Source organism: Monodelphis domestica, chromosome 4 (genome assembly GCF_027887165.1).
Source record: "Monodelphis domestica isolate mMonDom1 chromosome 4, mMonDom1.pri, whole genome shotgun sequence".
Taxonomy (NCBI): domain Eukaryota; kingdom Metazoa; phylum Chordata; class Mammalia; order Didelphimorphia; family Didelphidae; genus Monodelphis; species Monodelphis domestica.
Window position 1 is genome coordinate 162,707,230 of NC_077230.1, and position 144,179 is coordinate 162,851,408.

At 35.8% G+C, this 144,179-nt stretch overlaps 1 protein-coding gene and 1 pseudogene across 1 annotated transcript; one reads left to right on the top strand and one right to left on the bottom strand.

The window, feature by feature from the left end:
- Nucleotides 1–5,650: 5,650 nt before the first annotated feature.
- ACVR1C (activin A receptor type 1C) lies at nt 5,651–117,640 on the bottom strand. Its single transcript, XM_007494193.3, has 9 exons — nt 117,317–117,640; nt 72,173–72,403; nt 35,864–36,109; nt 31,293–31,523; nt 23,613–23,780; nt 22,752–22,908; nt 19,812–19,936; nt 13,987–14,117; nt 5,651–12,961 (listed from the first exon to the last, which is right to left on the bottom strand). The coding sequence occupies exons 1-9, from the start codon at nt 117,387–117,389 to the stop codon at nt 12,836–12,838; spliced, it is 1,488 nt and encodes a 495-aa protein (XP_007494255.1). The 5' UTR covers nt 117,390–117,640; the 3' UTR covers nt 5,651–12,835.
- Nucleotides 117,641–143,387: 25,747 nt separating this feature from the next.
- On the top strand, nt 143,388–143,487 carry LOC130454166 (U6 spliceosomal RNA; annotated as a pseudogene).
- The last annotated feature ends 692 nt before the right edge of the window (nt 143,488–144,179 follow it).

Here is a 144,179-nt window from a genome sequence, read left to right on the forward strand (position 1 = left end):
TCAATCTTAAGATCCATTGAGATACACAGTAACCAGAAGCAGGAAGGCGATAGCTATGTTTACTGTACTCTACCTTCATAAGAGCACTTCTGGAATTTTGTGTGTAGTTCTTATTAGCATAGTTTTAAAAGGAACTTGACAATCTGGCTAGAATGCCAAAGAGGTTGGCCAGGATGGAGATGACTGAGATCAGGCAGTAAGAGAGTTGCTTGAAGGAACTTGGTATCTTTACCTGGGGAACAAAGGTTTTCAGGGTGATGATAGCTATCATTAAGGATTTGATGGGCTGTCAGATGGAAGAAAGTTACAAAGAGGAAAATATAAACTGGACAGTTAAAAAAACTTCTTAATAATTTGAGATATCAAAAAATAGAATGAGTTGTCTTGAAAGAAAATGTGCTTCCCCTTTGTAGAGGTTTTGGAGTGAATACTAGAAATGTTATAGACAATTTTCCTGTAAAGGTCTGGGTTGGGATAGATTTTATAGCCTCGATTTCTTCATCTGTAAAATATGGAGGCTGGATTAGATGGCCTCTGAAATCTGCGATGCTCTAGGATGGTGTCTATGGTCTCATTTAATTTTTTTTAAATCCTTACCTTTCCTTTTACAATCGATATTAAGTGTCAGTTCCAAGACAAAAGGGTGGCAAGGGCTAGGCAATCGGGGTTAAGTGATTTGCCCAGAGTCATACAACTAGGAAGTTATGAGACCATATTTGATCCCAGAACCTCCCATTTCCAGGGCTGGTTCTCTATCTACTGAGCCACCCATTGCCTGTACCATCTAATTCTAAAATCTGTGATTCTCTAATTTCACAAATAACATGATAAAAAAATTAATCTTTTGAATGAGTTTCTTTTTTCCTTCATGTGATCCTATAGCACCAATGCCATAATTGACTTGTTTAGAGTCCAGGATTCTTTAATCATTGTTGCATTCTACCCCCAAGGTGTTGCTTCCACCACAAGCCACTAAAGCCAAAATCAATTCATGGTTGTTCAACATTCCTACTCCATTAAATGACTCAAGAGGGAATACTGATGATTGTAATTAATTGGAACATTTAAAACCAGTCTTTCACCTAATTACTTAACAAACTTAAATCAGAAGACTTCAGTTTTATGAGTAGCTAAATGAACAATCTAGTCTATGTCTACCTGAGGGCACCAAGATTTCACCAGAATTGTTACCTTCCCGTCCCTACTGCTCTGGACTCTTTACTGTAATTCTTATCATGCATTTAAAAGGGAAGGGGGGGGGGGGACAAAGGAAAGTAAGGAAGAGGAAAAGATGAGAACAGAAAATATGAGAAGGGAAAGTCTGTGTGAGGCAGTGAATGGATAGCAAACCTTAGGGTCAGGAAAACCTTGATTCAAGTCTTGCCTCTGACACAAACAAGTTGTCTATAATCACTAATTGTGATGAGGAAAGAAAGAAAAAAGTAAGAGAGTGAAAGAAGGTGAAAAGTGCACTTTGGAGAGGTTTATATCTTCTCAGAATTAGCAGATAAGGATTAAAGCCATTACACAAAAACTTGCCACTTTCTGCCTATGTTAAACATTGTGTAAGATCAAAATATTGAGACATTCAACTTGCCATTATTTGTGACAATCCTGTACTGCGGGGTCAGAGGATCTATGTTTGAATTGAATCCCACCCCTGACTCTTGCTTTCTGTGTGCCCTTACTCAAGTCACTTATCTTTCCCAGTCTCAGTTTCTTCATCTGTAAAATGAAAGGGAGGGATTCAAGGGCCTCTACGTTTCTGTCCAGCTGCGGATCTAAGATTCCCTTGAGCAGAAGGGTTCAAACAGATAGAATCTTGGGTTATAGACCACTCTTCTATAATTATTCATCTATAACTTCTAAAATCAAGGCAGTGTGGAATGGAATAGTATATAGAGAATTGGACTTGGAATCAGGAAGAACTTGGCTTAAGTGTTTCCTCAGATATTCATTAGTTGTGCAATCCTAGGCTTACTGACTCTCAGCGTCCACATATGTAAAATGCAAGGTTTGGACCAAATCTTGACTTCTAACTCTAAACAGATAACCCTTTTTGGGGAAATAACACTTAGCAATGAACAAAAACAGTACTAAAATAATTTGTAGAGCATCATAAATTGACATGTGAACACTAATTGCACAAAATCTCTTCCTAATATAAAATACTTTCTATTTTGAATCTCAGATAGATAATAAATAAAGCATTTGTTTAGTGCTTATAACAATGCACCAGGAAAAATGCTAGATACAAAACAAGCAAGCAAGATAGTCAAATCATCAAAAAGGAAAGAAGAATTAACATACTGAAGTCATCATTTCTCAGTGTTATAGACAGAGTATATGGGGTGTATGGGATATACAGGGGAGGAATCGTACCTCTAGTGTGAGGGCTTGACTTTTCAGGGTCCTCATCCGCCTGTCACCCGATGCTCACCTGTGCTCCAAGAAGCCATAGCATTGGGCAACAGCCTCAACCTAGTAAACCATCTTGGCAGGTGGACTAAACCAGGTTGAGTGTAACTGACAGGTCTCAAACCCATCAGTGAGTTTAAGGATGTCTATTTCCAAGCACATGAAGACTTCCCCTACAGAATGAGTGGATGAGAACAATTTGTTCCAAAGGCCATAAAAGGCAGCTGAAGCAGGGGCTATGAGGGGTTTAGAGCTTAGGCGGGCAGGGAAGATTCCAAGGTCATCACTGCATCCTAAACCATTGCAACAGGCCTGACCATTGTCTTGCCTCTGAACTTTGATAGCTGTGGAAGAGAGAGTGAAGCTGAGGACTTTGTATAACTCTGCTTCACTTAAAATCGAATTCATAAGCAAATCAAGACATCATTCTCACGATGTCATTGTTTTTTTAAAAAAACAAAGAACAAACAACAGGAGTTTAGGTTGAAAAGTCACCTCTGATTCCTTCCTTCTGCTATCAATTTAGAGTCCTTTGTCTGGATGCTGAATGATTACAGATCTCAAGGAAATGATAAAAGATGTTTTTCATTCTTTGCTGAAGTGAAAAATTTTAACTTCAATACATTTCATCTGCCCAGTGGGGATGTTTATATGAAAACAATACTACCTTCTACTGAGGTTGTACTTTATATGTCTGTGAAAATGTACATAGATAGGTCCTAGAAAAGTGGGGCTGGCTCAGCCCTGCTGATTAAATGCAGGAGAGATGCTAGAATTTGACTGTCTCAAACAGGAATTTTTAACTCAGTGTACAACTTTTAGAGGGGGTGTAATCTGATTTTTTAAACATTTAGTAGCTATGTTTCAAAGTAATTGGTTTCCTTTGTGATCCTGTGTATTGTATTATATGCATTTCAAATCATTAATCTGAGAAGGGTTTCATCAGACTGCCAAAGGGATCCATGACATGCAAAAACATTAAGTGTCCCTGGATAATATTTTATCCTATGAAATTCATAGGCTAAGTAGACATCTAGATTGAAATCCTTTTCATATTAGCAAAGTTGTCCCAGGTCCCCAATAGATCAAATACAAGGTTCCTACCTGAGAACTTTAATGCATATTCACTACTTCACTTTATCCTACCTAACTCTATTTTTCTCTCGCTACATCCCAATTTACACCCTCATAATATTACCAAAAATGGAAAACATCAGGTAATTTTCTGGAAACAATGCTTCCATCAGATTGTTCAACTAAAAAACCTTCCTTTTACTTCTATTTTGAATTTCAAACTCATTACTCTAACCTTTACAAATTTGCATGTGTGTATTTCAATAAGTTAAAATGTTTTTAAAAAGAAGTTGAAAAGGGACAGTCAAGGCAAAGGTATGGAAACAAAAGATGGAGCTTTGTGTATGAAGAATAGAACATAGATTAGTATGGTTGGATAACAGAGCATGTGGAAGGTAGTAATATGTAAAAATATATATGTACATACACAGACACACACACACACAGTCTGCTCTTGCCAAACTGATCACCATTATCCTGTGCATACTCTGCCTCTGCCTTTGCTCTCATCATTCCCTTTAGCAAGCACATCCTTCTTCCTCCCCTTCACTTATTCAAATGCCATCCATGCTCGAAATTCAAGTTCAAATTCCACTTCCACAGTAACATTTTTTTTAATTATTCTAGCCCACACTGATCTCTCTTTTCTCTGAATTCCTATGTCTATAGCACTCATTTGGCACTAACTAGTTAATTCCTGAATGTATCTTGCATAGTCTTATCATTTCGCTTTTTAGAGCTGTCATCTCTCTAACTAGAATCTAACTTATTGAAGGGAAGAGATTATGTATATCTATATATCCCCATTACCGTAGATATCATGGTTGAAAATATAATACTTTATTTTAAATTTCATTCTAAGTTTATTATGGAAATGGTGACATTTGGAACTTCAGTAATTATATAGATGACCTATCTAATCTCAAAAGCAAATGACTTCTAATTAAATGGAATTTGTTAAAAAAAAAGAAAAAAGAAAAATAAAAAACCTTCCTGATATCCAAAAGGAAGGCAAGACTTTTGAACACTACCCTAAAATTAAAGTTCCATTAGAGATGTTGTTTTAAACAAACAAGAATAGAGGCAAATTCAAGTTGTAATCACAGTTATAGTTCACAGATTTAATGAGAATTCCACATGTGCTGTACATTATATGGATACTTTTAAGATTCTATCAGAATGTATGGTTGTCTTCATTTTTCCAGAGTTTGACTTGTTGAACTTATCCTTTGCTTCTATGCTGGAGAATTAACAAAGGATCTGGTAACACTATGCAAGCATAATACTGAAGCTCTTCCCTAAAATTCTCAGTTGTGGAACACCTGTTTAAAAATCATTTGTTTTCCAGAAATTTTACGCAATTTCTTTCTGTGGCTTTAAGACTTTAAAGGCTGATGATGCAATTGACACCTAGTGATTTTCTGAGCTCCAAAAATTTGTTCTGATAAGAACTAATTAAAAGTTGGAAGGAAATATCTCCTACCATTTGGTTTAATTTGAGTGTGATACATCATTTAATGTATTGACATCATTTTTAAAAAAAAACCCGAGCACAAATTATTTTTAACAGCTTTTTCCCCCATACTTCTTTTATAGCAATGAGGATTCTGATGCTAAAGCATAATTTTTTTTCCTGAAATAAACAAACAATAATGTTTGGGAAAATGATGAAAACTTTAGATTGCATTTAGTAAACATTTATAAAGTGACTTCTATTTGCAAAGGCACTGTGCTAGGAGTTAGAAGAAAAAAATAAACTCCCCATGCCCTCAAGAAGTTCATAATCAAATTATTAAATTAAGTTTGAAGACAGAGAAGACTACTCTTGGCTTTCTCCAACTGAAGAAACTAAAGTGAACTTTTCATTTTTTCCAAATCATTTAGTTGAATTTTGTCTTTCTCCTGTGTCTGAGAAAAAGGCACTTAAGATAAAGAATCTCGCTTTTAAATGGCAGTCAAGCAAAAAGCTTTGGTCTAGGAAGTGAGACTTGGAAAGGCAATGAAAAGACTGGTTAAGAATGGTATTCTAAAGTGGGGGAAAGTGCCTAAGTGTTTGTGTCAAATATCAGCTGTGGGATTTTTTTTATTTTCCCCATAATAACGAATCAATATGTATGATTTCAAAAAGTCATGAGATAAAAAAAATGATGGGACACAAAAATTTTTATTTTTTTATTTAAAATAGAGCTTTATGCTTCACAGAAACAAGTGCAAGGAGTACTTAATTTATGATCTTTGCCACTTTACAAAACAATACATTTTCAAAAATGTATACATATAAAATATAACATTTAGGCAGATAATTATTTACATCTAGAGGCAGTTCAAATGTTACACGATAAAATTAAATGGTCTAAAATAAATATTTTTATGACTTGTATGTTTAAACATTTTAAGTGTTTCACTGAGCTGTTACTGAGTTCTAAAATACTGTTATTTCTAAGTAAAAAGATTAGCATTATATAACCATATAAAACTACAAAGCTTTTACACAAACTCATAAATCAATGAAACATTTAAACATCATTCACTTATCTTTGAAATTTGTGTAGCTTTTCAAATTAAACAATTGAAAAGTTAGCAACTACTAAAAGTTCCATCTGTGCAGAAAATATATACAGATCTCTTGGATGTAATTTATTACACATTTATCATTTTAAAACATATTGTACATTTTTTAATTCCTCTTCTGCATTTGCCATGGCTTATCTGTTAAATGTAATCTCTCTTCTGTGTTACTAAGAATTTTAACTGGATAATTTTCTTTAAATTGTCAAAAGCAATGATCCTTATCATAGTAGGTCAAGACATCTTTTACAAAATCAAAATACATGGTTTTCAGATATTAACAGTATGACTGTTATGGTACAGCTGCATAATAAATTGGCCTAGGAAAAGAAAAATGTCATTTATATGAGGGTCTTAGAATCTCTTCCGAAACTTTTCATGGGAATCTAAAATTAATTTTTATCATTGTTTTTAGGACACTTTAAAAACTTGAAATACAATTGAAGAAAACTCATCTGGACCATCTTCTCCAGTACAGGATAAGAATAGTGCAATAATGGATTGATGATCGGTCTGGCAATTGGCCTGGAATCTATAATTAAGGCTCATTGATGATAATTACATGAAAAAATACACTTTAAAATGTATCATAATTACACATAGGATAATTTACCTGGGCGCTGTTTTTAGCTATGTCTGCACTAATCATATAAACTTTGTCATAAATATTATACCATTTCCAGCTATCACAAATAGCCACATCTACATAATAAATGAGACCACTATCAACATTACAAAATGTAGATTCACCTAGTTTTCTGCAATGTCTTTTATGTTAATAAAGGTGACAGAAAAAGAAGGAGTGCATATTTTATCATATTCATTCAGTTTGATATAGGACCAATTTCCAAATATCTTTTTACTCTTTAAATTTGTTTTTCAGTTTCTAAATACATAGCACTAATTTTTAATACAGTTGTGTTCTTCGGAGTTGTTTGTTTGGTACATATATTTCAAGTAGTATCTGGCACTAACATTGTTAGAGTTGTAAAGAGATATTTTATGGAAAATAGCACATCCTACTGGTAAGATTAGGTAAATTATTCCTCAATATAAATAAGTGTAGAGTGGAAGAGGTTTAGTTTTTCCCCAAACTTTTTGTTATATATATTGTCTACCTGAAATTTTTTTCTAAAAAATGAAATTCAAATATTAGAGATCAGCAAATTTTTTGTATGGTTTGAACAGTGAGGTAAAATGGCTGAATGAGAGATCATGGCTGAAGTTTAAAAAAAGTAAGTACAGAAAGAGAGAGAGAAGAGAGAGAGAGAGAGAGAGAGAGAGAGAGAGAGAGAGAGAGAGAGAGAGAGAGAGAGAGAGAGAGAGAGAGAACATCTCACAATTCAGTTAATTTCCATTTTCATATATTAAAGGTTGACCTGAAATGGGAACAAATCAAGGTAGGCTTTTCTTAGACAAAAAAAAAATTAAATTACTTCAAACATACTTTAATATTAAAATAAAATTACCATCAAATGTCCCCTTTTTCATGTCAAATGAAATGGCTAATTTTACCATTCATGGGGAGTTGAAAACATTTAGAGGAAAAATATTGACAAGGGTAGAGTTATATTCAATGGGCAGAAACAAAAAGAAGGAAGAAGAGACGGGAATAAAGGAATGAGATAGGTTAGTTTGAAAATTAGAAATAGAGAATTTCTTTAGTGAAAAAAAATTTAAGTGGCTTGTGATCACAAGCTAAGGTGGTGGGAGATTGGAGGAATAAAGGAACTAAGGCTTATGCTTATACTTAAAATGAAGAAGCATGGTTTCCCAAATTTAGTAACTAAAATAATTTTAAATTCCAATCCAGTAAAGGAGGAAGGATAGTTAGCTTTTCTCCTTTCTTCCAAATATAAAGTTCAAATCAGTATTAAAAAAGGATTCATTTTGGAAACAAGATAACATGGTTGACAGAGTACTAGCTCTAGAATGAGGAAGAATTGAACTCAAATCCCACTTCTTTCACCCATTGTGTGACCACAAGCCAGTCACTTAACATCTCTGAGATTTAGTTTGTTAACCTCCATATATGGAACAATAACACCTGTAGAATCTATCTTACCATATTGTTGAGTGATTAAATGAGATAATAGATGTAAAATGTTTTGCAGATCATAAGTACTACTGTAGTAAAGGAATAGAAAGAGAAAGAGAAATGATTTAGGTGGAAAGAAAAGCAAAAGAAGAAAACTGTATCAGGGAAAGGAAAAAGATAAGAAAAAAGTTGAAAGGGACAGAGTTAATTTTTCTACTTTAAAAAAAGTTGCTTCTCTTATTAGCATCCTATCTAATCCTCAGAATTAAGGATTGATGTCATCTGTAATTTTACCCTATTTATATTCTGAAGATCTAAATCTCAGTACTAACACTGAAAGATAAATACACAATTGAGCTGTTTTGTAAAGCATACTGGACTGTACTCTCTTTTTCTAGAATGCTAACAATGATCAAAACATTGAAGTAGTCATCTCAAAATAGGACAGGGTATATAGGACATATCTTAAGAAAAATAACATTTTAGACTTTAGACACTTTAGACACCTGACACGTGGATGTTGGTTAATATAATAATAATGGTTTTCTGTATTTATATAATTCAATGCCAACTGTCAATTTTAAGTTATTTCTTGTTCTTATTTCCCTGCCAGTGCCAGAGATGCCATATTTTCTTCTGAACAGAACTTAATTTTTAGAAACTTAGTTGATAATTTCAGTTGTGTACACTGAAATCTTGATCTTTAGAGCCAAGTTTAGAGGTTTATGCTTTAATCAATTAATAAATCAGCAAACATTCAAACATGTATTAAGTACTTACTATGTATCAAGCTCTGTAGCCAAGAACTGGAAATATAAATAAAAAACAAAAATAATCCTGACCCTCAAGAAGCTTACTTTCTAATAGAAGAGACAAAATATATATGATACATAGGGAGTAGATGAAAGAAAGCTTGAAGAAATGGCACTAAATTGTGGAGAACTAAAAAAAACTAAAAAAACTAAAAGCCTCCTAAAAAATGTAGCACTTGAGCACTGTAAGGAAAATGGGTATTATAAGAACTGAAGTTGAGAAGGGCAAACAGTCCAGATACAAAAGATGGCCAAGGCATAGGCATAGAAACAGACAATGGAGCCTCATGTACAAAGACCAGCAAGTAGATGAGTATGGTTATCCCACAGAGCATGTGGAGTGTAGTAATATTTAAGAAGACTGGAAGGGAAGTTAGGGACATGGCTGAGAAGAATTGCAAGGCCTTATAAAGAAGTATATATTTGATATTAGAGGTAAGATGCGGCCATCAGAGTTTACATAAAAAACAATGACATGACATGGACACCTTACACTTTAGAAAAGTAGCTCAGGCTGCAGTGTGCAAGAAGAAGGGGTTAAGAAGAGAGAAACTGGAGAAAGAGGCTCCAATTAGCATATAGAATTGGAAGATGATTGGAAATCCAGGTGAAAGGTGATGGGGAAATGAATTAGGGAGATGACTGACTATGAGAAGAGAGAAGGAGAGATGTTACTGGGGTGGAAATGACAATATTTGTCAACTAATTGCATATGCGTGGTGAGAGTGAAAGAGAAGTTATGCGTGATGACACTGAGGTTGCTTCAGGACTATGTTGTAGATGAATCCATAATAGAGAATATGATTCCCATGTTCCCAAGGATTGGATTATAATTTTAGATACAGAAGAGACTGAGTCTATGTAGTCTGACCTTCTCATTTTACAGTTGAATTTAAGAGAATTTAAGTGACTCCCCCAAATCAGGAACTATATCAATTGCTCAGGTATTTAAGATAAATTTTCTTAGAAAGAGCTTAGGCTAGATCTGAACCAAAGAGCTTTCTGGTCAAACTATACTATAGTGTTAATCATTATTGTTGCTGTTCAATCATTTCAGTCATGTCCAACTCTTCTCAACCTTATTTGGGATTTTCTAGTAAAGATAAGTGGTTTGCTATTTCCTTCTCCAATTCATTTTAAAGATAAGGAAATGAAGGCAAACAGGCTTGAGTGACTTGCCCAGGGTCACATAGCCAGCAAGTATGTGAGGCCAGATCTGAACTCAGGAAGGTGAGTCTTCCTGACTCCAAGTCCCCTATTCTATCTGCTGTGTCACCTAACTGCCCTATTAATCAAAAGGATAGTAAAAGTAGTGAAAAGAAACAGAGTTTTTATAGACCTTCTAACCTCACAAATCCATTGATAACTGCAAGTAAATCTTGGTTCTAAATTCTGCTTTGGAGACAAAAAATAAAATTAAACATGTATTTTCACACAATCATTCAATTTTTAAATATAAGTTGATTTTAAAGTATTATACAGAAAAATATCAAAGCAAATGCTATCACCAAAATAGCAATGAAGCACTATGCTCCAATTTACTTTCAAGTCAGGGTATAAATGACAAATTCTAACTATGCCATGCCAAGTAGAATATTTTGAACACAGAAAAATGGGGATAAAATAGACTATGAACTAACTACAAACCAATTACAATTCATAAGTAAAAAGAAGTTGCTGCCGAAATATTGACAAGAAATCATGTTTTTCAGCAATGTTCTAGCATAAATGCCATAAACATTTACACTGTGCTTCACTCAGTAGCATTTTCCTTCAGTTTTTCATTGTACTGAAGAGAAAAAAATTAGAAATAAGTAAGATACCCTGATGCTCAAAATTTGCAAAGGAATCGAACAAGGCACAAATCTCTCTCGTATACAGGAGCTCTATTAAAAGAAAGTTAGAGGTGGATGTAGCATCAAAGGGATGCCTAGTGAAGATGACAAATGCTCTCAGTGTTATCCTATTCCCTTCAGAGAATGCTTGTCATGCATAAGTACATCATGAGGTACAAAGAACTTTATAACCTTTAACTCTGCCTTTCACCACCATTTTCCTATTAAATGACTCCCTTCTTATTTCTGTTATGAATTTTTTCAGTAAAATTTGAGGCTATTTGATAGGTGAGGATAATATACCAAAACAGGCATCTACCAAAACGGAAACACTTGTACAGAAAACACGGATGTACTACACTTGAAGGCATCTACAGGTAAAACATTAAACATATTAATGTATAATATCTACGTGTGACAGAAATACTAGAATGGCTTACCATTTTCTTTTCCAGTTAATTTTACAGATGAGGAAACTGAGGCAAGCATGGTTAAGTGACTTCCCCAAAATCACACAACTGGTGTCTGATACCAGTTCTAAATTCAGACCTTGCTGATTCCAGACCCAGGGCTCTATCCATCAAGCAACCTAGCTGCTTATATAGCCAGTGTAACATATTTCCATTTGGAATCCAAGGGCAATCAATCGCTAACCAGTGTTTCAATAGTAAATTAGATGGAGGTTTTTTAAAAGATCATTCAGGAGTAATACTAAAATAGTCCTAAATCTATACCAAGTAGAGCCCAAGAAATTGTTTTTTACTAGCCTTTTGTACTAAAAAAGATGTGTAATCACTTGAAAGAGTTTGGCCTATCTATCCACACAAGAAAGACCAAATGTATAAAGAATGTCTACTAAGTGGAGATAGTATTCATTCTGCATGTTTGGAGGGAACAACAAATAGAACAGATCATAGAACCATTTGAGTATTTGACTTCCCCAAGGGCAGTGGACAAAAAGCAAAAAGCAGTAAAATCAGAATTTCTTCCTACTCACAAAAGACTGATATTTATTCTGGACTAGAGGGTGAGTATGCATTTACAGCAGCTATCAAACAAGGATATTTCTTATGTTACTCTGTAGAATCATAAGATTAGCTTCCATATTTAAGAGATTTTTTTGTTTGTCACCAATCATCATTTTCCCTTTCCCTCCTTCCACAAATTCTTTCTTCTTCTCATTTGGAGCTGAACAAAAAAGATAAAGGAGTCTGGTTTATCTATCCACCCAAGAAAGAGCAAATGTGTAAAGAATGTCTATTTCAATATGCTTTCAATATGCCTTTGGACGGACACTCTATAAGCCTGTCCAACAGAATGTGTAGCTAAGACAGACAGTATGAACAGTCGCCAGTCCTTCACTTTCATTTTAGAAATTCCTATTGAAGGCAAATTTAAACCTGACTAAACTCTGAGAAACAGAAAGCAAAAGACAGATGAGAGAGTGAGGAAGAGAGAGAGATATCAAGAGAGATGTAAATAATTGAAAAATAAGAGAGTAATACTGCTTGATAGGGCAATAAATGAAGTGACTGATGTTTTATGAAGAGAATATCAAATGGATAGATCTGGAAGTTCACTTAAGTCTCTTACCACTTTTTGTGAAAGATCTCATTCTTCATTGTTTTGTAACTAAATTGTGAATACAGTAACTAAACAAGTTCATTCTGCTTGTGGGGAAAATATGAAAAACTGAAGGAAAACTACTAAGCATTCTCAATTAATTTGGTCCATCACATATTTTACCTTAGAATAAAACAATTCATCTGAATTTGTTTCAAGTAGGAAAAAAAAAAAATATATATATATATATATATATATAGTTACACATTTCTTCTCTGCTTTTTTTTTGGTATTCTTTTCTTAACTTTATGGAAAAAAATTAGTGAGTTACAATTTAAAATAAAAGACAATACAAAACAAGATCAGCCAAAAGTTGCCCAGTCAGCACTCAACTTTAAAGCAGGGTGTTAGGGCTTGCTTTGGGCATTTAAATACTGTATATCTCTGAGGTAGAGCAAAGGCAAAACAATAAAGCAAAAAAATATTTACAATTTTAAAAAAGATTCCTTTTGAACGCCAAATATCACTTATACTTTGGAGTCTTCTTTTACACAGAGTTGAGAAATGGTCTTCTTAATACGCAGAGCTGTCAGGCGAGCTGCCCCATTTGCATACCAACACTCCCTCATTATTCTACCCATTACCCGGAGTGCCTTGAAAAGAGGAAGAATAATTTTATATTGTTATTATTTCGGCTAGCAGCAGAAAATTAAAAAGCTGAGCAGCAAAACTAATGAACTGAAATCAAGCTGTGGTGAACAAACAGTAAACATGAGACTATAATTATAGTTAAATTAAAGTTAAATCATGCACCCAAATGCAAAAAATAATTCCACCTACACACATAACTTTTATCCACAGAAAAATGAATTCTTCATTTAAAATTCAAACTACTGGACTGGAAATTCATGGAGTATCATTTTTCAACTATTTGATAAGCAAATCAGGTTGAGGTTCACATATAGCAGTTCAAGTAAAAATCTTTAAGAGCAAGAGATAAGAGAAATATTCAGCCACACAAAATAATTGCTGTTAAATAAGCCATTGTGGAAATGTATTGCAGCCATAGTAGCAGATGTAATAAGCAAGTAAATGATAAAGTGGGCATAGTGCTTGCCAAAAGCAGGAACACCAGAGTTCAAATTCTCCCTCCAGCACTTAAAAGCTATGAGACCCTGGAAAAAGTTGCAAAACATCTCTGAGCTTTATTTTTCTCATCTGTTCAATAAGAATATTGAACTCAATAACCTCAAGTTCCCTTTCCATTCAAAATCTATTACTCCTAAGTGGGATAGTTCCAAATCCAGAAAGAAATAATAAAGCTCTGAATTATTGATGGACTCGTTAGCAGTTTGTGGATTATCCTTTTCAACCATATACTAGTTACTAAGAATATCTGCCATCTACATCAGAGATAGAACCAGAGAAAATAAGTTGCAACAAGAGGGGTTCAGGTTAGGCACACAGAGAAGAAACAGATCAAACATGAGAAGTCAAAAAAAAAAAAAACCCTGCAACAAAATAGACACCAATGAGTCTGCGTGGTGATGCCTGCCCTGAGTCAAAGGTATATTATAGATGACATCTGAAAATCTCTCTTACAATGGTGACTGTGATCCAAGTACTTGCAAAGCAGAGTAATGACAGCTAATAATACTTAATAGTAATAATGACTTACCTCACAGCTTTGCCACTGGTTTGGAATATTTGGTCTATATTTCTGGTCACAAACAACTTTCCGCATGTCTTCTATTGAGGGATCTGAAGGCACCATGTCATAGAAAGGCAATTGGTACTCCTCAGTGATTCCTATAAGGAATTTTCATAATAGTGAATCCCATAAGAATGACATATAAAGGTACACTCTTTTAGTTTATCTATCTTCTTAGCCTTTATACCATCATTAAAAACTAGGGAAGGCTTAATAAGCCATGAATCACAACAGAAACAAAGATAACTGTTTTTGACATAAGTGAAAAATAGAAACTCATTACTTCATTATAATGTATTTCAGAGAAGATGAATAATCTCTCATAATTACATAATTTGTTTTAATTACATTAATCCTTCAGTAAATGATGCTCATTTCACAATGAAATAACCTTTTTGCCTAAAGAAATTTTGGACAATCTGAAAAAAAAAACTTCTTGTGTTCAGTTTATAGAACACAACTACACCATCTCATCAAACTAAATATACTCATTTAATTATTCCATTAAAATTAATTTTACTTTTAAAATTCTGAACTTAAACAACAGAAAAGAGAATTTCCAGATACATAGTAGAACACTGGAAATAAATTGTATATTAAACCATAAGCCTTTATACTTTTTCCATACTTAATAAGTATATAATAAATTCAACGTATTGCTCATAAAATTAGATTTGCAACTAATCCCGTTTGGAATAACAGATACTGAATGGAAAGAGACCTTAGAACTCATCAGATCAAATACCTTTATTTTTCAGAAAAGGAAACTGAAGCCCAGAGATATTTAGCAACATTTTCCAGTGTTACATAAAATTTGTCTCATGCTTCTTTATGTTTCCTCTTATACATTAAAAATGCTTTCTTGGTCCTCTCTTTTTCACATCACTATTACTAACCTAACTCCATCCCTCTCCCTCAATTAAAAAAGGAAAAGAATAAGAAAAAGTATAACAAATAAACATAGTCCAACAAAAATAATTCAGCTACTAAGCACATCCAAAAATACCTCTCTTTCTGCACTATCACCTCTCTTTTGGGAATGGGTAATCTGCTTCATCAGACTGGTTGGTCATTACAATGATCAGAGTTTTAAGTCTTTCGAAGGTGGCATTATATAAATCTTCTCCTGGTTCTGCTCACTTTACTGTTCACATAGTCTTGGATTCTCTGGAATTTTCTCCTTCATAATTTTTACTGAATAATAACATTCTACTACATCCATAAACCAAGATTTATTAAGCAATTTATCAAATGATGGCAACCTCTTTTAACTTTTTTACTTTATTTTCTTTTTTTCTCCTATCTCCACTTGTTTCCCTATTGAATTTCATGTATTTCTTCACATATTTCAAGCTTTTAAGTGTAGATGTTTAATCTTCTTTTGCCTGGTTCTTTAAGAGTAAAAATCATTGAATGATCACTCTTCCCTACTTCTTCCTTCACATTTGTATACTCTTCTTCTTATGAACTCGAGTTATGGAATGGTAAATTCTACCTATCCTCTGTGCACATACCTTATTGTTCCCTTCTATGCTACTATGTTAATTTTACCATCACTTCTCTTTGTCTTCCAAAAATCCTCTCAGTTCCCTCAAACAGCCTTCAAAGACAATAAGACTCTAAGTCTAAAAGGACATTTGTTTCTTCCTTCCTTATTATAAATACTGCATCACCAAAAAAAAAAAAAGGTTTCTCTTGATTCTTGTGTTTGCATTTGAAATTTATTACACTATTTTCTTCTATCAAGTTTCTAGCCCCCTTGTAATTTCACCAATTGTTCCCAGCCAAGCTTCATCTTTGGATCACTCCCACTTTCCATTGAACTTGTTCCTAGACACATGCTGCTGAACATAAGTGGAGAACTATTCTTTCTGGGGACACTATAAATTGATGTTATACTATACAGCCTTAACTGGGTCTCATTGCTGCTAAGCAATCCTACTACTCCCTATCAACTCACTATCTGACTCTTCACAGTAGCTCTTCTAAACATTTTCATCCTTCTAGAAACCATTCATGACTCTCTTTCTTCCCACTTACTCAGCTGAGAAGGTTGCATATTTTATAGGAAAAAAGAGATTATTTGCCAAGGCTCTCCTCCTCATCTCATGATACTCACATGATGGCCTTACTCCTTACCAAATTAAACTCCTCTATCTCCTCAAATATCCCACTGCATTCCATCTCCAAATGATTTCCCCCTCTGTCATCCTTCTAACACTTATTTTCAATCTCTCTCTGTCTCTTGGTTGCTTTCCTATAAATGATGAATATCTCTAGGTCTTCCCTCATCCTCAAAAAATCACTTGTTCCTTCTTTTATCTTCACCATCATCTTAAATCTCTTTTGCCCATTGCAGCTAACATCCTCAGAAAGGCCATTGACAGTAGATGCTTCTACTTTCTCTCCCCTCACTGCTAACAGTCGGGTTTTTGACTTCATCATTCCACTTGAAATTGTCCTCTCCAAAGTTATCAATGACATCTTAATTAGCAAATCCAACCAAATTAATCCTTATTTTCCTCAACCTTTCTGCACCCTTTGACACTGTTGATCATTCCCTTCTTGATACTCTCTTCTTTCTATGTTTTGGGAGCAGTTCTTTCTCCTGGGTCTCCTTCCTGCCTGATTGCTTCTTTTCAGTCTCCTTTGCTGCACCTTCCTCTAGATCATGTTTCTAATCATAGGCATCCCACCTGCCTGTCTCTTCTCTTCTTCCTCTATACAACTTCACTAGGTGATCACATCAGTTGCCATGGATTTAATCACCATTTCAATGGGGCTGATTCTCAAATCTAGCTTTTCTGCCCTAACCTCTCTGCTGTGCTCTAATTTCAAATCTCCAAGTACCTCTCAACATCTTTAACTGGCTATCCAGGAGACATCTTGAACTCCCAAATTGGCTCTGTCTCCTCTCTTCCCTTATTACTATAGAGGACAGAATCTTCCTCCTAGGGGTCATCCTCACTCACCCCCCATATCCATTCTATTGCCAAGACCTGCTAATTTCACCTCTGTGGCTCCCAAATTCTTTCCCTTCTCTCCTCTGCCACTTCTGCCACTCGGGAGATCCCCAAATACTTCATGTCTGAATTATCACAAAAACCTGAGGGTGGGTATGTCTGCCTCAAAACTCTCCCCACTCCAGTCCATTCTCCATTTGGCCACCAAAGTGATTTTACTAAAGCACAGGTCTGATCTCCTATTCAATAAACTTCAGTGACTCCCTATCACTTCCAGGATCAAATATGAAATACTGTTTAGCATTCAAAGTCCTTTATAACCAAGTCTTTAATACTTTTCAATCTTCTTACACCTTACCTTCCAACTCATACTTCTTTCCCCTGGCCTCCTTGCTGTTCCATAAACAACACACTTCATTTTGTGGTTCCAAATATTTTCTCTGGATGTCCACCATGCCTGAGATTCTCCTTCTATATCTCTGCCTACTGGCTTCCCTAGCTTCCTTGAAATCTCAAGTAAAATCCTATTTTCTCAAAATCTGTATTCTACAGAAAGTCTTTCCTAACTCCTCAATTCTAGTGCTTTCCCCCTCTTATTTATTTCCTCTATATACTATATATAGCTAGTCTGTACATATTTGTTGCTTTTTACTCCCCACCCCCCATTAGATTGTAAGCTCCTTAAAGGTAGGGTCTGGTTTTGGTCTTTTTTTTTTTGGTATCCCAACACTTAGCACTGTGCTTGACATAGTAGGTGCTTTATAAATATTACTGAATGAATGAAAGTTCCTGTTCCATTTTAGTCTTTTCATCAGAAATGCTTGAAAGTTATCCAGTCCATTAAAGATCTATTTTCCCCTTGCAGTAGTATATCCAACTTTGCATGGTCAGTAATATTTATTGGTTCTGAGTATATGTCTTTTTTGCCTTTGGGAATATTATGAATACGATACCTTCTCATTTATGGTAGAAATTTCCAGGTCTCATGTAATCCTAACTTGGTACCTGAAGTCCTTTCAGAGTGGTTGTAGTTTTTTCCCCCTTGGACAAAGAAACTGGATTTTGGCTATAATATTGCTGGGACTATTGTTTGTGGGGTCTCTTTCAAGAGGGGCTCAGGGGATTTTTTTCCTACCTTTACTTTGTCTTTTGATTCTAACAGACCTAGGCAGTTTTTGTTTATAATTTCCAGAAACATATTATCTGGTATTTTTTCTGTTAATCATAGTTTCCATGGTGTTTAATGATCCTTAAATTATATCTGCTTGACTGTATATATTGTTTTTCTTATATTAGATTATATTTTTTATTCTTTAGATATACTAATAGTTTGATGTCTCATAGAGTCATTATTTCTATTTTTAGATTTCATTACTTGGGTAAAGTTTACCATCTTCTGATATAAGTTTTTTGCTCTCCTTCCAATTCTTTTCTCCAAGAGTTTTATTTAATTTTTAAAACTCTTTTTTCTTCATTTCTTTTGGGTATTCATGAGATTTAGTTTTTCCTTTGAGTGCAGTAATTAGGGTGTTTCAATCATTCTAGAATGGATCTTTTTGAAATCCCTGAATCCATAATGATTTTTTATTAGTAGTTTTAGCAGTTTGCTAATTTTTATAGCTTTGGTTCATGAATTAAAGTTTGCATCCAGAGCCAATGTCTGAACCTTAATGCATTTACTGCAGGGATGGTTGTTCTTAGTTGGTCTTGCACCATGTCACTTTGATTCTTATGCTGATTCCAACCCTTTGAAGTAAACACCCCCTTTAATCTTTGAAGTTCAGAGAACAGGTTCAGGGCCCTCTTTAGTATCCCAGGACAGAGTGGTAGGAAAAATGGAGCCCCCTGTTTCCTGTGCTGTGTACTACCAAGCAGCATTAGTCACTGCTAGTCCCTAGTACTTCCAAGATCCTTATCCTGGGCCTTTCTGACTCCCCTGGATCTTTCTCAGAGTGGCCATCAATTTTCCTGCCTCTTGACACAAATTCTTGAATGCTTCTCATATCTCTGGTCTGTTTCTGCTCATTCTGGGAGATTACTGTCCTGTTTGCCTTTTTTGGTGCTGGTTTTTCTGATGGCATCTTTTCCTGTTGCTGGTGAATTTCTAGCTGACTTTTAATTAGACCAGAAGTCATTTACTTATTAGATTTATTGATCATCATTCAATCTGGCATAAATTTTATTTTTTTTCTGCAGATGTATAGGAGCTAAGTATTCTGACTCCAGGTAAGCCATCTTAGCCAAGAGTTCAAATTCTAATTTATAAAATTGTAAATATCATAGAATTTATGACTTTAATGATAGTTTTTATTTTATTTACATTCACAATTTTTAAATGACAATTTTTTTCTTTTTTTACTAAATGTGTTTCATTATCATATTTACTTTTATATGAATGAGCAAAGAGGACAGGTAGAGGACAACTCACCAGTGCCCAGGAAGGTGTTATCAAACTGATGTTTTCTTTATATATCAAAATAAACAAATATCTTGAAGATATATTTATTTTTATTTTGTACTATGTTTATTTGTACATACATTATATTCCCTTACCTGTAATCTCTCTAATGGAAGGACCCATATCTTATGTAAATATTTCATCTCATTAAATACATAGTACAGCATTCTGCAAAAACTATGTGCTAAATGTTTCTCATTTTGTACTGAATTAACAATATGTTATCAAAGGATATTCTGCTGAATAGATATCATTTATTCAATGTGCTAGGGGAAAATTTTGTTAATTTCTAGACATTCTTAACTTGCATATACTTTAAAAGCTGTTAGAAAATAGTATTTCATCATGCCAAAGAAATAAAACATAATTACCTCCAACTGAACATCTCCGTGCTATCTCCCAATACACAAGACCAAGAGAATATATATCAGAACGTTTAAAGGACTCAAAGATATTCATATTCATTGTGTCATCAAGTACTTCAGGAGCCATATACCTTTAAAAAGTATGTATTGTAAGATTAAAAATTAATATCCAAATACTCCAAGTATTATTTCAAAAGATTTAATAATAATAATAATGAAGCAAAGGAAAGAATAGCTTCAGTAAAGAGAAAGCTTCTCAGATTGTACACCCAAGAGAGCGCAGAGCTATCAGAGAATCCTTAAGGGTGGCATTTCCAGCAAACTTATTTTCCAAACATAAGGATGCAAAGTCAGGACGTAAAGGAAAGGGATGTTGGGTAATGTAGCTCAGGGCTATAAAACTTCTATTTACACAGTACACATATATATGTATTAGATATTACATATGGCTATTCAGGAAAATGCTAGTTTGTGATAATCTCTTCATAAAACAGAATGGTAACATTGTAATAAATGAGAATGAATCTATAAGAGGTAAGGGAAAGGGCTGTTAATTAAAACTAACATTTGCTAGTTAAATCCCATGATTCAAGTCTCAGAATCTCCCAATCAAGTAGCTAGGCAGAAGGCACCAGAAAAAGTAATTATGATCAGTAGATCAAAATATCTTTGGCATTATAGACCCATTCTACAAATTCACTTAATTCAGGAGATTAGGAGTTTGAGATTCAAAGGAAGGGGAACATCCTCAAGGTTTTGATCAAAGTATCCAGAAGGCAATACTGAAGTTGGCATTAAGGGCTAGAGGACTTCTTGGCTTCCATGTCTTTATAAATATCTTTAAGCTTTTAGGCCAGGTTCCAAGTTAGATAAATTATAATTACATTGCCAAATTTAATTCCAGAAAATAAACAGCCTAGATCATGGTGACAGTAGCAGCAGAGACTAGACATCTAAACCAGATATCTCACTATAAGGACTATATCCTCAGTGAATTATTAAAAGAGAATTTTTTAGATTCTTTAGAATAAAGTACTAACAAATACTTTATTTAAAATAATAATAAATTATAAGTGATCCACATAACCAATAACTGGGGAATAGTTTAATAAATAATGGCATATGTATCTACTAGAACATTATTATACCATAAAAAAATTAAGGATTTGAGAATATATGGGGGGAAAGAGATACAAAGTGATGCAGAGTGAAGAGAGACTAGAATCAGTATAGAATGTAATGACTTCACAAAAATTATAACAGTATCAGCAACAAAATAAAAATCAGGGGAAAAGACATCAAAAGGGGTCATAGAAACAACATTATTATTTGTTAAAGTTACCTTATTTGTTTTTATTAAACTTTTACTATTTTAGAGAGGATGATTAAGGTAGTGAATAGTTTTACTTCTGCTTGGTTTTTCTGATGGCTATTAAGTCTGAGAATGTTTTAAAATTAGCATTCTTTTATCCTTTTTCTTTGACTGAAGGTTTCTTACTGATCCTGTTTGTATTTGAGTGCCAGTGTTGGGGAGAAAGTAGAGGCCACAAGGAATCCTTGCCACAATATTCCATTTACATAAAGAACTAGACAAACAAGCACAAAACCACTCCTGTATTTAAAGGTTGGTAGCACGAGATGGAGTTAAGTGGAGACAGATAAGAATAGGGAGTTTGAGTAAGGGGAAACATCAGTATACACATAAGTTGAATCTAAGAAGTTGTGTAAAAAAAAAGACAAAAAAACAATGTGTTACTGACCGGACATGACTGAACTGCCTGTACAAGTTACAGCTAGGCAACCCAGGGTATACTCAATGTTTCATTCTATAAACCAATGATATAATAAATACATGAAAGAAAAAAATTCTGCAGACATAACATCCCCATCCACAAACACAAACTCATTACTAACTCTACTATATCACAAACTTCCAGAAGCTCCAAGAAGATGACAGCCTTGGCAGTCAAGAAAACTTGCAATAGCACCTTGCAGGGACTGTGAACTTCTAGCCCAGTGGAGTTCACCTGGTGAGGTTGCTTGGTTTTGAAGACATCCCAGAGGGTTCAATCAAAAGTTAAGCTATTGAATTTAATTTCAAGGGCTTTAAACAACTCATAAGAATGTTTTATTACTTTTAATTTAAAAAAGAAATGGGAGATCTTGAGTTATGGTTGAGCCAATGGTTGGAAGAAGGAAGGAGGGGGGAAAGGATCTAACTATTAATCTAGGATGACTGTACCTGTCAGGGATTGTCATGAAAGATGGCCCAGCATACTAAGAATATCTTCAGTAAGAAGGCCAGGCAGATAAGTGTTCATAGGTGACTTGTTTGTATTTCCCTCTTTTACCTTTACTGTCAATGAGATTATGTACTTCTTGAAAGCAATGATAATGGCCAAATGTATATTCTGTTACAAAAATATACAATTTATAGTGCTTACATATACAAATGGACTATTATATAGTGGACAGGCATTGTGACATATAGATTAGAAAATTGGCCTTAAAGTCAGGAAGACCTGGATTTAATTCCCACCTCTGAAACACAGGAGTTTGTAAATGCCTTAGCTAAGGTAAAAAATTGCAGAGAAGATGCTGTCCTAGGTCATTAGGAGAAATTTCTTCCCTCAGGAGTTCCCTATACCAACAAAGTCATAGACCTAGTCTTTCTACCCTACTATCCCTAAGAATAAATGCATGTTTTGGATTCATGGTAAGAATATCTAGTCAGAAGGAAATATAGTGATTTAGAGTAAATTTCTTTCCCTCCCAGGCTTGGAGTAATCCCTGTCCTATCTCTCACTCACAAGGCACTGTAGTGGCTTGCTCTTCATATGTATGTGATCTTCATATCTTTGATGTTCAATAGTCAAACTAGAACTAGTAGCCTTCCAACTTCCAGCCTTCCAAAAACTTCCAATCCTCCTACAGGATCTGTCCTACCTCTTTGTTCCAACTCTGGGATTTTGAGGGATGTCAATTGTGTTCAGGGCTGAATCATGCTTCACAGCTAGTCCTAAGTCTGCAATGGCACAGGCTTCACATTTTTTCACTAAAATATTCTTTGATTTTAGATCTCGATGAGCAATTGCAGGTTTGCCTATGAAGCACAAGGGAAAAAATGATATTTCCACATGGAAAAGGATAATCAATTCATAATTATTTACAGAATTTCCTCTTAACAAAATACTCAACATCATTATTTCCACATGAGAAAATAGCAAATATTTTAATACAAAAGAAAGTCATAAATTCTATCAAGTCCTCAGCAGACACTAAACAAAAGACCAATAGTAAAGGATAAATGAAGACTTTTCAACTCATACCAATTCTTTCCCTCAGAATCTAGCCTTTCTTTTAACTTTCATTTATCTGTGTCAGGAGTTGGAAAAATGGTGAGAATTACTTAGCTTTGCAATACACTATTTTTTCAGCATTTTAAATTACATTATCCTTCAGTTAATATTAAATTATTATTTGTTAAATATTATTAAATATTAATTATGTAATTGTTATTATAAATATTAATGCTATTTATACAATTTAATAGAACAATTGACAATAAGAGAAAAAGTATACTAAAAGGATGATTGGGAATTAATAATTTACTATGGACAGTATAAAGTATAAAAGTCAATAAGAATTGACTTTGTAATGAAAATAAATAAATCTTTAGGTTAATTTCTTAGCCTTTAAGAATGTTTAATTAAGTGTTGTATAAGTTAAGACAGTTCTGTAAAGTGCCACAACTGTTTATTCATGTTTTTCAATAAGAAAAGAAAACATGCAAAGAACAATAAATACCTTGGGTACCAACTATCTCCATATGTAGATGGGCCAGACCACTGGCTACTGACAGTGCCAAACGGACCATACCATCCACTGTAACTGTGTTTCTATTTAAATAGTCATATAAAGAGCCCTGCTCATGGTATTCAGATACAAGCCACAACTGAGTCCAAGTTCCATTATCTAAAAAGACAAAAAGATTCTTATTGGAGTAAAAAGATAACTGGAAATACCCAAAGCATAATAAACCTAAACCAAGAGTAGATAAGGAGCACAGTGGATAGAGTACCAGACCTGAAGGAAGGAAGACTAGGGTTCAAATCTGGACTTGGACACTTCCTAGCTATGTGACCCTGGACAAGTTACTTAACCCTGACTGCCTAGCCCTTGCTGCTCTTCTGTCTTAGAACTGATACTAAAGCAGAATGTGAAGATTTAAATAATAATTAAACTAAACTGAATTATTAGCAAAGCCAGTGTAATTCTTTCTTTAAAAGGAGCCTGAAAAGCTGTTCGAGCACATTATGCTTTAGTGATCTGGTATAAATCCAAGCCATAGAACATTCCCTTCTATCTTCACTCTGTATCATTTGTCTACTAATGACTTCTAGTAGTAATAATCAAGTTGTAGGGGGAAATGCTGGCTCAGCTTATTAATAGAAGTTTATTCTGCTACCTCAGTTTTATAAATTTTGCTTTAAAGTACTTTCAGCTTAAGAACTAAGGCAGTACCAATAAATATAGAAATATACAATATATGCTTATATAAAATATTACTGGAGCCAAAATGTGTGCCATTTTTAGTTTCACAATGTTCTTTCACTACATGGTTACCAACTGAACTGGTTATTTTTTATGATCTTGATCTCAGAGTCCTGGAACCAGTTTAAGCTGTGAATGCATTGACTATAATAGGAATCTTTTTTTCTTTCTTGAAAGATAAATGCCTAATGCTGTGTGGCTTTTATATATTGTTTTTAGGGGAGCTATTTCATCCATAAGATCCAACTAAACCTTAGGTCATTGTGGACTGCTCCATTCTGGCAAACAGTCAGCTAAGGGAAAAGTATTCATGATGTCAGCGAAGCTAATTAGCCTCTGACTAACCTCAGAGGCTAGAGAGCTCTTCCTAAGCTCTTCCTTCCAATAGGCTACGCTGCCGTTAACCATACGATAGATAAATATGGTCTGCCTCCCCCATCTCCTTGCCATCTACATTGACTACCGGACCAGTAAATATGATAAATGACATTAGTATGCCTAAGATTATCCATGCAATTGTCTTATTGCTACACTGATAGATTTACTTAATTAATTTAATCAATGATGCACATAAGCTGCTTTGGTAATCTTAGCACTCTATTTAAGTGAGTGCTAACATTATCATTATTACTACTCAGAATCAAACATGTGGACATCAATGCTTCAGTCTAAGTTGGGAGATGAAGGAGGTAACAAAGTAAAAATAATTTAGTGAAAGGTCATTTGTTGTACAAAAACACCCAACTCTGAAGAGTTCGGATATATATATTTCAAATTTGGGTACATGAGGGTTTCTTCAAAAAAGACTTGTTTTTAGCACAATCTAAATTGCCAAATTAGTTCTGAAACTAAATCATTCTCAGTTTTTCCTTGACTCCTACTCATCCAAAATCAAAATTTAGGAGGCACAGAAGGCGGAAACACATAGAAATCATAATGAAATAAACACAAAATGTAGCCATCTCTTAAAACAAGGCTACAATGCTAATGTCCTTTTGAAAATCTAGCTTTCAGTCATTTTTTCACAATGAAGTTAATGTCAGGGAGAAAAGAAACCTGTCAATTATCAAAGATAATGGGGGACAGGGAAAGAATAGATGATTAATGGTCCTGATAATTTTTAAAGGTCTTATTACTTAAAAACAGTGACAAGCTCTACTCTTCCAAAGCTTTTCAAAAATACTTTTTTCCTTTTTTTTTTATTTTTTGTTAGGAGCAGGGAAAAAAGAGGAAGTATAGAATATAATTTCATCAGTGTGAGAAACTCTTTTCCAAGGCAGTTTAGGTACTCAAGATTGTCCTGGAGAGATGCCTAATTTGTTTCATGGGAGAAGGTCAACTCAGATTTAACTGACTCCAAATTCAATTCTCCATACACTATATAACTTGGCCTCTTTAAACACTAATTATATGGTTATAATAAATTATATGCTTAAAATAAATTCATTGTGTTATAAGAAATAATGAGGGGACAGCTAGGTGACTCAGTAGATAGAGAATGAAGCCTGGAGATGGGAGGTCTTGGGTTGAAATTTGGCCTCAGATGCTTCCTAGCTGTGTGATCCTGGGCAAGCCACTTAAATCTCACTGCCTACCTCATAAAGCTCTTCTGCCTTGGAACCAATACTTGTATCAATTCTAAGGCAGAAGGTAAAGGTTTACAAAAAAGAAAGAAAACAAATGATGAGCATGATGGTTTCAAAAAAACCTAGGAAGACTTATATGACCTGATAAAAGCAATGTGAGCAGAGCCAGGAGACCACAATATACAAAACATGAATATTACTCAATGATCAACTGTGAATGACAGCTATTTTCAGCAAAAAATAATAATAATAATACAAAACAATTCCAAAGCACACATGATGAAAAATACAATCCATTTCTACAGGAAAAAGTGAGTCTTAATGCAAGATCAAAGCATCCTCTATTTTTCTTAGATTTTTTATTTTCTCTTTTGTAAAGCAGCTAATATGGAAATGTTTTAAATGACTTCATATGTATAATCTGTATCAAAGTTCTTGCCTTTTCAAGGAGGGGAAAAGAGAGAGAGGGAAGGAGTGAACTTAACTTAAACATGGTGGCCAACCTGTCATGATGGGTTGAGCAGAATAATATGTGACAGATTTTTGCACTGGACCAAAAAACTGGGTCAACACACCAGATGCAACACCTTTTCTCTCATGGACAAACAGGACAAAAGGTTTTTTTTGTAGTCCAGATTGCCCAGAGCTAGTGCAGATAAAATGGCACACTTCAACTGTGCTTTGGCATCCAGGTGTTCCTTTGTTAATTTAAGTGGCTCTGTTACACAATCTCTTGTAACCCCTCTTAATGGCTTCACCAGCTCCCCAAAACCACTGTCTGCAAAATCTCGTTGCTCCCAAAATAGCCCTTAACTTCTTTTTTGGTGTTTGGTGCTGTTAAGTTTTGTATGATTTAAGTTTTGTTATGTATTGTATGTACAATAGTTTTTGTACTATTCTCTTCTCTTAGATATGCGTGGCCCCTTCTGTTAGAATAAATCCCAGAAATCCCACTCTTGGCAAATACCTTTGGACTCTATCTTATGTCCCCTTTTAAACAATTCAATTACGAGGTGCTTGTTGTCTCTCTGGCACACCTTGGCTAATGGTCAAGCTAGCAGGAGATTGTCAGCAAAGTAAATTAGTCTGATTTCTTTAAAATGGATGCTAGCCAGGTCCTCAGTTAAAATTTGGGAGAACAACAAAAAACTTTCACAGAATCCCTGGGGTAATCACCACCAGGAGAACTTAATACCTTTCCAAGTGAAGGCAAATATTTTTTGGGAGGTCTACCACCATGAAAAACTTTGCATCACTGGGAATCAATGATATTATGATGGTGGCTGGACTCGGTACCACTTCATATCTCCTAATCACATGATTATTTATGGCCCTCCAATCTTGTACAAATCTTTAGACCAGCATGCAGTTCTCATCCTGTTTTGGCTGGATTGGCAAGATTGGGGTGTTATATTCAGACATGCAGAGCACTATTATCTTTTGCTTAATTAGGGATTTGGTGACAGGCATAATTCCCTCTATAGCTTCTTTTGACAGTGGGTACTGTGGGATGCATGGAGTTGGACCTTCCTTAGTTGTAATATGCACTGGCACTGCTGATTTCAATAGGCCCATGTCTCTGGAAGACATGGACCAGAGCCATTCAGAAATATCTTTGGGAATCTCATAAACCTATGGCTTCTCTATCTCAGGATCTTGACTTTCCAAAAACAATATATGAAAAAGATCTAAGGATTTCTCTGGCATTTCTAGCAAAATGTCCCCTTCTGGTGTCCATATGATTGTAGTTCTTCACTTGCATAATAAATCTCTGCTCACAATATTTGCTGGTGAATTTGGCGTGAGCATGAAGGAATGCTCCATACTCAGTGGCCCCAAGGAAACTCTGCATGTCTTTAGCTTGAGCATACCCTTGGTAATATCTTCCTTCATAATCATGTGGATAGCCTTGTCTCCTATCCTGAAATCCAAACTGAAATCTGTCAGGGAACCCAATGCCTCTAAATCCTTGATAACAATTGTTGTGCCCTCTATCATAAAACCTTGCCATGATAGAAAGTTCCATTGCCCCTATAAAAACTTCCATTTTGCCTTCCCCTGGATCATCACTGCCTCATGAAATGACCAAAACTGACACAAAAGTAGAAACATGGACCTTGGATGCTATAATGTTTGTGCTCATTAAAAAACTGTCTTGGCTGCTTGTATTCTTTCGTTGGTATTATTATATGTTGTCCTGTTTTTCATTCTTGTTAATTTTCATCTTTAGGTATCTAATTTCTTTTTTCAAGTCCTCCACTAAATCAAATGTATCATTTTCTTGTTTCTCATGGTTCTCTTGAAAAATACATGTATCAACTCTCTAGATATGGTCTAAGGTCATTTCCACACAGTCAAGACAATTTTGTAATATTGCTGGACCACCTTGCACGAATTTTTCATAATTGCCTTCTCAATTGTTTAATGTCTTTACCCTTCATGATGTCTAGGGGTAAGTAATGTTCACCCATGTCAATCAACTTATCCATAAATTTGGATGGTGTTTATCCTACTTCCTGTCTTATTCTTTCAAATTTTGTCCAAGCCCCAGGTCTATTTGAATGCTGTCTCATTGTATTTATAGGTGCCTCTTTTGCTGTAACCAATTCCTCGAAATCTCCAGGAATATTCACATCCCAACGTGGGCTAAATTCTGGCCACTCCTCTATTTCTGAGACTATCTTTCCTTTTCCTGTTTGGTCAATAATTTATCCATTAAGATGTCTATGTCAGTATAAGTGGGATCATATTGCTTTATAATCTTCTTTAATTTTCTAATTACAATGATGGGATCTTCCTCAAAGGAGGGAGTGTTTTTCTTGAAACTGTCTAAATCTGTTTGTGTAAAGCACTTCCTTTGTTTTAGAGTGACCATGTGTTTGTCAGTTGTAATCATGGATACCTCACGCAGTGCAAAAAAACTCCCCACAGCATATTCCAGCTCTGCTATTTCTTGCTCAAGTTGTGTGCCTACTGCTATTGCCTGTTCTATCTTGGTGGTCATATTTAACTTCTTTCTCATGTCTTCAATCAATTGGCCTTGTCCGTATATGACTCACTCCAAATATTGCACCTTTAGATCTCTCTCATAGTCCCTTATCGGTTTTAATTTTATAGAGGTAAATATATTTAGGATTCAATAAATAAACATCCTAAATAAGATCAGTGCCAAAAGGCCAAAACTCCCTAATGAAAGGGAGTTTTAACATTATAACACATCCAAAAGCGTCAAACATAGAGTTTGGCATATTGGGTCAGGGTAACATTGCACATGTTGAAATATTCCAATCCAAACCACATCTTTCAATTTTTTGTAGTCACTGCAGACCCTGCTTCTGTGACAATTAGTGCTTACAGTGGGAGAAACCCTTTGGAACTCTCTCTGGTGCTGAAAGGGTGTGTCACTTGAAAATTCCAACAGCTGAGAACCTTGTCAGTATCTTGACTTAATATATATATATATATATATATATATGTGTGTGTGTGTGTGTGTGTGTGTGTAATTTTCTTTGTTTTCAGGTCTTTTCTTCCCAAAATTGGCTTGCCAAATGTTGTAAGGGTATTTGACCCTTACTGATTATTGATATTGGTATGAGTATTACCAATACCTGTGTCTTGAGTGAACAGGCTGTTGTTTTTAACCGTTGAGAAAGATGGCTTCTCAAAGCAGTCTAAAAGAATTCTGGCTTAGGCCAGTTACATAAAACTCTCTTTATTGCAGGAATAAAATTAAGGAAGGGAAAGTAAAAAGGAGACAGGAAGAAATGTATTTCTTATGTTTATGTAAGGTCCCTATTCTAAAAATTTCTATCTATAATTTCTATCCACCCAACCATTCTGGCCTGCTAGGGTCTGCTTCTCCCTCGAAGAAAATCAAAGCTAACCTCTCTTCCTATTTATCTAAAACCCAAAATCCTTATCTATCTATCCTAATCTAAAATATAAACTTATAATATAGAGGAATAAGTCAGAGTTATCTTTCCTGCTGCTCAGATTTGATTTCCAGCTGTCAAAAATTCCACTGCCTTGTCCACTCAAACAGGTCAGACTTTACTGCTACCTAACTGAGGCAAGCACAGGTACTGCACCCAAGAATCTCCTTCTCTGGCCTGATAAGATGGTTTTTTCAGGAAATGAATTCACCATGATTTTCAAAACTTGCAGAACCACTCTTTGGACAGCCTTTCTTAAACCAGATCAGTCCAAAAGAGACTCACTGGTCCAACTGCCTTTCCCAAAGCTCCTTGGGAAAATTCTCTTTCATCAATCATCTCTGAGATTCCATTCAAATTTAAATAAACCCCCAACTCACTCATCTCTCTAATGTATCTATCAATAAATTTTGCTAATTATCCCTATTTCCTAATGAGCTCTTAATTAATTAACAAATATTTTTCTACACAGTGCTTATCTTTTCAAGGATAATAAAAATGAGAGGGAAGGAGTGAACTTGTAACTGAAAAGTTAATTTAAACATGTTAAAAATATTTTACATGTGATAAAGAAAAAAAATAAAATAAAAACATTCTTTTAAAAACTTAATTTCATTTTTTTCTTCTTTTTCTTTCCTGGCTCCTGGTGATATTAAGGAACTATGAAATAAGATAAAAATGGAATGAATGTTGAATTTGGATCAGAGGATCTGGTTTCAAAACCCACTTCAGATACTTACTACCTATGTTCCCTTGGGGAAGTCTCAATTTCTCTGGGCCCTAATTTATTACTCTATAAAATGAAACAGTTGGAGGAAATAAGACTCTGAAGTCTCTTCCATCTCTACCTCTAAATCCTATGTAATAAAGAGCATAAAATACAAATTAATAAGACATGGAAAATCTGTCACTTTTGAATAATCAGGATTAGGCCAATATTTTATGAACAAAGTAACTTAAAAAATCCATTAGAATTTTTCTTTTTTCTTGAAACTTAAAAGAAAGTTTCAAGAAATAGAAATAGACATTAGCTGCAACCTGAAAAAAAAACAAGACAATACTAATTTGAAATTTCACTATTTTTAATTTTCTTAAAGCCTTTCTAACAATGGTTTTGGATATTAAGGAGTTAATTTTCATTAAAGTTTCCAGGCTCACTAGATGAAAGCTATTCAACATATACAAAGTACAATGCTTTTACTGTCAAAGTAAATTCACTCTACCACTTTTGATTTAATTTTATTATATTGCAAACAAGTATTGCTTTTTTTCTATAGGAAATAAATGTGATTTTTCTTTCATCACAAATATATTTTTAAAATTCACACTTTTCTATTGCATTAAAAATGTGCTTACTTTCACCTGAAAATATTTTGAATAGGTTTACTCAAAGTACTAAAATTGGCTGGAAATACCTTTATTATCAGCAGCAATGAAACCAAGGATGTTTTCATGTCTCAGCATAACTGTTTGGTAGATTTCTGCTTCCCGAAACCAAGACCTTTCATCTCTTGATGAGAATATTTTCACAGCCACATCTTCCCCACACCACCTGCCATGCCAGACTTCACCAAATCTACCTTTTCCTACTATTTCCTGAAGTACGATCGTCCTTGCAATTGTCCTCTGGACCAATAAAGGTAAACCTAAAAAAGGAAAGAGTTGGACTTTTTGTTGAAATGAATTATATATAATTACAAAATGTGAAACAAATATAATAATTACCATCATTTTAGTATTAAAAAATAAAATCATATTTATAATCTTTGATAACAAAATAATTATAATTGCTATACCCAATGCTAAATATATTATTTTAGTGAGATGTCAAGGCATACTTGAAAATAATCTCAAAGCATCCAAAACAAATTGTTTTCTATATACTCAGAACTGAATGTTTGTCTTACATAGAACTTAGCTTCAAATGTTCTTTTTCCATCTTTTAAATCAAAAAGGGTTTGTTTTGTTTTGTTTTGTTTGCTGGACTACTTAAAATGATATATACCTCTCCTCTTTTGCCTATCTTTCCTAGTCAGGAGAAACAACCAAATAAGAGAAAATAAGTTTTGTTTAATCACAAATGTTTAGAGTTGGAAGGAATGTCAGAAGCCATGTTGGGGTCTAACTCATACAAAAAGAGAAATGTCCACTACAACATACCCAATAAGTTCATCTGGTCTCTACCTGAAGGTGTCTAGGGGAAACCTTCCAAGGAAGCCATTCACCTTTTAGGAAAGGTCTAATTGTCTAGAAGATTTTCCTGACACCAGGCCTAAATCTGCCTTTGTGCAATGTCTATCTTAGTTCTGTCAACTGGAACAAGCCTAATCCTTTTTATGTGACAATCCTTCAAATATCTGAGAACAGGTATAGTGTCCTCTGAGTCTTGTTTCCAAGCTAACCAGGCCTAATTTTGTTAACCTATATTCACTTAACATGGACTAAAGGCGGATCACCATCCTATTAAATATCCTCTTTGGAAAAAAACATACTTGAATCAAAAAGTAAATTAAGAATGGATGAAAAAATATATTATGAGTCACTTAAAAGACCAAATAATATTATTAAAATTCTTAGAAGATGAAGGGGGAAAATGTTATGTGTAGTTCAGGTTGCTACTTCAAACTAAAAGTAGAGTATAAACATGGAAAGAAGCAAAGAAAATGTATTCCATAATGATGGCAGAGAGAATCCATTTATTTATTCCTAGAAATTTTATATATTGAATTGATGTCAATTTTGATGATAGGATGGGGTACATACTTGCCAATAACAGTTTCACTTCCCCATTCAGTATAAAAGAACTCAGACCCTTTCTACACTGACTCAAATGCTCCTCTCTTTTTGGTTTCTGTATTACAGATCTCACACCAATGTTTGCATCTATCCAAGGCAAACACAGTCTTTAAGGTCTGCCATTGTGGTTCTAAATGATAAACATAGCTCATATGATTACTAATAATTACTAAATCAACAAAAATGATATCAAGTAGTGGAATCATAAGATTTTTTAAAAACCACATCATAATCCCCTTTACAAATCCTCTCACATTCTTACTCTTGTATACCCAGCCAAATATATAAATAAGTTAATAATAATAATATTCATATAGTGATTTAAGTATAAAATACATGTTATGTCACTTGCCCAAGTCACACTGTAAGTATGGATTTGTTCTATTGTCTCCTCTTATAGGAAGCCTTTCCTGATACCCTTACTTGTTAGCACTCTGTCTTCCTCAAATTATCATGTACATATCTCTGCACATACTTTATCTTCCTAATAAGATCTGGAAAGGCATCATTTCATTTTTGTCATTGCACTGAGCACCATGACTGCACATAGTAGGCACTTAATAAATTCATGTTAGAACAGATCATATTAACAAAAATATAATATTTCCAATGTAGACCACTGGGGGGAAATCAATTTTGAAATAAACAATTTAATTTTGGGTCACTAAAAAATATAAGACATAAGATATAGCCTTAAAAATGAGTCACAAATTGTAGGTGCAATGCCCTAATTTATTAAGAGGGCCAGCTTCCTGTCCTTCTCTCCACCCCATTAGTTTAGGAAATTTCAAGAAATTTTAAGGCAGTGTTAGCCAATTTGATCAACTCAACAAGTAAGTATAGAGATACTAAAGCTCAGTAGAAGAGGTCAGATTTTTTTTGAGTGACAACAAATATAAACTGAAAAAACAGTCCTTGAGTGAAAAACTTAGGAAATTGTGTTTCTAACAATAAATGGACTGGCATCTAGGTGGCTCAGCAGATAGAGTGCCAGATCTGGAGATGGGAAGTCTTGGGTTCAAATTTGGCCTCAGACATGTCCTCACTGTGTGACCTGGGGTAAGTCACTTAACCCCTGTTTTCTAGTCCTCACTGTTCTTCAGTCTTAGAACTAATATTTGTAATGATTCTAGGATAGAAGGAAAGAGTTTTTTTAAAGGGGACTTTCAGTCTACTTTTTGGTCCATAAGATTTTTACAAAAGAACGTTTTATGATAGTTGTAGAAGCTTTCTGTTTGATAATAAAAAAAAATGTTACATCTTAAACTCCTGATATCATTAGCTAGAAGAGCTGCCACACTGCTAAATCACTTAGAAGCCTTTTCAAAGACAAGCCAACTCTTAAAGAAAAAAAAAACCTTATCTTCCATCTTGTGATTGATACTGTATATTGGATCCAAGGCAGAAGAGTGGTAAGGGGCAGGCAGTGGGAGTTAAATGACTTGCCCAGGTTCACATAGATAAGAAGCTTGCTTTGAATCCAGGACCTCCTATGTCTAGGTCTCACTCAGGCCCCTGAGTCACCTAGCTGTCCCCTAAAGCAACTGCTTAAAAAAAAAAAAAGCAGAAAACTCTTAGAAAACAGTTGCCTGTAGGTCTCTTAGAAGCATCAAGGGTTCTTAAATGAAGATTTGGGACCCTGTTCAAATAATATTTTATAACTAATTTCAATATAAGTTTTATCCTTTTCTATTACTATATGTTTTATGTCCTTAAAGACATTAATCTGAGGTGAGGTCCAAAGGACTCCAAAGGAGTCCAGGACATTAAAAAAAGAATAAGAAATCCCACTCTGGAAAGGCAAACCAATTCCCACATTAGCAGGTAAGAATTCCCTTCCCTTCTCTTGGTATAGCTAATTTCTCTGAAGTCTCTTCCCAACACATGATGGAACGAAAGGGTTAGGATAAGTCAAGGAATATTGTGCAACAATAGCATAAAGAAACAAGTTGTCTAAGGTTACAATTATAAAGGAGAGGAGCAAGGGCAAGGTTACTCACTTTCACTCTCTGCTCCTATATGTTTTCTTTTTTTAATATGTTTTCATAATGATGACTTGATATACACTAACTTATTCCCTCTCATCTTTCACAGGCAATATTAGTCAATTTGTTGAGGCCATAACCACTAACTCCCATACTTACCATATTGTGAAAATTTTTTTGAAATAATACCATAGACTTTAAAGTCCTATTATAATTGCTCAATTCTTTTCAAGAAAATATCCTACAATAATCAAAAGGCACAAGACTATACCAGTATAAAGGATTCTAAGGGAGGAGGGACGCCGGGAGCCATCAAAGACCACGCTGTTTGACACAGTCACATGTGGAAACCAGGGACTGCAAAGCAGCCCCTAGGAAGGATGGAAACACCCACTGAAACCCCCCTAAGTGACTTTCCTTATTAACATCCCCTTATTATTGGAATTACTATGATTATTATTCTTACTTAGTCCCTGGAAAAATGTATGATAGCAACATGCTTGCATGGTTAATACAGATGTCCCACTCCATCCCCTGAGGTTTCTACCAGGAGATCCCACTTACAAAATTAAACCTAAGGATTCATATATACCCACTTAGATAGGATCCTCTTTTCTAGGTATAAAAACTTCTGGCAAATCTGTGCTCTGAATTCCACAACTTATATCTGGGTCATGTTGATTCTACCCTCTGACCCTGCACTTAGCAACAACGTTTCATTGACTATCTTCCTAGGTTTCCCGTCTGTTGTTAGGTTCTATGGAAACCTGTGTATTGAGAATGAAACTGTGTGCCAAGTAGATGTGTGATCATGAGGGTATAAAATAAAGCAATGTCTCAGCCAAGGAGGAACAGTTTATCCTGTGAAACCTGTGCTGCAGGTTGAATGTGAAAGCTGTTTCCCATCCATCATTCCATGGACACCATCCCACCTCCAAGACCCCATCCCCTGTGGGTGGCTGGCCCACCCCACAGCTGAGAGAGATTATTGATGTCTTCAACTATTTGAAAGCTATTGTGAGGGAAAGAGATTAAATATTCAGCATAGCAGTAAAGAGATCATAATTTGGTTTCTAACCCTACTGTCAATGCTATCGCAGGGATTGTAGGAACAAAGGAGAAAAATAGATAACTCTTGGTATTTGGGGAAAGTTTTTTGCTTTTAATTTTCGATTTTTACTTTGAAATGAGTAATCAGTACATACCAGATCCAGACCCAGATGTAGTCATATCACAAATAAGATCTTTAAGAGTTTTGCCAGCATTTACTAAGTTGCATTCATTTAATGGTTCTTCCACATTTTGCCTCTTTTTCTTTTTATAAGTACATTGACGTCCTTGACAGGTACATATAGTCAACATTGCAGCAATGGACAAAAGGCATACTGGCACGGTAATAATTATGGTCAGCTCCACTGGTCCTAGTTTTTGCAGTTTGGGAGATGCTGCAGCTTTAAAAGAAAACAATAATGAATCAATCTATTTTAAATATTCTAGAAATATCAATTTAGCCAAAATATTTTCATGTATATTCCTTGTAAACTAGTAATTCTCAAGCTGCAGGTCATGAATTTCTATGGGATACAGAGTTATAACAAGAAGTCCAGCACATTAAATGACTCAGTAATGACTCATTAAATGACTCACTGGATGTTTCTAGATGACATTTACTACAATCATATTATAAAAAGAGAAAAAAACAAGAAAGAAAACTTTAGGCAAACCTTGAAAGAAATACAGAAAAAGAATATTTTTGGCTTGTTTGTTTATTAATTTAGTTGGTTCCACATTAAATACTAAGGATTTGTTTAAATGTTTAATTCTCCATTTTGTATGTTTACTTGATTATTTGTCTGGGTTAAAGATTATTTTTATTTTCTTATATTTGCTAATTTTTTACAAATAATCACATTATAATTAAGTATCTACTCTCTTAAAACAGGAGAGCAATTATTATTTTTCAACTGATGTTATGAATAACAAATTATTAAAGTATTACTGAATTTATTTTAGTGTTTGTCATTATATACTCCCTTAAACATACATTTAGAGCAGGAGAAGATATGAGAAATCATCTAGTCCAACACCCTTATTTTACTTATAAAGAAATGGAGGCCCAAAGGACTTATGTTCTTTTATTACCTATGTGCCCAAGGTCAAGCAAGCAATAAATATTAGAAGTAGAATCTAAACCTAAATCCATTAACTCCAAGTCTAGTACTCTATCCTCTATACCAAGCTGGATGATAATAGTGAAAATACCCTCATATGAGAGTCTATTATAGTTAAAATGAGGACTTCATATCAGAGAAGGATAAGCTCTGCTATACACTATTCACCTTTAAAATTATCTTTACCAAACATTACTGGTTTTCTGTAACTGCATAATTTGCATGGCAACTAAAAAATTGAATGCTGGGAGAAACAAAGTGTAGAAATAATTATGCAAGTCAGATTAAGGGAGGTGGTGAACAGAAGGAACAAAGTATTTGCTAACCTCATAAAAGCATCAGGTACTAGAAACTGAAAAGAGCACATTTTCCACTTATTAAGAAGTGCTAATTCCCTTCTTTCATCATTCCTATTTCTAGCAGGTTATATCCATGACATTTTGTCCATAAAATAAAGGCAATTGGTTTGTGTCTCAGGTCCCCAGTCTTCTTTCAAGGCCCAATTCACATATAAAGTTGCTCTTTGACGTTTCTCTACCCACCCACCCCCAAAACACACACACACACACACACACACACACACACACACACACACACACTGTTCCAGCTAAATGTTTTCTCCTCAGCTCCCCATATTATCATAGCTTTTTGACTGGTTCTCTTCCTTAGCACTTACCACACTCCCTTTATAGTAGTTTTTTTTTTAAGTTTCCCTTCCTCCCCATCCCCTCCTCCTCATATAATGGCAGAAAGAGAATTGGTTTTAGTCTGAAGAAATGGGTTTGATTCAAAGGACTACCTGTTTGAACTGGAAAAGTCATCTCACCTCAGAGAGTCTTAGCTTTCTAGTGTACAAAATGCAGTAACTGGACATAATAACCTCATACAGGTCTAAGAAAAGAGACCAATCACATGATTCTTTGCAAATCTAGTGCCTTGCACATTGTAAGTGTTTAATTAAATTTTATTTTATTTAGTTATTAGTTGGGAAGCTTGGTAGTCTTACCTTCTTTTCTCACAAAACATAGGATTGTTCAGAAAGTAAGCTTAGTTCATAATTCTCTTCTGGTTGAACCAAGTATTTTTTAAAATGTAAAACAACATTCTCACCTTTTTTCTCCAGGTTTTTGAATTCTCAATGCTATGGGAAAGGGAGAAAGGCTGTGGATGGATACATACTATAATTTAATTTTAAAAAAATCTACTCTTAAAAATATCCATTTAGTCCTTTGAAGAAAAAAACAAAGGACAAAATAATCCATTGTCATTAGTTCATTCCTTTGGAGTCTGTATGTAGTTTGTTTTTTTTTTTTTAACTTGGGGGTAGGAATAAAGGAAGACTTAACCATCATTTTAATGTTTCTCCTGAATTTTAGATAATGCAAAACAGCAAAATGGCAGTTTAAAGAATCCCTGGAGAGCTGCAAAAGAATGCAAGCCATTCTAAACCCTGAGGACTCTTCTACTGTATATTCTTCAAGGCTGAGCTGACTTTAAACAGAAACAGTATAATAAGCCTTGACAAAGGCCTCCCCAGGAGGGTTACCTAGCTAAAATTACTGTGATGAGAAGTCTTGATGCACTGCGAAAAAAGCATTGAATATGGAATTAGAGGATTTGGGTTCAAATCTCTTCTGACAGCATTTATGGAATTCTGGAAAAGTCTCCACTTTGGAGAACTCTCTGGGTCTCAGTTTCCTTAAAGTGCAAAAGAAAGGGGCTGAACTCATTGGCTCCACAATCCCTTCCAGCTCTAAATCTGTGATCCTGAATAAGAGAATTCACACTGACAACACACTTTTCTACTGAAACCCATCCTGATATCTATGTAGCTTTTTTTTTTCAGGGTTGGTATTATTACCACCCATTTGCTAAGTTTCAGATAGACTTATTTAAGAATTTAAAATGTTCATTCCTAAGTAAAGGATAGAAACTGACAAAATAAATGTCAAGCAACAGAGTATTTTATTAAAGGACTCTTTAATTAGGAAGTATAAACTCTCCACTCCACCTGTTTCACAATAGCCAATCTAATGCCAAGAAAGCTTTGTCTGAAGGTCATAGAATGATACCTCAAAGTGGGGGAAATACTTATCATCTTTTATGACTAGTCCCTGAAAAGCTGTTATTCACTTTTTGTCATCCAAATATATCACCAAGAATCTTAGCTGTTGCCTTGTTTAGTATATAAAAATGTAAGAATTAAAGTGTCAGCTATTTTGCTTTTTAAAACAGGCATCACCGAGCCAGACACTCTTACAGCGACAGAGTAATAAATCTGATGAAGAGATTTTTTTTTAAATTTAACACTTTTGGTGTTTGCTGAATGTGAAGATAACCATAGCTTATTCGCAGAGGATCAAAGGGACAATTTTTGCAAAGATGTATTTTGCCCTCTCTTTGCAGCCATTTCTTCTCTTCTTGCTGTCACTGCAACTTTGGGCTTTGCCTCAAGATCTCCTGGGCCATGTACAAGCTTTTTCTTTACCTCATGAGGTCCCAGAACTTTGGTCCACTTCCCTTCCAATTCCTGGTGCTACCTATTTTATTTCGACATCATATAAATAAAGTTATGATAGATGTAACTATAAAGATAAGCACTGTTCAAAAACATAAGTACTGACATTAAACAAAAAATTATTAAAGGAAGACAAGTTCAACTAAGGTATATACTGGTGTTATAGAGGGCATCCTAAGCAGAGTCCATACAGATGGAGGATTCCCTTTGGATCAATACATGATTCTACAGATGACATTAACTAATTATACTATGAAACTCAGGATATTGCCAAATCGCTTCAGTGAAAACCATCACTTTTAAAAAGTCAACTTAATCAGCTACATTGGAAAAATAAAGTAGATATAAAATTAATCCTGCTCAGGTAATGGCATGCAGTTGGATGATTAGAGTCAGCTGCATCAGTATGAGAGTCAGATTGGATAGAGATAGTCACACTGATAGAGAAAGAGGAGGGAGGAGGAAAGGGGAAAGGTGAAAGGAAAGGAAGAGAATGTTAGGAAAGGGAAGGGAAAGGGAGGAGAAGAGGGAGATGCTTAGTGGATTTCCTTTTGGGGGAACATGGACAAGAGTTACACAGGAAGATCAGGCATTGCTGGGTTTTAGGCTCCATCTTTGGAGGGAAAATTTATCTTGAAAAGATGGACAACAAATTGAGTATTTGAAAATATAAATAAGAATCACATCGAATTAAAAAGGTTGCAAAGGCTGGGATTTGTTCTGGGAAAAGAGTAGTCACACTGATAAGATTATAGTGTAATGATTAAAATTAAATAATATTTCTGCTACCCAGAGGTATATATTTTATAAAGTTTATTAGGATGGGTAGACAATCATTCCTAAGTAACCTGACTGCATGGAGCCTCACCTGCCAGTTCCTTTCTCATTTCCCCCTCACCTCCTGCACTGTCCTTTCTCCTCAGGCTTCCCTCATGGTCTTCTCGTCTATCTCTCCCTTTCTCTCTTTGGTCTCCCCTGTCCCGCCCCAAACCTTAACTTTTATTGACATACAGAACGTATGATGCAAGCCCCCATGCAAACCTGGTGCAACTGTGGTATGTCAGGAATGTTTGATGGACATGTAAAGTTACTCAGGAAGGGGGAAGGGATGAGCTTCCTTGACACAATAGATAGCAATTAAATATCTAATTAATGTAATCAAATTGGCTCTTCTAGTTTGGGAAAATATTTAACTATATATTAATTTGACTGATGCCAATTTACATTTACTATGTCTTTTTAATAATTCTGATGAAATTTAGAATGAGAAGTTAGAGGTAAAAATCCACTATAATAAATTTGTTTTATTCAGTTATTGCATCCTGATTCTTTGTGACCTCATTGACCAGGCCCTTCTGGTCTCCACTACCTCTCCTGGAGAAGAAAATGGTAAACCACACCTCTATCTTTTCCCAGAAAATCTCATGGACTGTACAAACACCTTTAGAAAAAAGCCTTTTATGTTTCTGTTAAAGTATGTCTTCATCAAGGGAAGAGTGTTTATCTGATCATTACAAATTCTCTAAATCATTTAGTCTGGAATAAGAAATTATTTCTCTGACACACCTGCTGCATTTATTAGAGGGTTGAGGGAGGGTAGAGATAGGAAGTTACAGCTCTGTTGAGTTGTAGCTATGTTATTTATAATGGCTTTGTCCTTCTACTAAGTACCAATTACCTCTTGACATCTTTCTAACATGAAACCAATGACCTCATATCCCAGAACACCTAATCAGCAAAATAACCACACAAAGAAAATATAGAAATTGGGAAAGGTTGTTTTGGTGTGTATTCAATTGATACCTTTCCCTAAGATCAAAGCATTACTTTTTTATTATTAAAGATCTACAAGGAGGTTTTGAATCAATTCCATTTTATCTGCCACCTGAAAAATATAATTTACTGTTATATTAATTATAGCATATTGGAATGAACATATGATTGGGATAAATAAAAACATTTTAATCACTTCCACAATTTAATCTGTCTCAATTAAAAAATAAAATGGGGAAAATAAAACATTTAAGATTAAATGAGAAATAGGTATGAAAGTGATCTGAAAAGTATAAAGCTTCATATTATCATAATAAAGTAATGATATATAACAAAACAATTTGGCAATCTTCTAGGGTTCATTATCATGAATTTTATCTGTAGATTCTTAAAAATATAAATATACAGTTTGTTAATGTTATAAGGAAAAGGCCTCTCTCTTCTGCAAAACTTACCAAAATTATTTCTTCCTTGTAAAATATCATTTAATTCTAATGTGTGAAAGGAAGCATCCACCTCAAAAAAATTCTATTCAAGAAATTCATAAATTATAGGAATAATAGTCTCAAAATTGAAAAATATGAAAAAAAAACTGTGACGGCTATCCTTGCTTTTGAGGATGATTCAAGGAAAAAGGGAATGGGGATAACAGGGGATGAGATGGATAGTGTTATGGAATCAATGAACACAAGCTTAGACAGTCTTCAGGAGATAATGGAGGATGAAAGCACTTGGCATGCTCTGGTACATGGAGTCATGAAGAGTGAGACGTGACTGAGCAACAACAAAAATCTTTTGCGGTAGCAATGAATTGGAAATTAAAGGAATTCCCATGAACTGGGGAATGGATGAACAAATTGTGGTAAATGCTTGCGATGGATTTTGGTATAAGAGATGATGAAAGGGATGGTTTCAGAAAAACCTGGGGAGATTTATGTGAGCTGATGCAAATTGAAGTACACAAAATTAGAAGACTGTCCACTATAGCAGTAACATCATAGCAATAATCAACTGTGAAAGACTTAGCTACCCCAATCAATACAGTGATCCTCAACCATTACAAATTACTCATAATGAAAGTTACATCCATATTTAGAAAAAAAAATGATGAACTCTGTGAAAAGAAGGATATTTTTTCACTTTCTCTAATTTTTTTATTTTTTATTTCTTTTCCACAAAATGTCTAATATGGAAATGTTTTGCATGACTTCATATATATATATATATATATATGCATATATATGCATATATATATATATATATATAAAGCATTGTATTTCTTGCTTTCTCATTGGATGGGGAAGAGGAAGGAGGGAGAGAGATTTGGGAACTAAAAATATTTTTTACAAAAGAGCTAAAAAATACATTTTAACCCTCCGTAACCCAGCCCCAAATTGTTGCTTTTCTATTTCTGTCAGTTATTTTTTTGGCACAGGACCAACTGTTTCCTCTGAATATTTAAGGATTCTTTTCAAATGAATAGGAATGGGGCTGATTCTAAACGTCTATGTTCCTTAAGAAATGTCAAGATCTCTCTAATCTTACCTTGCTCTAGCAATCATTAACCTTGGGCCTTTGTACTTCTGAGAGAGGGGAGCTATAACAGTGTTCTATTATCCATTTCACAACAGACTTTTCCACTTGCTTTTGAAAGTTTCCAGTAATTTAAACTCCTGTTCTCACATAAACCCAATTCTACTTTTTTTGATAAATAGGATAATGAGTCTTGAGAAATATCTGACATGAATCTATAAAAAAATTCAAGTCCAGTATATATAACCACTATTCTCTGAACAGTGTTAAGTTTATTAAAAAGCCTGCCTGTATGTAGTTTTCTTTCTTAGATGGTGGTGGTAGTGTTAAGTATGGATTGAGATAATCATACCTGGCCTCTGTTTCTAGAACAGAGTTAAAGTGGCTTGAAATTTTTAATTCTAAATTGTATGAAGCTAATTATCTTAATAAGAGTCTTTTAACTTGGACATATCATAATTCCTTATATTTTAATTTACTTGCTGAATAGGAATGGGGAAACAAAAGATGAACTTTTAATTGCTGGTGGTCATGAACTTGTTTTACAATTCCTTACCTCCTGAATAAATGAATTTCAAAATAAAAATGTAAAATAGCTATATATATAAATGTAATATGTAAAATATAATATATAAAAATGTAATAAACTATGTTTTATTTTCTCTTAAAATATCCCTTTTAAAGGATACTTTTTAAATTTTCAAGAACAATTCTAAGAAAATTCTTTTAGCTCATTGAGGTCACTTATTTTTGTTTGAGTGGTCCACTGATCTAGGGAATTCTAAGACTGAATCTTGCTGAGAAGATGCTGATCTGCACTGGGTGGCAGAGTTTCCTCATCTGGGAATTCATTCTACTAATGAAATCATAGGTACAGCCATAATTCTTATCCCTTCCTTTCCTAATTACAGGACGGCCTCTTCTTTACTGAATTTACCATTTAGGGCTTAGACAGCAAGAGCCATAGACTGAGTTCAAATCTAGCTTTAGATACTTCCTAGCTGGGTGACCCTGGGCAAGTCACTTAACCTCTGATTGCCTGACAAAAAGGATCCTATAGAGAAGGAAATGGAAAGCCACTTCAGTATCCTTGCCAATAAAACCCCATGGGCAGCTATGGCTCATGGAGTCAAGAAAAGTCAGACAGGACCGAACAACAAAAATTATACATATGATGAGACTGAGGTTAGGTGATTTACCCATAATCACATAGCTATGAAGTATCTGATGTTAGATTTAAACTTATTCTTCCTAATTCCAGATCCCAACACTCACTGTCCATAGAATAATTTAGTTACCGACTGTGAGTTTGGTATAGAAAAATATATTAAAGTTAGGAAGAGGGAAAGATTTGAGGGAAAACATAAAAATTTGAACTTTAGACATCTTGGGTTCAATCATGGAATGAATCACAAACAACCAATTATCTATTCAATACACATTTACTCTGTGCTTACTATGTGACAGACACTGTGCTAAGTTAAGCACTAACCAATCTGACTTAATTGAGATGTCTGAAATAATTAGACTGTTAGTATAATAACCAGAAAAAGATAAAAAGTATTAACAAGAAAGGGTCTGCCCTCAAATCGATATCCTTCTGGTATCCTGCTCACATAATGTCTAGGAACCTGGGATATTCATGATCCATGTGTCTGAACCTGGACATGCACTTGAATTTTATTCAAGGATTACTTTAAGTAAAATATGTAACCAACTCTCTCTCTCTCTCTCTCTCTCTCTCTCTCTCTCTCTCTCTCTCTCTCTCTCTCTCTCTCTCTCTCTCTGAGTAACTACATCAGGAAGCAGTACTTTTATTTCTACCTTTTATTACATCCTTAACAAAGAGTTTAATAAGTGTTTGTTGAGTGAGGGCATTTACTTTACCTAACCTAATCTTATATATCCACTAACACCTAGACTATTATGCACAAAGTAGGCTCTTAATAAATGTCTGTCTGCCTATTGGAATTGAATCATTGTGTGCCCAATATCTAGTGGCTTGAATGTAACAAGTTGCATTCAAAAAATGTGTTATTTATTATGAAAAACACTGATAACACCAGTCCTCTGAATGATATTTTTGGAGGTCTAAAAATTGTAATGCAGCTTCAAAATATGTCTAATTTATTCCCAGATACTCAATGAGACAAATTTGAATTTAACAAATATTACTTGACCTAGTGCAGTGCCTTGCACATAACAGATGTTCAATAAATATTTGCTGAATGAATATTCATGAATGAATGAATGGCAATGGTAGCACAGAGCTAAGAGACTTTGGGATTTAAGTTTAATAAAAATTATTCACCTTGAGTTAGTTCTAAATTTTGCTTTAAATTTTCCAGAAGATCTTTAGTAGAATTTCTTGCCTCTAGAGAATTAAAAAAAAAAAAAAACTGGATCCTATATTAAGCTTAAATCTTAAAAGCTTGACTGTTCTATGTATTTATACTTAATAGTCACTTTCTAAAATATAAAAAGCATACCATCTTTCTCTCATTCCATAACAATAGCTATCTGGTCTACCTGTCAGGTGTATATTAAGTTCTCTCAGAGAGAACTCTAAATGGATTCTGTTCTCAGGATGGCATTGCAGTGCCACAAGCTGTCCCTTCCATCAGTATTACCCCCCAGCACGTGTCTGCTGCCTGCAGTGACTATCGTTCCCAGCTGGTGTTTCAAATCAGAGCTTGAAGGCAACAATAACAATATACAAAAGCTATGGAAGGAAACAAGATACCAATGTGGCTGCTTTTAACAGAAATTCTGAAAAGAACCATCACCGTCTAATTTTTCCTCACCTGAATTTATAATTATATTCTTTGTCATTTCTCCCCATGGAAAAGTCTGACTCTAATGGCCAAACAAATTTGTGTTTATTCAGGTTCTGATACTGTTTGTTTGAAAGAACACTTAGTTTAAATGTGTACTATCATTAGATATGATCTACCTATAAGACATGACTTCTTCCTAAGCAGCTACATAATGCAATGTATATAGAATGCTGGGCTTGGAGTCAAAGTTGGCCTCAAGACACTCACTGTATGATTCTGGGCAACTTGCTTAAATTCTAAGTTTCCTCATCTGTAAAATGGGGATAATAACATATTTTAATCCACAGGGCTGATGTGAGGATCAAATATGATTGCCACCTTCAACAAGAGAAGTGTGACCTTAAAAACTTGCATTTAAAGAAAAAGTTTAAAGTCTCAGAGTAATTAGACATTTGTTTCAACAAGGATTATGACCCTGGAGGGCTTTTTTAAAATTATTATTGAGTGTATCTAAATCACACATTTATTGTGAATAGAAATATAGTCAGAAAAGTTACATTACTATTTACCAATAATTACTCTAAAATTCACTTCTACATTATCCAAGCTAGGTAGTATTCAGAAATGATCTGAAGGGTTTTTATGCATAATTAGCCAGAAAATGAAAGAACAAACCTTTATTAAGCACTCACTATGTGCCAGGCCCTGTGCTAAGTAGTTTACAAGTATCATCATCTCATTTGATACTCACAAGGACCCTGAGAAGAGGAGGCTATTATTATCTCCATTTTACTATTGAAAAAACTGAGGCAAACAGAGATTAAGTGACTTAGCCACAGTCACAGTGCTAGTGAATATCTTCAGATTTTCCCTAGTATCAGCCTAACACCCTGTGCCAAGATGCTTTACTATCATTGCCTTGGTTTTTACAGCAATTACAAATCAATGGTTCCAAAGCTTCAGCTTCAGCTACTAGAAGGCTTCAATTCTGTTTGAAAGCCCAGAGCAGTATGAATATATTTCTAGTTGTAAAATCAAGAAAACCTGGGTTCAACTTGAAGCTAGGTTAAGAAATTTTCTCAAGGTCTCCAAGCTAGTAAGTGTCCTAGCTAGAAATCAAAGTCAGGAACAGGACTTCTGAGGTCATCTGGTCCAACCCACTCATTTTAGATGAGGAAACTCAGGCTTAGGGAAAATAAGTTCTGTTCAAAGTCACAGTAGTACTAGGGGCAACTAGGTGGAGCAGAGGATAGAGCCTTTGGCCTGGAGTCAGGACTACCTGAATTCAAATCCAGACCTCAAACTTTTACTAGCTGTCTGACCCTGGAAAAGTCACTTACCCCTATTTGCCTCAGTTTCTTCATCTGTAAAATAAGGTGGAGAATGAAATAGCAAACCACTCCAGAATCTTAGCCAAGAAAACTCCAAAATGGTGTCACAAAGAATTGGGCATGACTAAAAAATCTCAACACCGACAGCACACACAGATCCTAAGATCAGAGCTGATATTTGAACTCAGGTTCTTTGAAGAATCAGTGCTCCTGATTTAGCACAACCCTCAGAATCCAAACCTAGGTCTTCTGTTTCCAGGACCAATCCTTGTCCTGTTGTGCCTTATTATTACAGAATAAGAAAAAGCTATGAAAAGTAGGAACAGCTTAGAGGAACTGACCTAGTTTATTCCGTGGCTGATCCTCTTTTCTAAATATAGCTTGCCTCACAATGTTTGCATTTTTTCCACCACATTGACTGAAATTCTACTATTTAGAGATTCACTTGGGTAAATAATCATCCTCTTTTAAGAAATATAAATATTTAGAGGAGAGTTCCAGAGTTATCAGACATTCACATTTTAATGGGAAATCTTTTTGGCTTGCTTTCCTCCTAAGATACAGGCAATATCAGTTGCGTTGAGAAAATGGGGATTGTGATTAGGGCTTGTGGACAGGTGTGTAAGTTTGTAATATAGAGTCCCTTCTTCCTCCTGTTATAAGACCCCAGCCCACTCTTCTAAGATACCAGATTCAAGTTATTCTTCATTCTATTTGCATTAGATTAACTTGGGCTTTGTAGGTTCATTTAGGAACCTAACCACCATGGACAACATTGTTACTAGAGAAGGAATACATTCCAAGTGCTAAATAAATACACAACAGTCTATATCCAACTTCTATGCTTTTGCAGAATTTCTCCCTCATTCTTAAAACACTTTGTCCCTCCCCATCAGTGCTTCTTGGAACCCCCTAACTCAAATGCTACTTCATACAATGCCCTTTCCTGACTCCTCTCATCATTAGTGTCTACCACCCACGTTAATTAATGTTTATTTGCCCCAAAGACTATATTTTCTCATGTATAAGCATGATATACCAACCCAATAGAATGTAAGCTCATTAAGAGTAGGTGATTCAGTCTTTTCCAGTCTTTGTGACCCCATTTGGGATTTTCTGGGCAAAGATTTTAGGTTGGTTTGAGATTTCTTTCTCCATCTCATTTTATAGATGAGGGAACTGAGGCAAACAAGGTTAAGTGACTGACTTACAGACAAACACACAAACACACACACAAATATCTACAGCTAGATTTGAACTCAGGAAAATGAATGCTCCTGACTCTAGGTCCAGCTTTCTATCCACTGCTTCCCAACATCATTAAAAGAAAGAAATATTTTATTCTTTGTACTTGGGACATCTCCAGAGTCCAACACAATGCCTGGCACATAGTATGCATTTAATCAATGCTTGCCTATTCATTGAAATTAGTGACACAAAAAGTCAGTGAAGACACATCCTGTTCATAATTGTGAGCTGCCTGTATAATAAATTTCAGGAAATCAATGATAATTTTAAAGATCTCACACTACTGAATTGCCTAAAGTCATTTTAGTACTCAGGATCATCAGAAATTAATCAAGTAATCTAATTTGGAGAAACTTCTAAATCATTTTGGACTTCTGGAAAACTAGATCATGTGTCACTAATTATCTTATCACCTGGGATGACAGATGGAGAATATTTTTCTTCCTTTGGGTTAATTTGTTTTAAATTGGAAAATTGAAAGGAAAGCGATCTTTGTTCGCCAAGCTACAAATAAATAAGAGAAGAAAAGAATTCAATTAATCAACAAGTATTGATTTAAGTGTCTACTATGTGCCAGGTGTCCAGGATATAAATACAAAGAATGAAACAATCCCTACTTTTCAAGGTGCTTATAGTTGAAGGAGGGAAACAAATTGATATAAAAGTATATACAGAATAAAGATAAAAGGAACAAAGACAATGTTGTTGGAAGCAAGGTAGTGAGGAAAGTACAGAACTATAGTTGTAGGGATTAAGAAAGGCTTCCTGTAGAAGGTGGTGCTTGAACTGTAACTTAAAGAAAAGAGAGGAACTCTCTCAGAAAGAGCTGAAGACAGAATACATTTGAGTCATGGGGGACAAAAGATACAAATGTATGGATGGACACAGCAGATAGAGGGTAATGGGTAATGTGTATAAAAAATAGATATAGCCTGTTAGTCTGTAGCAGAGAATACAAGAAAAAAAAATCTAGTGTAGCTGGAAACAAGTTGTAAAGAACCTTCAAAGCTAAAGAAAGAATTTTTTAATCCTGGAAGGATAAAAAAGGAAGCCACTGAAGATTATTGATTGGGGGAATGGGGCAGGTAGGGGGAACATCAGGCCCTCTTTTGGGTTCAAATCCTGTGTCTGACATTTACTAGCTGTATGACCTTGAATAAGCCACTTAATCCTATTTTTCTCAGTTTTCTCATCTGTAAAATGACCTGGAGAAGGAAATGGCAAACTACTTCAGCATCTTTTCCAAGAAAAACACTAAATGGGATCGTGAAGTGTCAGATATGACAAAAATGACTGACAAGAACAATATGATTCAGAAAGCTCTTGAACCAAACTGTCACATCAGGAAACTTTGTGTGCTTCTGACACATATAAGGGAGGAAAATTGTTGGAAGAGAACCTTCATGGCAATATTTAACCTTGCCTTACCAAATCAAACAATTTTTTAAAAATACACACAGCTTACTCTTGTAATTCCCTCAACCATGAACTATAAAGATACTATCTGCTGCTGATTTTTCAAAACTTGTCTTGTCAAAACTTGCCTGTTCCCTTCTCATTCCTTCATAAAGGATATATTCAAAGTCTGTGTGGGTAATTGTTAGGAAAAATGTGTAGGGCTAGGAAACTAGGTATGAGTCCATACTTACAAATATTCTTTCAATCACTTTTTTTGGTAACAATAAATTCCAAGGATTTACCAAGGCTTGGGTATCCTCCTGACTTGCAGATATCTTGAAAATAAATCCTTCACTATCTTCAAAAATGTGTTGCCTCCAATAGAGACCTCCTTTGAATAACTGTTCTAGTCTAACTGTCCTTGCCATCTTTGCTTTCCTTCCCAAAATTTCTACTTCCTCTTTGCATACAATAGGAACTATTCTTTTGAAGTCCAAAGTTTGTGATTCCATTGTATTTGGTGGGGAAAATTTTGTTATTAAAAAAATCTTTACTGCCCTCTGCTTTTTTGAGTCTACTATCCTTCTAGATTATTTCTTAAGCAAGCTTGACAACCAGTGACACTGGAATCCTTGCTTTTCTTCACAGAAGACACCCTACCTTCTGACTCCAAACACTTTCATTAATTGTCCTCTTTGCCTGAAATGTTCTCCCTTCTCATTCCCACCTCTAGGCTTTCCTATCTTCCTTCAAGAGTCAGATAAAAGTTTCTACATAAAACTTTTTCTTTCCTACCTCTCCTTAATGTTAGTACTTTCCCTCTGTGATTAGCCCCAATTTATCAAATTTGTACATAGTTATTTATATGTTGTCTTCCCAATTAAATTGTAAGCTCCTAGGTGTCATGGATTGTGTGCTTTTACTTACACTGCTAGTATTTAACACAGTTCCTGGCATATAAAACATACTTAACACATGCTTGGTTTACCCAACAAAGCCAGAAATCCCAGTCTGGGCTTGAGATGAGGACATAGTTCACATTTTGGAGTTAGAACACGGTTCATAGAGGTAGGGCTCCTCCAGATCTTTTTGCCCAAAACTAAGGATGTGCCTGATTGAATCAAGTACGCAGTGAGACCAAAGAATTGAGCATAAGGCTTGGGATTGTGAATCTTAAAACTTCTCAGACTCTACCTTGGAACATTTGGTTAAAGCTATTCCCATTTAAACAATGGAGGTACTTGATCAGGAATGTATTGGGAACTTTAAAATTACTCCACCCATAGTTAGGCATCCTTTAGGGGAAGATAAAGTTGTAAAACTCCTTAGTGAACAATGAAGGTACTTAACTCATACTTATAGTGAGGCCAAAACCTTGAGCTAGGTCTATTTTTAGATCTAATACAAAAGGGTGCTAAGTACCTATGAAGGTCAAATTAATCACTAAAAGGTCAATCAACTTACAAAAGGCAAGCTTAACAAAAGAGGTGAGAAGTACTCAGAAGATATAATCTACCCAGAGAAGGTAAGAACTAAGAATTAAGAATGGTCAGTCTTGTGAAAAACATCTACTGTGATTGATAGATGTGAAAATTTAGGGGAGGTGACATAAGAGAAAATTCTCTTTAAAAGGAGGTCAGGAACTGAGAGCTGGGCTCTCTCAGTGAGGTCTCTAGGTGGCTGAACTTAGTTGAGCTGAGGAGCTGAACTGGAGGGTCTCTCTGAACACTAGAGTTTTGCTTGGAAAGATCTTGTGGTGAGTGATTAAAAGACTGACTTAGTTTCTCTCTTAAAGAAAAAGGCCTAGGCCATTGGCCTAGACCCTAGCCTTTTCCTATTATTTCTTCTTACTTTGTCTCTCTCCCTTTCCTTAATTCTTTCATTTGTATTAATTAAAATCTCCACAAACCCAGACGACTTGGGTATTTCATATTTTGGGAATTTTTCCCATGGTGACCACTTATTTTTGATATAAAATCAAGACACTAAAAATTATCTTTACAGTTTGGGCAATTCACAGTCTTGAAACCCACATTTTCGCAGTCACAGTTTATGGCAACCACTTTTTTTGTCTGTAACAGGATAGAATTTGATCAGCCCCTAACCTGATCAAGACCAGAGTGAGATCAAAAGCTTACACCCAAGTCTAAGGAAAATCTGTAAGCCATTAGCATCTCAAGGGTCAATTGAATCAGCAGGGAGAAGGGACTCTCAGATCTCTCAGCTCTGAGATCATCAATCATATCATCCTCTAAGAGCTGAAACTGGAAAAACCCAGAAAATGAGCTGAGAATAACATCAAGGAAGGTCTGAAATTTAAGATGGCACCCTAACTTCCCAGAAAACAGAGCCCACCTTTAATTAGACTGGGAAAATGAGCAAATGACAAAAAAGCACCTAACTCTAAAGAATTTTTATGGAGACAAAGAGCAAGTTACAGGTCAGTGGAAACAAAGGAAACACATGCAAAGTCCAAAAGAAAAGTATGGATTGGGCACATATTCTGGAAGAGCTCAAAAAAGACTTCAAAAAACTACTAAGAGAGGTAGAGGAAAAGTGGGGAAGAGAAATGTAAGTAATGCAAAAAGAAATTAGTCAGTTGAAAAAGGAGAACCAAAAACTGACAGAGGAAAATGAGGTCTTAAAAATCTGAATTGACTGTCTAGAAACTAATGATTTCATGAGAAATCAAGAAACAATAAAGCAGAATCAAAGGAATGAAAAAAACAGAGGAAAACATGAAATATCTTACTGAAAAAAACAACTGACCTAGAAAATAGATCTAGGAGAGACAATGTGAGAATTATTGAACTATCTGAAAGCCATAATCAAGAAAAATCCTTGGGCAGTATATTACAAGAAATTATCAAAGATAACTACCCAGAGATCTTCAAATAAGAAAATAAAATGGAAATTGAAAGAATTTGCAGATAACCTCCAGAAAGAAATCCTCAAATGACAAATTCCAGGAATGTAATAGCTAAATTCAAGAGTCACATAGCTAAGGAGAAAACACATCAAGAAGCCAGAAAGAAACCATACAAAAACCATGGATCTATATTCAAGATCACACAGGACCTAAAGGCTTCTACAATAAAGCATCAAAAGAAACAGAATATGATATTTGAGAAGGCAAAAGATTTGTGTTTACAACCCAGAGTCATCTATCCAGTAATACTATGTATATTCTTTCAGGGGGGAAATGAACATTTAATAAGATATAAGATTTTCAAGAATTCCTGAGAAATAAGCCAGAACTAAACAAAAAATGTGAAGTCCAAACTTCATGATATGAGAATACCATGAGATATAAGAAGCCCTAAAAGTTAAATAAGAAAGAGAAATTTTAAGGGACTCATTATGGTCAAAATGTTTATATGTCTACATGGAAAGAGGATTTCTATAATTCTCAAATATTACTGTTAGTATTAGAAAAAATAAAAGGAATTTACTCAGAAAGAAGGTAGTAAGCTGATTATGATATATATGATACTACATGTATATCAATGTCATGATATGGAACAATATGTATGTATAATATGAATGTATATGAATTATATATTAAAAAATCAATCAAGGGCTGAAAGAGGGTTGCACTGAGAGAAAAAGGAAAGAGGAGAGAGAATGGGGTAAATTATATAACATAAAGAGGCATGAAAAATCATTATACAGAGAGGAAGATAAGGGTGGTGATGGGCAATGCTTAAACTTTACTCTCATCATAATTGGCTCAGAGAGGGGAAAAAAGTATACTCAGTGGGGCATAGAATTCTATCTTACCCTATAGAGAAATAGAAGGGGAATAAGACAAGAGAAGAGGGAAGTAATTGAAGGGAAGGGGAAGAGGGGTGGTGATGACAAAAAGCAAAATACTGGTGAGGAGGAACATAGAGAAAGGGAATAGAACAGGATTTAAAGGGGATAATATGATGGAGGGCAATACACAGTAATCATAACACTGAACATGAATGAGATGAACTCGCACATAAAACAGAAGTGGATAGCAAAACAGAATCCTACTATATTTTGTTTAAAAGAAACACATTTGAGGCAGGGTGACATACACAGATTAAAGGTAAAAGGCTGGAGCAGAATTTATTATCTATCATCTAAAGTAACAAAAGAAGGAATAGCAATCATGACACCAGACAAAGTTAAAGTAGAAATTGATCTGATTAAAAGAGAGAAGGAAGGAAATTACATTTTGCTATAAGGTACCATAAACAATGAAATAATAGCTTTACTAAATACTTATGCACCAAATGGCATAGCATCTACATTTCTAAAGGAGAAATTAAAGGATTTTAAGGAAGAAATGGATAGCAAGACCATACTAGTGGGAAATCTCAACCTTCCCCTTTCAGAATTAGATAAAATGAACCATAAAGCAAATAAGAAAAAAGAGAAGTGAATGAAATGTTAGGAAAATTAGAGTTAATTGATATCTGGAGAAAATTGAAAAGGGATAAAAAGTAATATACATTCTTCTCAGCAATACATGGTACATACACAAAGATTGATCAAGTGCTAGCACATAGAAATATGGCAAACAAATGCAGAAAAGCAGAAATAATAAATGCATTCTTTCAGATCTTAATGCATTAAAATTATAATTAACAAGGCTCTATGTAAAGGCATATTTAAAATTAATTGAAAATGAAATAATCTAATTCTTCAAAACTCGTGGGTCAAAAAAGAAATCATAGAAATAATTATGGACTTCATTAAAGAGAATTACAAACATATCAAAATCAATAGGATATAGCCAAAGTAGTACTCATGGGAAGATGTATATCTCTGAGTGCCTATTGCAACAAAATCAAGAGGGAGATCAATGAACTGAACTTACAACTTAAAAAATTAGAAAAAGAACAAATTAAAAATCCCCAGATAAATACTAAATTGTAAATCCTAAAAATTAAAGGAGAAATTAATAAAATTGAAAGTAAAAACTATTCAACTAATAAATAAGACAAGGAGCTGGTATTTTAAAAACAAATAAAATAGGTAAAGTACTGGTTAATCTAATAAAAAAGAAAGAAGAGAGGCAAATTAACAGTATCAAAGATGACAAAAGTCATCTTACCTCTAATGGAGAGGAAATAAGGTAATTATTAAGAACTATTTTGCCCAATTGTATGGCAATAAATATAACAGTATAGGTGAAATTGATTAATATTTACAAAAATATAAATTGAGTAAATGAAATACTTAAATAATCCCATCTCAAAAAAAAAAATTGAACAAACCATCCAGGAATTTCCTAAGAAAAAATCCCCAGGGCCAGATGGATTCACAAGTGGATTCTATCAAACATTTAAAGAAAAACTAATCCCAATATTATAGAAACTATTTGACAAAATAAGCAAAGAAGAAGTCTTGCCAAATTATTTTTATGACACAAATATGGTACTGATACCCAAGTCAGGAAGACTAAAAAACAGAGAATCAAAACTATAGATCAATCTCCTTAATAAACATAGATGCAAAAGTCTTAAATAAAATAGTAGCAAAAAGACTACAGCAAGTTATCACAAGGATTATTCACTATGACTAGGTAGATTTATACCACGAATTCCAGGTTAGTTCAATAGTAGGAAAACCAACCATATAATTGACCATATCAATAACCAAACTAATAGAAATCACATGATTATCTTAATTGATGTAGAAAAAGCCTTTGACAAAATAAAACACCTATTCCTATTGAAAACACTAGAAAGTATAGGAATAAAACGGCCCTTCCTCAAAATAATAACCAGTATATATGTAAAATCATCAGCAAGTATCATCTACAAAGGGGATAACTTAGAAGCCTTCTCAATAACATCATAAATGAAGCAAGGATGCCCATTATCACCTCTATTATCTAGTATTGTACTAGAAACTCTAGCAGTAGCAATTAGAAAAAAAATTTTTTTGTGAAATTAAAATTAACTCTCCCCTGATTGTGAAGATTAAAAATCGTAACCCCTGCCTATTTTTTAGATTTAATGACCAAAAGTGTAATTACCCTACTTAAAAGTTGAGTATGGAGATCTGCCCATTTTTAGATCTAATCACCAAAAGTGTAAACATACCATTTAATCATTAAGTGGGAGGTCTGTGACCCACATGTGCAATAGTAGGGGACAAATCAGAATTAAACTAACTGCCCCAGGCAGTTTTAAAACAAAGTTTCAACTGTGATTGGTAGATGTAAAATTAGGGGAAGACACAGGAAGTGATGCAAAAGAAGTGTCTTTAAAAGGAGCTGTCCCTTCCTGTGAAAGGGATTTCTTCATTCTTTGGAGTGGAGGTTTAGGGGAGAAAATCTGCTGACTAGACCTGAGATCCTGTTCCTGTTGAGACTGTTGGACTGACACGTGGTGAGTGAAAGACCTGATTCCTTTCCTGGATATTTCCTGAAGAAACTAGCCTCAGGAGAGACTAGCCCCTTGAGAGAGTTTTTCTCCAGATCCTCAGCTTTGCTGAGGCCAACTAAAAACCAACTCTCCTTTCCTTGGTTGGGCTAGGGGTCAGAAGTAAATTACTTAGTACTTAGGCTAGATATCTTACCCTATCCTCTCTCTGATTTTCTTTACTCTTTCTAAATTTTGTAAATAAATTAAAAATAAATATCTTTGGAATTAATATAAATTCCTGGTTACCACACTCTTAAATAATCCAGGTCAATCCTTTTAAAATTAACCTCTTTTCCCCCTTACAAATTTAAAGGATCAAAGTAGACAATGAAGAAATTAAACTCTCACTCTTTGCAAATGATATGATGGTGTATTTAAAGAATCCTAGAAAATCAACTATAATGCCAGTAGAAATAATTAACAACTTTTACAAAATTGCAGACTACAAAAAAATGCACATAAACCATCAGCATTTCTAAATATTTTCAATACAACTCAGCAGCAAGAGTTAGAAAGAGAAACTCCATTGAAAATCACTCTATATAATATAAAATATTTAGGAATCTATCTGCCAAGACAAACACAGTAACTATATGAACACAACTAACAAACACTTTTCACACAATTAAAACTGGATTGAAATCATTGGAAAAATATTATAATATATATTAATATTAATTATTAATTAGTTAGTTAATAATTAATATTAATATATATTATAAATAAAATATAATAAAAATGACAATCTTATTCAAATCAATTTACTTATTCAATGCCAAAAATATTAAACTACTGAAAAACTTTTCATAGAAAAAATTACAAGGTTCATCTAGAAGAACAAAAAAATCCAGAATATCAAGGGAACTAATGATAAAAATGTGAAGGATGGAGTCCTAGTATCACCAGATCTTAAGCTGTACCATAAAGCAGTGGTAATCAATACAATATGGTACTGATTAAGATACAGATGGGTGGATAAATGAAATCAACTAGGGGTAAATGAACTCAGAACACTAATGTTTGATAAACCCAGCTTTTGAGACAAAAATTCACTTCTTGACAAAACTGTTGGGAAAACTGGAAAACTGTATGGAAAAAAATCAGGTCTAGTTCAACATCTCATACTCTATACCAAGATAAATTCAAAATTAGTAAGTGATTTAAATAAAAAGAATGAAATCATAAATAAATTAGGTGAACATAGAATAGTATACTTATCAGATCTGTGGGAAAGGAAGATATTTAAGACCAAGCAAGAGATATAAAACATTACAAAATATAAAATGAATGATTTTGATTACAATGTTTTGATCATAATTTCTTAAAAGTCAAAGGCTTTTTCTCAGTTCATATTTTTCTTGACTTTTGTAGTCTTTCAAACTATTGACTATTCTTTCCTCTGATTAATTCTTCTAGAGCTTTAATGACATTGCTATTTGCTGGTTCTCCTCTTACCTGCCTGACTATTCTTCCTCAATTTTCTTTACTGAATTATCATGCATATCCCACCTAACATCTCTCCTGATGACTGAATCAGTTCCCATAGATTCAACTGCCATCCTGATGTAGAATACTCCCAAATCTACTATCCCTGTACAGGGGATTACAATTCCATTTCCTTCTAGTTTCCCTTAGGAATTTGCAGCTCAAAATGTTCAAAACAGAATTCATTACCTTTTTCCTAAATCCCAATCCATTTTCTTCTAGTAACTCAGGTGCACAGCATCAGCCATCCTTGATTCTCTTTGATTCCTTGATTCCTCCTCCCCTTATCAAATCAGTTGCTTAGTTTTAGTGTTTCTAACTACAAAATCATTCATATCCATTCTGTTTTCTCCACTCAAAGAATCAATGCCCTACTTCAGACCTTCAACTCCTTTCACTTAGACTATAATAGTTCCTAATTATATTCCCTTCACCTCTACCATTGCTAATCTCTCCTCTCAATCCCTCCTTTCTAGCAGTGCCATGTTGCTATTACCAATGCATAACTCTAACCATTTAACATTCTAGTTCAATAAGCTTCAAAACTCCTTATTGCCTCAAAGATAAAAATTTAATTCCTCCTTTGAGATTTAAAGTCTTTTACAATTTGACTCCAACCTATATTGCCAGTCTAGTTAGCTATGTGCCCTTATGATACACTCAAATCAAACAACCTACTTGATATCCCCAACTCCCCTTCTTCAAAAAGACCATTCCCCTCTACCTGGAGTGTTCTCCTCCCTCTCCAACTGTTATAATCCTTGCCACTAATTCAAGACTCAACTCAAGTGTAATCTCATATTTAAGATACTTTCTGCTTTTCCCAATCATTTCCTCCTTAACTAACCATAATTCTTTATTTGTTTTGTATATAGCTTGTGTTTACTTCTGTGAAGATTGGATTTGGCTCTCCCCTGATTGTAACAATGAAGGTATTTAGCTCTTCCTTTATTGTGAAGACTAAATTGTAATCCCCTGTCTATTTTTAGATCTTAATCTCCAAAGTGTTAATTCAATATTTAAAGTAGATCTACCCATTTTAACTACAAAAAGGTGTTAACTAACCACAAAAAGGTGTTAACTAACTACAAAAGGTGTGACACCAATTTCAGTTGGGCAGTCCTGGAGAAGAGTGTCTGCTGTGATTGGTAGATGTAAAAATTTAGGGGAGGTGACACAAGAGAAAAAGGTCTTTAAAAAGAGGAAACAGAGGCATACAAGAATCAATAGATGGATTCAGACACCTGGAGTTGGAATGGATAGAAGAGTCACTCAGGCTTGGAGTGAAGATCATCAGTCACTCGGAGTTGGATGGAGGGAAGAGAGACCCAGGAATTGGAGTGAAGAGAGTCACTTGAGAAGAGACTGGAAGACAGACACTCAGACTTGTACTGAAGACTTGGCTGTGGAACTGGACCCCTGGAGGCGCTATTACAGGAGACCTCAGAGTGCTTTCCTTTTAGATGGTCACCATGGTGAGTGAAAAGCTGACTTAGTTTCCTTGTCTTTCTGGAGGTGTGAACCTCTGAGAAAGGCCCATTGTCTTGAGACTCCTTTCCACTGGCTGGGGCTTAGAATTTCTACCTGGCTAAGCCAGAGCTTACTCTCTCTCCCCCTTTTATCTCTTCCTTAATATCTTCCCTTTATTATAAATAAACTATCATAAATTCCATTCTATTTTAGTAATTCATTTTGGGATTTAGAAATTAAATTCCTGGTGACCACCAATTAAATATTCACTCAAACAATAATAATTTAACACTTCTCAGTCCACTTTCTCCAAAGAATAAGGAAACAGGTATCCCCTCCACATTGTGACTTTCCATTTTGAAGTTTTAATATATCATGGGTCATCATAAGAAATTAAATGGGAATTTAGTTAGTTTTGTTTTTTAGATAGTTTTGTGAAAGCCACAGATGATACACAAATGCCAGAAGATAAAAGAGAAAAAGTTTAGAAGCTATATAGCCTATGACCAAATACTAAACCCCAAATTTACAGCAAAGTATTGTAAATATCTCATAAAAGAAAAAGTCAGACTTTTTTCCTTTGATACAAATAGAGTGCAAAAAATTTTATGTGGATTTTCCAGATGACAGTGGGGGGCAGCAGGCAGGGAACTGTGTCCCTAAACCCTCTATGTGGGATACTTATATTTTGTTTTGTTGGCCTCACTCTGAATGACCAATGAATGATGATAATAATAGTATTTATAGAGTGCTTTAAGATTTGAACATTGCTTTCCAAATATATTATTATATCCTCAGTATTGTAAAAAATAGACTCGAATACAGGACTACAATCCCCATGAGCCTTTGCTCCACTTCCCCAGAATGCCTTGTAATCTCACCTGGGCCGAGATCGAGAAGATATTTAAGCAAAGGCTTTTGAAGGGCTCGGCCTTTTTTGGACTTCCGCGTTTGGAGCAGAGGCGTCTCTTCCATGATGTGAGATTATTTTGTCTCGGCCTCTGGCCTAGGCACATGTTTCATACTTGTATATTCTTAATCTTTAACCTTTAATAAACCTCTAAAAAATATATATTCCTTGCAGAGAGAAACTAATTTCTACCTGCCTCAGTCTCCCCTTCTCCCCTAAATTTTAATTGTTACAGTTGGCGAGCCACTACGGGAAAAAAAGAACTTTCAATCTTCTGATTTCTTTTCTGATCTTAAATTCAGTTTTAATATCTAGTACCTAGAAATTTTTTTGAGCCATAACTCTCTGGCCAAGGTTTTCTTCCCTCACAAAGCTGCTACGGGCTCCGGACCTGCTGCCCACCCCACCTGGCTCGGCCCCGCCGCTTCCTGCCTGCAGCCTGCAGCCCTGATCATCCTCACCTGGTACCTGGTCCCGGCCTTGCCCACCCCCGCAGCCGCTCCTGCTCCTGGCCTCTCACCAGCCGCTGCCTGCCTATTTCTGTGCCCCAGACCCAGGAGCCCGACCCAGCCGGCTCATCACCCAGATCCTTGGAGCAGATCGCTCAGGACTCATTGCGACCAGCTGGTAACAGTATTGGCCACATGGGCGGAGGGGAGAGACCAGAGGGAAAGGAGATTTTCCCTTAGGCTAAGCCTCCACGTGGCTGGGGGTATTGGCTGCAGGGGTATCAGAGAGGGGAAAGACAGAAAAGACTAAAGAGAAGAAACAGATCTTTTCAAACAGAAACTTAATAGCAATGGGCTGTTTAAAAGGATTTTTGACTCTTCTGGCAGTTTCATTGATTTTACCTGCCTGTCTGGGAGCAGACTCAGCCCAAAGATTCAACTTTAACTTTGGGGAGGAAAATGGGTGGCCCAGCGAACTGGAAGCCAGGCCCAGAGACGGGAGGTCTCTAGTTAAAATCTGGCCTCAGATACTCCCCAGCTATGGGGCCCTGGACGGATCCCTTGAACCCCGTAGCCTAGCCTTTACTACTCTACCTTTGGACAATAGACATTTAAATGGATAAATAAAAACAAACAAACAAAAAAAAAACCCCAAGGAACTTTGAAGAGGCTAAAGGCTATATTCTAAGGCATTTCAGACTCTAATGGTTTAAAAAATTATCTGTATTCTATTGCATTGTTTTGTTTAAGGTTTAACTTTGTGATTTTAAGTTCATATATTACTGGATTCAATATTATTCTGCTTGAACTGAAGGTTGATTGAATTTATTTTGAATGTACTGAGTTTTAAAATTCTGTTGTTTTTCCCCTATAACTGTGTTGAACAAATATTATTGTGAATAAGCCCATATATGAAGAAACAGCTTTTTTCTATTTTGCTGAGGATAGATGGACTTCAGAACTGGTTATAATTGTATTAACAACCTTTGGAAATTTAATGTGCTAAATACCTCAAATGATTTGATTTTAAGGGTTTTTTAAATATGATTTTTGGAATTTTTTTTAACAGTCTGGTTATTTTTGCCTGCCCCTACCACGAGGTAAGGCCCATTCTAGTAGCTGAAGTGAAATGTATTTTATAACCCCCAACCTTCCCACATGCGAATGGAAGTTGGGCAGTTAATTTCAGGGCATTTGTACCCTTGGGAAAAGCCTCCAAGAACAAGGAGCACCCCTTTATTTATGCTCTTCAGCTCACTATTTTACTTCTACCAGGATGATATATAGATTTCTTGATTATGTTCTAAACCCAAGATGAGTTTTACTTTGTTTTAAAATATGTTTAAATACCAAGGTTGAAGGATTGCTCTGTTTGTAAAAATTGTGACAAATGTCCATCAATTCATAGGTTTTAAAAATGTCATACAGCAACTTATGTGAAATATGAAAGTGTGTTTGTTTGCTATTGTAATTAATTGGGCTATTGAGAATTTTGGGGATTTTGGTAACTACATAGTTGTACTACTGTATTTTTAAAGATGAAAAAATTGTTAACCTTGTTCAATTCATTTGCCTTCTACTCACAGTGATCATGGCCAGATACAAAGAGGAAATGGATCTCATTTTTTGGTGAGAAAGCCTGGCATATCTCTTGCCAATTGATTCATATACCTCATACCTCAGCCATGCATCCCTAACTGATTCTGAATCTTTCAATCACCCACAACACGGGGGAATGTAAAAAATATCATTATTTAAATTGCAAGTTTAAATTCCTTTTGAGAAGAATTTTAGGTAAAGAAGATGCTACTTCCCTGAATTCAGAAACTGAACTGTTGGAGAAGCCACCATGAAGAAGCCTCCAGACCACAAGTTGCACAAAATTGAACTTTGGGTGTGGTTGATTGAACATTTATTTGTATGTATACTTTTATGCCAAAGGGGACTGCCCCCTAACGGCTTTTTGTCAATGTGTTCAGAAATTATTGGTTTTATTCTTTTTTCTCTTATCCTCACACTATTGTAATCTTTTAAGTTTATTATGTTTTTATGATCCTTTTGGGGAAAAATTAATTTTTCCACAAATGATCACACGGGGGGATGTAAAAAATAGACTCGAATACAGGACTACAATCCCCATGAGCCTTTGCTCCACTTCCCCAGAATGCCTTGTAATCTCACCTGGACCGAGATCGAGAAGATATTTAAGCAAAGGCTTTTGAAGGGCTCGGCCTTTTTTGGACTTCCGCGTTTGGAGCAGAGGCGTCTCTTCCATGATGTGAGATTATTTTGTCTCGGCCTCTGGCCTAGGCACATGTTTCATACTTGTATATTCTTAATCTTTAACCTTTAATAAACCTCTAAAAAATATATATTCCTTGCAGAGAGAAACTAATTTCTACCTGCCTCAGTCTCCCCTTCTCCCCTAAATTTTAATTGTTACAGTATAACCCTGGAAAGTGGGTATTATTACTATTATCTCCATTTTATAGATAAAGAAACTGAGGCACATGAAGTTAAGTGGCTTACCTAGGGTGCCCATATATACTTGAAAGAGAATCTGAACTCGGTTCTTCCCAACTCCAGGTCTAACACTATCCAATACACCATCAAATTGCCTTTTGTTTAGGGTCTAGCATATAGAAAGCAATTGATAAATGCTCACTGAATTAAATTTCTAACAATGATTTCCTTCTTTTGACCTTTTCTTCCATTGTATTATATAAGAATAATCAACAGTGCCAAATGCTTCAGATAGGTCAAGATGGATGAAAGGATGCAATTAGTAATCCTAAAGAGAGTAGTTTCATTTGAGTCATGATTTAAGAAACCAAAATATAATGGTTCAAATAATGAACAAAAACAAAGAAAGATGGAACCATTGACCACAAACAGCTTTTTTCAAAGAATTTGGATATAAAAGAGAGAAGAGATAAAAGATGATATCTTGAAATGATGAAGGTCTTAAGAGGACTGGGACATATTGTAGTCAGTAGGGAAGGAAATTGCAGGAAACAATTGTCTGTACAAATCTACCCATTAATGAGGGTACATGTGGTGAGAAAATAGATTCTGAATGTGGTTTATCGCATTCAGTTAATGGTCCTTATTCTGATGGCCAGAACAGTGAGTCAGTTTACATATTGGTTTAGAACAATAGTCCTTTTTCTTTTTGTGTGTGTCAGCCTGGAACTCTGTGGAAGTCTTGGGAAGCCTATGGATCCCTCTTCAGGGTAATGTTTTTTGTATAAAATAAAATGGGTAGGATTGCAAAAGAAATAAATTATATTGAAATATAGGCTAGGGGTGATGGTACGTGACCCTATGACTAAGGAGGCCTTCTCTACTCACTGGTAATTTCCATGCTTTCCCTCTTTTAGTTATTTCCTATTTGTCATCTACATAGCTTGCTTTGTATTTATTTTCTTGCATGTTGTCTCTGTCATTACATTGTATGCTCCTTGAAGGTAAAATTGCCTCTTTTTTCTCTAAGTGATTAGCACAGTACCTAACACATCATTGGCATTCATGAATATTTATTTATTGAATTTAATTGAGGCTTAGGCTGATAGATTCCTTGGGTTTGCAAGTTCTGAGACAAAGTTGGGCCATAGCTGATGTCCACACTAAGTCTGGCACCATATGGAAAACCCTGGAAGTAGAGGCTAACCAGGCTATCTACAGAGAACTGTACTGGACAAATAGCAAGATAAAGCTTCCATGTTGATCATTACTGGGAGCAAGCTTGTAAGTGGTCTCTGTACTTGCAGCTTAGTCAAGACAGAGAAAAGAGAAGGGGAAGAGAACAAGGGGCAAAGGTGGGCAAAGGAGGACAAAGGAAGGGAATGCAAGAGAAGGGAAGGGGAAAGAGTATAAGGGGGAAAATAACAAGGGAAAGAGAAAGAGGAATAGTCCCAGCATTTAGCACAGTACCTGGAACATTTTAAACTCTAAAAAAATTTGTTTTGATTGATTTGTCAAAATATTTAAAAATTTCATAGACCCCAAGCTAAGAACCTTTGAGAAGGAGAAGGAAAGCAGCAAAAAAAGATTTTTGTTCCTTCTGGAAAAAAAAGCAACATAATATAGTGTACAGAAAGCTGGTCTAGAAGTCAGAAAGACCTAAGTTCAAATCCTACTTTTGGACACATAACTTTGTGGCACTGGGCAAGTCACTTATCTCCTCAATATTCTAGTCATCTCTTTAATACTATAAATTCCAGAGAAGATAACCACCTACATTAGCAGAGGTCAGAGTTCCTTATACCAGTGAAATTATGGATCCAGTCTCTACCCCTATTCTACTATGAAATAACTATTTCATTAATATGTGAGTCATTGGCACTATCAAGTGTAAATTAAATGTTCTCACGTTAATTGGAAAGATGTTCAATTATATAACAACTATAAGAAAAGCAGTAATTCCTCTCAAGCAACAAAATAAGCCTCTGGCAATCTACTTCTTCATAGGAAGTAGAAAACATGAGAGAGGAGGAAGTATAATCGAAAAGGCAAAGTATTTCTCTAAAAATCAGGATATGTGCCCAGCAACTGAGGTATTGTTGCTAGAATTGCATCATGATTGGCCATAGCATGGGGCACATAGAAGGGTCCAAGACCAGAACTTGGAGCAAGACAATTACTATGCATCTTCCAGATTCTGAGACTGAAATATGAGTCTAAAACTAGAGGACAGAAACAAGGTTCAGTAATCTTAACAGGCAAGCCAGGATAAGTAGACAGGTACTGACTGTGACTCTAAACTGGTAGCAAAGCTAAATTATCCATCTAAACCAGGAGTTCTTAAGCTGGGTTCTGAGTACTTGTTTGTTTTGCTTATATTCAAATAACTACTTTCAATTTAATTGGTTTCTCCTTGGTATTTCATTTGAGGCATATTTGCAAGCATCTATCTCTGAAGGGATTGATATGCTTTGCCAGATAGCTAAAAGCGTCCAGGGCACAGAAAGGGTTAAGGATATTCTATCTAAACTATTTACAAAGTAAAAATGTTCCATCAGCCAGCTGCCTGTATTGTACAATCAGTGCCCAATGACTAATCTTTGTTTTTTGTCCCCATTTAGTTGACTAAGCTGACTAAAAGTGTTTCAGTATCTTGAGCATATATCCTTAGGAGAAGAGGAAGGGAGATTCGACGGCATACATTATCATAGGCTCTTAAATTTAGAAGTGGAAGTGACCTTAGTAGCCATCTAATCCATCCCCTTCATTTTACAGTTGTAGAAACCGCAGCTTAGGTTATGTGACTTGCCCCTTAGCACGTAGTCAGAGGAAAGATTTGAACCCAGATCTTCCAGGTTCCAAGTCCAACATTCTATACATGTATCATGCTGCATGGTCTTGCATAGGAATTTTCTAGCCTACTCTGTGAACATCTTTATCCCCAAGGTCTGGTAACAAATAAATATGTATGCACTCTTCATCCCATAAAAAGAAATTATCTACACAGTTGCTATTTATCCACGTAATTGGTACTCAAAGGGGTACTGTTATAGCCTGTCAATACTCTGGTAATTCCTCTGATTCATAAAGGAATCTAAAGGAAATTTCTGTAATTCAGATAGCTAACTCAGAAAGTCGCAGGCATTGCAGTCAAAAAGAAAGAAAATAGGGGCTACAACCAGACTCAGAAGCACTCATTCTTTGCATCCCAGACCCAATCACTGCCATGCCTTTCTTCTATAATTGAATGAGTATGAGCTTTTTAAACTGTCATATACCTTTTTCCTCTACAAAGAAGCTGAATTGTCATGAAGAATCTAGATTCTTAAATTCTATATTCTATCAGTTGCTGGAATGACCCAGCAATAGACTGAGTCTGCCTTTTTTGAGGGGCAGCCTCATGAAGTTCAGAGAGATGTATTAATCCAGGTCCTTCCATCAGCACACCATAAGGAGTCCACCCAAACTATTAGAAACTTTTGGGGTTTTTTCCTACAATCACAAGAATAACAGTAGAACATTTTGTCTAGTCTAAGTGTCAACCCTTGCCTCACCACCCCAGGACCAACCTATCTTCTCTTCAGATCATACTTTCATTGATGACAGCTTTTACTTCTGTTCTTGAAAGTCCCTTATTGATTATATGTTGTAGCCAGCTCACCCTACTCCATTGCTCCCAAACATCTCTCCACTGCCTTCTATGCTATATTCATTTCCAGTTCTTGGAGACATATTCCATGTTTCCTTGATCATCAACAACACCAAGCAAAGGTTATTATTAGAAAGATGTATATAGGAGAGACTTGGGGTCAATTACTCCTTTATTGCATCTTGGCCGGACATAAGGATGGTCATACACTGGACCTCACTAAGAACCACAAGTGTTCTTATTCTCTAGTCAGGAATTCTGACCTTCCCCTAACCATACCTTCCCTTCATTCCACATCTCCCTATGTCTCACCCTTCCTAAAGCTATTCCTCAACCTCATGGAGACAGTCAATCTCTCCACCCCTCCGTACCCTCTTGGGCCATAGTTGTTGTTGAGTCATTTTTAGTCATAATACTTGTGACCCCACTTGGGGTTTTCTTGGTCAATAAACTGGAGTAATTTGCCATTTCCTTCTCCAGCTCATTTTACAAATGAAGAGACTGAGGTAAACTTGCCCAAAGTCATCCAGCTAAGAAGTGCTGAAAACTGGATTGGATATGAATTCAAGTCTTCCTGACTCCAGGCTGAGCACTTTATCCACTACTTGATCTAAGTGGTTTTAGGCCTTTACCCCTACTCTAACTACATTTTCCTCCCTCTCCCTCTCCATTCTTACCACAAGAGTCTTTTCGACTCTATACTGTCTTCTGCTTTATATCCCTTGCCACCATATCATGTCCTTGTTCCTGTCTTGTCAAATTTTGGCCTTCGATTTCTTCTACTATTTGTCTCCTCCAATTGTACTCAAACTGCTAAAAACAGCAAGATGAAGTCCCACTACTAGGCCAACTGGATACGTTCCAGATTTATGTGTCTATCCTCAATTTGGCCCTTACGTTAAGAAGGCATTCTTTTAAATAATAAGGAAAAAAGACTTGTACAAAAATATTTATAGTTGTGCTTTTTGTGGTGGCAAAAAATTGGAAAATGAAGGGAAGCCCTCCAATTGGGGAATGGCTGACCAAATTGTGGTATCTGTTGGTGATGGAATACTATTCTGCTCAAAGGAATAATAAAGTAGAGGAATTCCATATGAACTCCAGGAATTGATGTAGAGTGAAAGGGGCAGAACCAGGAGAACCTTATACAAAGAGATGGATACCCTGTGGCACAATCAAATGGAATGGACTCCTCTACTAGTAGCAATGCAATGATCCAGGACAATTCTGAGGGACTTATGAGAAAGAACGTTATTCACATCCAGAGAAAGAATTGTAGGAGTAGAAACACAGAAGAAAAAAACTGCTTGATCACATGAGTTGATGGGTATATAATTGGGGATGTAGACTCTAAGCAACCACCCTAATGCAAACAACACATGTAAAATCCAATGGAATTGCTCATTGGGTATGGGAAGGGGTGGAGGAGGGGAGGGAAAGAACATGAATCATATAACCATGGAAAAATATTCTAAATTAATTAAATAAAAGTTTTAAAATCACAAAAAAGAAGGCATTCTTTTAATCTTCCCTAATTAATTCCCATATAACTACTCAAATAAGCTATATAAAATTGCTCTTCCGTCTTCAAGCCTCCCATACCTTCTCCTCCTCCCTGAACCCTAACTTGCTGAAGACCCTGCTTCTTAAACTGAAATAATTATGGTCATTTAAACAAGAGCTTCCACTTTACCTTCTGTCTTCATCTCAACATCCCTTGAAATCAACCACCTTAATCTCCTTTCACCAGTCTCTGAAAATGAGGTGAACCTTCTTCTTGACAAGGCCAATCTTTCTGCATGGGTACTTGATCCCATTTCCCTCTCCAAATGACTGTCTCCTCAATAAGCCGACCCCTTTCTTTCTCAAATCTTCAACTGTTCTCTTTCTACTGCTATTCTCCATATTGCCTTCAAATATTCCCAGCTCTCTACCATCTTTAAAAAAATCTTCACTAAAGCTTATCATTTCCTCAAATTCTTCTCTTCTATCTTTCCTCCCATTCTCAGCCAAAGTCTTTCCAAAAGCTATCTCCATTTACTGCCTCTACTTCCTCTACTCTCACTCACACCTTGATCCATTGCAATCTGGCTTCTGGCCTCATCACTCAACTGAAATTGCTCTCTCCAAACTTAATAGTGATCTCTTAATTGCCAGATCAAATGGTCTTTTCTTGGTCCTAATCTTTCTTGACCTATCTGTTGAATTTGGCACTGTTGACCACCATTTCCTCCTGGATATTTTCTCTTCTCTGGGTGTTCATGATACTACTTTTTCTTGGTTCTCCCCCTACCTATCTTACCATTTTTTCTGTTCACTGTGGATATTCCCCAAGATTCAGCCTTAGATATGCTTCTCTTCTCCCTCTGTGTTCTCTTTTGGGTCACCTCATCAGCACCTCTGATTAACTCTCATCTTTATGCAAATGACTTCTAGGGAAATCTCTTTTCAGCACCAATATCTCTCCTAAACTTTAGTCCTACAAGACCAATTAGTTGTTTATTAGATACTTGAAACTAGGTAACAAGAAGACATCTGAAATTCAATATGTGCAAAACTGAATTCATTATCTTTACACCTAACTCTCTCCATCTTTCACACTTTCATATGCTGAAAGAACCATTATCATTTTAGTCTCCCAGATTCATAACCACAGCATTATCTTCAACTCTTTATCCTCTCTTACCCCATACATACCCTTCAGTTGCCAGATCTTGCCATTTCTTTTTTTTAGAATAGAATTTTTTTAGAATTTCCATGGTTACATGACTTTTCCGTCCCCTCTTCCCCTCCCCCCCCCCCGGAGCTGACAAGCAATTCCACTCATTTATACATGTATCACTATTCAAAACCTATTTCCATATTATTCATATTTGCTGTAGAGCAATCCTTCAACATCAAAACCCTAATCATATTCCCCTCAAACTATGTGATCAATCATATGTTGTTCTTCTGCATTTCTGCTCCCACAGTTCAGTTCTTTCTCTGGATATGGATAGTGTTCTTTCTTATAAATTCCTCAGAATTGTCCTGGGTCATTGCATTTCTGCTAGTAGAAAAGTCTATTGCATTTGATTGTGCCATAATGTATCAGTCTCTGTGTTCTCCTGGTTCTGGTCCTTTCACTCTGCATCAATTTCTGGAGGTTGTTCACATGGAATTCACATCCAATTCCTCCAGTTCATCATTCTTTTCAGCACAATAATATTCTATCACCATCATATACCACAATTTGTTCAGCCATTCCCCAATCATGGGGCACATTTTCCAATTTTTTGCCACCACAAAGAGCCTGGTTATAAGTATTTTTTGTACAAGTTATTTTTCCCTTACTATATCTTTGGGATGCAAACCCAGCAGTTGTGTGGCTGGCACAAAGGGCAGGCAGTCTTTTAAAGTCCTTTGTGCATAGTTCCAAATTGCCCTCCAGAATGGTTGAACCAATTCACAACTCTACCATCAGTATATTAGTGTCCCAATTTTAGATCTTGTCATTTCTAACTCCATATGATCTGTAAACCTTAAAATTTCTTAGACTTACAAATGTTGGAAATTTCACCATTGGGAAATTTCATACTTGAAAAATTTCCTATTGATAGTGGGAACTCTATTGGAATGTGAACCACATTGGCATGGGAGGTTCCTCCTCCCCCCTTCTTAAGATTACTTTAGGACAGAAACCTTTTGCTGAACAATGGAATGGGCTTTGACCTATGCTTAAGCATAGAACAGGAAGTTCTTTGAGTCATGATTGATTTTAGAATTGATACAATAGAGATACTTGGAATGACAGAACCAGGTCTTGGAAAATACAATTTCCACCCCACTCAGTTCTAACAGGATTTAGGAAGGGCTGCAGCATAGATCAAGATTTAATTATTTGAGAATATGACCTTCAACAGACATGTGCAAAGCCACAGACCTCTGGGATGTCCTGAGTTAAGCTAGAGCCACCATTGGCACAGGGAAGACATGGACAGTGATTGGTAGATGTGAGAACTGAGGGGAGGGAACTTGGATGGTTTCCTTAAAGATAGATGGGTCTGAGGACTGAGGGTGGTTGGTTGGAGAGGTTTTTGCTCTGAGAGGTGGTGCTTTGAGAAGTTTGCTCTGAAGGAAGCTGGAGGTGGAGGCCCCTGAGACTGTTTCTCCATTTTGGTCACATGAGTGATAGGGACTGATCTCTTTTCTTTGCCTCAGCTATCTAAGGGCTTGGGCCTTTTGGCCCAGCCTAAACAGAAGGGGTATTTAAGCCCTATTCCCTTCTCTCCCCTTTCTTTCTTTCTCTCTCTCTCTCTCTCCCTCTCTCTATCTCTAATACCTTTCTTCCTCCTGTTTGTAATTAAACTCCATAAAAGGTTGACTGCTGACTTGAGTTTTCAATTAGGAATTACATAGCTGAATTCCTTGGCGACCTTAAATTAATATATATCAGTCTTTTAAAGTGATTTCCTTGTCACACATCTCTCCCATCTGACTCCCCTTTGGTCACAAGGCTACCACTTTCTTTCTAGGCTTCCTTACCTTTTTACTAGATTATACTTTTTACTATATTACACTAACAGCCAGCTAACTGGTTACCCTGATTCAAATCTCTCACTACTCTAATCCATCATAAATTCTGCTTTCAAGGTAATTTTCCTTAATCATAGACCACAGCCATGTGACTCCAATAATCCACACCACTGGGTTCCAACTGTCTTCAGGATAAAATATAAACTCTGTTTAGGTTACAAAGTATGGCCCCAGTTCATGTTTCCAGACTCATTAGATATTACTTCTCCCTCCTACATTCTGTGATTTACTCAAACTGGCTTTCTCTCTGTTACATATGACACTCTCTCCTGTTACCCTGTCTTTGCATTGGCTCATCCTCAATGCCTGGAATACACTCCCTCCTATCTCATGAAGTCCCAATTTTCCTTTAAAACACAGCTTAAGCACCATTTTCTGCATAATTCCCCTGCTGCTAGTGTCCTCCCTCATTCTTTGCATTTGTACTTATTTGTTCTATACTTACAGTGTATATATTTATATATGTCTCAATTTACTGAATAAATCCAAGAAAGATGCTTCCAGTCTTTTGCTGAGGAGTTGAACTTAAAGAAGTAAGAGAAAGAATGGACACTGTTTAAAATCACAGGATTGTGTAGTAAGGTAGTTTAGGGGTAGGGAATATAGTTGTCTGTATTATCCAGAACATAATCTGTGAGTTTGTTATACAAGTGAGAATGCATTTTAAAATTTTCTAATGGGCATAATTCTGTGTGTTTTATTCAAACAATGTTCAACAACAGAATCATCTTTGTGGCATGAACTCATGTTCATTTCAAATTCACACAAAACATCTGTCAGGAAAAAGATGTCAAGACTAAGACTTCAGCAACCTTGATAAATCAGAAAACAAGGCAATGAATCAGAACAGCACAGGAATATGTAAGAAAGTGGTGAGGATCCATGAGAAACTCCATGCCTTACCATCTATATGGAAAATCATTCTCTTCTTTGAAAATAAATGAATGGGAAAGATACATAAAAGGACAAAAATCAGACTCTGCAAAAAAGCTTTCAAAAATTATTTTTTAATAATTTTACCTTCATATTGTATGCCTTCTTAGATTCTGCTCTCATCACCACTATCTTTATTTTGAAAAGAATCTACAAGATTGAATTTTAACTTAACCACATAAAAATGTTAAAATAGAGTTCACACAAGAGAGCTGTCATCAAAACTCACTGTTAATCTATTCTGACACTAAATTTTCTTGAAATTAACCACAGCTAAATTCTTGAGCATCTTGCATTTTGGAAAAAGAATTATTTGTAAAAACTTTTAGTTCATATTTGAAGCACAAGGTGTTTCTGTTTTTAACAATGCTATAATTTTTAAAGGAGGAAATTAAATTTTGGATAAACAAGAAAAAACAGTACTCACCTGCTGGGAGGTGTAGGGTAATATTGTTGCAAAAATCTGTGAAGCAGCATTCAGTCTTTGTAATGTTGTTAGAGCTGTGGCAGAAGACTTGAGCATTGAGCTCTGGAAGGGAGACACAGGATTTGATCACCTCTTCTCTACCATTTGTTAGCATGACTGAGGTCCAACATGCCCCTTCAGTTTGGCAGGTAAAGTTTGAATATTCACATAACAGACACACACACTTCAGTCCTGAAAAGTGGAACAGAGAATCTTTAAAACATAACAAGTCAAATACAAATGGCCCTCACAATATAGAGACGAAAAATGTGGAAATTCAGGGTGACTGACTTCATATATTAGGGTAGACTTGTTTTTTAAATACCTGTTAACTCATTTAAAACATAACCTTTTTGTGTCATAGCTCTCTTTGGCAGCTGCTGAAACCAATGGATCTCTTCTCAGAAAAAAATATTTTTAATAGCATAAAATACATTGGATTCCAAAGAAAATAATTATGTTGAAATGCAGTTATTTGAATTTTTTCCTTAGAAGCTCAGATCCCATGTTAACAACCCCTGGTTTAGATAAATGTTTTCCCCCGTTACTTTATTTACCACCTTGGATGTTCCTATGAGCAACATTTTTTCCTTTTTTTTGACACCATTCTTATTTCATTGATATTGAGAATTCCCAAATAAAGAGAATCCTTCCAGCAATACAGATCATAAGTTATAGTTTAGAGTTCCCTGGGGTATGGAGAGGTCAGGTAATTTGTTTAGGCTCTTAACAGTCCATGTTTCACAGATAAGATCTGAACCCATCTCTCCTTGACCCTGAGGGAGCTCTAAAAGTACTATGCCTCTCTATCTGCATATAAACTATTATCAGACTTATTTACTATGAACATCTGATTTGTTACCTTTTCTTTTATTTAGGTGTCCCCACTTCCTTTTGCCCAAATCAACATGCTCTGTTCTAAGTCACCAGCTTTCATGAAGTGCTAGGAAACAGTATCTGAGCAACCAAAGAGCTGCACCCCATTCTGTTTTAGCATCCTGTGGAGGGGTTTGATTGAAGTTTTCCTAGTCAACACATTCTATTTAATTGTGCTGCTGCTGCTTTTCCTTTGGAACTTTCAGCCATAAGGCCAAATATTTTTTTAATTAAAAAAATACAGATATGCTGCATTTATATAATGTACATTATTTTGGTATTATTATTAATTTAGAAGATTATTTTTTAAAGTTTGCTACATTTTCAAGGAACATGGGTCTAAAATTTAACTTCTCTCATTCTAAAGCAAGTGTTTTTTCTATTTTGTTATGCTATTTAAATTACAGTCTTTAGTTGCTAGTTATTAATATTGCATATTGACAGAAGTTTCACTATATGAATATGCATTTAAATAAATGAAGTAAATAATACTTAGGGAGTAAGAAAGCCTTAATATCTTTATGAATGGATTTGTAAAAAATAATAATAAAATATGGAGTGATCAAATAGTAAATTATTTTTTTCCTTTTACAATTCAACCTGTCAAGCAAAGTTCCATTTTTATGAAAAATATGTCAACAGCTATACAACATAATCAAAGTAATGAAATCAGAAAAGAAGACAATTTGTAATCAGAGTTAACATGAGAAATATTTTTAAAATCAAAATAGCTTAGCAGCTACTTCTTTTCCCAGCCAGGTACAATATTAAAAGAATACAATATGATATTCTTTATTTGATCAAAATGTATGAACACAGCATATCCTTACTGTTGAGGACCAAGAATGTTCCAATCTTACCAAAATCCACAATAATCTAGAAAAATGTCTTAAGAGCCTTCTTCAATGCATGAAGGACTACAGAGATTCCATATGGAAAGGAAATATGCAATTGTTTGATCTAATTCTCTAATACAGACTGTGAAGATAATAAAAATTCTATCTTGATAGAAGGGATAGAGGGTGGGAAGTAATCAACATTCACTCAACAAACATTTATTGAGTGGCTCTTATTTGCAAAGCAATGTGTATGCTAAAGCTGTAGGAGATACAAATATGAATATTTTACAGTCCCTGTTTTCAAAGAAGCAATTAGTCCAGTAGATAAAATTCTGACTTGAAGTGAAAAAGACAGTCAAAATATACCAGAAGTACTTAAATCACAGGATGCCTTTCACCTATTTACCTATATAATTATTCATATTTTTATACAATTGAATTATGTGAATAGTCTACATGATCTGTACAACCAAAGAAAGGGAGCTCGATGACAAAGATTATACTGTTTGGGGGTTTTGATCCTATTATTTAAGGGATCTGTATCTCAGTGATGTAGGTATTTCCTCCCTTGGTATAGTTGGCAATCCATCCATGCAGTCTCATCCTGGGCAATTCTTACCGAAGTTCTCTCATAAATCTTCCAAAGAGGACCTACTTAATGCACTAATGGCTTTTTTCCAGGGAGTTTAGTATTCCTTTTTCAAACATTCCATGAGTATAAATAGGGCAAGAAAACTATGTATTTGCTATTATTCACTCTCTTACTATATTATAAGCCTTCCTTCTTTTCTTCATACAATTCTTGGATAATATCCTTGGTACTACTTTCATTCATGGCATTATTGGTGATGTGCTGAAACATATAATACACTCATAAGGCATTCCTCTCTTGTCTTTTAGAGTACTTGCTATGTTTATTCTTCAGTTGAAGTGATGTTCAGTGCTCTGCAATTATATATCATCAAAAGGAAACCAATGGTATTTTAAAAGGGGGATTTTATCAAGGAGTAGTTAGCTTTCATAAAAAATGCCATTCAATTTCCCAAGTATAACCTAGCCTCCCATCTACATTTTTAATTTTAGACTCACTTCATTGTCTATCTGAAATTCCTCTGTAAAATTTATTACTCATAGCCTAATTCAATGGGTTGTCCACTTAACAGCAAGCCATAGCTTGGACAAGAGGCATTTTTATACATTAGTTTTTTTTCTGGAGAGAACTGTTAAGGTGATCTTTTATGTAACTAGAGATTTCATTAGGGAAGTTCTATAATATTATTCTAGGGCTTGATTCAATCAACAAATAGGAGTTTATTGAGAAAAACCTCACCTTGTACAGAGAACACTACTTCCAATTCAGACTCTACATAGCACATCTTCCATATTTTTATAACTTTCAATCAATTGTATGACTGTGGAGATGTAGTATGCTCTAAAGAGCATGCATCAATAACATAAACATGGTTCTTAACAAAGTAGAGAAAGGTAGACATGATAGCTAGGCAGCATTTTTATAGCACTGTAAGGTTTACAAAGAACTGAACATATATTCTCTCATTTGATCTTCACAACCCTGTGAGCTAGGTGCTATTATTATTCTCATTTTATAAACGAAGAAACTGTTAATGTAAAAGGAAAATAATTTGCTCAGGATCACACAGGCATTAAATGTCTGAAGCATGATTTGAATTCCTGATTACAGTTCTAATAATGTATATATTATAATAGATAGATGTCTCAAATGAATTGGGTGTTGCTGATGGTATCCCAACTTTCCATTTGATTTCCCCCATGATTTTTGGTATCCTTCACTTTCAGATACCTTGAAAGTCAATTCTTTCATGGTTTTGCTTCTGTGTTATCTCTCAGTTTCTGTGTGTGTATTTAATCTTTTCTAGCTACTCTTGCTCCTTTTATATCTTCTTAAGTGCCATTTCTACTTCTTTATCTATATCAGTCCAGAGAAGTTAAAATTCAAATGACCATCATGTTTCTTCATTTTGTAAGATTATTTACTAGCTAAGGTGTTTGGGGGATCCTATTGTCTTCTTTGTTGTAGTAACCACCTTATATATGTTAAACCCCTCTAAAAAGTTAGAAATAAAATCAATACCTTCAACTTGAGCTATTCACAACCCCCCCCCCAAAGTAAATTGCACATTTAAGCAGGTCTGGAGCTGCATGCCCTCTATATTTCTCATCTTTATCCTTATCGAGACAATGACCTGACTGCCCCCAGATAGCTCAGAAATTACTCCTAATCAGTTTCTATATGTGAAGTAATAATCCAATTAACTTCTCATGAAGTATTCTAGGTATGCTATGCCCAATATTTCTCTACTCGTTTAAGGGAAAATATCAATCCTATATGGGCATGAAAGTCATGAGCTGCTCACAAATCTTTGGATCTTTCATTTCTTTCCTAATCCTGAACCATATTTTCCAACATATTTTTTGCCTGCTTCCCCAGGGCCTACCTTTGTATCCCATTATCAAGGTATAAATTGACTTGGTTGAAGAGTCTTGCCAAGTCTTTCACAGAATTACACTATTTCTTCATCCACTGCAACAGATTTTGGCACAAAAGCTGCAATTTCTTCATGATGGTCTCTTTTTGCTTATGCTCATAACAAGTACTGTAAGACCAACATTACAAAATATCCCATGAAATTATATTCTTCATTCCACTGAGACACATGATGAAACCAATCATGACAAGACCTTTATTTGTTTACAAAGCAGAACCTGTAAACAGTCTTTCCATTAATCTGTATCTTCTTTATGTCTTCTCACCTCAATTATACCAAGAGCAGAACTAACGATATGTTTGTTCTTTCTATTAGATTTTAACTTTCTGGACACTGAACAACAGCCTCATTCAAAGTAACAGTAATTAAATTCATGTTTAGAAACATGATAGAAAAATTACATGAATATCTAAATATTCAGTCATATCTAAAAATTATATGATTCTTGACACCCTCTGGTCCCCTTTTCTCCAATTACACCTTCACAACTATCATGGTAGGAGAACAATGAAGCTACGCAGGACTGACAGCCTTTCTTTTTAAGGGGTTGCCATTGACAAGAGAATTCATCGTCTAGTGACCATCCTGATGATGTCTTTGCATAATTACTAAGACTTGTGTTCAAATGGTTGGGCAGGGTCTTCTGTTGAAATAGGTCTCAAAACCTCTCTGGTTGTACCTGCCAAGGAATATGCTTTTCTTCTTTTGATCTTAAAAATCTCTGTCACTTTCATGGCATGCTGAGATGTGGTAAAGCATAAAATTTTCTTGATTTTTTAAAAACTCTGGCACTACTTGATTAAACCCTTAAGGTCTTATCTCTGTGTCTAATCATGACACAATGGTAGTTCTGGGTTCTTCAAGGCTACTCCAGCAGAGATCAAACTCTAGAAAAGTTCTGTAAATAGGTCCACTGATAGACAACCGAATTAAGTTTGGAAGACTCATCACTGGAGATACTAAGTGATGGATTTCAGGACAGTATCACTTTAAGCTCTCTACTAAGGCACCAAAAAACTAGTCTGCATCAAAGGAGAGTTCATGAGGATGAAATTATGGATATGAAATATTTATATAGGTAATTTGTAGGGAAGTTCATATAGGGCAGATAGATCTTAAGGTCACCATCAAAGCTGGTATAGTAAAAGAGAACTGCCAGGTTATCAGCTCACCTCTGTTAGACAAGCAAAGCTGATGTTGTTCAGTTGTTTCAGTCATATCCAACTCTTTGTGACCTGTGTTATTATTTTGTAATGAAAAGTTTAAATTATTCTAAAGTAATTATAAGGGTAAGAAATTTGCTGCCTCCCAGAATCCAGAGATTGAACTCTTTGCAGAGGATGCCATGGAGATGCCTACATAGACTGCATGCTGTTCCAGGAGATCTTGAGCAAACCAGATATGCAAAACTGAACTTTGGGGGGATGAATGCATTTTTATATGTACTTTGTCATGCAAAAGAGGACTGCCCCCTAATTTGTTTTGCTTCTTTTTCTCTTTTGTTTCCTTTTGTCCCCAGATTGTTATAATTTCCCTTTGGAAACTACAATATTGTATGTATCTGTATTTGAAGTTATAATTTTGGTTATATTTGCAGGATCCATTGGGGCAACTAGTCTCCCAAAGGATACTGGGGGGAATTTGTTTTAAACATTTGTACCCTTGGGACTTCATTTCCCAGCATTCTTTACTCTTCTTGGGGTTCCCTTGTCTGGCGTCCCTGGATTGTGCCCTGGCATGGGTTTGTTTATAAATCTGCTGAAACCAACACTGCAGGGCTTTTTGGATTTGGCTCGTGTGTGGCAGACTTGTTGGTCTCTGATTCTTTGCTCTACTCACTCGGCTGAATGAACCCTTTTCTCTATCTTTGTTGTTATTAAATCCTATACATTCAAATACTTGGAGTATTCATTCATTTTTAGTCTTACAGACCCCATTTCGGATTTTCTTGCAAAGATACTAGAGTGGTTTATTTGCCATTTCCTCTCCAGCTCATTTTACAGATGAAGAAACTCATGCAAACAGGGTTAAGTGACTTGCCCAGGTTCACACAACTGTTAAGTGTCCGAGGCCAGATTTGAACTCAGAAAGATGAATCTTCCTAACTCTAGACCCAGAATTCTATCCACTGTGCCACCTAGCTGCCTTGGAATCAAAGGTAGTTGTTGTCAATAGAAACTCTGACGTATCAAACTAAAAGATATTTGGTAACATCATTAAAATTTTTAATTTCCTATCAGATTTATGTATTTTCTCAGTTGGATCTTTCCAATCCAATTTCTTTCTTTTCCTTAGTGTTAATATGCCCAGTGGATCTGTGTATAATTAATTTAAGTAGGGTTTTTAGGTAAAATAAATGCTACATAAGCACCTCATTTGGAGAATAAGGTCTCTTGGAATGGTAATCACTTTTTCCATATCCTGTATTGTACATCCTCTGTGAACCTTCAATCAGAAGATAAGCAGATTAAGCACTTTGCTGCATTTTAGTGATAATGTCTCTTTATAAAATGCGCTGATCTTTATCTGCTTGACAAATTCAAAGAACGCTTTGAGCCTCTGGTGGTCGAGTACAGTAGTACCCGGTGAGCTCTCAACACTTTTGACTGACTACAAAGATTAATTTCAAACTCAGAAAAATAAAAGTATTGGTAATTAGGATGGTCTCAGGTGATACGCAAGACATCATAAGAGTACTTAAATCACTCCTTATCTTCAGTCTTACAAGACAGTGAAAACAAATAAAACTGAGTAGCTGTTGATAATGGCTTAAAAACATCTGTCAAATACTTCATGTATTCCAGCTCAACTGAAAGAAAGATCTACTGGCAAGACAGACTCTGTGAGTTATAATTAACTTGGTATCCACCTTCTCTGAAGTATTTTTTCACTGTTACAGAGTATACATTCGGTGCATATTTAAATTATTTTATACAAATATTTTTATTGGGGAAAATTGATAGCCTCAAGTGAAAAGATACACTTTCATAATTACATGAGAACAATCAATTGATTTCATTTAACTGAACAGTAATCAAGGTTTAATTATATCACTGTTTTCCAGGACAGAATTAATTTTTTTTGAAGAGAGTTTCATCTTCGTTTACATTTTCTCATTATATTACACTTGGGGTGTGGAAATGGGACATCAAATCACGTTAAGGAAAGGGGCCTCTCTCTAAGTTGCTTCTTCCAAGTCTAACCTAGTCCCTTTTTTCCTCCCTCTGACACTTTTATTAGCCTTTTTAGTTCTCTTTTCTGTTTATATAAGCAAATGTATCTAACACACACATTAAAGCCATAGACATGTATGTTATTAATTATCAGAAAATGTATCTTTATGGAAGTTTAAACAGAGCTGCTAATTTCCACTGCATTTGCTTTACCTATGCTACCAGAAACTGGAAAAAATCTTATAAATAGCCAAGTTTGAATTAGGTGTTCATATTAAAGAACAGGACAAGTTGGCCATGAAATAGTAATAGTTTTGCATTATGCAATATGTCAAATCAGGTACTAAATTGACTAAAATTTTGCTAGCATTTATTTCTGGAAAAAGCACTATGTGGAGAGCTAAAAGCCCTTAATTAAATAATTCTTCTATTTCCCTAGTGAGCTTTGGCAAGTCCTTGTGCCAGCATAGACTTCAGTTTCTTCATCTGTAAAATGAAGGGGTTGAAGTGGGAAGAACTAGTCTGATGAAGTCAGAATATCTCATCAGGACCATGACAGAGTATTTCAATATCTTCAATTTGTTGTTCTTATTTTCACAAAGAAGTTATTATTTTAAACACTGTCATAATAATTATTGAACTAACTGTTCCTTTTGGCCAATGTTTTCTTTTTCCTGCCTTTTATTCTTTAATGTCAACTACATATGTTGACCTCACTATCTGATCTACACGTGCATCATGATCTACTACATCTTTTCCTTAAGGTTATTTGGCTTGTTTGTTTTTTAAGTAGACTGTAAAGGACAATATTAAAAAAAAAAAACAAGATACAAGTCTATGGAAAAAAATCTGTTCACTATATCAAAGCCCTTGACATTTTGCATCATCTCAATTAGTAAGGAGTAGCATTCCATAGTCATCAGTATAGCATGATTACAAAACATAAGATGGCATGAAGGCTGATAGAAAAATAAGCAACAGCCCTTTGGAAAAGAAAGCACACGTTGGCCCATGGGGAATGCAGCAAGGTCACCTAAAAGAAATTCATTGTGCTTTGGTGACTTTCTATTCCTTTTTAATGTTTTTTCTCACATTCATGGGGGATTCCAAACATTTGCCTTATTGAAAAAACAATTTTAAACACACATGCATTGCTCAAAGCACCACAAATGTTTCAGCTGAAAGGTTTACAAAGGAGTGTGGTGGAAATAAAAAAGGACATGAGATCAGAAGACCTTACTTCAAGTACCAGGACTACTAATTACTGCCTGTATAACCCCGATCAGGTAAGGTCCTTCTAAAATCTCTGAGCCTCTGGTTTTTCCTTTGACAAATGAGGACAAAGAACTTGTACTAGCCTATTCCATGAGATTATTGTGAGAAAAGGTCTATATGCAAAATGCAAATTAATATTACAATTCTGAGCTCATTTTTCACATTTGTGGGGAATTCTGAGCATCTGCCTAATCTAGAGATAAAGCATCAAAAATCTGAAGAAATTGTTTAACAGTCTCCTGGGGGGGGGGGCGGGGGGGATTCAGAACTATGACCTCAAGGTCATCATGACATGGAGTCAAAATTACTCATCTGCACCAAGTGATATAAGGTGGCAAATGTCATTCCTATCTAGCAGCTTCTCTGGAAAGGAATGACATGATGATAGGGTAGGTAGGCGGCATGGTAGAGTGAGCACTGGACCTAGAGTCAAGAAGACCTGAGTTCAAATATGATTTCAGACACCAGCTTAAGGTTATTTGGCTTGTTTGTTTTTTTTAAGTTGGGCAAATCACAGCCTCAGTTTCCTCAACTATAAAACAGGGAAAATAACAGCGCCTACCTTGAAGGTTTTGTGTTGTGAAGATCAAATGAGGCAATACTTACAAAGCATTTAGCAGAATATCTGGTACATAACAGGCATAGTGCTTAACACACAGTGGGTATTATCTATATAAATACTTATTCTCTTTCCTATCCCTTTGTAGATCTGAACCCAGGACCCACCCACCCGCAGCCCTGTTCCTAACCTTAACTTCACAGGATGCATATGTGTTTGGGAGACAGGGAAGTAGAAAAAGCCCAGAAAGAATTTTAATTATTATACCACTTGCTAGACACTCCTCCAGTCCCTTTAGAATAGTTCATATGACAAGTTATTTAGAACATAGATCTGCAGAAGTGCTATTGCAAAGACAGAGCTGGAGAAAGATCCTGGTAGAAAGTAAAGGAACTGATCATTCCTTCCCCAAGATCTCCACTACCTAGTTTTTAATGCTGTAAAGACAGTTAAATGTCCAGAAACATATCCAATAGACTATAAGGACTTTAACTGAAGGGTAAGACCTGTTTTCACTTTCATTTACTTACTGACTAGCCCAGAGTAGATATATAATAGAACTGAATAGTTAATTACTATTTGCTTTGGCTAATTATTAATTTTCTGTCATAAATAACAAAATTTATACTATATTAGAATTATATTTATATGGTATATTACATTCTGTGGTACATTGATAATTCTCCTATCTGTACAGTGCACATAGGACTATATTATATAGGTCGTGGAGCATTACTCATGACTTTAACTTACGTAGATTTATCCCCTACCAGCCTCACTGCAGCGCAAAAATGACCAAAGGCTGTGTCAGGAGAGCCTAAATTCTGGTAAGTCCTTATCAATTTGTAAAGAATCTTAGTAGTATTAAGTCCTGAGAGTAGACTCTATTGAGAACCAGCCTAGTTAAATTTGAAGATCGTACGTGGAAGGTTGTTAACCATTTCATTTTTTGCCAAAATTACTCAGTAAGGCAATCTAATTGGGCAGAAAAAAAAGTTGTATCAGTGCAGGGAGTTTTCTGACTGATAAAACTGTGGATCACTGGAGAATTAAAATAGAGAAGTTGATAGTTGTTATATCTTTGTCTTCATAAGAAAGATAGTTTCAGTGATGATTAGTATAGATTTGATGATGTGTACTTCTTCAAATATAATCACTAATTATAACATTGTTTCTATGGCAAATAATGGTCCTCCCTAAAGTTAAATTTTGAAGAATGCATTGGACTAAAAAAAAAAACACCTGGGGCTTGCCATATATGCCATATAAATAAATGAACAGATGAATTAGATGGATTGAATGAATGAATGAAAGGGGTGCTTCCATATGACATGGAGAACTGCAGATCAAGTGATACCTAGAAAGGTGTGTGTGTGTGTGTGTGTGTGTGTGTGTGTGTGTGTGTGTGTGTGTCTGTGTCTGTAAAAAAAGCCCATGGGCTAGTTGTCACTTTTCTAGTCCTTAATTTTTCTCACCTAGAAAATGGACTCCTCTTCTCAATCTATGATCCTATGACCTCAGACCATCCTACCCAATGGACATTAGGAAAGGACCAACAGAGTAGAGATGTGATCTTCATCCATCTAATATAAACATTAACTCAGCATTTAATGCTTTATCCTACTTTTTAAACCAAGAGATAATGAATTAATTGTTAAATAAGACTTGTAAATTATTATTTATAAAGGGCAGAGATAATAACCAAATTTTTATTTGAGTAGGTTAGGTTTAAAAAGGCAGTAAAATAGAAGGTACAAAGAAGACATCAAAAGGAGACAGTCACAAAATCCTAGTTTAGAGAGATTTGAAAAGCAGACAACTCTGGTAGAATGACAGCCAATTTTTAAAAAATTATATTCAACAAACACTAAGGACATGTTATACACATTTTACTCTACTAGGTCTTAGTGTATTCAAAGACTACATGGTGCGTACTGTCAAGGAGCCTATAATTTAATAGAGATATGAGGCATGTACAGAAATAACTATGATAGAAAATGACATGTAATAAGTTCAAATAAGTCCAGATGGAGTCCTTTGATAAATCTGTAGAGAAAAAAATCACTTCCAGTTAATAGAGAAAAAGTGGAAGGCAAGGAAGATATTAAGAAGATGGTTCCCAAATTGAGTCTTTAAAAGAGGAACTTCAATAGGTAAGGAGGAAGAAGAATTTTATTTGAAGAATGGAGGAGAGAAAGAAACCAAAAGAGACAGGAATTCAGTTTAACTGAATAAAGTATGTGAATGTCAAGACCTTGAATGTTGAGATAAATTTATATTTTATTCAGACAACAGAAAGCCCCTAGAAATATTAAATTCTTCTGAAGTTTTAGATTTGAGTAAATGGAAGGATACTAGTACCCATCAGAAGAGAAATGAAAAAATAAAATTCAGGATTCTAGTTTTTAGAGAGACTCTGATATTAGAGAACATTGCAAATAGCTGAAAAATAAAAGAAGAGAGGGCACTCTAAAATTTAAAAAAAGAAGGTAACTACAGTATAGAGAATTGAAAAGACTTCCATTTAGGTTCTTCCTATCAGTACTGTTCAGATCTGACTTCCTATATTTTCTGTGCCCGTATTTCATTAGTTTTTCTCTCTTCATGACTCACAATAACCAAAATAAATTATCAGAAACAAAAATGAATCATTAGTGGGAAAGTCTAATGTCAAGAAGAAAGCAGAAAGAGTTTCCTAAAATAAGCTGGTACATCCCACTGGAGCCTTGCCATAGCCTGTTCTCCAAGTCCATATGACCATACTTTGAGAGAACTGAAACAATGTCAGTGTAAGTACTATATGGAGTAAAATCTATAACTCCTCTTGTGAAAGGATCTGCAAACATCAGATTTTGCAAGTGGATACAATGCAACATTTAGTGACCTCTTCCTTGAAAGAGGTGGATGTAAATGAGAGTAGGAGAGATCCATTTTTTAAAACATCTATATTAGTTATTCACAATTTATGACACTTGAGTTTCTGGGATTCTTCCTGGAAACCTCAAAAAGTGAGTAAATTTGGCTTACTTAAGGATTAACATTTAACAATAAGTGGCTTTTGGATGGATCTCTGTAAGATTTGCTTTACCTTGTACAAAAATGAGATGTGAAAATATCCAGGTTATAGAAAATTTAAATCACTTTTATCAAATTTTCTTTTTAAAAAACATTGTTTGCCCACTTATGCAATTTTGTTACATAATTTGATACTGATCAAATATTTCTTTAGAAATGAAATTTCTTTTTAAAAAACTAAATTGCACAGTACACTTAGTGTACTAGTATTTTACAGAATGAATAAAATTATCCTAAAAAAAGTCAAGTCATAAAGTGTCTTGTCGGTGGTGGCAGGGGGAGCTCAGGCAAAGGCATAGCTTGCATAGAGAGGAGGCAAAGGGCAGGAACTGAAATAGGATGAGCAAAGCGCGCCCATCTAAACGATAGATAGATAGATAGATAGATAGATAGATAGATAGATAGATAGATAGATAGATAGATAGATAGATAGATAGATATGGACAAAAAGCTATCATTGAAATTAAATGTTGGGAGGCACATCCAAGAAATAGTGGGAGGTTTTTATCCATTTATAAATCTTATGGTTAATGATTGAATAGAGATGGCACCAGGTGGGCAATAGAACAATACTGGAAAGGTGGTGACCTGAGGAAACTATCATTTATGATACAAGCCTTGTAATGAGTATTAAGAATGAAGCACCATAGATGCCATGAATCTGCTCTGATCCTTTACATTTCCAAGGCTTCTTTTTCATCCCTCCCACAGCTTCATTTGTTTCAGAAGATTTGTATATTCTTTGTTTAGCTTTAAAAAAAAATAAACTTTTAAACTACTGGGAAAACTGGAAGACAGTGTGGGAGAGATTAGATTTGGATCAACACCTCACACCCTACACCAAGATAAACTCAGAATGGGCGAGTGACTTGAACATAAAGAAGGAAACTATAAGTAAATTAGGTGAACACAGAATAGTATACATGTCAGACCTGTGGGAAGGGAAAGACTTTAAAACCAAGCAAGACATAGAAAGAGTCACAAAATGTAAAATAAACAAATTAAAAAGTTTCTGTACAAACAAAACCACCAATGTAACCAAAATGAGAAGGGAAGCAACCAATTGGGAAACAATCTTCATAACAAAAACCTCTGACAAAGGTCTAATTACTCAAATTTATAAAGAGCTAAACCAGTTGTACAAAAAACCAAGCCATTTTCCAATTGATAAATGGGCAAGGGACATGAACAGGCAGTTTTTAGCCAAAGAAATCAAAACTATTAATAAGCACATGAAAAAGTGCTCTAAATCTCTTATAATCAGAGAGATGCAAATCAAAACAACTCTGAGGTATCACCTCACACCTAGCAGATGGACTAACATAACAGCAAAGGAAAGTAATGAATGCTGGAGGGGATGTGGCAAAGTCGGGACATTAATTCATTGCTGGTGGAGTTATGAACTGATCCAACCATTCTGGAGGGCAATTTGGAACTATGCCCAAAGGGCGATAAAAGAATGTCTGCCCTTTGATCCAGCCATAGCACTGCTGGGTTTGTATCCCAAAGAGATAATAAGGGAAAAGACTTGTACAAGAATATTCATAGCTGCACTCTTTGTGGTGGTCAAAAATTGGAAAATGAGAGGGTGTCCCTTGATTGGGGAATGGCTGAACACATTGAGGTATATTTTGGTGATGGAATACTATTGTGCTAAAAGGAATAACAAAGTGGAGTAATTCCATGGAGACTGGAACAACCTCCAGGAAGTAATGCAGAGTGAAAGGAGCAGAACCAGGAAAACATTGTACACAGAGACTGAAACACTGTGGTATAATCGAACATAATGGACTTCTCCATTAGTGTCAATACAATGTCCCTGAACATTCTGCAGGGATCTAGGAGAAAAAACACTATCCATAAACAAAGGACAAATTGTGGGAGTAAAAACACAGAAGAAAAGCAACTGATTGACTACAAGGGTTGAGGGGACATGATTGAGGAGAGACTCTAAATGAACACCCTAAAACAAATACCAACAACATGGAAATGGGTTTGAATCAAGAACACATGTGATACCCAGTGGAATCGCCCATCAGCTATGGGAGGGGTGGGGGTGGAGGGGAGGAAAAGAAAATGATCTTTGTTTCCAAAGAATGTTGTTTGAAAATGACCAAATAAAATAATGTTCAAATTGAAAAAAAAATAAACTTTTTAGATTTTTAGTCAGTCTCTTTCCCTTGGGTACTACGAAAAAGAAAAAACTACATAATAATGATGGCATTTCTTTAATTCTTCAGTTTTGTTTGACCCTACACGTTAAGGATAATCAGTGAGCTCTTTTAAATTTAAAAGATATATTAAACTGAAACCCAGGTAACTATTTACACTATTAATGTATTCACATTTCTAAGGTAAAATAAAGACACTGGATTGAGTGGCAATGCCTCGTTGATGCCTAATTGTCACCTAGTTGTTAGTATTTAATAAGGAAGGTGTTCCTAGGGAGAATACATTTTTCTTGCCAACCTGGGAGAACCTGAGATGGAGAAAGATTATGCTTCTCTTAATAGTAATAGGAAAGTTTGGAAGAAAGCAGAATTTGGGGGAGAAGGATAATGAATTCTTTTTGGAACATGCTGAGTTTAAAATACCAGCAAGACTTGCAATTCAAATTATCCAAAATGCAGTTGGTTATTAGAGCTCAGGAGAGAAAAAAAAGGTGAAATATATAGACCTTTGATCATTTGTGTAGAAATAATTGAATTCATGGAGGATGATGAGATCACCAAGTGAGCAGAAAGAAGAAAGGACTGAGGCTTTGGGACACATGCAGTATGATATGACATTACATATGTAATGTAACAAAGAGTATTCAATCATTCAAAAGGCATTTTGTCAAGCATTTACTGTAAGCCAGGCAGTATACTAAATTCTGGAAATAAAAAGAAAGGAAAAAATGCAGGTCATTCCCTCAAGAAGCTTGCAGTCAAACAGGTAGGAAAAACATTAAGGGAAAAAATTCGTGCCACAAAAACCCAAAAGTATCCTGAAAAAGAAGGTGATCAAGAGTGTAAAATGCCTCAGGAAAGCAAAAAAAAAATTAACGATTAAGAAAAGGTAACTAAATTTGGCAATTAAGAGGCAAGTTATTCCTATTTTGCAAATGGAGTAGAAATATTAAATGAACTTTCTTGATTCTTACAGAAAATTACATTAACCAAAATGTACAAAGACTCGAAAAATCTCCTGTTTACTAAGATCTACAGCTTTTCTTTTGATAAACTGGCTCACCAACTGTACTATGGACTTTGGTTTTAACTTAGAAGTGCTATGAGGTAATATGATAGAGGACTTTTTTCCATTTATGGGTTGCCCAGAGTCCAGCAATTTAATCGTATACCATTCCCACTAAAAATAAAGGGGCTATATCAACCAAGTGATATTTCTCTATGGCATAATGTTTCCATTGTCTCTCTACTGTTCCGTTTTCCCCACCATATCCAATAACATTGCTAGAGAATGAATTAAAGTGAGGAGGGGAAGTGAGGATTTGCTAAAAAATATATATTTTCTTAACATAGTAAGAACATAAGAAGGCTAGAGAAGCACAGATATATAACATTTACTCTCAAACTGGTTAACAGAAATACTGATTTCTTTCCTTCTACTTAAAATAGTATCACAGAATGGGAAGGGACCTTTAAGATGATGGCTATTTTGAGCCCCGAGACTTGGTTCATAGTGCCCAGAATGAGAAGAACCTGAGAGATCATCTACCCAATTCTTTCATTTTGTAAGTGAGAAAACTAGAGCCTAGAAAGGTTAGTTGATTTGCCTCAGGCAACACAGATAGCAAGTAGCAAAACTATTTTTTTTTGCCTTCGCTATATCTGACACAAGAGATTATTGAGGACATGATGCTGATAATGCAGGATAAAAAGAATAAAATCTAGGTAATAGATGTTCCATACATGTGAACACTTACTTGCATGCCTACTTCATCAAGCTACATCAATTGTCTGACAAGCTACCAAGTCTTGGATTGAGCCAAACAACACTAGCTATCCTTACTAATGGATCCAACTGACTATTACTTTGAAAAGGATCATTGTGCCACTTTTGCCCACAGAGTTACTCCTAGAGACTAGCACTCCCCAAATATGGGTTATATAGCAGTATAGATGTTCTCAAAGTTTCCACTAATCCAAATATGACTAGGAGCTATTAAGGATCCATAGCCCTAGCTGTGACATGTCAATAAATGCACAAGTCTGCTTTTTAGAAAATCATTATTATGAGTCAGCACAAATACTTGGATTAGTATCAGTCTTACGCTTTAGTCCAATAGGAATAGCATGCTGAATGGCATAGATAAATATCAAGGCTTAACCAATCAGGGCAGGAATATTCAACACTCCTATGCTATACAATCCTAGGAATAAAATGAAGTAAACCACACAGTAATTTAAAGCTTCATTTACATGGAAAGTTTCTATGATTGACAGACTCTGCTATTATTCATCCTTTGTTTTGAAGAGGACCAAAAGCATCACAGATGGTACCTTAATTATGAGCCGGATTTAAGTGAAGCAGTTACACAAAGTCATCAGCCCCACAATGTGAGGGTCATCCAAGTCTACTGTGGCAAGCCAAAAATCGGTGGTGAGGCCCAAGATGCAGAGGATGACCTCAATGTCTTCCATGTCTGCTTCAGCTGCCCTCATAGCCGCTAAAACAAACTGACTGTTACACAGGGGGAAGTCTTTATGTGCTTGGAGTAGACATCTCCCTAACTCACCAATAGGTTTGAGACTTGTCAGTTACCTTCAACCTGGTTTAGCTAGTTTTCCAGGTCTGTTTTACCAAGGTAGGGCTGCCATGAATGCTACAGTTTTTTGGAGCCACAGGTGACAGTGGGGTAACAGATAGAGATCAAAGTTATCACCAAAGATGAAAGATGATGTTATAGTGGTAACCGAGATAAATCACTCTAAATCAGCAGTGAACCTTTCCTTTTGGGTGTCATGAACCCCTCTGACATTCTGATGAAGCCTATGAACCTTGTCTCAGAATAATGCTTCTAAATGGATCGAATATAAAACAGATATAGAAGAAAACAACCATATTGAAGTAATTATCAAAATAAAATTGTCATCTCTTAAATTCATTGATCCCAGGTTAAGAATCTCTGCACTAAGTAGGAGTCATTATTTGGGCACAATATTGCTGAATCCATAAGAAAATAATTAACTTGATAAATGTTGTAGTTGAAAAGGAAAGACACTCCACTATTACTTTACATAGTTTTAAAAGTGTTATCTATAGTAACAAAAAAGAGAACAAAAACAAAGGTATAAATATTGACTAAGAGGAGACAAAATTATGCCAACTATTTGCATGTGATCTAATGACACACTTAGAAAACACTGAGTCAGCAAGGAAATTTAGTGAGATGATTAATTTGGTAGTCAAGGTTTTAGGATTCAAAATAAAGCTAGAAAAATCATTAGCATATCTAAATAGTATTTAAAAAAATAGGAAGAAACAATAAGAGAGAAGTCATTCAAAAATAACTATAGAATATATAATCTCTCTGAGATTTAATATACCAAGATACGTATAAGATGTCGATAAAATACAACTAAAAACCAAGTATCTGGAGAGAGATATGTTGCTTATGACTGGGTCCCTCTAACGTAATAGAGATAATACCACATAAATGAATTTAGATTCAGTACTACAGCAATCAACATATACCAAAGATACATTTTTAAGAAATAGATAGATTATATAACAAAGTTAATTTGGAAGAACAAAGAGTCTAGATTTTCATGGGAAACAATGAGGAAAAGTGTGAATAAAGGGAGCACAGCACTTGACCAGACTTCAAACTACAAAAATCTTTAAAAACTATTTGTTGCTTCTATAAATGCATGTGCATTACAAGTTATATATATACTATATACATATGTAATACTAGACAAAAGTAGAGGCTGGCACATAAATAATAAAAGGTTCAGAAGAGCCTTTAGTCTGTCCACATATAACAGGTGAAGATCATCGGCAAAATGCTGACTCCCCACCTTGTGTGTGGCACTGTAAAAAAGTATGCTACTGATCTGAATCAGCAAATTAAGGTTTGTTAAAAACAAAATGTTAATGGACTTTAGCAAAGACTGCAAAGACAAGCAAAGCTCCTAATCAATCAACTTGATCCTATAGTAAGCCAAAAAGAGCAGAACACCAAAGCTATACTCTACCCTTCTAGCCTCACCCCCAACCTGCTAAGTGCTCATGTGGAGGAGATAAATTACTTAGCCAGCAGAACCAAAGGTTATCACTTAAACAAGCACATAAGTGACCTTGTATTTACCATGGACATTACCTGAGTTATACATAATGTTGTTGAGCTGGCAAAGGAAATCATGAGAGGTTTTTTTTTGTTGTTTTTTTTAGGCACTAACTAAGTCTTGGTCTTTGCAAAAGCAATAGCATTTTCATGTGTTTTAGTTAATTTTTGGCAAAATGCTAAGAAATACAATTAGAAAACTTGGAATCTATAAACATTTGCTAAGCACCTACATGCTGCTAAATACTGAAGATACAAATACTAAAATAAGATAATAATAATAATATCTAGGTTATGTTATATCATTTCACCCTCAGACCTGTGAAGTAGGTGTTAGTATTATTCCCACATTCAATCGAAGGACACTGAGGCAAAGATAGGTTATATGACCTTAATGTCTAGGATTACAAAGTTACTAATTGTCTGAGGCCAGATTTGAATTCAGGTCTTCCAAACTCAAGGACCAGTGCTCTATCTACTGTACCACCTATGTGCCATAAAGCAACTCCTGTCAGGGGCAGGAATTCAAGCAGAGACGTCTCCAACTTCCAAATATGATGTGTTCTAAAAATCTAATGGCAATTTAAAGTTGTTCTTTACGACGTTGGAGTAGAAGTTATAGTTCTTCTGGCTAGCCCACAAAAGTCCACTTAATCCAGCTGAAATATTGTGTATTTACAACAAATATGAATAGAAATATTGTTAGAATTCTTTGAACAGAACAGAAATTTTAAAAATCTCTAATTCTCAGGCAAGGCAAGCTGAAGAAGCTTTAAAATGATCTAAAGATGAAAAAGGTAATTGCACTTCAAAACTTAACTTTTCCTTACTTTGATACAAATGCACGTGTATTCCTGGCTCTAATATTAGTTAACTGGGTAACCTTGGACAAATCACTTATCTCTGGGCTTCATCTGTAAAGTGAGAGACCTCAGCCCTCACAGAAGTTCTAGTCCTCCCCTTGAATATCCCAGCCACCACTGTATCCTGGGCCATCATCATCTGTCTGCCACTGGACTTCAATGAGTCTGGAAGGGATAATGAGGCTAAACATTTTATGCATCACTGCCTCATTTAAAACCAATTCACACGCAAGTCAAGCCATGGGTCCCCTTAAAAAAAATGAAGGACAAACAACAAGGGAGCTAAGGGAACTCAAAGGTCTCCTCCAGCTCCTAGATTCTATTAGATTATATATATATATATATATATATATATATATATATATATATATATATATATATATATATATAATCAATTAGATTAGGGTCATCTCTTTATTCTCAAGTTGAATCAAGTGAACGGAATGTAAAGGACCCAGATGGACAGTGAAATTGAAGAAAACAAATGAAAAGGTGGAGTGAACCCAGTATTGAAAAAAAACTTGTGGAAGATAATTTACTAAACCAATGTATTGAGATCAGCAGATCAAAAATTAAAGATGGTCCCAATAATATAAAGAAACCTCAAAATGCTTCAGAACTCTGATCAGCACAGTGATTAATCATGACTTCAGAGACTGATGAAGTATCTAATCTTCCTCTTGGCAAAATATGGCCTAGAGGTGCCATATATTATCAAATTTAACTGATGAATTTGTTTTGCTTGACTATATTTGTTACAAGAAATGATTTCTATAGGGTGGGTTAGGGAGGACTGAGTTAAGGGGTAGTGATAAAAACACAAAAAGAAAAGAAAAATTATCAATGAAACATTTAAAAAATAAACTTTGTGCAAAGACACAAACAGGGAGATTTTGTTAGTAGAATATTAAACAATATACAGAAAATAAAGCGAGATGTGGACTAGCAGTTGGTGAGCCAGAGGAACAGGAGAGAGTCAAATTCACAATGGTTGGAACAAAAAGATTTTTGTTTATAACTGCACAGTTCCACAGTTGAAAAGTTGAAAAAGAAAGCAAGCACAAAATTAGAACAGACCTGATTTGAGCGAATTATTTGGACAAAGGACTACTCAGACTCCAATATTTTCTTACAGATGCCAACAAAACCAAAGGCATTGTTTCAGAAGAAGATATACTAGTGGAATATTTGGAAAATCACGAGAAGTATATTCCTGGAGAAAAAAAAATTTCTATTCAGACTGGCATTAAGGAAGAATAAAAGATATACCTGATCATGTCACCAAAAAGAAAAATCTATCAATGAATATTAGTTGTCTGCTTTCTTTAAAAAAAAAAAAGTCTCATCTGATGAAATTTTCTTTTTTTCACAGGTACCAAAATTCTACCCTTATAAGGGTAGAATTTGATCTTTATCATCCAGAGAACTTTCATAATAGATAGTTGTTTTAAAAGTCTTTTTATAAGAATTATGTAATTAAGTACTTTTGTGTTTAAATGAATGTGATTACATTTTCTGTGTTTTGGTGATAGTTCAAGCCACAACCAAGTTTAAGGGATTTTATTTGTCTTGGTTTTTTATTGAGTTGTTCAAGTCTAACTTTTTGGTTTTAATTTTTTAATTAAATATATTTTTCACCTTAATATCTTGGAAATTTTCTTCAAAAGATTTATTCTAATGCTGTTAATTCATTTGCTGATGAGTAAGTCTACTTAATAGTCTCCTATGACTTATGTTTTTGAGAGATAAATTGCCCTTGGAGTATAAAATCCTCTTTGTTATCCATTGTTTCTTCTTCTCCAAAATCAAGAACTGAAGTAGACTCACAGAATTAAAAGAAAAGTAAGCTTTTCTGGCTTAAGTTTCCTAATTTTCCATTTGGTAAACAGCTTAATTAAAATTCTTTGCTTAAAATATTACTCTTCAATTATTGAAGGGCAATATTTTGTGGTTTACTGCATAACAACCTGAGTAGAGGAAATTGGCATATTTTATATTGTGAGTGATCTTTAAATATCAAATATCACAGTATCATAGGCTGTTAAGATGCACAGATGAATTCAACTACATATATGGCATTCTGTTGAATTGTTAAATACCTACTTTAAGCAATAGAGTACCTTCAGATGGACTTTAAGAACTTATTAAATTTAATTCTTACAGAATGTGAATAGTGGTGCTCTTCATGACTTATTTGGAGCCCTAAGGTTTAGAAATATACCATCAGCATTTGACGATATGTGATCACATTCATTTTGCAACACATATGAATACAAAAATTAAAATCTTTCATAAATCTAGCATAAGTTCACAATGTCACATACAAAATTCTTCTTGAAATATTTGTGATTTAACTAGAACTTGTTAATAAATCAAAAAAATAAAATTACAAAAGAGAAAATATGCAATACATGAAACTTATCAAATGAAATTACCAAATGACCTCAAATCCAAATGCAAGAAGAAGAAATGGTGGCATGGTTTTTTACCAAATACTGGGTACTTTCTTCTTTTTAAGTAATCCAATAATGTGAAGCGTAACAGACCTGAAGCTATAGCATTTGTCAATTTTACAAATACTTCCAAGATATAGTAAGTACTGTTCCTCTTCTTGCTAACATTAAAGCTAACACTGAATGGTTTTTTTTAACTTTTTTTCCTTACCTTCCATCTTAGAATCAATATAGTGTACAGCTACTGTGTAGCAGAAGAGCAGTAAGGGCTAGGCAATGGGGATTCAGTTATTTGTCCACTGTCACATAGTTAGGAAGTGTCTGAGGCCAGATTTTACCCTAAGACCTACCATCTCTAGGTCTGGCTCTCAATCCCCTGAGCCAAGCAGCAGCCCTAGTAGTTTTCTTTTTTACCAAGGCTAAAAATAGAAAATTTCAGTCAGAGGTTTTCTGGGACTCCAGTCAAAAGGTTAAATTGAATATTAACACAATATTCAAATTTCACTAAATTGGTCCCTCAATTCTTCACCTAAAAACTTAAACTTAATCAGACTTTCAAGAGTTGGGGGAGACTTCAGAAGAGTTAGATTCCACACTGTACCTGAACAAGAATCACCTGTACCTTATACCCAACAATTGGTTATCAAGATTTTGCTTGAAATTCTCAATACAGAATTATCTTCACAGGGGAGATCTTGGTTTGTCAAATAACTAATATGGTTCTCTCTCCTCTATGCTTAAAATATACATTTTTAAGTGCAAGGTATGCTCTCCTTTGAGGTCTATTTCATATGAAATAATTTAGTGATAAAAAGGGAGAAAAGATATTTTTGTGTGAGGGGAAATATTTATATAAGGAAGTAAGATACTTCTGATATTAAACATTAACATTTTGTTAATTAAAAGAAGAAAAGGACTTTGTTTTAATGAAAATTGCTAATGTACATGAAGAAACAAAATTTAAGATAGGATATGACCAATATGGTAAAGAAAATGAATTGTGATATCAATATATTCAAATCCATCATGAACAACTGAGAATGATTCCTCTTGTATGGAAACTGCTGGTGTTACAAAGAAGCAGAGAAAGATCATTAGTTAATTGAAAACTAAAAGAAAAGTTTCAAGAATACCAAAGACTGGAAGATGTGATAAGTGATAAGGGATAGAGAAAAATGCATAGATTTTCTTTTAAGAAGAAAGGAGGAGAATTTAGACACAAACCCTGGGAGAAAATTCTGGAAGGAGAGGAGGATCTTGGGAGTTGACTGGTCTCTCCTGATCTGGCTTTCCTCTAAGCTGGTAAGGAGGATCTTTACTCTGGCATGCCCTGGGAAAAGACTAATCTTGTGGAAAGATTAGGAAATTAGGAAATGCTTGGAAGAGACCTGCCTTTCCCTGAAGTAAAGAGATCAACCTATCAGAAACATCTTGGTTAAGATAAACCCAAGGGTTTTGTCACCTGGGATTTGGGGTTTACCTAGGAAGTCAACCCAGGCTTTGGGTAAGGACTCAGTACATCTGTGTGTCCTGCATCCTCAGTCTCTTAAAGACAATCTGTAGTATAGAAGTAGTCAGATAGTTTTTTGGAGTCTAGAAAAGATCAGGAAGTGAATAGGAAGGGCTTGAGAAGACCAGAAGAGCACTCCCAGTGAGGGGTAGCATAGATTGGTGGGAAGAGTTAGAGCTGGGTAGATTTAGGGCCTTATCTACCATTTCCTAACCTCAATAAACTTGTTTTTTTCTAGAATTGCAAGGGTTATGTTTCACTGGCCTTGGGAGGTTCCTAGTTGGGCTTTTTTTTTTTTTCCATTTCCCATCCTTCTAGGTCCTTCCCATTAAACCTATCTCCTTTTGGGGGTAGTTTTCTCTTTCAAAGGACTGTGTTGCAGTCATCTGAACTGCAGAGAATTATGAGTACATCTCTTCATTTGAATATATGTTTTATAAGTTAAGAAGGTAAAACTAAAAAATGAGAAGTCATATAAAGATTTGGACACTAGATTATGATTTTTTAAATTACTATTGATATGATAGGGGAAACTGGAGGAATTGTGACCCCCCTGTTCTAGGCTTTATATCTCTCTTAATGTACCCAAAACTCATATTTGCCTTTTTTGGTCTCCATGACACACAATTCATTTCGAGTTTTTGATAGATTAAAACCCCCAAATTTCTACCACAGTAACTATTTGCTAGCCATTCTTTCCTTGTCATATAGTTATAAAATTCACTTTTGAACCTCAGTGCAGAACTTAAAATAAATCTCTATTAAATTTCATCTTGTTCAATTTGTTCCATCATTCTAACCCACTGAGATTTTGGGGGGAGGGGGGGTCTGGGTTTTATGCCTGTTCATCCAAGCTTCAGATAATCTGCAAACTTTGACAAGCATACCAGCTATTCACTGAACCAGTTCTAAATCTACCCAGCTGTTCTATATTTCTCAGTCTTATTTGGGAGAAGAGAATGAGAAACTTATCAAATAAGCTGTAAGATCACAAATAGAATAAAGGGGGGAAGATAATAAATAGCATTCCCTCATACACAAACAAAACTAGAAGTAGTAAAGAGGAAAAACTAGAGAAAACTCGACAGGAAGCCCAATTGTCAGCTTATCCTGAGAACATTTAAGAATGAGAAGTAAAAGAGGATAATTAAAGACAAAAGTGGAAAAGAGCTATTCAGATTTCAATGACAGAAAAGCTACAACATAATAACAAGAACTGCTATCATTTTTGTAGCACTTTAAAGTGATTTATTTTTGCAGAGTGTTCTGCAAATGTTATCTCACCCTATTATCAGAACAATCCTGAGAAGTATGTGTTATTATTATCTCCACTTTGCAAATGAGGAAACTGAGGAAGGCAGAGGTTAACTGACTTGCCCAGGGACATTCTAGTATAAAGTATCTGATACCTGATTTGAACTTAAGGCTATCCATTGCACCACCTAACTCAACACAAATAGACTTTTAATATTATAATCCCCATTTTACTGCATTAAAGAATTTAGAAGTGACTCTGTGAGAAACCAAAGCTGAAAGAACAGCTGGGTCAAATGAAGTAAATATAAATTATGCCTTTGGCAGAGGCAACACAATTGAAAGCACTACAGAATTGATTTACAAAATATCTGAAGGGGAAGATAAAAGATTGGGGAAAAATCATGAATTTTACTATTACCATGGAGGATATCAAGTCCCATGGATTCATTTCCCTACATCTTCTTATCTCTACAAACTATTTTGGGAAGAAACACGAATTTGTATAGTTTTTTATTCTGAATGTAAGGAAAGATTACACATGAAATTCTGAATTTCTATTAAATACAGTCTTTTAGAAAAAGTATACAATTCAAAATGTTAGTTCCAAAGCTATCCTGCCTAATCTCTCTCTTTGAATGTCCTTTTCTCTTCTGTGTGTTTAAAAATACTTTCATTGGTACTCTTTTCTTTCTTTTCTCCTTTTTTAGCATCATTATCACTAGCTCTGCATTCCTCCATGTTTATATTTCTACAGACAGTGTTGTATTACATATAAATTGTTCTAGTTCTGTTCTTTTCATTTGCTATCAGTTCATACAAGTCTTCCCAAGTTTCTTTGAGCTCTCTTATCATCTCTTATGGTTCAATGATATTCAGTTATGCTCACAGGATGTGTTCTATCAATCCCCAATTAATGAACACTCTCTTATTTTCTAGGTTTTTGTTACAATAAAAAATGTCAATTTTAATATGCCTGTATATATAGGTTCTTTTTCTTATTTTCCCCCCTTTGATATATAACCTCACGCTGGTACTTCTGGGTCAAAGAATATTCATAGTTTAATGATTTAGGAGGTATTAGTTCCAAATTGCTTTCCAGAAGAGCTGGAGACCATAAAATTTTTATGCAACTGAAATATAAAATATGTATCCATAATAAAAATATATGAAGGGTCCATGCAGGCTTTCATATTATTAAATATTCTTAATACATAATGCTGCTCCTCCTTCTTTTTCTCCTTTCATCTATTCTCCTCTTTTTGAATAAGGTATGGCTTATTCAACCAAATTGCAGACATAAATTCCATCCCACCTGGTTTCAGCAATGCCTCTGAGGACCAAACCTATTCATCAAACTATCCACTTTACCCCGCTTTTTGTTCACACTCTGTACATTTGTATACACCCACTCAAGGCCTTTCCCCCCCCAATTTCTTGTTAAATATTGTCTATATTGTCTTCTTTGGCATAAAAAACCCTATCTCATACCTGCCACCCTTTGTTGTGCCAGGTCTATGTGGGCATTTTTCCTCTCTACCTTTGCAACTGTTAGCCCTTTCATTTCTCCCCTGGAGATGAGCTTACACTTTGTACATACATGGGTGTTACACAGCACTGGCAGACACACAAATAATGTGTGTTCTCTGCAGGTCTCAGCAAGGCCTTCCATACTTATTTGAAATAAATTGCCCAGGTTTTTGTTTGTTTGTTTGTTTTCTTTTGGTAGCGTTCTTAGCTAACTGTTTTAGCTATTTACTATAACAAATGTATGTGAGAACTGGGATATAATGATACCTACCTCATTTCTTCTTACCCTGGATCTCTGGATACTTTCTCCTATGCTTCTTAAATGCTAACCTTTCAGGCCCTTTTTGGGAGGTAAAGTCTAATTTATTGAACAGGGAAGAAAAGAGCAGATGAAAATAATCTAGAATTATGCAAGAAAAGTTTCTAAACTGTAAACATATCCTTTGACCCAGTGATTCCACTACTGGGCATGTACTCCAAGAAGGTCAAAGACTAAAAGAAAGGTCTCATATATACCAAAATATGACTCATAACTATGTTTGGGGGATGGAAAGAAGCAAAAAATGTGATCTTTGAGTGGGGAAGAGCTGAATGAATTATGGTCTAGGAACAGAATATAAGAAATTACGAATATAGAGAAACATGGGGAAATGAATTGATGAAGAACATGGAAACTAAAACCAGGAAGGAGGAAATCTATGCAATGACCACAATATTGTATATGAAAACAACATTAGAAGGCAACTAAATTCATATTAAATGGCGAGATCATAAGATGAAACACAGCTTTTTGGAGGGAGGAAATGTAATCAGGGTGATGGATGTCAAATGACATGGGCACCTTATCATTTGATTTTGTTTACCTGTTTTTCTCCATGACAAGAAGGGCTCTATGTCAAGGAGGGAAAGAGATACTTTGGAATTAAAAAATGGAACTATCTGCCCTGAATCAACAAATTGTGTATAGTCTTTCACCAAACAATATATCTCTAAGGCTCACATTCCAAAGAAATAAAAAAAAAGAAAAGAAAAACAATAGATGCTGAGGACCCAGTAACATTTTTGTTGTAGCAAAGACCTGGAAAAAAGAGGATGACCATCAGTTAGGGAACAGCTGAACAAATTAAGATCTATTAATATAATGGAATATTATTGTACTACTCTAAGAAAATATGAAAGGAATGGATTCAGAGAAATGAATTGTTGCAGAGTAAAATGAGTATAACTAGAACAATTTAATAATGACTATAACATTGTAAGGATAAACAATCGTATAAGACTTAAGAACACTGATAAAAGCAATTGCCAATCATTGGACCAGAGCAATGGTGTCAAACTCAAATATAAATGAATACTGTTGGGTACAATGTTGACTTAGAAAAAGATTTATTTTTATATGTTATTTATATTTTTTTATATATTTCCCAATAACATTTAATCTGGATATTGGGTTCCACTTTTTACTCAGTCAAATACTTCTGGTCCAAAAGACCATTGATGAAGCATTCTACCCACCTCCTGACAGAGAGGTTATTCAACACTAGATGAAGAATGGCATATAATTTTTAGAGAATATGTTTATTTGTCCCAATGAAGTATGTATTTTTTGTTTTTAAATTCTCAATAGGAGAGGGGTAGTAACAGCTAATAAAAGATGAGAAGGAAAAGAAGTCCATTGAAGTATTTCCAGTTATAATTTAAATCCCTACCTTCCATCTTAGAATCAATACTATGTATTGAAGGCAGAAGAGTGGTAAGAGCTAGGCAATGGGAGCTAAGTGACTTGCCCAGGGTCACATAGCTAAGAAGTGTCTGAGATTGGATTTGAATCCAGGACCTCCATATTGAGGCCTGGCTTTTATTCTACTGAGCCACTAAGTTGTCCCCATTGAAGCATTTTTTAAAAGACAGGAGAAAACAGGAGAGTTCAAACACAGAAGGGCACAACTTTAAGATCAACATGTTTAATTTATCATATGCTTCAGAAACAAAGAGCAAGCAATTTATAACGGAGATTCACAGTTTAATGTAAGACCCCTTTTTTCTATTCTTTACACACACATGAAAATGCTAATTTTTTGTGCTAGTCAAGTATATGATGACAAAAAAATCAGTTATTTACAAGAACCCAAACCAGAAACAGATCTTTCTTTTAAAATAATTTAAAATGCAAAGGCACAATCATCAAAAGACAGCCAAACCCCTTGTTGTAACTTGTACTATGCTATAGGCATGGACCTCTTCCACTTCTATGGATGCTAGGGTCCAGCTAAAGAGGCTTCGACAATTTCACAATTTCTAGATTGCAGAACCCATTTTCTCAATTAACCCAGGACGGAATTCCTGAAGAAGGTTACACCCAAAGAGGCAGCTGTCGCTCAGTGGATAAGAGCACCCAGCCAGAAGTGAGGAAGATCTGAGTTCAAAACCAGCCTCAGACACTCCTTAGCTGTGTGAACCTCAGCATGTCATCTACCTTCTGATTACTGAATGAAAGGATCCACTGGAGAAGGAAATGGCAAACCACTCAGTATCTTTGCCAAGAAAATTCCATGGATGTAAAAGTATGGTCCATGGGGTCACTAAGAGTCAGACATGACTAAACAACAAAAGCATCCAGTCTGGAGTATGGAAGACTCATCTTCCTGAGTTCAGATCTGGTCTCAGACACTTACTTGCTGTGACTTTGGCCAAGACACTTAACCCTGTTGGTCTTAGTTTCCTTATCTGTCAAATGAACTGGAGAAAGAAATGGCAAACCATTCCAGTATCTCTTCCAAAAAAAATTCCAAATTGGGTCATGAAGTGTCAGACATGATTGAACAGCAACAATATATTTCAACATATAACACCCCCTCAAAGAGTTTTTTAAAAAAGAAAAAAAAGAAAAATTCCTACAGATCTTAACCCCAACAGTTTGTATTCTCTAGCTGTCTCCTTCCCTGAATAAGAATACGTCAGAGATGCTGTAGGTTTTGTTACAGAAGACCACAATAAAGGAAATAATCATAATAAAGGGGGTCAATTATTTTTTGTTTCCCAATGCATATAAAAGTTATGTTTATACAATACTGTAATGTTTATACCATATTTACCAGTGCTGGAAAGCAATCTGATGTAGGTTATACATGGATGTAGAGATTTCTTAAAATAAGCCAATAATGAATTTTTCTGATTAACACTGACTTTCATTTGAACACTGAGAGGCCATTGTAAGATTATTAATTGGTCTAATTTAACATTGGGAATCAGGAGACCCAAGAAGTGGGTAAGAAACAAGGAACAGAGGGGTTAGTGGAGCAGTCAAAACCCCAAAACATTTATCAACTAAATTTGTTGTCTTACATAGGCATGGTTTGTGGTGCCCCAAAACAATTACAATAGTAATATCAAAGATCTCTCATCATAGGACTATATCAGATATAATAATAATAATAATAATAATGATGATGAAAAAGTCTGAAATGTTGCAAGAATGATCAAAATGTGACCTAGAGACACAATGTAAGCACACTATTGGAAAAATGGTGCTGAAAAACTTGCTGACTTGCTACAAACCTTCATTTTCTAAAAAAACACAATCTCTGGGAAGTGCAATAAAGCAAAGTGTAATAAAATGAAGTATGAACCTTTCACTGCTTCTTGGATAAAGGACATGCTTTCTTGTCTATTATTCTACCCCAAATTCTTATCACAGGATCACAGAGTTAGCACTAAAAGGAACTTGAAGGCATTATCTTGCCCAAACTCTCCAGGCCTCCTAATTTTATACATGTGGAAAACAGAGAAATAGAAAAGTAATGACTGCTCAATATTTTTTGTTGTTCAAATATCAAGCAGTCATTATTTTTCATTACATTTTACTTTTTCATTTTGTTGTACAATTGTTTTCAGTTGTTTCTGACTTAGTGGCCTCAATTGGAGTTTTCTTGGCAAAGATACTGAAATAATTTTCTATTTCCTTCTCTAACTCATTTTCCAGATAAGGAAACTGACACAAAAAAGAGAGTTAAATGACTTGGCCAGGGTCACAAAGCTAATAAGCATCTGTGGCCAGATTTGACCTGGAATCAGGAAGATCGATCTTCCTGAGTTCAAATCAGGATTCCTATTCAGGTGCTATGATGACAAGCTCATCCCAACAGCCCATAATAGTTTGTAAGTGGACTTCATTAAGAGCCTCTTAAAACATGGCTTGCCTTGAGCCCCCATAGTAGCTGTCATTGCTTTAAAAGCCATATAATTGCTACAGTCAAGTCAGCTACCCTTTTCTCCATTCACTTTTTGTCAATATGACTATCAGCATAACAATAAAGAGAAAAATAATATTCTATATGTGGAAAAATACTAAGTGAGGTCTTTTCATATTACAGAGATGAAGAAAGACATTTCTATTTTTTCAAAAGCATGTTTTTAAACAAGCTCATTCAACATCTTGTCTGTTATCCTTGTATAAAATGTTCAGTTAATCTGACAATTATCTCCTTATTCAGTGTTTCAAAGATATAATGCGTTTTCTGTTTCCTCAAAATATCCAATACAGACTGAGAGCCTGACTAAGCATTTAGCATTAAGACTCACAATTGGGGAGTGATTACCAGGCCAGGCATATTTTCCTAATGCTAATCATGAGGGCAGACCAATAATAATAGAAAAAGCCATAAACTGCAAGGACAATTTAGGAACAGTTTCTTCCTCCTCTTCCATCTGCTAGTTCCTTACATTTTAACGTGTCCCACAGCTAATGATGAGGCCCAAACAATACCAGATTCCTATTGCCCATCTTTGATATGTGAAGAGTAGTAGCCATAGTCAAGGAAAATGGAAGACTTCCCCAGGAAAAACAAGCCAAAGAAATCATCTACACCACCAGAAAAAAATGTAATCAAGTAGAAAATGTGGCAGAAAAATTAGGGGGCAAATAATCCAAGAGTGTAGAGTTAGGTGTGTGACTGGCCAATATTCTTTTCCCATATATTACTCAACACTTCTCTTGGAACTTCTCCCTACTCTGACCCTGTCTACTTCTTTCTTTCTTCTTTTTTCTACTCCCTATGTGAAAAAATCTTTCTGTCATTTTTAATAGGTAATTGCTAATTTTTTAAAAAAGCACACAGAACCTGCTCTCTCTTGTGCAAAATTCTGAGCTTTCCCAAATTTCATCTGATCCTGAGGACCTGACTTCAAAGGGGCACTTTCTCTGTCTTTGGTTCTTGCCCTCACTTATCATTAGTCCAAAAACACTACTATACCTACATTATAGTTTGTTTCTAGGTTTCCCCAAATGTGGGTGGGGAAAATTGGATTCCAAGCTTCAATGCAAGCACTCAAGGAAGTATATACAAATTGGGCAGGGGAATATGGCAAGAGACCAAGCATTTATTAAACAAATACTGTGAGGTAGGAAGTGCTCTATAAATATTATAACATTTGATCCTCACAACATCCTTGGAAAGGTAGGTGCAATTATTATCTGCATTTTACACTTGAGGAAACTGAGGCAGACAAAGGTTAAGTAACGTTCCATGATCATTTGGTAGTAGTGTCTGAAAATATTTTTGATTTCATGTCTTCCTCTCTCAAAGCCCAGTGTCTTATCCTCTGTGATACCTAGGTCCCTTTACTTGGAGCAGTCTTTATTTCACTCTGCTGAAAATGCAGCAACATAAAAGATTTACAGAAATCCATAAAGGATTCAAAAAGCAAACAAAGCCCTGGGCTTTGAAGGAAACAGAACTTGAAGCTGCTATTGAGAAACACTTAGGGGCCTTTCTTTCAGTCTTAAACAGTCTACACAAAAATCATACCACTCTATGGTTTAGACTGACTCTAGAATGTAAACATATACTGAAGGCTACTGAAAAATCAATCTCCTTCCCATTGGACTTGCACTGTCCAAATTCCAAGTGCTGAGAAACAATGAGGGCAATCTTCATCTCTATGTTCTTCAAGAAGCACACAGTATCAGGGAAACTTCTAACTCTATAATATCTGACTCCTTAATTTTGCAACCCTGGAATTCTGGAACTTGGGGTTACCCATGTACTGCCCAGGACATCTCCTTTATCTATCTACAACTGACATCTGCTCTGTAGCATGCTGGTCTGTCCTCTTCTGGTCCCAGAGAAATATTGAAAGAGAACAAAAGAGAGCTGGGCTCACAGCTCAATTTTATAGACTGAGATGATTGCACCTCCTATGATAAATGTCCATCCTCCTAAATATCAGCTAAGCAATTGCTTTGAAACCTTCTCTGCTCTCTCCACACAAGTACCTATAGGAATAACCACACTCCATGGTAAAACATATAAAGCAATGGCACATGCCCTACTAATACTAATGATGGCTAATATTTATGTCTACTTTAACGGTTGCAAAAAAAGTTTAAATAGGTAGTAGAATGCAAATTAATCAGGAATAATTAAGATAATTAGATGACATACTTTCTATATTTTTTAAAAACCTTTAATGTGCAATGAGTCCTTATTTTACTACTTAATTTTATATGATTCAATAAGTTGAAAACATTCAACACAATTTTTTTAGTTCTTCATCAAGAAACCACACATATCACATTGGATTATTATGCAAGAATGTGATGGACAGTCTATTTTTCCAAGTTTAACCTTTACTGTAGCCCATAGCTTTTCAATGGGCTTTAGTTTATCTCCATGACTTAGATACATTTTTGAACCTTTTGCTGACATTCTCATGTTACAGAGTTGTGTCATCATATAACATTTCCAACTGGGAATTTCTGTTTTTTATGAAACAATTTTGCTGTTCAGGATAGCATTCTATTTATCAAATTTCTTCATTCTTTCAATAAGGATAAGACTTGTAGGCACATTGCAAGCAAAAATTTCTCAAAATATTTTGCAGGGAGAGGGGAATGTGTTTTCCACTTTGATGAGGAACCCTTGATCTTAAAAGCTCTTCTGAACTCTTTCTAACAAGATACAGTCATATCCTTCAATGAAAAAACTGGTTCACAAGGAAAAAAATAACTTTTCCCAACATTCAATATTCTGATCTTTGTATTGTCTTGCCCATGACAGACATTTTTCTTCACATTAGCAGCAACTATTCTTTTTAAAAAGTCTTCTCAGAGTTCATCAGTCTTCAAGAAACCCATGACGTACCATAATGAAATTAATAATTTCTCCAGATGTCAGGTCCTTCTGAAGATCTTTGCTTGTTTACTGAAGATTAATTAGGCTCTTTGGCCACAACAATTTATCAATTTGGGACAATGTTTTTTTTTATTTGTTTTCAACCTCACTTTCCTTTTATTTAGTAGAAATAATACTATTTAATTATGGGCTTAAAGATCCTCAAAAAGTCTGACTTTCCCATACCAACAGCCCCTACAATATATCTAATAATCATTGAGCTTTTGAAGAGCTCCAACTATTTCGTATTTCCTTGCAATGATATCCATTTTTAACCACAGAACTGAAAACACACCAAAAGGGAGTACTGAAACATAGGTATGCTAAGAAACCAAGTACTCAAATGAGAAAGAATTAGCCAACAGTGCAGAAACCAGCTCAATCCATTTTCACCTCAAGGTGACATGCTCTGAGTCTCCCTAATAATCATTGTCATCACAAAATGAAACCAAATCAAAATTATTCATGTGACAAGTAATTTCCATGCCATTGTATTGATTTACTTGATCCTCACAACTCTCTGAAATAGGTGTTATCATTATCCCCACTCTTCATATAACAAAACTGTAAGAGAAAAAGCTTAAGTGAATTAACCAGGGTCACATAATTAATATGTCAGAATTAACTCCAATTTGGGTTTTTCTTACTCCAATATAATGCTCTATAATCTCATTGGGTTAGTAAGAGAATTCATTAAACTGATCATAAACATGACAACTTTTTAATGATATCCTTTAGTTATTCACCATTATCATAACTAAAGGATATCATTAAAAAGTTTTCATGACATAGTGAGGGATTTATTAGTCATAGTGGGCATTTATTAAGTGTCTTCTATACATCAGATACTGTGTTCAGGAAATTAGAACTATATCGTGTTATCCTGACAATTCTATGAGGTAGGTGCAATAATTATCCCCATATTTACAGTTGAGGGCACTAGGCAGTCAGAGCTTAAGTTATTTGCCCAGGGTCACATACCTAAGGCTAAATTTGAACTTAGGTCTTCCTGACTTTAGGTCTAGAGCTCTATACAGAGGACTACCTTGCTGGTATTGCATTCTATTACTATAAGATTTGGAGGAGATAATTTGTTCCAAAAGAGCTTAACAGAAATAACCCTGGCTGACTAGATATAAATGATTTCAATATACCTTTGACTTCGTTATTGCAGAAATTCCCTCCACCTGCACAGATCATAACCTTTCCATGACTTCTCAGTCTATATACTTCTCATCCTATTCTTATGACAGATTGTCCTTAAATTCAGACAATCAAACAGTCATGCTAGAGACTTTCCTTGGACTTTTTCAATATTCTGTGATTACTAGTGCTGCTTTATCAGGCTGTCTATCTGTTTTGATGTGTCCTTGCTTAGTTGACCTAATCACCCTTCTTTGGCAGTGGCATAGATCTTTCTTATTGTCATGCAAAAAAACACTTCCAGGTTGGTCACTATTGTAAGGGCAAAGTCATACATAACCAAAATCCCAAAATAAAAGCAAAAATGCACTGATGTGAAATACGCTTCCAACAGTTCTTTCTCTGGAGGTAGATAGCATTACCTGTCATAAAAGTCTTTCAGGATTGTCCCAGATCATTGCATTGCTGAGAGTAGCCAAGTTTTCACAGATAATCATTGCCCGATATTGCTATTATTGTGTATGATGTTCTCCCAGTTCTGCCTATTTCACTCTGAATCAGTTGCTCTTTCAAGTTTTTTCTGAAATCATCCTGCTTATCATTTCTTATATCACAATAGTGTTCTACCACCAACATGTACCACAATTTGTTCAGCCCTTCCCCAACTGATGGATATCCCCTCAGTTCCAATTCTGTGCCACTACAAAAAGAGCTGCTATAAATATTTTTGTATAAATAGGTCCTTTCCCCTTTTATATAATCTCTTTGGGATACAGACTCAGTAGTGATATTACCGGATCAAAGGGTATGCACAGTTTTATGCTTTTTGGGCATGGTTCCTAATTGCCCTCCAGAATGGCTGAATTAAGTCACAAAGATCTTTCATAATGTCTTTTGTGTCACATTTGTATACAAGTCATTGTTGATGACACGCTATAAGCAACTTACTAGCACCATGCATCTTTCCCTTGCTTTTGTATTAGCTGTAATAGATCATTTCTTCTTAGTATTGATTGCCGATGGCTGCAAGTCATGGAATACTATAATCTCATAAGGAGTTAAAAATGAGTACTACTGATAGGGCAATAGAAAGTGGATGGTGAGTGTGATCAGACTTTGATATAATACAAACAAGAAATCATGAAATAGAATCAGTGTAAACAACATTATCAAAGAAATGTAAAAACAACTAAAGTCGAGTCAAAAGATATTTACTGAGCACCTACTATGTGCCTGGAACAGTTTGAAGTTCTGGCAATACAGAAGAAAGACAAAAAACAGTCCCTGCCCTTAATAGGTTAGTCTAATGGAGGAAGAAAACGTAAACTCTATGTATAAACAAGTTATATAGAGAATTTAAGATAACTTAAGAGAAAAGGCACAAGATTAAAGACTGGGAAAATCTTGCAGAACACAGGGCTTTGGCTGACACTTGAATCCAGGGCAGTCAGGACAAAAAGATGAAAAGGAAGTAGATTCCAGGTATGGGGGACAACCAGTGAAACTGCTTAGATTTGGGAGAATGTTATAGGGGAGGAAAAGTAACAAGGGTCAGTGTCATGATTGCAGAGTGGAATAAGGTATAAGAATACAAAAAGGCAGGAAGAGACCAGGTTTTGAAGAGATTTTAAAGCTAAGACAGAAAATTTTAGATTTGATCATGGAAGTAATAGGGATGAATAGAGGGTGATATAGTCAGGTTTGTGCCTTAGGAAAATCAATTTGATAAATGATGAAGGACATTCCAGAGAGGGGAATGACTTAAGGCAACCAGTAGCAAAAAAGATGGACAGGTCTTGGGTACAAAATGAAGCAACCTTCACCAGTCTTCCTGTGAGGGAAGAACCTCTGAGACAGCTGTCAATTTAGCAAAATATATTATCTTTATGACTTTTCATTTCATTGGCAATGAAAACACATCAATATGGGGATGGTTCAGCTCTTCTTGAAGTTGGTCAATTCATTTGTAGTTAGAAAACAATCACTGTTTGTGGACACCCCAATCCTTAATTCTTGGTACTCTCTGCCCCCTTTCCATCTTCCCACAACCATCACTATGGAAGTCTGAACAAAACCAAAGGATCATTTTATATTATGCCATTTGATGCGACCAAAAATCATAGAGGGGTTCACTTTTTTCTGATCAATCTCATCATATTTAGCCAGGCTAATCCTCAGAGAGTAGCCACAATCTGTTGGTTGGACTAATCTGAAAGCTCACAGCCTTCCTGAGCTCATGTCCAAATCTAAAGCACTAGGAAAGAATTTACTTCATAGGATTATTAATTCATATTTTTAATTTTTAATTAATTTGTTTGTTCTAAAAGGAACCTTAAAGATCAATATCAATCCCATTCATTTTCTAGATATATAATTTAGGCCCAGAGAGGTTAAATAACTTGCTCAGAATCATATAGCTAGTAGGTGTCTGAGGCAAGCTGTTTACATATTTACCAAAACAATAGTTTACATATATTGTCTTTTTTTAGAGACTCTCCTTTTCAGAATCCCTTCACAGAGTGAATAGTCACAACCTCCTCTAACCAGGCAGTGAGAAGGATTTCTCTCTCCTCCACATTCTTTTATTCTTGTAGCTTGTCAGCAGACATGCAGACAAGAAGCTGAATTCTTGATCTTTTTGACTCCAAGAGATGTTGTTCATCCTTTGTTTTCGAGGAAGATCAGTGACTTCATAGTATGATGTATTGTCTTGTACATGAATCAGATTTGTGTGAGGCAGAGTTGCAGTTATCAGCCTCACTCTCTCTTCCAGTCATCTATCCAGTGGTAGGACAAAAGTCAGGACCACTGGAGATGGCCCAGGATTCAGTGGATGATCTTGGAGTCTTTAACGTGTACGCAAGCTCTAAGAGCTCCACAGCACCTGTTTCAGCTGCCTTCATGGCCACTGGAACAAGCTGTTCTCATCTTCACATACTTGGGATAGACATCCCCTTCCTCTCTGATAGGACTATGGTCTGTGGGTTACCCTCCACTTTGCTTAGTCCTTCTTCTGGGACAGTTCTACATAAGTGTGGCCACAGAAAAATCTACAGCTTCTTAGAGCTACAGGTAAAGTTGGCTGAAAGGTAGACACCAAAGGTGGATGACGTTTATTTCCACTCTACCCCAATCAATGCTAATCAATGCTTTAAAGACCTTTAGCTTCATTGTGTGGACACTCCCTCTATAGACATAGACTATAATCACTCTATAACTTAACCTGTTGTCTTCTACTATCGCTGTGCTTTAATAATAATAATAATTATTATTTATATTATTATTATTATTATTATAATAACCTCTCCATAGCTGAGGGATGTGACTTTCCATTCAGCTAGTCAAAGAAAAGCTATAGTGTATTAATTCCCAGGAAAGAAGCTTCTCTAATCACCTAGTGACAGCCACTAAAAGGTTTAATAAATCAAGAACGGGGACAAAATGTCCTCTTTGGGATCCATTCTCATACATCAAAAGCTAATGCAATTGTTATAATCTATTCTCTTCCTCTATAGCCCTTGTTTCCAAATCAGCCCATTCCTACCCTCAGAAGCCTAAACCAATTTGAAGAGTGCTCCCTATGATCATTAAAGACAAGTTGTTATCCAACCTTTGCTTTAAAAATTTCCATTGAAAGGATCTACTGCCTCCTTCAAAAGATAGACCCATTCCTTTTGAATTGATTCACTGGTTTGAGTTAGCTCTAATTGACTTTCTGGCATACTCCCATTTGGCATGACAGAGGAGTAAAAAGTGACTAGGGGTACAAGTAGCTGCACCTTGCTTGGCCCATTCAAAGGCTTCTTTAGTAAAGCCATAAATGAAGATATATATAAAATGTTAATAAAATAGAAGACATTCAAAGATGCATGTTTAACATATAAATAAAGATAATCTTAGATACAGCCCTAAAATATTTTATATATAATATGTAGATAATATTATATACTATAAAATATTTTATATATATTTAGTCATAATATAGTCATAATGTATTACTCCCACAGAGCTCAGAATACTACGTCTATATTTCCATAAAGTTTCCTATCATTCATCATTCAATAAACATTTATTAAGCACCAACTACATGTCAAGCACTAAGCTAAGCACTACTTATCAAGACTTCCTTTGGACATGCAGATTTATAATATCTTCATTTATCATTCATATTATTATTATCTGAAGATTTATATAATCTTCATTTTTGTAAAGAGGAAGCTGAAGCAACTTGAGGGAAGAGATTAAAATAACTTACCTCTGGACAAAGGGATGACAGCTAAGCCTGGAAGGAATGAAGATGAATTCTTATTCCAGAGATCTGTATACTATACTCCAGAGCTCTGACAAAAGGATCCAGAGTATACCTCCTTCTAGCTCTGTAGTCATGCCAATCCAGTGTGGAATTTTTTTTGATGCAAGAGAGAATGGAATGGAAGGGCCAGACTCATAAGTTAATGGGTTCAGATCTCCAGGAAGTCTGAGCAATTCATTCATCACTTATAGCCTTGGTTACCTGAACTATTGAGAGAGTAAGTGCCTTCACTTACACAGCTAGTATTTTTCATAGTCAGAATTTGAAGCCAGGTCTTCTGGACTTCAAGACCATCCCTCTATCTACTCTGCCTCTCTACTTCTAGTTTAAAATACAAATTGTGGAAAGGAGTAAGAAGAGGAGAAGAAAATAAGCATTCATATGGCACCTGCTCTGTGCCAAGCGTTTTACAAATATTACCTCATTTGAGCCTCACAAAAAATGTTGTGCTGTTATTAATCCCATTTTACAGTTGAGAAACGGAAGTAGATAGAGATTAAATGCCTTGTTCAGGGTCATACAATTAGTAAGTATCCAAGGCTGGATTTGAATTCAGGTCTTCCTGACTCCAGCTCCAGTGCTCTATACACTGCAACACTTAGCTGCCTCAGTTAGTAAAAAAGAAAACATATCTCAGTCTACAATTCTAATTCAGATCCAGACATTAAATGATTGTAAGTCTAGGGGCTTGCCAGCAGCAGAACCTTCTTTTCTCTCATCAAATACATTTTTGGGGCAGATACTTTTGTCCTAAAGCTGGAATTGTGGTTGTTGGGAGGGGTTAAAGGAAGGATTACTTTAAGCAGGAAAGAAATTCCAAATTAAAGCATATAAACTAGTCTCAGATAATGAAAGAAAAGCTTAGTACAATAAAGCAAAAATCTGAACTGAGAAGGAAAAAAAGGAATGGGGAAAATTCTCTAAGAATAAAATGCTGTGCCAAGAAGAGAGGACAATTCTAGTCATAGGAAGTTTGACAATGAGGAAGATCTGGCATTTCCATGTACTCTGTCCTACCTAAATTAGTAGAGAGGAATACCTGAGATTAATGAGATAGGAAGCTCTCTGAAGAGCCTGATGTATCTGTCCTGTTATTTCATATTCAGTAACCCATTACATGAGAGAACCACAATCTTTAGCCTGCAAGAGAGTACTAAGATCAGTAGGAAGCACCACACTTTACTGTGGGAGTACTTGCATATAAATCACTTGCAAGGGGAAAAAATGCACTTTCTATTCTTAGACAATTTTAGCTATTTGGAGGAAATGAATACTCCCACCACTCTCTTCTTGATATTTCCTTGAATTTGCTATACAGTACTCAATTTTGAGGAATCACAATTGAAGTTAGTGACTAGATTTCCAGATGACCTCGGGCTAAAAAAAGAAAGAAAATACAGCCCACAGTCTCTTTTCCCAACTGCCAACCAGCTGCTGCAAGGCAAGCCAGCCTAGTTCAAGCAGTGGGAAATCCTGAAGGAGAGATGGGAGAATGCAGGCAAGTCAAGTCACTTTGTCCATCAATTACATTCAAACCCTCATGGAGACAGTCCAAGAAGACCCTGAACCCAAGATCCCTTGGAAATAAGTGCCCCACAAATCACCAGACTTTTTTCCAACCCAATCCTCTGGGCCATCATTGAAGGGAGAATTCTCTTTGGAGAAGGGGACCCAACTTCATCATGACCAAGAATTGCTTGCTATCCACCTGCCATCAATTGGCATGGAAGCAATAGACCTCCAAGAATAGTCTCATTCCTCCTATCTACCAGTCTTACTTCCAGCCCAATCATGAAGCCATCACGTGAAGAAGTGGCTCCTGTAGAGAAGAAATCAGCCAGTGCTACCAACTACCAATCAATTCCTATTAACAGTATTAGGTAAATCAGCTTAGCTAAAGCAGAAAGACACCCTGAGGCAGGATCAACCACCACTACCACCATCATTCTCACCATCATCTTCCCCAAGACCCTGATGGAGACAGTCCAGGACCCTGAACCCAAATAGCAATGCTTTTAGCAAGGGCCAAAGCTGAGATGATTTTATCAGTGGAAACAACATTAAAAAAGAAATATTACCATTTTTTTTGCCATAACACTCTAAGGACCCCTGGGACTTTTCCATTTGACTTGCAACTTAAACCTTGCAGATCTGTTGTCTTCCCCATTAGAATGAGCTCCTTGAGAATTGGAATTATCTTATTTTTCTATTTTTATACCCAATGAATACTTAATAATCCATTCATTCAAAAGCTTATCTTAAAGCAAAGACGTCTTTAAAGAGTCCTAGTTGTATACTAAAAGTCAAAAGACTAGTAACAGCTGGCTGGGTGACTTTGATCAGTTAATATCTCATGAATCTTAAGTCTCCTCATCAATAAAATTAAAAAAGACTTTGAGGGGAGCAGGTAGGTGGTTCAGTGGATTTAGAACCAGGCCTAAAGATGGGAAATCCTGGGCTCAAATCTGGTCTCAGACACTTCCTAGCCATGTGACCCTGGGCAAGTCACTTAATTCCCATTGCCTATGCCTACCTTTTACCACTCTTCTGCCTTGGAACCAATACACAATATTGATTCTAAGACAGAAGGAAAGAGTTTAAAAAAAAAAAAAGATTTAGATAAGTCCAGTATTTCCCAACCCAAAATATATTGTTGATGGAGAACATGTAAATTCTCTACCGCAGACTGTTCTGCTTTTCAAAATTTCAGCAAAGGGACACTTGGGAGTCCTAAGAGAATATCCAAGGGAAACGAGATTGGGAGAGATGAAAAGAATGATGAGCATGAATGATGAATCAGTTTTTGTATAATGTTTATGGGTCATTAGAAATAAAGATCTTTTATAATAAATTCAGTCTATGAATCTTGCAATAAGGAAATACTGGGTTCCATGTTTGAGATCCTTTCTAGCTCTGGATTTCTATTTAATCAATCTGTTAATCAATCTTATCAATCCTGCTATTAGCTTTCACTTTCAGTTCACTTGTAGAATATGTAGGTTTTAGTATGTGCTCCCACCTTTAGTGATGCTCCCAAAAGAAAATAGGAAAAGAAAAAAGGGATACAGTTTGTCAAATTATTAAGTACAATAGTATTTTCGTCCTAGAGTTAATAGCTAATATATATCATTTCAAGTTTGTTCATTTTGTTCCACAGTAGTATTCTAAAGTCTCAATAATATTCTTCTGACTAAAGGCCTGGGTAATGATTTAGTGTACCAGAACTTGACAAACAATTAAAATGTAATAAAACACGACTTCGCCCCCAACACACCCTCAGAATAGAGAGCTTTCAGATGGCTATGATTCCATATTGCCTACCAGTTCCTTACTTCATGAGGCACGATGACTTGTCTGGAGTCCAGGGAGAGTTCACATCATCCAATCTTCAGTTAATCACCAATCTAGATTACTTGAGATAACCACTGCCTCAGAAGCTTTTCTTTAGCTGGATACTTGAAGCACCATTAAATGTAATTTCAGTTTTCAAACCACAAATCAATAACTCTCACTTCTGGCTCCTGAAAAATATCTCCTGGTACTAATTAGAGTGAGGTGACCAGGTTGAAGAATATACAAGACAAAAAGGATTTCCTGATTAATCAAGTCTTTTAGGTACTGTAGGGCCCTTAGCTTGTAGCATGTTCTGTACACATATTCCGATTTCCTAAGCACTCTATTTAAGGCATAATGGAGATCACTGGACTTGGGAGTCGGAAGACTTGGATCTGAGCTCTTGACTCCCTCCCTCACAAGTTTTGTGCCCCTAGGAAAGTCACTTAACTTCACTGTAGTTTGGTATTTGTTTTTCATTCATAAAATGCAATAAAATAATAATACTTGTATTATCTACCTCCCGGAAGTTTGGGAAAGATTAAATGAAATAATGAATACAAAGGTGTTTATAGTTGCAAAGTACTAAACAAATGTCAGCAATTTTATTTATTCTAAAGTTCATATGTGTGTTATATATGGGATAGGAGAAGTGAGTTCTAATTGGTAGAACTCATATTATATTTTTGCAGGAGTCAGAGCATACAGAAGATGTCCTGAATATTGGGTTCATATGAGACAGTCTCCCCATTGCAAATAGATTTCCAATATTAACCTGCACACTTTCATATGTGACCTATATACCTGATAATAGTAACCTGTGAAACTACTAATTCTAAAACTACCTAAGCAACCATGTGAAAAAAGCAACTAAAAGTTTTTGATACTCTTCAAAGAATCTACATGGGTTTCTAAGGAGTAGGCTACCATTTGAGAAACAAAAAGCAAAAGGCCAATATATTGATACTAACAGGTTCAACAAAAAACAAAGAATCGACTTTTTAAATGATTATTTTTGACCTAGAAACTATATTTTAATAAATATGTATCTCTCATAACCACTACATTGTAGTTGCCACTTCTATAATTAAAGATTCTACCTCCCATAATTAATACTATTTTAAGAAAACATGTATAAAATGGACCAGCGCTTTGTTATATGGTAATATCTAATGCTTCAGACAGTGTTCTTGAGGCAAAATGAATGATGTCTATTCCAGATAAAAAGTCTATAGCTTTGTACTCAGGTATGTACTATTCTACAGATAGAAGACCTAATATGCAATGTTAATAGGTTTATTAATAGTTATATGTTATAATTATTAATAGTTACATGTTAATATGTCAAAACTATTATACTCAGGAGACTGGATTCAGAAAAATCTTACTAAATCATGGGGATCACTTTAAAGCTTCCAGATAACAGAATTTAAACCCCCTTTAATTCAGATTTTCCTATTAGCTGCTTAGCTCCATTTGATCGGTTTTCATCTGAAAATGTTATTGTCTTTCCTGTCATCCCATTATTCCCTTTTGATCCTGAACAAAGACACCATTTTATAGAAATTTGGTACCCCTTCAAAGACAATTTTGCTTTAGAAACAGGTTTTTCCCTCTATTTTTCCCCCCAATACACATCCCTACAATCGGCAGCTTGCCCCAGGCTGTTTGGTACTGCAGAATATCTGCTGACAACAATTATTCCAAACTTTGCCCTACTTGACTGAAAAGAATTGTATCATAAATCTAGCTATTAGAAGTCAGACTCACATTGTGCGGGTTGGGGGGGTGCAAGAGAGAGAAGTTGAAAAGTACCTGGCAAGTTTGAGATCAAGTAAACTTTCTGAAAACAATGTTTCTTTGTCCACTATATGCAAATATATGGAGATAAAAATATATATGTATATGCATATGTGAGATATATACAAACGTAAAAAAAAACGTCTTTTTGACAAAATTGGAAGAATGAGTCTTATAATTTAAAGAAACCTTGATGGAAATGATCTTAGAATTTTTATTTACTAAAGAAGAAATTCCTAGATAAGAGATTTTGCAAAACAAACCATTTGTCCAGTTTCACATAAACGATATACAGTATACATTTTTAAAATTAAATAATTAAAATTTTGGCTCATAATTTCTAAGACCAGATAACCAACCAACACACCCATGATAAATGCAGAGGTTTATCAGTCGTCTTTTTTTATTTTTTTAAGAAACTTCAGGGCTTAGCCTATCCTATTGCCAGCTCCAACTGGGCACGCACGCATCTTTTGGATACCCCTTTCCGCTTAACCACTTCCCACAGTTACCCATGGGTCCCATGAACCCTGAGAGTGAAACGCCACTGACGTCTACAGTGGCCCCGTTGCCTTGTCCTTATAGCACCAATCCTCCAGACTGCTCCCGTAGGAAACACAGAGTAGACACACACACATATGCATACACACACACAACACAGACACGCACACACATACACATCCTTCGGCTCTCTACAACCTCCTCACACCTGTCACCCACGAAACTTCCCCCGACTCATCAAGCTTCCCACCAACCGCCTCCCCCCAAGTTTCCTCCGCCTCCCTACCCCCATTCTTCCTGGATTGAAGCTTGGGATAATATACGCACTTTCGAACCTCCCTTTCCTGATACACCTGTTTCTCCCCAGGACTGCCAGTCAGTAACAGTCCACTTTGCACCTTAAACTGCCGCCCCAAAAATCATTCTGCCCAGGAGCTCTCCCTTCTCCACCTCCCTATGACCATTACTCCGGGCACCCCTCCCCAAAGCTCTGACCACCCAGCTCTAGATATAGCCCAAATCTGCTCCGAGCCCAAGAGCGCTGAGAGCTCCGCCAAGCGCCTCCTTGGACACCCCTATGGTCCTGCGCCACCGTGGGGGTGGAGAGGCGGCCGTACCTGCAGAGAGAGAGGCGGCGATGGCGAAGAGCACCAGAGCCTGGTGGAGCGCGAAGTGGAGCGCCCGGGTCATGGTCACTGCGGGGGGCCGGCTGCAAGCCAGGAAAGAGAGGAAGGACAGCAGAAAGCAGAGAAAGAGAGAAGGCGGGCGCGCAGTTCTCAGAAGTTCCCAGGGTGCGGGAATAGAGCGCAGCCCGGGGACGCCTTTTGAAGTGCGCGGTAGCCACTAGTCGGTGCCTGCGCCCCTCTCTGTTTCCCTCCCCTTCCCCCATCCCACGCCCCCCTAGGCAGGAGGTGTGGGTGCTCCAGCCACCAGCCCCAACTGCCACGGGGACACGCGGGGAGCCGTGGGGGCGTGGCTGGGGGGTGGACGATGGGGGAGAGGCAGGCAGAGGCCGTCACACTCTTACTTCCCGGGAGCAAGCCTCCGCCCCTTTCTCTTCTCTCTAGCCCTGCGGGCACTGGAGAAGGAGAGCAAAAGAAGACCTGCAAACTGGGGAAAGTGACGAAACAAGAATGCTTATTGAAGAAGGGGGATCGAGAGTGGCCTCAGATGTTCCATCTTTACAGGAAACTAACAAAGTATATCACCTGGGACAGGTGATAAGGAATATATTTCTGGTTAGTGCATAAGTATGGGTGTGTATCCATACATCTATCCCAGGTTTTCAAACCCCTAAAATCCTTCCTTTGGAGGGACGGTGGTGGCTGCCACCTTCATCAATAGAAGTGTCTTTCATAATATGCACCACTTTAGATTACACTAAAAAACTAATTAAAGTGTTATGTTTATGCTGCTGAAGCTTTGCTATTAAATGGTTATAACTAACACATTATTGTGAGTGGAAATATAGCTATGGGAGAAATTTACTAATTAGCAACTGTTAACCTACAATTCATTTCTCTTTTATCCAATCTTGGCATATGCAGAAAGTGAACTGAAGGTTTTTAATCTAGCCACTCAAGGAAGCTAAAAATAAGACATTTAATGTTATTAATATTACTATTAGGAAAAGACTGCTTTCATTGTCTTTAAAGGCTTCTTCAGTAATAGAAATTAATGGTGCTCGATTCAAAGTCTCTCCTCCAGATTTAAGCAGTATACTATTCTTGTTCCTTCACTTGGAGAGCAAAAATATCAGGACTTACTTTTCCCAATAGGTTCAAGATGTACACAGTAGTTGGTCCTTATTAGTCCAAGGAACACACATATCTCAAGACTAGAAATAGGATGATTATTAAACAGTAACTCTTTTTGCAAGTTTGCTAGAGTTGTAGCAATCCAGAAATTGAGGATTGTTTTTAAGGGCACAAAAAACTCTACAGGGTGGATATATTCTGTTCCTATTTTGTCCTGAATCAATTAAAAAGAAAAAAAATATAGGGAGGTGGGACAAGCCTCTGAGGCCTTCCAGACACCCACAAAACAGATGCTTTTAAAAAATACACATACCAAAAACTTATGCAACAAAATGCTAGAAAACATCAGATTCTTACTGCCTTGCTTTGTTCATTTTTTAGTATTTGCATCATAAACTCTGTATTGATGACTGCATATATACAGAAAAGGACTTATCTGCAGATTGAAGGAATACCACATCCTCTAAGAAAATGTGATTAAAGCCTCAATAATCCTGTTATTGCAGTAATATTTATTAGTTAACTGTTTTCCCACAAACTGCATATCCTCCTTCCCTTTTAATTGGCTTCCTTGAAGAATCTTGATAGGTAATGTATAGATAATATTTTCACTTTAAAAACAGTATGGGTAAACCAAGGCAAGTGAAGTTTGTGTGCCTTGTCAGTCATCACTTAGCAAGTCAAAAAAAGAACTGTATCTTTGAGTCCTTAGCTCAAAGTTCTGTGCAATGGTAGTAAAAGTAATTTTTTAAAATGTAAATATTTGGAATGTTAAGATATTGTAAAATCTCTCAAATGCAACCTTTTCATCCTCCCCAAATATCCTATCTCATATGTGAATTCTTCTTCCAAAATTAAAATCACAAGAAAATTTTAACATGATCCCTGAGATCCATTGCAACTCTGAGATTTTATGAGGTGATGAGTAAACAACTACCTTTCAATGAATGTAACAATAAATTAAGAAAAGTGACCAGCTAGAAAAATGGACTATCAGAGAAAGAGTGGTAATGCAGAAAAGAGATGGGGGTGGGGGGGACTAGGTGATTCAGTGGATTGAGAGCCAGGCTTCTGGGACATCCTGGGTTCAAATCTGACCTCATACACATTCCTAGCTGGCTGAGTCATTTAATACCCTTTGCCTAGCTAGCCCTTATTGTTCTTCTACCTTGGAGCTAATACACAGTACTGGTTTAAAAAAATAGAAAGTATATTGGGGTTCAAATGCCTACATATACTTTTTAGCTGCATAACCACAGGTAAATCACTTAACTTTTCTAATTATCAGTTTCCTCATTTGTAAAATAAGGATAATAATATTTGCAATATCTTCCTCCTGGTATTGTCATGAGTAAAGTGTTTTGTAAGCTTTAAAGAGATTCATATCAGAGTTATTATTAGACTAGTATATATTTATCTCATAACTGTATACCCTAAGAAGAGATTTTAACCTGAGACAGGTCTGTATAGTAATGAACTTTATGTAATTTATATGCGATGGAAGAACTAGAAGTATACCTAGTCTTAGCCCTACTGATTACATAGAACTGGGGAGAACCAAGTTTTAGTCACAGCTTTCTAATTGCTTGGGAGCAATAAAGACCAGTGACAGGAGAGACTGAACTAGACCTTTGAGTTTCCCCCAAAGTAGATAGGTGGTTTTGGAAAGAGTAGTGGACATCATATTTGGAAATCTTAAGCTCAAAACCAGTTTGAGATATTTATTAGCTGTGTGATCCTGATCAAGTCACTTGACCTCTGTTTGTATCCATTTCTTCAACTGTAAAATGGGAGTAATAACAGCAACTACCTAGCAGAGTTGTTAAGGATCAAATGAAATAGTTGTGAAAAATTTAGCCCAATGCCTGACACATAGTAGGTGCTTCATACTTATTCCTGCCTGGGTTTTTTTCTTACTTTTTTTCCCCCAGGCAACAATTGAATGAGGAGAATTGCTTTGAGTTCATTGATGAGGAAAAAGGGAGTTGGCCTCTCCCCACTTCCATATATGCCTTTGAGAACAAATGGCACCTCTATTTCTTTTGTATTCTCTTTCCTGATCTTAAAAGAATGAGTGTCTACAAGAGGTATGCCCAGACAATTGAGAGAAGCTTCAAAATTACCAGAGTTCCCATTAGCAAGGGAGTCAGTAGCAGAGCCCACCACATTAGTGGTAGCTGGTAATAAAGGAAATGCCAGCAAATAGTGTTAGAAAGACAGTCCACCAACACTCAAGAGCCCTCAAGACAGAGAAAAATCTGGGTTAGACATTCTAGAAAGACTGATCCAAATGCAGTAGGGCAACCTCATTAGGACTCCATGAAGTGAGACCAGGAGTCTGGAAATAATCTTCACTGTGGTTTACTTTTAGTTTGAGCCCACCTTCCCCACAGACCTAATATATGCAAAGAGAGACTCTACTTTGGCTTGGGGGGTTGTCCTATATGTATTGTTCTTGCTGTATTTTCTTAGTAAATTACTTTAAAAAATATTAACTGGATGAAGGTTTGAGAGGCAGTACTAGAAATCTCCCAAACCAGAGAACTCTGAAATTACCCCCCTAGAACTCTGAAGGAAATGCTATTTAGCTATTTAGGACATCTCCTGCCAGTGCAAGTGAATGTTTAGAAAGTGAGCCCAGATGAGAAATTATATGTGTGTGTGTGCGTGTGTGCATGTGTACACACATATATATATTAGCATTAGTTAAATGTTTAATCTAGCAAGATTTCTTGTTCTTGGTTATTTTAAGAATATTTGGGGAAACATTTTTGTGACCATTTATGTTGAGTTGAATTTTATTGCTATTTTAGAAGAAATAATAGACAATATAATAAAATCCTTTTAAATACAATCTACAACAAAGTTTCCTTTGAAAGTGTATATACTGATCCTTTTTTTTAGTATGCAAAAACTGGCTTCCTCAAGCTTTAACCTCTCCTCCCTACCTTGTAACCATCTATTTGTATCATATTCATTGCCATAGCAACATTATGTCATGAAGGCTGGATTCACATAAGCAAGGAAAAACAAACCAAAAAAAAAAAATCTAGGCACAAATAACCCATTAGCAGAATGGAGCTTTCAAAGCAGGCCTGAAATAAAAGAGAAACAGAAATGTCCCATAAACTAGATTTTAAAGTTTGATGAGTTTTGCAAGCAAACATTTTCTTTTAGTAGGATAGATTGTTCCAGAATACATCTTAATAATAATGAACATCATAATTTGTCCATTGGAGGTAACAATACAAAAGGTATAAAGGGAATTCTTGCCAGAAACTCCAATATCAAGCACATGACTTTCTCTTTTCATGTGAAGTTCTCACGGAATGAGCATATGGTGAGGAGGCATATCACCACATTTTATTGTACACTACTGAGGTCTTAGCTCATCTTTTTGCATATTCTTCTCTGGGATAACATTCTTCCCTAAATATGATTTTGTCCAAGTTCTCTTTTCCCTCATTCTCATCTCATACTTATCACACCTTTTATACACAGTTGGTGCTTAATGTTCACTGAATCCTACCAGAAATCTTACTGTGACAGGATGTGGTCTTGATTATTTCATTCTAATTTCCAAAATTTTCTTTTGGTGATAGTGCCCCCAATTCTTTCTTAGGGATGAAAAACTATTTGGTTAAGACTTTAATTGTAGCAAAATTCAAAAAATAAGAATTTCTACACTGGGTATTCCCAAATATACCACCTACAAATTTAGGGAGAAAGCAGATTTTTAGCTATCTGGAATAAAGTGTGAAAGGAACTGGTATTCTATGGTGGACAGAACAAAGGCAGGAATGACTGCTGGATAAGTAGGGAATGATGACATTTCCTCCTCTTTCTAAAATTCATTTTCATGTTAAGTCAGATAGGATTCTGGAAATGCCTGATCCTAAATGAGAGTATTGTCTAGAGTTGAGGGATAAGACTTCTACCCAGGTATTAAAATTGGGATGGGGGCACTAAAAGACTGCCTACCCCTTAATCCAGCTATAGGACTTCTGGGTTTGTACCCCAAAGAGATAATAAGGAAAAGGATTTGTACAAGAATATTCATAGCTGCGCTCTTTGTGGTGGCAAAAAATTGGAAAATGAGGGGATGCCCTTTGATTGATAAATGGTTGAACAAATTGTGGTATCTGTTGGTGATGGAATACTATTGTGCTCAAAGAAACAATGAGCTGGAGGAATTCCATGTGAACTGGAATAATGCAGGAATTGATGCAGAGTGAGAGGAGCAGAACCAGGAGAACATTGTACACAGAGGCAGATACATTGTGGTACAAGAGAATGTAATGGACTTCTCTACTAGCAGCTATTCAATGATCCAGGACATTTCTGAAGGACTTATGAGATAGAACACTATTCACATCCAGAGGAAGAACTGTAGGAACAGAAATACAGAAGAAAAAAAAACTGCTTGATCGCATGGTTCAATGGGGATATGATTGGGGTTATCCTAAGTCCTAAATCCTAAATGATCACCCTAGTGGAAATATCAATAAAAATGGAAATAGGTCTTGACCAAAGACATGTGTAAAACTCAGTGGAATTGTGTGTCGGCTGCAAGATGGGGTTGGGAGGAGGGGAAGGAAAGAACATGATTTTTGTAATCCTGGGAAAATGCTCTAAATTAATAAATTAAATAATTTTTTAAAAAAAACAATTCAGGGTGAATAAGGAAAGCATCTGACTTCCTTTAAATTCTTTAAAATCCCATTAATAAGACTGGTTACTAGCAGATACTTAATAAATGTTTATTGAATGAATTAAAAAAATTGGGATGGGAGGAATTTAAATCTTAAACTCTTACTGCTCTTAGTAGCTAGGTGGAATCGCTACGACTAAGTAACTAACAATTTACCTTCATCAGGTAGAAAATCTAATCACTATACCCTAGTAGATGAGAACTGAGTTAGACCTTAAGGCCAGGATGTTGGCTGGATGAGATAAAGTCCCAAAGCTGGTGGCAGGGATCAATATCCATCAGAGATTATTCTGAGAGGAATAATCATGAGGCCACATGAAACTAGTAGAAAAACACCCAAAATAGACTATCCTAACCAGCCACCATGAGTCCAGCTGAGCATCACTCAAGGGAAACAACATGCCCAACAATTACCTCAGGACCAGCAGAGCATTATATCTCGTAGCAACAACATACCGTGAATGGAAAGTTGGTATAGTAAAAGCATAATGACATCATCAGAATGCACCAGTAGTCCTACAGCATCAGAAATGTGAGTTGCCCCTCTACACATGTTCTGACTGAACTTTTTCTTCATGTGGATATTTATTCATAATCTCTTAATATGGCTGCTCTCCCCATCATGTGGTCTTATAGGAGACTATACAGAAAATTTATGGGGTTATGGAAGCAAGATTTTATTAAGCACCTTATATATATTGTATGCTAAATACTTTGCAAATATTATTTCATTTGATATGGATGCAGTGTTCTATTGGAACCTTTCTAACTATGTTATTTTATTTAATGCCTTTATTTTAAACTAATTGTGCCCTCTGACTGACTATTAAAAACAATTAAATACATTGATGGGGGCTCATTAGCTGTGAGTTTTGAATAAAAGAGGACCCACAGATTCCCTTGAACTTAGGACAACCATTCTGGAGATGCCATTTATGAAAACTGGGTGGTCGTCTAATAATATTTATTATGAGTTTCATCTCCAAGTTGGTCCCTGAGCTTTATTTCAGATTTGTAGACTATATTTCTGGTTCCTGACAAGCTTGGTCACAAGCAAGTACTTGGCTGGAAAAATAGATATATTAGTGAAAAATCATCATCACAAATCAGAAAATAATTCAAAGCTGATTCTTTATTCATTCTGAGTCAGTAATATAACATATAAATAAAAGGCAACAATCATTGGGGTTATTAATATTAGATAAGTTAAAACTAGCAATTTTTTTTTGTTTCAAATGAAAGAACCTTTTATCAGACTGTTACTGTATGATGTGTAATAGAAAATACTGTACCCTTGAACTTCATCTCCCAGCATCCCTTTCCTTTTTGTCTTCACTTTTACATTTGTTATGTGTGTATATAATTGAATATTTTGCCCCACCCGCTCTTTCTTTTTCTCATGTATACAGCTGGGTGAGTTCTCTCTTTTCTCTAACCTTTTATTTTTCCTTTTTTGCTTCAAGTTATTATTAATAAATCATATTAATTATAATACTTAGAGTATTTTGGATATTAATTTTTAATCTACAATGTCCAAGCAAAGGGAAAATAGTTGTAAAGCCCAAAATAGTTTGAAATATATTTTTTCTAATTCAATGTTAATGTCACTGGTTGTCATTCAAACTAATTTCTCTTTTAAATAGAATTTTTAACTTCAGGGAAGCATGGGAAGATTTGTATGTGCTAATACAGAATGAAATAAGCATAGCAAACTATATGCATAATGAATAAAATGTTGCAAATTTTAAAATCTCTGAAAGCAAGCCAAACTATGAATAATTAAGAAAACAATAATGGTATTTAAAAGCAAGTAAGGAAATATGCTTCCATCCTCTAAACCGAGATGAAAGACTACTAGGACATAGAGTTGTATGACTCCATCACTATTGCTTGTTTCTACATGTCTTTCTTTCTTAAAAGTGCAATAAGTACTCCAACCTTTTATAACGAGGTCAGCTATATCTAAACCTAAAAGCTGGGTTTGTCTTTCTCTAATCCTATCATTCCCCCCAACTATTTTCTGTAGACCTTTGTGAGGTTAATATCAGTGACACTTTTCTTCCTGTCATCATCCTCTTGTTCAAAAACCTTCAATGAATCCTCATTGACCCACCAACTATTACTTTTTCCTACTGAGACTACAGAGTAAAGCTGCCACTTGTGTCTATTTAGTATGAATTTTTTATTGTTAAAAAATTAATTTCAAGTTTTTCATGAAAGAAATGAAATAACTATTTTCTGTGATTCAAGTTTTCTCACTTTTGTACCTTTTACAATGAATGAATGAGTGAGTGAGTGGGTGAATGTGTGAATAAAAAAGCACATATAATTGCTTACTTTGTGTCAGGGATTATGCTAGGCACTGAGAAATACAACGACAAAAGATACAATATTCCCTACTTTAAAAAGGGGTGCATTCTAGTAGTGGAGAAAATACATATAAGGAAGTAGTATCTGGAAAAGGGAATTATAGGTCAAAATAAATATCTCTTCTTTTCAAAGACTAATTACTACCGGTAAAGTTAACAATCTACATTTGATAAATTTTTATTTTCCCTTAGCACCATAGTTCTTTGATGTATTTTTAATTGAGCCACTGTAAAGATTTGATCTTCATAAAAAGCAATCCATTATATTAGATTTCTCTTTAAAAGGTTTCCTAAAGAAATCAGGGATGCTTTTATTTTTGCCTTTAATTCAGATTTTAAAATCCTAAAGATCAGAGTATTTTCCCCTTCAAAAAATTAAGAGAATCAAACATTTTCAAAAATTGTTCTTTGCAAATAATTTGATTTAGGGGGAAAAGAAAATATTTTAATCTTTTGTAATCCCACAATTAAAAGAATGCCTAACAAAACAAAAACATCTCAACTTTTTAGTCCAGTACTAAAGGTGTTATACAGTATAATCACAATCTACATTTCCAACTTTATCTCCAGTATATACTTTGTGAATATTTTTATTCAACTGACCTGGTTTACAACTTGGCTCATACTATCTCTTTCACACTATCGGGAAAGGACCTTAGAGAACATCTAGTCCACTTCTTTCATTTATCAGATGAGGAAATTGAAGCCTAGAAAGACAATGTGAATTGTCCAAAATCATATATGTAATACATGGAAGAGTCAGGGTTTGGAGCCATGTCCTCTGAATCCCACCTCAGAACCCTTTTCACTGCTCTGCACTGACAGGATTGTAGATTTGTATGGATTGAGAACTTAAGAGTTTTTTTAAATGTCCTTACAATGCCCCTATGGGATATCAGGTAGTTCAAATATTATTGTCCTTTTTTAGTATTAGTAAAACAAGGCACAAAGATGTGTCACCATGGATAGAACACTGAGCCTAGATTAAGGAAGACCTCAATTTAAACCCAGCCTCAGATACTTATTTTATTAGCTGTATGATCCTGGACAAGTCACTTAATCTCTGATTTAATCCACTAAAGAAGGAAATGGTGGCATAATAGATGGAGAACCAGGCATGGAGAAAGAGAGATAGTCCTGGGTTCAAATATGACCTCAGAAATTTCCTAGCTGTGACTCTGGTCAAATCACTTAACCCTAAATGCCTAGTCCTTACTGCTCTTCTGTCTTGGAACTGATACTTAGTATTACTTCTAAGATAGAAGGTAAGGAATTTAAAATTAAAAAAAGGAAAAGACAAACCAGTCCAGTATCCTTTCCAAGAAAACTCCATGGCTGCTTCCACAACATGACTTATATGAAAATGTTTTTCAGGATCACACATGTATAATCTATATTGTGTAATTAGAATATGTTATCCTAAAAACAATGATCCCCAGCAAAACTACGATTCCCAGTACCCCACTGACTTCCTTTCATTAAGTGCTGATGTAGACAGGATATAAATTGGGTATAGCCCCGCCTCTCGGTCTCTTTTCTTCCTGTTGAGGCTTTGGTGGATTGGGTTTTTTGAGCAGGTAGAAAAACTTAAGTCAAGGGGTTCAGTTTTGTCAGATAATAAGCTTTTTAAAAATAATACTTGAAATATTGAACATTAATTCAAATACTATAATATCAAATCTTTTAATTGAGGGGTGAGGGGATAGGGAAATAATTTGGAACTCAAAAAGTTTTAAGAATATTAAAAAGTGGGGGCAGCTGGGTGGCTCAGTGAATTGAGAGACAGGCCTAAAGATGGGAGGTCCTAGGTTCAAATCTGGCCTCAGACACTTCCCAGCTGTGTGACCCTGGGCAAGTCACTTAACCCCTATTGCCTAGCACTTACCACTCTTCTGCCTTGGAGCCAACACACAGTATTGCCTCCAATACAGACGGTAAGGGTTTAAAAAAAAAAAGAATATTAAAAAGTGTTTGTATATGTAATTTGGAAAAAATAAACTATTATTAAAAGTAAAAAAAATCTCACTCTAAGAATACTTTTTAAAAAACAACAGAATTTAAACGAAAAGAAAAAGATGAGACTTCCTGTCAAGATGGCGGCTTAGAGAAAGCTAAAGTTCAGATCTCCAGAAACCCTTCCCTACAGAACTCAAACTATATGCTCCTAGGGCACCGAAATTCAAAACGATTAACCGCATAGACTAAGGGAATCCTCCTCCTGAACCTGGATCAAAAGGTATGCCCTTTTCTTCCTCTCCCCTTCGGACCTAAGGGGTAGGCAGAAGGAAGGTCCCAGTACCCATCCCCCCCCAACCCAGAGCGCCGAGTCCAAGGCAGCAGAGGGAACCTCAGAGCCTCAGGGTCAGCTATTCTGAAGGCTGCTTCCTGAAAACAACCTGACCCAGTCGTGAGGGCACCCAGACAGCAGGGAAACAGAGAGAGATGGGGGGAGCCTGTAACCCCCTGGCTGGATCCCTCCATCCGAGTCTCACAGAAGGTCCCTGCCTCAAGGCATACTCAGTTCAACCCAGCAAAAGCTATTCTTATCAGGAGCCCTTGGAGCTCCAGGAAGCCACGGCCCCTCCCCCCTCAGAGTGCAGCCTCCTCTGGCTGGCAAAGGCAGTGAAACACCTCTCAGAGAGTGCTGAGCCAGGCTCAAAGCATGGAAGTAAGGCAACAGAGAAGCATTGGGAGGGAACCGAGGAGGGCAATAACACAGAAACACCAGCAATTCCTGGATTCCCCTGGAAGACAGAACAACAACTGCATAGAACAGACAATCTGCCTAGGCCTAAAACCTCTGAACACCAGACAGAGATAAGAAAAGCTAGTCCTCCCCACTCAGATAGAGATGGCAAACTCCACAGAAGCACAAAAGCCCCAAAATTCCAAGAAAAGCAAGAAGAAGGGGGCGACTTTGAACACATTTTATGGAGCAAAAATACAATATACAGAGGAGATAGAAGAGGAAACACAAGAAAATGCTCCAAAACCTTCCAAAGGAAATGGAAACTCTCCACAAACCCATGAAGAATTTGAATCCGAAAGGATCAAAAAGATGGAAGCCCTCTGGGAGGAAAAGTGGGAAATAATGCAAAAGAAATTCACGCATCTACAAAACCAGTTTGATCAAAGTGAAAAGGAAAACCAGGCTTTAAAAGTCAGAATCAGGCAACTTGAAGACAACGAGCAAGAATTAATAAAGCAAAGCCAAAAGTCCAAGAAATTAGAGGAGAACATAAAATATCTCATTGACAAGGTGACAGACTTGGAAAATAGAGGAAGAAGAGATAATTTAAGAATAATTGGACTTCCAGAAAAGCCAGAAATAAACAGCAAACTCAACATCGTAATACAAGATATAATCAAAGAAAATTGACCAGAGATTCTAGATCAAGGGGGCAATACAGCCACTGACAAAGCTCACAGAACACCCTCTACACTAAATCCCCAAAAGACAACTCCCAGGAATATAATTGCCAAATTCCAAAGCTTTCAAACAAAAGAAAAAATCCTACAAGAAGCCAGAAAAAGACAATTTAGATATAAAGGAATGCCAAGCAGGGTCATACAAGACATTGCAAGTTCCATTCTGAATGACTGTAAGGCATGGAACATGATTTTCAGAAAGGCAAGAGAGCTGGGTCTTCAACCAAGAATCAGCTATCCAGCAAAACTGACTATATACTTCCAAGGGAAAGTATGGGCATTCAACAAAATAGAAGATTTCCAAGTTTTTGCAAAGAAAAGACCAGAGCTCTGTGGAAAGTTCGATATCGAGAAACAAAGAGCATGGAATACCTGAAAAGGTAAATATGAAGGAAGGGGAAAAGGAGAAAAATGTTATCTTCTTCTTTTACTCAAACTCTCTTCTATAAGGACTACATTTATATCAATCTATGTATACTAACATGTGGGGAAAATGTAATGTGTAAATAGGGGGAAAAGAAAGACCAAATAGAATAATCTTCCTCACACAAAGATTCACACAGGAAGGGGAGAGTAAGAAAACTCCTATAAGAAGGAGAGGAAGAGAGTTTTTACTTAAACCTTACTCTCAGGGAAATCAACTCTGAGAGGGAAGAACATCCAGATCCATTGGGATCTTGAATTCTATCTTACCCAACAAGGGAAAGGAGAAGGGGAAACCAAGGGGGGTAGGGAGGATGGGACACAAAAAAGGGAGGGAAGAAGAGGGGGGAGGGGAGGGAACAAAAAGGGAGGGACTAGAAAGGGAAACATATCAAGGGAGGGGACAAGGGGGACTGATTTAAAGTAAATCACTGGACTAAAAGGTAGAGCTGAAGAAGAAAGGTTAGAATTAGGGAAGGATATCAAAATGCCAGGGAGTCCACAAGTGACAGTCATAACTTTGAACGTGAATGGGATGAACTCACCCATAAAACGTAGACAAATAGCAGAATGGATTAGAATCCAAAACCCTACCATATGTTATCTTCAAGAAACACACATGAGGCGGGTAGATACCCACAAGGTCAGAATTAAAGGATGGAGTAAGACCTTCTGGGCCTCAACTGACAGAAAGAAGGCAGGAGTGGTAATCATGATATCTGATAAAGCCAAAGCAAAAATAGACCTGATCAAAAGGGATAGGGAAGGTAATTATATTTTGTTAAAAGGGACTTTAGATAATGAGGAAATATCACTAATTAACATGTATGAACCAAATAATATAGCACCCAAATTTCTAATGGAGAAACTAGGAGAATTGAAGGAAGAAATAGACAGTAAAACCATATTAGTGGGAGACTTGAACTAACCATTATCAAATTTAGATAAATCAAATTAAAAAATAAATAAGAAAGAGGTAAAAGAAATTAATGAAATCTTAGAAAAATTAGAATTAATAGACATATGGAGAAAAATAAATAGGGATAAAAAGGAATACACCTTCTTCTCAGCACCACATGGCACATTCACAAAGATTGACCATACATTAGGTCACAGAAACATGGCACACAAATGCAGAAAAGCAGAAATAATAAATGCAGCCTTTTCAGATCACAAGGCAATAAAAATGATGATCAGTAATGGTACATGGAAAACCAAATCAAAAACTAATTGGAAATTAAACAATATGATATTCCAAAATCATTTAGTTAGAGAAGAAATCATAGAAACAATTAATAATTTCATTGAGGAAAATGACAATGGCGAGACATCCTTTCAAACCTTTTGGGATGCAGCCCAAGTGGTAATCAGAGGTAAATTCATATCCCTGAGTGCATATATTAACAAACTAGGGAGAGCAGAGATCAAACAATTGGAAATGCAAATAAAAAAACTCGGAAGCGACCAAATTAAAAACCCCCAGCAGAAAACCAAACTAGAAATCCTAAAAATTAAGGGAGAAATTAATAAAATCGAAAGTGATAGAACTATTGATTTAATAAATAAGACTAGAAGCTGGTACTTTGAAAAAACAAACAAAATAGACAAAGTCAATCTAATTTAAAAAAGGAAGGAAGAAAAGCAAATTAACAGCATCAAAGATGAAAAGGGGGACAGCACCTCCGATGAAGAGGAAATTAAGGCAATCATTAAAAATTACTTTGGCCAATTATATGGCAATAAATACACCAATTTAGGTGATATGGATGAATATATACAAAAATACAAACTGCCTAGACTAACAGAAGAGGAAATAGAATTCTTAAATAATCCCATATCAGAAAATGAAATCCAACAAGCCATCAAAGAACTTCCTAAGAAAAAATCCCCAGGGCCTGATGGATTCACCAGTGAATTCTATCAAACATTCACAGAACAGTTAATCCCAATACTATACAAACTATTTGACATAATAAGCAAAGAGGGAGTTCTACCAAACTCCTTTTATGACACAAACATGGTACTGATTCCAAAACCAGGCAGGTCAAAAACAGAGAAAGAAAACTATAGACCAATCTCCCTAATGAATATAGATGCAAAAATCTTAAAGAGGATACTAGCAAAAAGACTCCAGCAAGCAATCAGAAGGGTCATCCACCATGGTCAAGTAGGATTTATACCAGGGTTGCAGGGCTGGTTCAATATTAAGAAAACCATCCACATAATTGACCACATCAACAAGCAAACCAACAAGAACCACATGATTATCTCAATAGATGCAGAAAAAGCCTTTGATAAAATACAACACCCATTCCTATTAAAAACACTAGAAAGCATAGGAATAGAAGGGTCTTTCCTAAAAATAATAAACAGTATATATCTAAAACCAACAGCTAATATCATCTGCAATGGGGATAAACTAGATGCATTCCCAATAAGATCAGGAGTGAAACAAGGATGCCCATTATCACCTCTACTATTTGACATTGTACTAGAAACACTAGCAGTAGCAATTAGAGAAGAAAAAGAAATTGAAGGCATCAAAATAGGCAAGGAGGAGACCAAGTTATCACTCATTTCAGATGACATGATGGTCTACTTAAAGAATCCTAGAGATTCAACCAAAAAGCTAATTGAAATAATCAACAACTTTAGCAAAGTTGCAGGATACAAAATAAACCCACATAAGTCATCAGCATTTCTATATATCTCTAACACAGCTCAGCAGCAAAAACTAGAAAGAGAAATCCCATTCAAAATCCCCTTAGACAAAATAAAATACCTAGGAATCTATCTCCAGAAACAAACACAGGAACTATATGAACACAACTACAAAACACCCTCCACACAACTAAAACTAGACTTGGGCAATTGGAAAAACATTAACTGCTCATGGATAGGATGAGCCAATATAATAAAAATGACCATCCTACCTAAACTTATTTATCTATTTAGTGCCAGAGCCATTGAACTACCAAAAAATTTCTTTACTGATTTAGAAAAAATACATAACAAAGTTCATTTGGAATAACAAAAGATCAAGGATATCCACGGAAATAATGAAAAAAAAAACACATATGATGGGGGTCTTGCAGTCCCAGACCTTAAACTATATTACAAAGCAGCAGTCATCAAAACAATTTGGTACTGGCTAAGAGACAGAAAGGAGGATCAGTGGAATAGACTGGGGGAAAGTGACCTCAGTAAGACAGTATACAATAAACCCAAAGATCCCAGCTTTTGGGACAAAATCCACTATTTGATAAAAACTGTTGGGAAAATTGGAAGATAGTGTGGGAGAGATTAGGAATAGATCAACACCTCACACCCTACACCAAGATAAATTCAGAATGGGTGAATGACTTAAACATAAAGAAGGAAACCATAAGTAAATTGGGTAAACACAGAATAGTATACATGTCAGACCTTTGGGAGGGGAAAGACTTTAAAACCAAGGAAGACATAGAAAGAGTCACAAAATGTAAAATAAATAATTTCAACTACATCAAATTAAAAAGCTTTTGTACAAACAAAACCAATGTAACTAAAATCAGAAGGAAAACAACAAATTGGGAAAAAATCTTCATAGAAACCTCTGACAAAGGTTTAATTACTCAAATTCATGAAGAACTAAATCAATTGTACAAAAAATCAAGCCATTCTCCAATTGATAAATGGGCAAGGGACATGGATAGGCAGTTCTCAGATAAAGAAATCAAAACTATTAATAAGCACATGAAGAAGTGCTCTACATCTCTTATAATCAGATAGATGCAAATCAAAACAACTCTGAGGTATCACCTCACACCTAGCAGATTGGCTAACATGACAGCAAAGGAAAGTAATGAATGCTGGAGGGGATGTGGCAAAGTAGTGACATTAATTCATTGCTGGTGGAGTTGTGAACTGATCCAACCATTCTGGAGGACAATTTGGAACTATGCCCAAAGGGCGACAAAAGAATGTCTACCCTTTGATCCAGCCATAGCACTGCTGGGCCTGTACCCCAAAGAGATAATGGAGAAAAAGACTTGTACAAGAATATTCATAGCTGCGCTCTTTGTGGTGGCCAAAAATTGGAAAACGAGGGGATGCCCATCAATTGGGGAATGGCTGAGCAAATTGTGGTATATGTTGATGATGGAATACTATTGTGCTAAAAGGAATAATAAAGTGGAGGAATATCATGGAGACTGGAACGACCTCCAGGAAGTGATGCAGAGCTAGAGGAGCAGAACCAGGAGAACACTGTACACAGAGACTGATACACTGTGGTATAATAGAATGTGATGGACTTCTCCATTAGTGGCGGTGTAATGTCCCTGAACAATCTGCAGGGATCTAGGAGAAAAAAACACTATTCATAAGCAGAGGATAAACTGTGGGAGTAGAAACACTGAGGAAAAGCAACTGCCTGACTATAGCGGTTGAGGGGACATGACAGAGGAGAGACTCTAAACGAACACTCTAATGCAAATATTAACAACATGGCAATGGGTTCGAATCAAGAACACATGCGATGTCCAGTGGAATCATGCGTCGGCTATGGGGGGTGGGGGAGGGAGGAAAAGAAAATGATCTTTGTCTTTAATGAATAATGCTTGGAAATGATCAAATAAAATATTTTTTAAAAAAAGGAAAGGAAAGGAAACAATAAAGTGAAGAGTCAGAAATGATTGAATGAACAATATAACAAATGAACAAATAACAAATCAAAGCACTGAGAAAGGGAATGACTTCCCTGAGATCACAGAGCTGTTAAATGGCAAAGAGCAAAGTCAGATCTTAAATATAGGACTTCTGAATTCAAATCCAGGCAACTTTCTGCTATATGGCCCTGTATCTCTATCAGAGTACCCCAAGGTGACAGAACAACTAAGTACAACTGGAAGGGACCCTAGAAGTCAAATGAAAAAACTGAGGTTCATAGAGGTCAATAACTTGGTCAAAGTGACATGTCTTTCAATGGCAGAATCAGGATGCAGATTTCCTCCATTCAACAGAGAAAGAGGGCTTCGATGTCCCTACCTACAAAGTGGGAGATTTCAGTGGTTAGAATAGATGAGCAGCGAGGGCCCTTGTAGCTCTAATGTTCCATGACTTTCGAATCATTTTTCCCATATTAGTAGGAATGAAGAAGGGAGAAATGAGATATAGGTCCCAGTTAGCACCAGAGGGGAAGGGTGAGTCCCTATGATCTTTTGCTAAGGGGCATAAGCACTTACTTATGAATGACTGGGTTCATATGAAGATCCAGCAATAGTGATTTAGACTGAGGACTTTTATTCTCTAACCTGTATTGTCCTACCAAAGGTAGCAACTAGTGTATGAAATAGATAAGAAGGGAGGGATTTCTAGAGCTATGGTGGAGACATCTTAGAAGTATCATGAACACAATTTGGCTGCTAATTATAGGTCCCTGTAGACAAGCTTTCCTTCTTTGAGTCAAGGGACTCTAGTTTCATTTCTGCCAATGATAGTAGTGTGACCATGGCCATTTATGTGTGTGTGGTTTTTTAATTTACCAACTGAAGGTGCTAATGTTTTATTAATTCATTGTTCGGTGGTTTCAGTTGTGTCCAGTTCTTCTTCATCCCATTTGGGGTTTTCTTGGCCAAGATACTGGAGTGTTTTGCCATTTCCTTCTCCAGCTCATTTTACAGTTAACAAAATTGAGGCAAACAGGGTTAAGTGACTTGTCCAGGGTTTCATAACTATTAAATGCCTGAGGTCATATTTGAACTCAGGAACATGAGTCTTCCTGACTCCAGGTCCACCACTCTCTCCAATAAACCATCAAGCTATACATTGGATAAATCATAGATAATCAACCAGGCAGAGGCACTAGAATTAAGGAGGATTGGGAAAGACTTTCTATAGAAGAGGGGAGTTTGACTAGGACTTGAAGAAAGGTAAGGGTGCCAGGAGGCAGAGTTCAGGGAAGGGATTCTAGTCATGGGAGCAGACAGTGAAAATGCCCAAAGTAAGGAGATGAAGTATCTTGTTTAAGGAATATCAAGGAGGCCAGTGTCACTGGATTGCAGTGTGTCTGTGAAAGTATAACATGTAAGAAAACTGAAAAGGTGACTGGGAGTGGTTAGGTTATGAAAAGCTTTGAATGCCAAGCAAAGGGTTTTAATATTTGATCCTGGAGGTGCTGGGGAGCTACTAGAGTTTATTAAGTGGAGAGGTAACAAGGTCATACCTATATTTTAGAAGATAATTTTGACAGCTGAGTGGAGGATAAACTAGAGTAGTGAGAAAGACCTACAGCAGGGAAACCCACCAGCAAGCTGAATGAGGTCATGAAGGTATGAATCAGAGTGGTGGCAGTGACAGAGGAGACAAGGGGTCATATGCAAGAGATCTTTTGGGGGGGGGAGCACTAGTAACAACAGAATATAGTATATGAATATATGCTTCAATGGAGCTGCAATTTCTTGTGGGATATTGTAGGATTCTCTAGAGCCTGGTTCTCAAATTGTGATCTGAGCATCTCTGAGAGTCCCTGGGAGGCACCTCAGGTTCCCTCAAGAAGTATTTGAAGTCAAAGCTCTTTGCATAATAACACTAAGATTTTATTTGCCTATTAAAATACTTCTTCCTTTTCTACATATATGTGGAAGGCTGTGTTTTGTTCATATACTGCAACCAAAACCACAAATTGAATGCAGAAGCAGATCTGAGAATCTCAGACATTAAAGAGATTTGCAAAAATATATAATAATGTCACTTCTCACTCTTCTGGTTATCTATGTAATAATATGAAATAGCAATAATAATGTAAATTTATTTAAAACATGTTGCAAAAATAAATAGCAAGACCTTTGCAAATCTTAGAGTACTCTAGATATAACCATATAAACAAGTGCTCTTTGGGGTCTTCATTAACGTTTTAGTATTAAGAGACCCTGGGATCAAAAGGTTTGATAACTGCTACTGTAGTGGGACAGATTACAATGTATTAATACTTCCTTCCTATGTAAATCTTTTCTACAGCTGTGCAAAATGCTTCATAAAGGGCCCATCCAATGCCCAGGAGACCTTTTTGTGTTCTTAACATTCCATTAGTACCAGTGTAGCCCTTGTCATCATTTGAACCCAATAGTTTCAACAACCAAGACACACAAAAAAAGTCGTACACTCAATAAATGTTTGTTGCCTTGTCATAATTTGGATAATAAATAGTCTTCATCCAATTGACTTTTCCTATGTGGAATGTGAAAGTGATTTCTTTTGAGTCAATGTGGATCTCCTCCTAGGGGCAGCTGGGTGGCATAATGGATACTTCTAAGTGTTGGAATCAGAAATCTAAGTTAAACGCTTGTCTCACACGCTCACAAGTTGTCCCTGTGCAATCTGGCCAAATCCCTTAACAAAAAAGCTCTCTTGGTCTCAGTTTCTTAATTTGTAAAATGAATATAAATAATAGCACTTATCTCACAGGACTGATGTGAAGATCATGTGAGTCAACATGTGCAAAGCACTTTGTTAACCTTGAAGAATTATAGAAATGCTAGCTTTGAGGAGGACTTGAAAGATGGCCTATTCAGTGTCCAAATGGAAGGATTTTCTATAGATTAATCGGTCCTCCAAATGTTTCTCTTTTTAGCCACCTTCCTTGATTGTTATCAAGTCCTGGAATATGACAGGGCTTCTTCAGAAAGGTCTATGATCTATATTTTTTTTTAAACCCTCACCTTCCATCTTGGAGTCAATACTGTGTATTGGCTCCAAGGCAGAAGAGTGGTAAGGGCTAGGCAATGGGGGTCAAGTGACTTACCCAGAAGCACACAGATGGGAAATGTCTGAGGTCAGATTTGAACCCAGGACCTCTCGTCTCTAGGTCTGGCTCTCAATCCACTGAGCTACCCAGCTGTCCCCCATTTTTTTTAAATAGAAAGTACAGATTAATAGTCATTGGTAAGAAAGAGGGGAGTATTTATGATGGTGCATATGAGAATTTCCAATAGAATTTCATTTTATAAACACCCTCTTGGGTGTTTTAGCTCTGAAATAAGTTTTTAAGCCCTAGAATTTTGTGTTCTATTATGACAGTAGATGGAATTTATATGTACAAATGTCAATGGCTACAAGTGACCTTTAGTCTATTAGTAAAAGCTATATAACTGTGTTTGTTCCTTTTTCCACTTATTCATTGAGTTCTCAGATGAGTGCTTGATTTCGTAGAAATTTTGGGAAAACTGGAAAGCAGTCTGGCAGAAACTATATATAGACCAATATCTTAAACCACTTACCATGGTAAGAACAAAATGGATATATGCCCTAGACAGAAAGGGAGATATCATGAGAAAATTAGAAAAACAGGGAACATATTCCCTGTCAGATTTATGGATAGAAGAATTTTTGAATAACCAAGAGATAGAAAATATTTTGAGATAGAAAATGGATAATTCGATTATATTAAAATTTTAAAACTTGTATAAATAAAATAAATGTATCCAAGATTAGAAGGCAAGCAGAAAATTGGGTAAAAAAATTTACAGACAGTTTCTTGGATAGAGGTCTCTCATGTCGAACATATATAGAGGACTTGGTAGAATTTTTTTTTTCCAGCCCTTACCTTCCATCTTAGAATCAATTCTTTGTATTGATTCCAAGGCAGAAAAATGATAAGGGTTAGGCAATGGGGGATAAGTGACTTGCCCAGGATTACAGAGTTAGGAAGTATCTGAAGTCATATTTGAACCCAGGACCTCTTGTCTCTAGGCCTGGCTTTCAATCCACTGAGCCACCTAGTTGCCCCCTTGGTAGAGCTTTTCAAAACAGAATTACCACAGATCTCTCAGCTGGGTGTCACAGTGGATAGAGCCTTGGTACTAGAATAAAAAAGATTCCTCCTGAGTTCAGGAAGACCTGAGTTCAAATTTTACCTCAGACACTTACTTAGCTATGAGATCTGGGCAAGTCATTTAGCCTCTCTGCCTCAGTTTCCTTATTTGTAAAATAGATACAATAATTGCACCTACCTTCTAAGGTTGTTGAAAGGATAAAATAAGGTATTTGTAAAGCACTCTGCAAACCCTAAAATGCTATGTAAATTCTATTTATTATCATTATCATTATTATTTATTATTATTATCACTGACTACATTTCAAAGTCCTTTTTACTATCTTCTTCCTTTTGGATTATCCAGGGTTCTTTCTCCCAACTTTGATATAATTACCAAAAAGAAACTTCCCTTTCTTTGGAGATGTATAATACGTATCTGCTCAGATAGGGAAATTCAATTAATATGATACCAAACTGCTAATGATGAAGTAGAGAGAATGGAAGTTGGTGATGAGGGATGGAAGAACATGCACATATCTCTTCCTCTTTTCAGTGAGGAAAGGATAGGGGAACATTCAGATCAGTTAGAGATTGAAGTAGACTGGCAGATCTGGGAAGGCAATAGTGAATTGAGGGAAACTGAAATCCTTCCAGATTAGTGCTATTACCTTCAGTTGGGTTTTAAGCAAAGTAAACTAAGTTTGTTTTTCTTTTAATTTCCACCTCCTTTTCTGAACCCTCTTTTCTACATTGTGCCACTCAGCATGACCCCAGATGCCATCTACTGCCATCTGGAAAAATCTCAGGCTTGCCCTCTGATTATCCAATGATCTTCATTCTACTTAGGTCTGCCCCTCCTATAAATTATCCCTCCATTATCTCTGCCCCAAAAGAACTGCCATTTTCCAAATGATTTTTATTTTAGCTAGATGTTGAATTGATTTGAATATTAAAATAACTAATACTAAGGTATAAATATGGTTGGACTTTCCTCAGGTTATTTGCATTTTGAAAGCGAAATTCCCAACATCTCCTTTATCTAGTCTGCCTGGAAATAAGAATTATCTTTTCTTGTAATCCAGTCTTTCTTGTCACTTTCGCCATGAGAAGCCATAAATCACAATTTGCAGGCTAAGCCTCAACAAAATCTCAGGCTCAGCAGATGATTTCTTTAACATTCTAATATTAGTATGATAGAGCAGCTGGGTGGCACAATGGATCTAACACTAGACCTGGAATCAGGAAGATCTTATTTTAAATCTGGCCTCAGATACTTACTATGTGACCCTGGATAAGTCACTTTACCTTGTTTGCCTCAGTTTCCTCATCTATAAAATGAGCTGGAAAAAAAATGTCTAACCACTCCCATATCTTTGCCAAGAGAACCTCAAAGAGGGTCATGAAGAGTTGGAAATGATTGAATATGAGGATAACAAATTAGTCTGACATTAGTACTCCAGTTCTTCATCTGTCAAGAAGATAGCTGAGGGGGATAACTGGATAGTATCCCAGGTCTGGTCTGGCCTGAGGTTGGCTAAAGACAGATTTCACTGATATATGAAATTCCTGGTTAGGTTCCCTACTAAACTAGATGAACACTTGGCATACTTCTTTTTAAAGTCTTGGAGAATGGTGAATTGGGGAGTACTGAAAAGTAAAATGATTGGCCAAAGGACACACAGATGAGATGTATTAATAGGTGGGATTTGAACTGAGGTCTCTATCCACTATACTACCCTGCCTCTCATAGAGCTAGTAGAGTACAACAGATAAATTGATATATAAAAATTATCAACTACATTTAAATTGATATATGATAATTTCTAACTTATTCAAGAAGGAAGAAATCAAAGATAATGGAAAACTTTGAGCATTAGCATGATTCAGTACTATCAATGTAAACATGGCAGGAGGGGAAGGGACTAGACTTGTGATTTCACTGATAGAGGAAAATGAAGAAACTTCTTTTATCAACAGAACTTCTCTGAAACCCAAAATATTGGAGATGTGCCTCTGAGAAGTCTGTGATTTGCCCTGGATCACACAGCCAATCCTTGCCAGATGTAGGACTGTACTCAAGTATTCCTGGTTCCAAGGCCAGCTCTTTTTTGACTATGCTGGGCTACCATGGAAAGGTCTTCAGTGCTGGATTTGACCCTTCCCTCCTCATTTTTTTTTTGTTTTTACATCAAACATTTGTTATTGTTCAGTCATTTTTTTTCATCCTGTCCAACTCTTTGTGGTCCCATTTTTTATTTGTTTGTTTTTGTTTTTCCTTGACAAAGATACTGGAATGGGTCTGCCATTTCCTTCTCCAGCTCATTTTACAGATGAGGAAACTGAGGCAGAGAGCACTAAGTGTCTTGCCCAGAGTCACACAGCCAATAAGTATCTGAGGCCAAATTTGAATTTAGGAAGATGAGTCTACCTGACACTAGGCCCAACACTCTATTCACTGTGCCACCTAGCTGCCTGCCCTGGCTTTTACAGACAGTAAGTCTGTGATAATTACAATTTTCAAAACATATTGTTTAATGTTGTCGTTATTAATGATAGGACTCCAATATGGAATCACTTGGAATAAGTGGACCAAACATATAAGCAAAGAAAGCCAGCCAGCACTTTTCCACAGTTGTGACTCATTCTGACCTTCTCTCAAACATCTACATAATCATGGCTCCATATTGGACAAGACTACTGGTAGACTGAAGTAACTGACTGATGATTCTTGGATATCCTGTTACCATGTAACTTCATCTAATTTCAAGTCCTGATCAGGAAACTCTTCCACCCAAGTCTGATATCTGGGGGAATTTCCCCATGACATCTGGGTCTTATTAGGAATGCCCCTGCCCTATCTTACACTGATTGCCTTTTCTAAACCAAGCCCATATTTTAGGAATAAGAATTCTTTGCTCAGACTACACTCTGAATGTACACCCTTTCCATGATCTTTACCCCTGTATACATTTTCCTGACCCTGTGTATATATGTGAGTGTGTCTAAATGTCTATCTCTATTCCTTGTAGTATGTGTATGTATATTTCTATTTTACTTCTTTGCTTTCTCACATACTAATAAAGTTCATGCTTATACTAGCTTCCTGATTACAAATATTCTTTAAATCTTTAAACCTGAGTCTTTTCTCTAACCTGAGCCACAAGGCCAATTAAGCAATCTCTAAGGAAGGATTTGAACCTGTGTCTTCCAGATTCCAAATCCAGCATTTTATCCGTGGTAGCCCACTGCTTGTCACTCATCTTGGTCAGCTAGATAGTACAGTGAATAAAATGTGGGACATGGGGGTCGGAAAGAACTAAATTCAAATCCTCCATTAGATAATTACTACCTATGTGATGGTCACTTAACCTCTTAGACCTTCAGGTTCAAAATGTAGAAATCATCCTCAGTTCCTCACTACCTGTCACCTCCAATCTCCAGGCTGTTGCCAAGGACTATTGATTTCACCTTTGAAACATCTCTCAAATATTCCCCCTTCTTATACTGCCACCACTCTGCTGAACGTGAACGTCATCTCAAATCTAGATTATAGCGATTGCCTGATGGTGAGTCTTCCTGTCTCAAGTCTCTCTTCTCTCCAGAAATCATCCACTCAGCCACTAAAGTATTTTTCCTAGATTGCAGGTCTGACCATGTCACCAACCTCTACCTAGTAAACCTATCACATATAGGATCAAAAACAAAATCCTCTACTTGATGTTCAAAGCCCTTCATAATGTAACCCTCTCCTCCCTTTCCAGTCTTATACATTTTTTCTCACTATGTACTCTTCTATCCAATGACACTGGATAACATGTAATTAGAAAATTTTGAACCTCTGAACTACATTACACAAGAGCCCATTCACTTCCTGTCAGTATGTGCTGTCATAGACAGGAGATAAATTGACTCTTCCTGGCTACCACATGAACAAGATACTTTGTCTCAACTCCATCCATTTTCTTTGACTTCCTACCATGCCTGGAATGCTCTCCCTCCTCATTGCCATCTCTTGGATTCCCTGGCTTTAAGTCCCAACTAAAATTCTCTTTTACAGGAAACTTTCCCATCTTTCTCATCTTAATCCGAGTGCCTTCCCTCAGAGTACTATGTCATGGAAGATGAGCTAATTGAGGAAAAGGTAAGTTAGAGTGTTTGAGGAAGTATCAATATATATGTTGAATCCACCTAGTATAAAGGCAGGAGTTGAGCAGAGGAAGGAGAGACTGTTCTCCTGGCATGGAATTCTTTGAGAAAGAAAGAAATATATCTTGGAATGTGGGAAATAATAGGTATCACACTCTTGATTGGGTGGTAAATATGGATTAAAGGAACCTCAAAGGAAGAGAGAGGTTACTTACTGAGTGATAATAGAGGAAGAGTATGTAAGTTACAATGAAGAACACCTTCAACTCTCCTGGCAAGTCAGAGGAATTAATGAAAATACAAAGATGGACGGGGAGACAGGGTCATCAAGAGGAAACCAAATCTCAGTGAAAGGAAGAATGAGAGAGAAAGGAGTCTTAAATGCAAACAAATTTCTTGACTATGGCTCAGACTTTCCAAAGAGCACAGTAGAAGGGGTGGGTAGAATTAGAGTAGAATGTTAGGGGAGAGGATTGAGCTGAGGGAAATGAAGTCAAGGGGGTGGGCAATTGGGGACAGAGCAGTATTTGTATAATGGAAGTATGGGATTGGCTTCACTGGAAGTAAAAGAATATGACAGGTCAGGAAACTGCTAACCATTGAAGAATGAGTTTAGGCAGATTATCAGTGACTAGAAAGAAGACATTGAGAGAAGAAGATAAGACTGTTTAGGCCACCCTTTAATGCTCAAATTTGTGATCGATGGTGATGTTGAATCCTGTGAGAGCCAAGAGACTGAATAACTGAGGAGACAATATGGAATGTAGTGTAGGAACTAGTGATTTGAAGCTCAACTAGTCCAGAAATGGCCTCTCAGGAGGGCCAAGAGACAAAGGCAGAAGCCTGAGCCCTGAAATCTGGATCCAGAGTTCTTATGGTAATGGGAAACTATATCAGACTTCCCCATTATTAAAGAGATGAGAGATGCATCTAAATGTATTCAGCTATTAGAGAACTAAAAATATTCAGGAGGAAAAGAATTGGAGGTCAACTGAGAGTACAACTGACCTCACATACCCTTCTGCCTGCACAGCCCTGACTGCCATTGAGAGACTAACAATTTTCTTTCCATCAATACACAAACTAAAATTGGAACAATACAGAGAATAAAATAGCCCCTATACAAGGATGACAATGAATATTTGTGGAGCACTTTTTTAAAGAGATTTTATCTGAGAGGTAAGGATGGAGTGAGTTATTAAAGAAAGCAATAAACAATTAATGGAGATAAAATGTTTTAAGGAAATTAAATCTTTTAAAAAAACATAGAAAGAAAAGGGAAATTTAAAAAGGGGGCACAGATAAGCAATATAAGTATTATTGTGTTAAAATTTCTAGGTACTTTTTTATTGTTTATTTAATGAATTAATTTAGAATATTTTTCCATGGTTACATTATTCATATTGTTTCCCTTCCCTCCTCCCTCCCTCCTCACATAGCTAACAAGCAATTCAACAGGGTTTAACATGTATCATTGATTAAGAACTATTTACATATTATTAATATTTGTAAGAGAATGATCATTTAGAGCAGAAGTCCCCAAACTACAGCCACATGCAGTCCCCTGAGGCCATTTATCTGGCCCCCACTGCACTTCCAGATGGGGCACCTCTTTCATTGGTGGTCAGTGAGAGGAGCACTGCATGTGGTAGCACCACAAAGTGCAGCATTGCTTACATACAGTACTACTTACAGTGACATAATCCTTTGCGCAGCCGCAAAAATGTTTATGTGGCTGCAAAATGGAAGATGTCAGCATGGTAAGTGGCAATCTGGGGGAGGGGATTCTGCACTGTGTATAGTGCTGCCCAGTATAGTGGTGGCAGTGATGGGCCTGTGCAAGGTGTGACA

What these genes read in the sequence shown, in the direction of transcription:
- ACVR1C (XM_007494193.3), bottom strand. Translation starts at nt 117,389, where the DNA reads ATGACCCGGGCGCTCCACTTCGCGCTCCACCAGGCTCTGGTGCTCTTC. An exon ending in TACCCTACACCTCCCAGCAG is followed by an intron (nt 36,110 to 72,172) that starts GTGAGTACTGTT and finishes TTTCTTTTAAAG; the next exon opens with CTGCAGCATCTCCCAAACTG. An exon ending in GGAGATAGTTGGTACCCAAG is followed by an intron (nt 22,909 to 23,612) that starts GTATTTATTGTT and finishes TGTGCTTCATAG; the next exon opens with GCAAACCTGCAATTGCTCAT.